At 34.4% G+C, this 144,179-nt stretch overlaps 2 protein-coding genes and 1 pseudogene across 2 annotated transcripts in view; all 3 read right to left on the reverse strand.

Moving 5' to 3' along the window:
• Positions 1-3,530: 3,530 nt before the first annotated feature.
• LOC149570000 (subtilisin-like protease SBT4.14) lies at positions 3,531-6,944 on the reverse strand (annotated as a pseudogene).
• Positions 6,945-45,157: 38,213 nt separating this feature from the next.
• Positions 45,158-106,564, reverse strand: LOC149570001 (cucumisin-like). The gene is made up of 12 exons (XM_089817067.1): positions 106,253-106,564; positions 105,127-105,334; positions 48,447-48,543; positions 48,253-48,350; positions 48,008-48,154; positions 47,807-47,912; positions 46,891-47,422; positions 46,705-46,808; positions 46,360-46,590; positions 46,082-46,193; positions 45,784-45,997; positions 45,158-45,696 (listed from the first exon to the last, which is right to left on the reverse strand). The coding sequence occupies exons 1-12, from the start codon at positions 106,562-106,564 to the stop codon at positions 45,158-45,160; spliced, it is 2,700 nt and encodes an 899-aa protein (XP_089673193.1).
• Positions 106,565-141,498: 34,934 nt separating this feature from the next.
• The window catches only part of LOC149570002 (peroxidase 49-like), a 2,895-nt gene continuing 214 nt past the window's right edge, over positions 141,499-144,179 (reverse strand). The window contains exons 1-4 of the mRNA XM_089817851.1: positions 144,020-144,179; positions 142,696-142,887; positions 142,197-142,362; positions 141,499-142,077 (exon numbers count right to left, since the gene is read on the reverse strand). The exon at positions 144,020-144,179 is cut by the window's right edge and continues 214 nt beyond it. Coding sequence (XP_089673977.1) covers positions 141,665-142,077; positions 142,197-142,362; positions 142,696-142,887; positions 144,020-144,179 — 931 coding nt within the window. The 3' untranslated portion in view covers positions 141,499-141,664. The remainder of the gene's footprint in view (positions 142,078-142,196; positions 142,363-142,695; positions 142,888-144,019) is intronic.

The raw sequence follows: 144,179 nt of genomic DNA on the forward strand, positions 1-144,179 counted from the left end.
TTTATGGATCTTTGCTAACTTTTCCCACATCTTCTTTATAGTATTGTAGTACTTTAAGTCATCAAATTTTGAATAACTTAGGGCAGATGCAATCTCCAACATTGCATGATTGTGTTATTGCTTCTTCTTTATCTACTGGCCTATCATAGTTGTAAATACATCTGCATATTCATTTTCCAAGCATAATAATACTAAATCTTCAATTCTAGTAATGTGTAGCTTCATCAAATTTTTCCATTCAAGGAAGTTCTCCTTGTTCAACTTAGGTATCTCCTTCCTGTACATCTTGATCTTTAGCTTCAAGTACCTTCAAACTTTTCTCTACAAGCACTACAACTCTGATACTAATTGTTAGAATGATTTAGAATACGTGAGAGGGGGGTGAATCAATTATCCTTAGGTCTAGATGTACCAATTTAACTTTTGAACTCTTCAAACAACTTAGATTTAATCATTAAGTAGCTCAGTCTCTATAGCAACTTATGAATAACATAAACTTGTAGTCCACTATCCCAATAGTAACTAAATTGTAGAATGCAAAACATTAAATAGTAAAACATCTCAAACAACATTCAAACAAGTAAGACACCAAGATTTAATGTGGAAATCCAATTTGGAAAAAATCACTAGCAACATGTCACCAATTTTTCACTCTTCTGAACTGAGCTATGTTAGGAGACAAGTCTATTAAAGGTTATAATACATATCGTTAGGTGTTACCCTGTTAAAGGATTTAATCACCCTGTTAGGAGTGACCTTGTTAGAGGACTTGGGAATATTCTATTAGAATTTCACCTTGATTAAAGGATTTACAAATCACTGTTAGGTCAACCTTGATTAAAGGATTTTAACTGATACAATAGTTAGAAAATCACAATAGGTTGATATGATAAATACAACTCACTTTGCAAATATAGAGGACTATGTAGCTCATCTGCTAACTCAGTGACTGGACTCCATTCATGTCTCAATCACTACCTCTAATCTTCTTGGAACTCCTTCAAGAAATCACTCTTCACCTTAGCTCTTCTCCTTCTTTATAACCTTTTGCTCAAGTTTTTCAGTCAACAAAATTAGCAACTACTAACCTCTCGTAGGTTAATCCTTTTTCCTCCTTAAATAGGTAGCTTTGATCTTTTGTTGCTTAAACAACACCGTTGATCTTGGGTTTAGGTTAGATTCATCGAGTCCTTCCATCATTTTGTTTCCTCCTTCTCCTTCTAGAAACTTCTCTTCAAATCCATGCTTAGAAACACTCAATTACGATTTCTCTTGCATTAAATAATCCAGCTCATCAATCCTTATCTTCAACATGCTTTACATATCTCAAGAATTCAATTATGTTGGACAGGAATCTGAATTCCTTCACAAAATTAAAAATGTTGACACTCGGCCAAAATTGCATTCCTCAGCCTCGATCATCACTAGATAATTTGGTCAATACTAACTATTTTTCTTGGCTTACATTGACTTCGCTTGGTCTGACTTTTCTAATACTTTGTCTTTACTAGTGCTTGGTCAATACTATATTTGCTCGACTTCTACTGTTCATTTGGTCGACACTAGCATAACTCAACTTCAACTATAAGTTCCTTAATCTTTTTCTTTGAAGCTCGGTTTAGCCTATGCATTTGGTCCTTCATTGATCATCTCTTCTAGGCTTAAACTCAACCATCTTCTTCACTTAGTGTTATGATTAAACAACACATTATCTTGTCAAAGTTCAACTGATCAAGTGCCCATTGTAATTCTACATAACTCAACCTTTCCACTAGGTCTTCTTTTTATCTCTTCTTTTCAAATCCTCTTCATCAATCATCTTGATATGACACTCTACTCAGGTAGCAACTGTCTCACCAATAAAGTTTGACATCAATGACAACATAACAATTGTTCCAATTGTAGTTTCCAATAGTACATTAAGATTTAGAAAGAAAGGTCATCAATCAATGTGAAACCATATTTTTCTTGTTGAAGGAAGGATGTGAAAATGGACTAGGAAATAATTGTGAACTAACTCTAAATTATGAGAGTCTCTCTATGTCTTTTGTTTGTAAAACATATATATTTGTCATTTTTTATTCATTTAATTAAAATCAATAATTAAAATAGTTGAGGAGGTCTACAAAAAGATATAAACAAAAGAGATAAAGCCAAGTTTTATTATCTTCTCCCCCCTGACAACTATAGAATCACTATGTGCCTTGCTAATAACAATTGAATTGGGATTGAACTTAGCTCGTTTGATCAAAGCAGTCTGCGTGAAATGATAACCTAATAGAATATTAGTTAATTGTGATGTAACAAAAAGAACATGTTGAAATTTTTATACCCCACTTTAGTAGACTCTCTCTAATACACTTCAATAGGAGGGTTATCAACTATGAAAATATTTAGATAAGTACATGAATCCAAAAATGTGAAGTCATCTTGAGATGAATTTATTTAGTGCAAATCACCTAAATCAATAAACTAATTAGATAGATAAATATTTAACCACTCAAAAATAAATTGATATTATAAAAATTTGTGATTCAATAATATAAAACTCTAATAACAAATGTACATCATAAATTTGTGTCCTACTTGCTCTTGAAAAAATTGACACTACCCAACCCAACCTCTAAAATAGAATACCATCTAAACTATTACTAAAACAAGAATGAAATCTAGCCTAGCACGTAGTATGTATTTCATATTAAGATGACTTATAAGATATCAATCAAAGAGATCCTTTTTCTCCGTCCATGCACCATACTATAATTCCCCCCCCCCCCCCCCCCCCCCCTCCTCTTTACACTCTTGGTGAAGTAATCTTGAGAGATGAATCTATGTAATACAGATTACCCAAATCAATAAACTAAATAGACAATAAATATTCAACTACTCAAAAATAAATTATTTTTATAAAAACTAGTAATTCAGGAACAGAAAACTGTAATAACAAATATAAGATCCTAAATTCATGTGTTCTAATTGCACTTAAAAAATTGGACACCATCCAACCTGAACTCTGAAATAAAATACCATCTTTACAGATACTAAAACTTACCCCGTCACCTAGTATATATTTCATATAAAGATAACTTACAATATATTGACCAAATATATATTTTTATGTCTTTCAACAGGCACCATTATGGTGCACGTTTCTATCCATCCATGCACCATACTATGTTTTTTCTCCCTCTTTCCTCTTCACGCTCTTCCATAATATTGTGTGGCAGTGCCCATTACCATGTCTAACACAATCCCTCTCTATTCTAGGCCCCCTGAACTCTCTTTATTAATTGAAGGGTATAAATTATCTGAAGAGCACTACAATAAATCTATTCAAAATAAAACATCTTTTTTCATATAGCACAAATTTCCAACAATTTTGCATTGGTAAAATTCATTACAAGAAAACCAAAAGGGAAACCATAACCATGGATAATGGAAAAAAAATTAGATGGGGATCTAGAGAAACAATTGTAAAAGCAATACTGAGATGAATAAGTAAACATAGATGCAATGTTTATCTTACCAGATCATGCTAGATATACAAGAATGGGACTTCGGACGCTGTAATTGCCATAGCTCCAAGTCAATGAAGCTGACACTACAAGATTATCATTTTGTACACCTTCACTTTCAATTTTCACATTGTATGACTTCTCTTGGTTAGAGGATGTGAAAGTGAGTGTATCTGGTTCTACTGTCACATTCACTCCAATGGGTGCCTCTATATTGGCTTGGTAAGTAGAGTTTGCTGGTCCTACATTTTTAACTGTTCTTGGAAATTGAGCAAATATGGGCTCGCTTGCATTGCTGATAATCATCATGGAAGGATAGTTAAGTTCCCGTACTCCATTTTCAGATAAATTTGAAGAGCAACTGGTAAATTCTCCTGTCAGCAAACGTAGAGATGTTTCATTGTACCCTTGACTACATAACATGTTGATATAAGAATTTGCATCGATGTCATACACAAGCCCCGGATTGATGGCCTTGAGGGGATTAATCTGCCCTGCACCATATCCTAATTCTGCAACTTCATTGCCCTCTAATGTTGCATTTAATGTTGATGCTACATAAAAAATGGAATTGTTAGGATACATAAGAAATAATAAATTAATTGTTAGGATAGTTATTGGGTAGTAGACCACCTGTGGTCATTAGAGCAGATTTGATAGCAGCAGGAGACCAGTCTGGATGAAATGATTTGACATATGCAGTTGCTCCTGTTGCATGAGGGCATGCCATTGATGTTCCAGAGACTATGTTGAAATCAACTTGTCTTTTGTCCAAAGGATTCATGCTCATTGGTGCTGCTTTTGACCAAGCTGCTATAATGTCTACACCTGGTGCAATGATGTCAGGCTATCAAGGAAATATGACATTAGTGGATCAGTCTACTAATTAATTAAGATAAACTTTTCAATTTGAATCAGACATTTTTCATACCTTTAGAAGATCTGGTGTGATTCCGTTGGGGCCTTTTGATGAGAATGAAGCTACTATAGGTGCAGGTAAATCATTGCTAGCCACACTTTTTGGAATACTTGCAGTAGGAGACCTGATGAATTGTAAAAGAATGAAAAGCAAGCTGCCTAGATTAAAGTTCTCTTTCTTTTAGTGTTTTTATTTTGTTACTAAGCCATTCAAAGAGTTTTTGATTTTAATGAATATATTTTGAGTAGATGTAAATTAACAGAAGTAATCATTTATGCATTTACCATGTGGAATTGATATAAGATTTGATAATTTCTCCCTATTCGGATGAGATAACTGTGGCAGGGACCATGAACGAGAAATCTGTATCATTCATTGGATCATACATTATTATGGCACCTGCCCCTCCAGAGACATAAACTCCACCATCTGGCAGATCATAAGGGCTTGCTAAGTAGCAAAGCACTATTTTCCCTTCAACTAATCTCCGATCCAGTGAATATAACCCGCAGCCACTGATCAAATTCACAATCGTACAAACAGAGAGATTTGAGTACAACATGATGACCAAATTCAATTTAAATAAGTAAATCTTAATAAATTGCATTTGATGTTGTTATGTATTTCACCTTGAGTCATCAGAAGAAAATCCACCAGAGACATTGGCAACGTCTCCTCCATAGACTAGAGGATACGAAGGCTGCTCCATTGTGAATGTGTTTATAACATGCCCCTGTTTCACCATCAAAATAAGCACATCACAACTTTGATCAATCAATATCAATATCAGTGGTAAGCAATTGTACTTGATTTACCTCTAAAGACATTCCATTTCCCAGAGTCAATGGTGCTTTGAAATGGCGATCAATGGTGCTTGCAGCCACTGTCAGAGACCAGGGTGAAAAGTTGCAAACAGATCCAGTTGCTCCATCATTACAAGCACCATTCGATGTCAAGACACCTCTCTTCATTGCATGGAATGCTCCTATTGCAATGGGGTCTTTGAAGTAGTCAAGTGGGGGAAAGATGCCTTGATTTGAAATGCCAATCGAAACAGAGATGACATGTACACCATCATAGATTGCATCATCAAATGCGGCAAGTATGTCTGCAAAACTGCAAGACTCTGCCCAACAGACTTTGTATATAGCAATCCTTGCACCAGGTGATCCTCCACGCACATCTCCTTGGGCTAATCCAAAGAGGCTGGCATTTCTCACAAGGCTTCCAGCAGCTGTGGAGACAGTGTGTGTTCCATGCCCACTTGAATCTCTTGGAGAGATGAACTCACCAGCCTCTGGTGGAGATCCCAAGCCTTTTGAATAAAACTTTGCACCTATTATTTTCCTGGTTAACAAGTAAACATGTAAATTGTTAAAATAAATGTCTTCTGCATAGGATTTCTTGTTGGAACTATGAATTTTCCACATGCATAAGATCAGATCAGTTGTAGTTTGAATTAGAGTTTTAGTTCTTTGCATGACCAAAAAAACATGTGACTCTACTTGTTTTCTACAAGAGAAATATGATAATATCTCCCACTGCTTGTTTTGCTAGAGCTAAATCAAGAGTTCTAGAAATATATTGAAGTAGTTGATCATTATATAAATTGATCCTTGATCAGACCATCAAAATTTTAAATAAATAAAATAAATTTTCTGTTTTAGAACAATTTATATACAATGTTGTTCTAACTCCTTCATGTCGCAAGAGGAAGAGGATTCAAATTGGAAAGTAGAACAAGTGAATGGTCAAGAAGAGGGATTAGATTTCATTTACTTATTGCACGTTTTGAAGTCAGATGTAGTTTGGCAAGCTCCCCTCCATTTCGAGGGAATGGGACCCAATCCAGCATCATTGAAACTTTCTGATTCTGGCCACACCCCTGCATAAAGATTTTTTTTTTTCAGAGTTCATATGGTAAACATGTGAAGCCATTTTAGTGACACCAATGAAGCTTCTATTGTTTTTTATGTATACCTGTATCTAGAACTCCAACAATTACATCACTTTGATAGTCCAAATGATTGGTTTGCTGAGAGAGCGGTAAACCCACAAAATCCCATGACCTGCTTGTCAAGAGTTGAGCATTTTTGCTTTGAAACACCGAAACTACACCATCCGTATCTGCAATTCACAAACAAGATTATCAACCCATTCTTTGAAAATAGTTGATAAATAAGAATTTTGTGGTAAGTAGCTATTTTATGGGCAATCTAATTACTTGAGAGGTGTTGGGCATGAGAAGGAGAGAGCCAAGCAGCGAATCCATTAAAGCTCTTCCAATAACTATGAACCAAAGAGTCCTCTGCTGCCTTATGGCTTAACAAAGCATATTGAAAACAATAAAAATTAGTCAAATAGATATTCTCGATAACTATAGAGTAGACATAGAAGGAGGAGTAATAATGTAAAAACCTTCCAAGTAGAGAGTGAAGCAGTAAAAGGTGAGACGCAGTTGCTGATGATTGGGAATAATCTTGTACATCTGAGGGTGTAACATCACCCATGTACACTACGTAGAGCTGCTGAATATATATTAGTCAGTAAAAACTATTTTGAGAGATAAACTAAACAAATTTTAGTCAGTAAAACATTATCCAGAGGTAATGATATGTGAAACGGAAGGGGAATAAGATGATACCTTTTCATTTGAGCGTTGAGAAGCAGCAGTGGAGATGAGAAGGATAAGAAGGAAAATGGAGGGAAACAAAAGATGTGTTGTGCCTGCCATTTTAGAGATTAGTAATGTTTTGATTTGACTCTCTCAAAACGCAATGAAACGGCCATCTATTATAAACATGGATTTGTAATAAATTAAGCAAACATGACGAGAAGTACAGAGTGAAGTATAGAAGAAACAAAATACGAGTATGAACAAATTAAATAGTTGTTGGATGAAGAACGTTAGCTCTGATGTGAATATTTTTTTTTGTATCTGCAGTCTTCTCTTTATGACAAGTTTTGAGAAGCCGTCGAGGCCAAAGTGGTCAATGGAATAGGAAGCCGGTTGTATTTACACCCTCATTTCTCACATTCCTAGGGATGTCCGAATTTTGATGTTTTTTCCAAGGGAAACTTACATAGTTATATTAAAAGTTTTAAGAAATTCTAATTAAAAAAATTAAAATAGTAATGGTTGTTATTAGAGTTTGAAGGTCAAAGAGGTTACTTAATGTGTATTTTTAAAATTCGTAAAAATGATCATAATAATCAAAATAAAATGATTGTCGAGAAGTTTAATAAACTAAATTGTTCGTAAAGAAATTAGTAAAAGGATCATAATAATCAAACAAAATCATTGTGAATGAGCTTAATAAACTAAACTATATATAAAGATTTTTAATATATAAAATTTCAATTGTGATAAATATAAAGGACCATCTATCAATACAATCTACAACAATTCACAATTTAAGAATATGAGAAAATAGATGCAATCAAAGTTTCACAAAAAGTGAAAACCAACCTTAGATAAAAACCAACTTTCATGACAAACTTATATGAACATTTATTAGTGTTTTATTTTGTATTCATTATTATGTCATTTTTTTTATTCTTTATAGTGAAGGATTATTTCTAATCTATGAATTTAGACTCTACAAATTAAAATTTATATAACTGCTATTTTGAGAATAAATATTTGAATTAGGGAGAGTGATGGGAGAGGCCCAAGTTGCAAAGGAAAGATTGAAACTTCAGTGGATAGAGGAGGGATGTGATCCAAGAAATTAATAGGGATTTGTAATGGTTAATTTGATAGGAGTATTAATTGACAATATATTAATGAAAGGCTTGGCAATTATTTGCAGATTTATTGGAGTTAGGAAGAATAGAAAATCATTAAAACAATGGGTTGAAGAAACCTAGCAAATTAAATTCATTGTCAAATTCTTCCCAAAATAAAAATTCATACTTGTTTTTGCTAAAGAGGAAGAAAATATTAGAGTATTGCAAGGAGGAATATGGTGAATGAATGGAGACTTGTTGTCTGTGTAAAGGTGGGAACCAATTTCAACCCATTGGACTATAAAAAAAATGACTTAGTTATATGGATTAGAATGGACAATCTGACTTTATAATATTGGTTGAATGAAATCTTGGAAATGATTGGAAGATCATTTAGTTCTTATTGAAATGAAACTAATTTAGAAAAGGATCACTACATTTCTGTAAGATTAAAATTGTTTCCATTAGAGAAGTTCCAAAAAAATCAATTTATGCATTGATAAGAACCATTAAATCCAATTAATTAAAGAGAAAAAGGAAATTTTTTTATATCTCAAATACAGGCAAATAGATCACTTTGAGATAAACTATAATCCAAGGATAAAGATGAAAGTAAGATAGATGAACAAAAAGAAGAATGGGGATCCTAGCATACATATTAGGGTCAAATATGTAAATTTCTTAGAGAGATTAGGGTCAAATCCTTTCAAACCATCATTGTAGGTGTAATGCCCCCCCGTAGTTTGTTTTATATTATATATGTTGAACTCTTTTAGGCCTATTTTATACATGTGTTAGTTTCATCGATATATGGTATGCTGTTATTTCATGACTTCAAAATATCATTTATGATTACATAGTTGATTATATTCCATGCGTTGTCTAATGATTATAATTACTTACGTGTTAATGTTGCTTTAATGATTCTTAGCTAGTAAATGTGATTGCTTTCATAATGATGTCAGATGATATGTCTTTAATGATGATTGGTTTACATTCATGGTAATGCATTATTATATCTGAGCATTTGATGAGTTTATGTGAGTTTTCATATAGATGTCCTAATCATGGTAGGCACTCATTATGGGGTGACATTTGGTTGGTAAGGTAATCATTAGTTTATTTTTTGAGTTTGTAATTAGTAGTTTGCAATCATTAATTTATTTTCTGAGTTTGTAGTTTTTATTTTATGATTTTCATTTTCTAAGTTTGTATTTTTAATTTTTTCACTACCATGACCAACAAAGATACACCATCTTGATTTATGATCCAATTCTTCTCTCTTGTCCTTGGGGAAATGTGTAAACATTTCACAACTAAGAACCTACAATAAGTATGGAAAATTCATCTCTCATCCATATCTCCTTTGGAATATCAAATTCCAATATCAATTCTTCAATTGATCAAATAGACTACCACACTAACTACCTCTACCTAAATATTTTTGGCTAAAATTGTATGAGAGCATGCAAATATATCTAAAAATGGTTTAATTTAACCTCTCAACTACACCATTTTATTGAGGTCTGAAAGTAACTACTTAAATCCTTTTGATACCTTTATCTACACAAAAACTATTTTCAAACTCCCAAGGACCAAGACCCTCCTAGGTTTTTTTTTGGAAAATATTTAACTTTATTTCGAGTCTAAATTTCCAAGTTAAGGATTTGAACATTTTTAAATTTATGACTCAAAAAATTGTATTGAGCATATAATTTATAAACCCACACTCTTTGAGTAAAATCATCAAGAGTAGTTAGAAATTAATCTCCTCCACCAATATAGGTTACCTCCTTTGGAAGAAACATATCTTAGTGCATAAGTTCTAAGGGTGTTGTCTTCTTCTCATGTCTAATCATTAAGAAGTTGGTCAACCATTATTTTCAATAAATACAATTCTTATACATCTTCAATTAATGCACTTTAATTCATAAAGTTGATCTATTTTAAAGATGAATTTGACTCCCCTTTTTCTTTCATGTATGAGACTTCTATGCCAAGAGTAATGTTCTACTATCCATGACCTCAATTGAAACTCCCATTTTAATGTGACTTTCTATCACATGTAGGCACCCAATTTCTCGTCTCTTGTAACAAACAAGGCTCCTTTAATTACCTTATAAGTGTTTTAAGAAAACATGATGTTGCATCATTAATCATAAAGTTGTCCAACATAAATTAGACTTGTTTTCAGCTTGGGAATGTGTCTTGTATCCCTCAACATACATTTTATTTTAATATGAAAACATTATCTCACCTTTACTAATGATGTCACATGAATTGTTATCAATCATATATACTTTGCCAAAAGCATCTTCTTAATACTTTTGAAAAGCTTATTAGCATGAGCTTTTATGTAAGGAAGCATTAGAGTTTAATATCAATGAATTGGTAATGATTTTTTTCAGTTTGATTAGATACAATGGGTTAAGGTGTGAACCCTGAGATAACACATGTATTGGATGAAAGGGGTCTAACAAGGAGTGGAAAAAATATGGTGGAATTTGAAAATAAGATCTTTCATGGGCCAATCAAGAGATCTTTCCCACAAAAAATCATAATTACATTTTTGGAGCCCCCTACAATGATGACTTTTTGAAACGCTTTGCTCTTAGAAAGATATTCTCTTGGTCACCACCACCTCAAAAAAATTGGAGGTTTAGATTATTTGATTAGAATTGTAGGCAAGTGAAAAATTTCCTTTCTAATATTTCCATTTCCACAACCCAAACCAACTTACATTTGCAAGGACTCCAAGCATTTATATTTAGCTAGAGCTATCTAGTATCTTCTCTTGTTGATAAGATTATAACACCTTCATTTATTTAATATAAGGTGTTTTTTTTGTTATTCTTTGATTAATTATACACCTTTTTGTACTACCAGCTATTCTTTTTGTTATGGCCTTCTTTACCACAAAATGATCAACCTTTACTTGTGATGAACCTCGATTAATATGTTTCTACATTATGTATTTAATTCAAGGATTTACAGAATTAATATAATCAATTTACTTCTTTAAATGAAATTATTTTTTGAATTACTTTGATTAAATGTCATACTAGTGGTAATAAAATAATAGATCCATAATGTCCGAATTCCATATGAACATTCATAATATAAATAATTATTATATGCTAAAAATTTACATTAATATATTAACATTATTGTTACAAGTATTATCTATGTTCAATAATTTAATTATTATCAACACTTTTGAATGAAACCATAATCAAATAATTAATATTAATTCTTACAAATGATTATAAAAATGTTTTAGTTACAATGCGTTGAATTATACAAAAGAGGGAAGTTAAGACAAACTTGAGACACGACTGTTCCTACATGACATTTTAGCAACATATATTACTTTAGGGTTAGGTTATGAAGGATATGAAAAATCTAGCAGAGAAAAAGGAAAATATCATAAGAAGGTAACTCGCCTTGCTCGACGCACGGAGATCTGGTCATTCTAACACTATACAGGATTGCCCACCACTTGCAAGTCATCATTCCAACTCTGTCGTGGACTGTCCACTGTCTGCAATAGGTACGATGCCGAACCTTGATGGCATTCGTTAAAGCAAAAAATTGATATATATCATTATGAATATTGATAATCAGATATATATGATTATTACTACCTTGATGAATATTACTACCTTGATTAATATTATTGTGAATATTACTACCTTGATGGCATTTTTGTGGAAAAACATCGGTATCATATATATATGTTATTATGAATATTGATAATGGTCTCAAGCATAACAAATTGAAGATTTACATATCCCATTCTTATATATAAGTTTTTCCTTTCAGAATATCAACCCTAATCAATATGCATAGCATGAAATTAGGTTAATACAAACATTTAAATGTACATCACTATATATATATATATTTGTGCATATGGATACATATTTTTATGTACACAATGATGAAAATTCCACATAATAATAATAATGTGTGAATAACGAATATTACTACATTATATTCAACAATAATTTGAAAGATTACATTAAAAATTGTATTTCAAACTATAGCCCAGGAAGCTTTTTCCTCATCTAAACTATGACATCTTCAGATAGGCAGTGGGTGGAGGGAGAGGCGGAGTAAATTCGAGCACTTGATGGTGTCCTCCAGGGAGCCGCTTGTAGCTTGTTTCATGCGCCCTTTGCATTGTCAATCTACTATCTCTAGATAGTCATAGCTCGAAGAGAGTAGTTTGCCTGGTGCTATAGAGAGAAACTTTATATAAATCAATTAAACTAATCAAATTATATTTCTCAATCCCTCCATTTTGAATATTAATAAGGATCTAAGGCGTGTTAACTGAAATGACTTCCTAAAATTATACTAAATGTTGTAATACAGGTCAAAGAATTAAAAGGGGTCATTACAATTGGTATCAGAGCTTGATCCTGCCATCCTGAAAATATAGTAAATGACAAGAGGAGAAAAAATGAGTGAGTTATTATCCAATGAAATTAGGAATTTTATGGAATAGACAAACCAAACCTTAGTAGAGCAAATAGAAAGATCAAATCAAGCACTTCTTCAAGCACTGCAAAACATGGGAAATTCCGTAAATAATCTTAAAAATAATAATTCTAATGGAAGGGACATAAGTTCAAAGCATTCGAAAAATAATGGAGCTACGCCATCTCAAGTACCCAAACCTCCTTTCTTACCCAGGGAAGGCCCCTCAATGGAAGAAGAAGGTCAAACACCCAATACTGCTATTGAAAATGCTAGAGCTTATGCCAATCTTGAACCAGAAATTAGGGAGTTAATAACATTCAGGGAATTCTGTGAAGCCAACAGGAAAGAAAGTCATAGGAAAGAAAAAAGACATTAGAATCAAGATTTTAGAAGTAAAGTAAATAAAGTGACACTTCCAAATTTTGACGGATCAGAAAAACTTACAGCACGTGCATGGCTACAAAAATTGAACACCTATCTCACTCTAAGTCCAATGACAGAGGAAGATGCGCTTCAATTCACAATCCTTTACTTAGAAGGCACAGCTCATGATTGGTGGCATCATAGCCTTGTCACCTAAGGACACCAAAATATTACTTCCTATGAAGAATTTTCTCAAAAACTCATTAAGAGATTTGATAGGAAGCATCCTCAAGAAGACTTTAAGAAATTAACTCAATTAAGGCAACAAGGAAGAGTAGAAGATTATATTAAAGAATTCCAAAGGATCTCTGTCCAAGTCACAGGAGTAGATGATGAACACTTTACCTACTTGTTCATAGAAGGGTTGAAAGATTCACTAAAAGGTCTAGTAAGTGCCTTAAAGCCCTCATCCTTAGATGATTCTTTTGAAATGGCATTGAGGTTGGAAGTCTCAAACATGAGCAACAAATCATGGAATAAGCCCATTATTAAAAATCACAAAAAAGATAAATCCTACAAAAATTTCATTCCAACTAAGGAACAAGAGGAACTAAAGAAAAGGAATTTATGCTTTAAATGCCAAGAACCATGGGAGCCAGGCCATAGCTGCAAAAAGAACACTCGTAGAAATTGTGGAATCAATTGGGTGCCTGAACACAAATGTGGAAAAAAAGGCTACATCCAAAGAATAGAAGAGGATGATGAGTAAGAAAGGGTGAGCAAAAAGGAAAGATGTGACAAAGGCAATGAAGAAGAAGCAGAAGGGGAAAAATACGGAGTAATAGCCACTATGACTCAACCCTCCAAAAATAGGGTCTTAAGAATTAGATGCACCCTTAATGGACAGAAAGTCATTACACTGGTGGATAGTGGAGCATCCCATAACTACATCAATGAAAGACTGGTTAACAGAATGAAATTAAAAATATAGAAGTTTAAAGGGTTTACTCCTGTTCAAGCCACAAGATCATTGGTACGTTGCACAAAGGTAATTCCACAGCAAGAAATCACTTTAGGAAGAAAGCACACCATCAGAGAAGACCTACTTGTGGTTCCACTAGACTTAGATATAATATTGGGCAGTCCATGGATATTTTCTTTGGGATTTTTTAGGTTTGACCTTCCAAACCTAAAAATCCATTTTGAGCACAATGGGGAAGAAATAACATTGGAAGGAATACCTGATGATTTCACGAAACTAGTTTCTTGCAAAAGAATAGAAAGAATACTACGACATGATCAGGGAGAATGGATTGCACAATATTTAGTATTAAATAAATCAACTCCACAAGAATCTTTCATCCATATTGACATTGAACCTATCATTAAAAAACATCAAAGAGTATTTGAAGAGATTCCCCTAGGATTACCTCCCAAAAGAGGATTTGAACACATTATAGAATTGGAAAAAGATGTTAAACCAGTGATCACCACCCCTTACCGACATCCTCAAAAGTATAAGGATGAAATTGAAAAGGCCATTCAAGAACTCTTAGCAATGGGACACATTCAACCTAGCTCCAGTCCCTTTGCATCACTAGTAGTACTTGTGAAAAAAAAAGATGGGACAATGAGGATGTGTATAGATTATCGAGCCCTAAATAAGAAGACTATAAAAAATCACTATCCCATTCCTAGGGTGGATGAACTCATAGATGAACTCCATGGAGCAGTATATTTCTCTAAAATTGATTTACGTTCAGGATACCATTAGATCAGGATGAGGAAGGAGGATGTGCCCAAGACGACATTTAGATGTCATTACGGGCATTTTGAGTTTCTAGTGCTACCCTTTGGCCTAACTAATGCTCCAACCACCTTCCAATCATGTATGAATCATATATTCTGAAAACAACTCAGGAAATTCCTTCTTATTTTCTTTGATGACCTCCTTATCTATAGCAAAACATGGGCAGAACATCTCCAACACATTGATGAAGTCCTAAGTATATTGGAATCTGAATCCCTATTTGCAAAAGCATCAAAGTGCGAATTTGGATTAGAAGAAATTTTATATCTCGATCATAAAATTAGTGCCAAAGGTGTAAGTGTGGATGAGGAAAAGATTAAAGCAATAAAAGAATGGCCAAAACCCAAAACTCTAACTCAACTGAGAGGGTTCTTGGGCCTATGCAGCTACTATAGACAGTTTGTGAATTTTTTTTCAAAATTAGCATCTCCTTTGACAGACCTGACCAAGAAAGGAAATTTCAGATGGAATGAAGCGGCGCATGAAGCTTTTAAAGAATTAAAAGAAAAAATGAGTTTGTGCCCAGTCTTAGCTGTCCCAGATTTTACACAACCTTTTGAATTACAATGTGATGCTTCTGGTGAAGGAATTGGGGCTGTGCTTATGCAAAAAAAACACCCTATTGCTTTTGAAAGTCGAAAACTTTCTAAGACAGAAAGACACTTCTCAATTTATGATAAGGAAATGTTAGCTATCATGCACGCACTGGCAAAATTCAGGCAATACCTAGTGTGTGGAAGGTTCAATATTAAAACAGATCACAATAGACTAAGATTCTTCATGAGTCAAAAAGATCTTAATGATCGTCAGCAAAAATGGATAAGTAAAATCCAAGCTTATAACTTTGATATTGAGTATGTCAAAGGAACCCATAACGTGGTAGCTGATACTTTATCCAGGCAAGGACATCTGAATACTATTACTAGTATTACAGATAATTGGAAAAATGAAATTATTGCAGAATATGCTAAAGATCCTAGAACCAATGAAATCATGGAAGGAAACATAACCACTGATGAAATCAAAATTGTGGAGGAGCTCATACTATACAGAGGAAGAATATTGCTAGTAGCAAATTCCAAAGTTAAAAGAAAGATCATGACGGAGTATCATGACAACCCCCTATCTGGTCACACTGGATTTTACAAAAATTACAAGAAGGTAAGAGAAAGGTACTCCTGGAAAGGTATGAAGAAGGACATCATAAAGCATGTCCAAGAATGTATAACATGTCAGAAAAATAAATTTGAACAACATTACCCGGCTGGTTTATTATAACCATTACCTATTCCCAATCAAAAGTGGGAGAGCATTTCTATGGATTTCATCACAGGCTTACCTAAAGTGCAAGAAAAAGATTCCATCCTGGTAGTGGTGGATAGGCTAACAAAATTTGCACATTTCTTTCCCATATCCATACATTATAAAGCACCACAGATAGCTGAATTATTCTTTAAAGAGATTTTCAAGTTTCACGGATTGCCAAGAAATATCATAAGTGATAGGGATAGCAAATTCCTTAGCCTATTCTGGAAAGAACTCTTTAGGTTAGCAGGAACTGAATTAACCCCCAACACTAGTTATCATCCCCAAATAGATGGACAAACTGAAATTGTCAATAAGTGGATAGAAGGTTATCTCAAAAATTATGTGACAGGACAACAAAATACATGGGTCAAATGGTTGTACTTGGGAGAATATTGTTATAATAATACCCATCATATGTCAATCGGGATGAGTCCATTTAAGGCATTATATGGATATGAAGCCACTACATTTGAAGATCTAATCAACCAAGAAAGCAGGATACTAGGAGCCAAGGACTTCATTCAACAAAGCACTGATATTATGGAAGTTCTCAAAGATAATATTTGCCATGCTCAAAACTAACAGAAGATTTATGCTGATCAGAGACGAGTAGAAAGATCATTCCAAGTTGGAGATCTAGTATTCCTAAGATTGCAACCCTACAAACAAACCTCACTCAAGATCAATGGAGCATAGAAATTAAAACCCCATTTCTATGGGCCATACCGGATCCTAAGAAGGATAGGAGAAGTGGCATATGAGATAAAGCTACCTAAAAATAGTAAAATTCACAACATATTCCATGTATCCAGGCTGAAAAGGGTCCTCGGTAAGAATATAAACCCCTGTGTTGATTTGCCACCACTAGACAATGAAGGAAAACTTGTTCTAGAGCCTGAGACTATTCTTGAAAAGTGGGATAGGAGATTAAGGAGTCAAACTATTCCAAAATACTTGGTAAAATGGAAAAATCTTCCCAAAGAAGATGCTTCCTAGGTTGGTGAAGAAGTCTTTTCCCATTCAACATTGCTTGGGGACAAGCAAAATCAGGAAGGGGAGACTGTGATGAACCTGGATTAATATGTTTCTATATTATGTATTTAATTCAAGGATTTACAGAATTAATATAATCAATTTACTTCTTTAAATGAAATTATTTTTTGAATTACTTTGATTAAATGTCATACTAGTGGTAATAAAATAATAGATCCATAATGTCCAAATTCCATATGAACATTCATAATATAAATAATTATTATATGCTAAAACTTTACATTAATATATTAACATTATTGTTACAAGTATTATCTATGTTCAATAATTTAATTATTATTAACACTTTTGAAAGAAACCATAATCAAATAATTAATATTAATTCTTACAAATGATTATAAAAATGCTTTAATTACAATGCGTTGAATTATACAAAAGAGGGAAGTTAAGACAAACTTGAGACACGACTATTCCTACGTGACATTTCAGCAACATATATTACTTTAGGGTTAGGTTATGAAGGATACAGAAAATCTAGCAGAGAAAAAGGAAAATATCATAAGAAGGTAACTCGCCTTGCTCGACGCACGAAGATCTGGTCATTCTAACACTATACGGGATTGCCCACCGCTTGCAAGTCATCATTCCAACTCTACCGTGGACTGTCCACTATCTGCAACAGGTACGATGCCGAACCTTGATGGCATTCGTTAAAGCAAAACATTGATATATATCATTATGAATATTGATAATCAGATATATATGATTATTACTACCTTGATGAATATTACTACCTTGATAAATATAATTGTGAATATTACTACCTTGATGACATTTTTGTTAAAAGAAAAACATCGGTATCATATATATATGTTATTATGAATATTGATAATGGTCTCAAGCATAAAAAATTGAAGATTTACGTATCCCATTCTTATATATAAGTTTTTCCTTTCAGAATATCAACCCTAATCAATATGCATAGCATGAAATTAGGTTAATACAAACATTTAAATGTACATCACTATATATATATATATTTGTGCATATGGATACATATTTTTATGTACACAATGATGAACATTCCACATAATAATAATAATGTGTGAATAACGAATATTACTACATTATATTCAACAATAATTTGAAAGATTACATTAAAAATTGTATTTCAAACTATAGCCCAGGAAGCTTTTTCCTTATCTAAACTATGACATCTTCAGATAGGGAGTGGGTGGAGGGAGAGGCGGAGTAAATTCAAGCACTTGATGGTGTCCTCCAGGGAGCCGCTTGTAGCTTGTTTCACGCGCCCTTTGCACCGTCAATCTACCGTCTCCAGATAGTCATAGCTCGAAGAGAGTCGTTTGCTTGGTGCTATAGAGAGAAACTTTATATAAATCAATTAAATTAATCAAATTATATTGCTCAATCCCTCCATTTTGAATATTAATAAGGATCTAAGGCGTGTTAACTGAAATGACTTCCTAAAATTATACTAAATGTTGTAATATATGTCAAAGAATTAAAAGGGGTCATTACATTACTCTTCCTCACTTAAATTGGATCTCCTTGCATATAAATGGATCTTCTCCCACTGTTATTTCTTCCTTAATCTCCAAGGCTTCCACTATTACCAAGAAGCAAGGAATTACAAAATGAGGAACCTTGATTTTTCTACTTCATTGTTGAGTATAGTGCTAACAAAATCATCAAATTTGAGTTTTCCTTTGACAAATATTTATGTGTTGATGACCATTACTACACCATCCCAACTATCTAGTAGAATATAGATAACAAGATAGATTTGATTTCATCACTTAAAATTGTGCTTACCAAAATCAATTCGCTAATGTGTTAAATTAACTGAGTTGATTTGACTATATTCATCCTTCCTTTATCTTTAGACTATACAACTAATTCAGAAGATTTTTTTGTTTGAATTCAAGACCATATCATACATAGAAGAGAGTTTAGCTCATAATTATTTTACTCTCTCAACTAGAAATATTAAATAAAATATTATTGGACAAAGAAAGAAAGATTGTGGCTCTCACTTTTCTATTTAATTTTTGTCATTTGTCATAATCCATCACACTTGTATTCTTATCTTTTTGTTCTAGTGTATATTGAGCGTTCTCCTTTGATTAACAATGATTCCATTTTCATTTCCCAAAATTCAAAATTTTGTTCCAAAATAATTATCTATTTTCCAAATTTATTTGTTTTCTCTTTTTTTTTTTCCCCTAAGAATTCTTCACCGATTTTGATGAAACTTCTTCACCCATTACAATTTAATATTGAAATCATTTACAAATCTTGTGCTTATTTAAGCAACAACACAAGACTTACAAGCTTATTCAGGCTCCTCACGAGCAACACACTAGAGAAAACAATTTGAAGACCAAGAGTCACAACTTAGAATCCACCTTTTACAATGAGACAAATACAACTAATAAAAGACCAAGAGTCACAACTTAGAATTCCATAAAGATGTCCCTCCTGGGATTTGAACCAAGGTCTCCACAATGAGAACTCATTGCTTCAACCAACTAAGCTAAACCCCTTGGACTTCACCCATTACAATTTTCTAATTATGAAGTACAAATAAAAGAAAGAAAAAATCAGATATTAAATTAAAGTAAGATTAAGGCACAAAACACATAATTTACAGTGGTTCACCCATATGACTACATCCACTATTAAGCTGGGCAAAGTTTATTATGAATAATTTTCTTAATAAAATTACATACAAAGAGAAGTTGCTCTTAATTTATAAATAAAGGTAGTAATAATATCTAGAAAATTAGATCCAAAATATTTTGGAGGAAAAATTATAATGGCTATATTGTATTTCATATAAAAAAATTCCTTTTATAAATCACACCTCTTTAGTAAGAAATAAAATACAAGTATGAACAAATTAAATAGTTTTTGGATAAGGAACATTAGCTTTTCTGTGAATATTTTTTTATATCAATGAATGGAGAAGGTGGTATCTGTAGTCTTCTCTTTATGACAAGTTTTGAGAAGCCGTCGAGGCCAGAGTCATCCATGGAATTGGAAATCGATTGTACTTACAACCCTCATTTCTCACATTCATAGAGATCTCCAAATTCAAGGTTTTATTAAACAAAAGTTAAGAAAGTATAAACTAGCACTTGTACTTTGCACCTTTGAAGGGTGCAAGACTAATGTCCATAGTTTAAATATATATATCAAATAATATCACATTGAAAGTTTGCTAACAATATTTTGTGTACATATTAGAACATTAGAAAGATATCTACAAATCTTTATTATTTTGTCTTCCTTGCTAACCATGGAATACACCCTATTAAACCTTTCTTTCGTCGAGGTTTGTCCTTTCTTTTCAACAATTTATCTTCTATGCAACTTGGTATCTTTGCACCCTTTTTCATCTATAATGAACTTTATAGGATCTTGGTCATTATGGCATGTACTTTGATTATCCTCCTCCAAAGTCATGGGTGCCACATAAGCATTGATAATGTTATTAATGAAGTACAAACCATTGTATGAGATATGAAGTATGTGGGTGTTTCTAAGTTATCAATATTATAGATTTGGGATACTTGGCTTTTCAAATGGTGCACACGAATGTTAGTTCAAGTCACCATGGAGGCTCCATAAATCTCACAATCGTCTACCCAAGTTCCATCTTCTGCCATTTTTTCATAGTATTCTTCAAAATGCATGTCATCTTTCTGAGAAAAGAATGGCTTAAAGTTTGAACAATTCTCCATAATGTTCTCCACTGCCATACTACGATACTTTGAGTGTTGCTTTGAAAAAACAATTTCCATCTGATGAAATTTGCACCACTCTTATCTACAATCTATTATGTTGAGCCTTTATTTCTTATTGGCTCTCCTCCTCACTATCTTCTTCATCGAACATGATGCCTAATTGAGATTGTTTTTCTTCTTCTTTGATGTGCATGTCTGACTGAGAAAGCAGTAATTTTTTGGTTAAATATTTCTTTAACATATAATTAAAATAGATAATGGAATGTATAGTTCAACCTTACATATAAGTCTTAAGCATTTAATTTCAAAAAGCATAATGCTATGTTCAACTATTTTGTAATGGTCTCAACCTTTGCCTAAATGATCAAATGTATTCATGTGTGATCCTAGAAAATATAAAGATGAACAATTGTAGAATCCATTTAAATGAAATCCTACATAATGAAATTTAAATAAATTCAAGTTTGTGAACATGTACACAAGACAATACCTCTTGAGGAGTAGGAAATAAATAGTTACAACTAGAAGTGATGGGAGAGCCAAAGTTGAGGCTAATACATCTTTGACAAGATGTAAGAATCCAATACTAATATGTATTCTATATATAGAAACCACTTAGATGTCCTTGACATAATGTGAAGAGAATGCAATTGTATGTCTACATATATTGACATGATTCTATTTGAGGCAGTGACATATACAATTTCTATTCTCCATCTTGTTCATATGCATGTTCTATAAACTAAGACATTGTTGGATTCATGTCTCTATCACGAGATTTTACCATATACAATGCCTATACTTGCATTTTACAATTCTCCTTCAATAATGATTTTTTGAAGCTCTCTGTCCTTAGTATGAACAATGCTAAGAGGGTCACCACTAACACTATGATTAACCTTTAGAAGGTGGTGGAATTAATATTTGAGAGGAAAAATGTGTTTAAAATCCTGTACTTAGAGGATTTCAATCATGATCTTTCTGAAAATGTAGACTTAAGAAAAAACTTGGTCTTTTGCATCCCTCTAATAATTCTCTCATCCACTTTCCACTCTTTCAATCTTCAATTAAAATTCAAGATTGAGTCTAAGTTATCATGAGGGAGGGGATGTCCTAATGAGAGAGAATTTCCATGGTGGATTTCCACTACTTTTGTATTAATCATCTTGTTTAAAGAAAGACATCTTCCTTCTTCACTTCAACATTTTAACATTGCATCAATCAATTTGCTGGTTAGTAAGGCTCCCCACATTCAAGTTTGCACTGCATCCCATTGTCCTAAGGAAGAAAATTGAGAATTTGGGTGAGAGATGATGGAAATCTTAGAGTTTGAGGATTTCCACCAATCTCCAAATTAGCTCACAATCCTTCTCCCATCTCCCAAACATGTAAATATTTATTATGTAGACTAAAAATTTATCATTTCACCAATAATTATAAATTAAAATGACATCAAAACTCCCTCACATACCCCTAGATTCGATTGAACTTGAACCAATCGAAGTAAAATCTAAAAAAGCCAATAAGAGGGCTATTGCATTACATAAAGTCATTCCCAAGTAAGAAGTTGAAAATAAAGGGATGAAAGTAAAATAAATTGGGAGATTAATTAAACAATTTAGCTATATTATGTTTTATCATGTTTAAAAAAATAAATGATAATATTAATTTATTCAAATTTTAAGAAATTTATGATACAAAATAATTTATTTTTTATTTTTCATAAAATAATTATCAACTTAATTTTTTTATAAAATTATATCAAAATTTTAATTAGAAGTAGATATTGCATCATTAAATTTTCTAAATTGTAAAAATATTAATTTCATTTTTTTTTCAAAATTAACTATAGATAATCACTTTTATTAATTTTAAATACAATTAACATACATAAATAATTATTATTTATATACTTGAATTCTATACAATCTATCCCATCCAACAACACATCCCCAACTAGCCCATAAAGTAGTAGGAAATGGGTAATTCATCATATGGCTTATTGTTGGATAGTTCTACTTTGAGAATTTAAACTAATCACTTGAACCAATTCTCTCTATTCAATATTAATTATAAATATGATGAATAAATTGTAGATAAATTTATTTTACAATTTTTTAAAAAAAGTTTAAAATGATTAATATAGATACACCTCCATCTACTCACCCATCAAAGTTACTCATGCAAGAGATAATTACAAGGGGACCCTTTATTGGTCATGTTGATGTTTTGTTTCCTACCAAAGGAGAGTTGATTTGAAAGGTTACATTTTAAGGAAAATTTGCATCATTTAAATGTTGATAAATATAATAAGAAAAATAAAGTTAATATTGTCTTCCAAACAATTTAGACGGTCCATGAATATTTTTTACTCTTAAATAGTATAATCTTATACTCTTATATTATTCAACAATATATATTTATTAATGATACACATTTTCAGGATGATGTTATATTTCTTTGTCATGTTCTACATCATTTAAATGTTGATAGATATAATAGGAAATATAAAGTGAATATTATCTTCCAAACAATTTAGATGGAATGAATATTTTTTACTCTTAATTAGTATAGTATTGTACTCTTATATTATTCAAAAATATATATATATTTATTAATGATACATAATTTCCCAGCAAAAAAAATGATAATTTTTTAATTTATTAAATTAATATAACAATACGAAATCTTATGTTTGATATAAACAAGTTGTTTCTTTTTATTTGAAGTGAATGACTTACCATTTTATATTAATTACAGAAACAAACATTATTATTATTTATAATTTTTTTTAATATTAAAATCAAAATTTTACAACTACTCAATTTTTTTATATAGTTTAAAGATCTAGGTTCCAATTTTATCTATTAAATCAATGAAAATTTACAAAGATAAATTCCATCATTTTTGTGATAACAAGCAAATGCTCCAAGAAGATTTTGAGTTACTTTTGGCATGGTTTCAAGAGAATAGTGGTGATTAATGGAGAGTGGTGATTGTATATTTTCCACATGCTCAATTAAGAGTTGTAAATTGTACCTTGAACATGCAAAAAAGGCTCATAAAGTTATCTTTCTGGTAGAGTGCAGATTAAATTATTCATAGAAAGAAACATGACTATTATTATGTTTATTACAATGATTTTTTGCTATTAAATTAATTCGAACCTTATTCTAAAAAGTGTTGATCATAGTTCAATATTTTATACATTTGTACTTTCCTTCAACTCCATTTGTCTACATATTCACATTTCACACTTCACAATACACCATACGCTATCACTTTCACTTCATTCTTCAATATATTAGGAGACCTACCAAGTTATCCATCAACTGCAACACAAAATATAGATTAGGTTAACTTAATTAGGCCTGTAACATGTAACACTTCAATTATTGGTCCCAATTTAATTCTCCAAATCATGTGGAAGGGAAAAAAATATTGTGAGACATCACACATAATCAAAACATTTCATTCAATCCCAAATTAATGCCATCAATCCTATACACAACACACATACCATAGTTACTCGAATTAGACCCAAATGATAAAATTGTCCACGCACATTGGTCAAATAATCACAAAATATAGTGTGAACTTCATATATGATTTTTAAACTTTCACTAAAGTGGCAAACCAAGCTACCAGTTTAACAACATACTTTTATTTCTTGGGCAATAAAAGGTGTTCCAGCAAATAAATGTATAAAATGACTACAACTCTTGATTTCTTGCAAAAAATAGGTAGTGAAACATTAATAATTAGAGAAAATCTAAGTTTTTTCATATGTCAGCGAGTTTTCATTTGGTGTATTTCACTGGGCGAGCTTGGATAATAAAAAGTTTGAGATATCCATGTGACTAAAAAAATTCTTCATGAGATGGAAAAAAATGTTTGTTATTTACAATACAACAACCAAAAATGTTACCAGAGTGACCCTAATTGACATGCACATTTGAGAAGGTCAGCTTGAATGTGGAGAACTTTTGGCAAGAGAAATCAATCTAGCTTCAAGGCTAGAAGCCTTTGCGTAATTGGAAGGTGGACATATGCAAGACTATAAAGAAGGCATGGTTCAACATCAATTTCCTCCTATGATGTCCAGTTCCATTTCTTAAGAGTGCCAAATCACATGCTATGTGTCCACTACCAAAAAAGATCCTATGCTCAGTTTCCTACATTTCTCGACATCGCTTCTATTTCTCCTGGCATAGGATTGTCAGATTATCTGAAAAATCTGGCCATTATTTCCCAAGGAGAAGATTCCTATTGGCGTAAAAATCTTTCAAATAGTCATGGTTTAGTTTGAGTTTGAAGGTTACAAATTTAAAGATTCTTAAAGAAAAATAATTTGTATATTTAACATTAGAAAAAATAGTGAAAAAATCATAATAATCAAATAAAATCATTATGAAGGAGCTTAATAAATTAAACTATACATAAATATTTAGATTATAATCTAAAACATTCTAATTGTGATAAATATAGAGAGCCATTTATCAACACAATCTACAACAATTCATAATTTAAGAACATGTCACAAAAAGTAGAGAATCAACATTATAAAAATATCCAATCTCCATGATCAACTTATATGAATGTTTATTAGTGTTTTATGTTGTCTTTATTATTGTTTTTTTCTTTCTTTTTAATGAAGGATTATTTCTATTCTATGGGCTTAGACTCTGAAATTTATATAACTACTATTTTGAGAATAAACATATGAATTAGGGAGAGTGATGAGAGATTGGAGTTACAAAGGAAAGACTTCAAAGGAGGGAGGAGGGACTTGATCCAAGAAATCAAGAGGAATCCATAAAGATCAATTTGAAAATTTGAAGTATCGATTGACCAAATATTAATGAAAGACTTGGTAGTTATTTGTAGATTTATTAGGGTTAGGAAGAATAGAGAAGCATTAAAAGAAGGGTTAAAGGAACCTATCAAACAAAGAACATTGTCAAATTCTTCCCAAAAGTATCTTGAAAGAAGGGATATGGTGGATGAATGGAGACCTTTTGTCCATATAAAGGGGGGAACCAAATTTCAGCACATTAGGTTATAACAATATGGCTTAGTTATATAGATTAGAATGTATAATTTACTTGTTGAATATCAATCAGATGAAAGATTAAAAACTATTAGAAGATTATTATGAGTGCTTATTGAAATGGAAACCAATTTAGAGGAGGATCATTACATTTCTATAAGATATAAGATTGCTGCAATTAGAGAAGGTCCAAAAAAATCAAATTGTACATTGATAAGAGCCATTGGATCCAAAGAAATAAAGAGGAAAAGGAAAAATTATTTTCTCTCAAATAGAGGCAAATATATCATTTCGAGAAAATTTACAATTAGGGGATAAGATGGATGTAAGTCAGATGCCCAAAAAGAAGTATGTGACCCTAGTATAGATTAAAAAAATTTAGTATAACTTATCTAAAAATAATACATGAGTGCTGAAAACCAAATGTGGGTATATCTTAAAGGGGAAGTATCAAGTTCCAGAGCAACGAGAAATAAATGTATAGTAATAGGGGAGATTCTAGAAAGTGTCACCATTGGTTGATAAAAACAAGGGCATGAAATGTGTCTCATTAAAGTCTGGAAATGTGAACAAAGGTAATAGACAAATATCAAGTGAGATTAATAAACAAGAGATCTACAAGACTCCTCTAGCATCTAAGATAGTTAATAAGGTAGAGGAAAAAGATAATCCTATTCCAAAGTGAACAAAATTATTTCCTAGAGAGACAAATTTATGAAAGTTCTTTATTCCTTGGTAGGAGAGTGATCTAGAAAAAATATTTTAGATAATCTAGAACCTATGAGATCTCTAGAAACCAACTGCCAAAGTGATGGGAAAATCCAAGATGAGTAGTGACATAAAATCTAATAAATAAGAGGATGAGGCTACATAAATGATATTTATTGGTGTTATAAATCTTTTTAAAAATCTAATGGAGTTGGGAACTCCTTTGGAAAGAGTGAGGTTGTTATCATGGAATTACAAGGGTCTTTCTTCCTTTGATAAAAATGGCTTGGTTAAGTGTTATTTAACCAAAGAATCCATAAAGATTATTTTGATACAAGAAACTAGATTTAATCAGGAGGTAAGGAGAAATTTTGTCAAATATTGTAGGAGGTGGGATGAAGTCTTCAAGGATTCTTGTGGGAAGTTGGGAGGATTGGAGATAATTTGGGGCACAAACAAAATAAATCTATCTTTAATAGAAGTAGGTCAACACTTGATGATGTGTAAAGTTTCTGTTTCTTTGAAGGACAATGCTTCTCTATTATATTTAATGTATATGGCCCCACTAAAAGAGAGGAACAAGTTTAGCTATGAAACATACTCAAAGATAAAATTAATAATGTTGGTAGAGAGAGGATAATAGTGGGGAATATTTTAACACAATCCTCAATCTAAGGGAGAATAGAGGTGGTATTGTAAGAGCCAAAAAAATTATTTCCAACTTTGAAGATTTTGTGATGATCAATGAGTTGGTTGATGTCATACCAAAAATCGATCTATTTATGTGGAATAGAAGGACAAGCTTTACAAATATAATTGAAAGGTTAGACTAATTATTTAAAGGGAGTTATTGGTTTGAGAAAGATATGGAATTTTATTCTAGCATTTTACCTATCATGATGTTCAATCAATATCCAATCTCTTCCAATTGGTTTGGATGATAGAAAAGGAAATAACTACTTTAAGTTTCAATCAATATAGTGTAGAGATAAATCTATAATCAAAAATTTGCAACTTTGGTGAAGAGAAAGATATATATATATTCCAAGGTACAAATAGATTTTTCTTATTGGAAAGAATTAGCTTTCTTTTACAATAAATGCAATGCTCAAAAATCTTCAAATGAATGGTCTTCAACTAAAGAAGTTAATCCCTTTTGAAAATGACTTTGACCCTTCCTCATATTTCTAGGCCTATTGTGCCAAAGTAATCTCTCTCTCTCTCTCTCACACACACACACACACACTCACACACACACACACACACACACACACACACACACACACACACACACACACACACACACACACACACACACACACACACACACACACACACACACACACACACACACACACACACACACACACACACACACATGGTATCCAATATATTTCATCATGCAAAAACCAAGGCTTTTTTAGTCACCTTACAAGTGTTCTCAAAGAAATGGTGATTTTGCATCCTTAATCATCAAGTTGTCCCAAATAAGATTTCTTGTTAGCTACATGTCTCACATTCCTCAATAGTCATTTATTTCCATTTTTCAAGTGTAACAATCTGCCACCTTTTTTGATAATGTCACATGACTTGTTATCAATAAGATATACTTTTCCAAAATTTCCTTAATAGTTATAAAAAACTTCTCATTGCAAGGTTGCATGGAAGGGATCACAAAAGTCTAATATCCATGAATTGCTAGTGATTTTTCTTTCTCTAATTATATAAAATTGATTAGCATCCAAACCCTTACATAGTAGCTAAATGGTTGTTAGGATTTAAAGACACATAAATAAAAATTACATGCAAATATAACGAATATCAAAAAATAATAAAAAAAACAGAAGAGAACACAAGACACAAAGATTTAATGTGGTTCACCCAATCCCTGGTCTACATCTACCAAACAAAATTTCCAATATTCTTATTATCTAGTGATTACAACATGATTATAATTTGTAATCCCTTACAACTCAATATTGTTTCAAGAAGCTACTATCACATCACACATCATGAAGTCCCTAACCCTAAGCCATTTTATACAATATTTTTGCCACTTACAAAATTAGGGCTAGAATAATTAGAACATGTCAACCCTCAAAAAATGGTCGATAAAATAGCCCCAAACCCTACCAAGAAATTATGGTGAGTGTATGTAGTACTTACCTAATTACTCACCACAAATTAACAATCTCCCACTTGGGGATTGATCAGGCTCCACACTAAAAAACAATCTCCTAACCTGGAGACTAATCCACTAGCAGTAGTGTTACTCCATGAAGCTCCCATTAGATCGAACCACCTTGGACTCAACTATTCATTTTTTCTATTTAGTCTAGAACACCAATCAAAGTTGAAGAGGAGATTAGCTTCTCCCTTGTCACTACCTTTGTAAACATATTTGCTGGATTGTCATCTATATGTATCTTGTCCAACTTAAACTTTCCATCATTCAAAATTGACTGAACGAAATGGTACCACTACTATATATATGTATATGTGTATATATACATACATACGTACATACATACATACATACATACATACATACATATATAGACACACACACACACACACACACACACACACACACACACACACATATATATATCTGCAAATATATATGTATGTATACATATATGTATATGTATATGTGTGTGTATATGTATATGTATATGTATATGTATATATATATGTATATATATATGTATATATATATATATATATATATATGTATATATATATATATATATATATATATATGTATATATATATATATATATATATATATATATGTATATATATATATATATATATATATATATGTATATATATATATATATATATATATATGTATATATATATATATATATATATATATATGTATGTATACATACATATATATATGCATATATACAAAATTCTTGGCAAGATGAATGACACTCTAATTATCTGTATATAGATAATTATCCCTATGTGGATGTCAAACTTCTTTGATGAAGAATTGAAGCCATATCATCTCCTTGGTTGCCTTTGTAGTAGCAACATACTTTGTCTTTTTAGTGGATAAAAAATTCACCTTTTATTACTGAGAAATCCAACTCATGACTCTCCTACCATCAATAAATGCATAACCTATAGTACTCTACTTGGTATCAAGATCCCCTTCCAAATCTGAGTCAACATAGCCTTGTAAATTAGTAGTAGAGCCCCCAAAATGTAAACATTTACAAAATGTTCCTCTCAAATATCTGAAAATCCATTTGACTCCAGTCTAGTGCTCAATCTTAGGATGACTTATATACCTACTAACAACTCCAACTGCATGTGTAGTATCTAGCCTAGTACATACCATTACATACATTAAGCTCCCTATAGCTGAAAAATAAGGTACTAATGGGGAGTTCTAGCTCTTCTAGATCTTCCTAATACCTAATCTTTGGTCTTAATAGGATACTATCCTTACCCTACTCAGAGGTCTCTTTTTGGATCCCTATCCCTTTAAAACTCTCCATCAGCTACAACTTTCAACCATTCCTCAACTTAATCTATACACTCTTGGGCTCAATTGGCCACTCTTCTTCCCAAACTATTCTTGGGTTTAGAAATAGGTTCCCCCTCTACTCCTTTTTAGTTTTCAATTTGTATTGATCCATTCTTGAGGTCTCTTTACTTGGGTTTCTTATCAATTTCTTATTTTGCTAATTTTAGGCCTATTAGCCTTTTTGCCCCAATTAGGTCTCTTAGAAATTAAGTTTCTTGGATTTAGCACAAATTCCCTTAATAAACTCCTGAACTAATTATGTATTCTTCTTACCATTAGTCAAGACTAAAGGATTTATTAGGTCTTAGGTCCTATCACTGTCCATACACTAGTTTTCTACCAAACCCCTATTTTTAAGGGTTTTTAGGGCATGTGAACCAATCTAGTTTCTTTGCTTTCAAAAAGTGTTTCAAAGGTCTTTCCTACACACCTCCTTGCTCGTACATGTCTAAGACACATTCCCCTTCACTTCCACACTTTTAGATTGGCATATCCAATCCATTCAACATGTCTTGTTGTTGCTATTCTAAGCAAGCACCTAGCCAAAATGTCCCTACACTTGCCTAGGGCTTGTTAGGAAAAATAGCTCCTTGCAACCCATGACTCCAAAACTCATATGTAAGCTATTTTCTCCTACTTGATTCCAAGAGGCCATGGAAGTTCAACCACGAGAACTCAAGTAGGAGCCATATTTACATCATTGGCCTTGAACTAGGTAGTGAATCAACAAAACATAAACAATTAACAAAAGGATAACCAATCTTGAAAAATAACCAATAAAATTCTAGAATGGAAAAGTTAAAATACAAAGTCAAGGTTCAATGCATTAGTTCAGTCCATTCAATCCATGGATGATTGGATAAAGCTTTATTACATGAATACAACCAATTTCTTGTTCTTCCCAAATCACAATCCATACAGTGACCTTTCCTAATTGTTAGGTTAGCTTTTGGGTGACCTTATATACTCCGTTCACACATATTTTGGCCCTTAGGTCAGTCTTAGAGCACCATTAAGCCTGATTCCAAGTTTTTAGGGAATATTTGTTGATATTTGGTTTGGACAAGTGAGTGTCTATACACTTAAGTCATTTACTTAGTTCATGCCAAACAAGTAGTACATGTCAAGCACAACATGTATAAGATAGAGCATGTCGAGTCCATAGTGAGTTCCGAGCCACTCATGTGCTAAGTCACTCAAGTGCCAAACAGATAGTGTATGACGAGTGATTTAGGAGGTAAGGAAGCAATGCATGCCAAGTCATTTAGATGCTGAGTCACAATATAGAAATTAGTATATGCCAAGCATTAGAGACTTCAAATGCTAAGTAACACAATTTTGACATAGTTGTTTGTAATGACAGAAATTACTATGTAAACCATTTTAAGCCAACTTATAGATTGAATTACAATATTTTGGAGATAAGGACGAATCTTAAGTTGGAAACCCTATGAAGGTCATGCATCCAATAAGTTGGAATCCCTCATGGGTTCGACCTTGGTGGACACATCATTGCCTCACATGTGGTCTTCACCTATAAGGATCTTCAATGCCAACTAGATGGTCCAAGTTAGCAAGAAAGTGATGTGTTTGGATTTGTTGACTTAGGTGAAGCTCTCTGTTGAGCTCATGGAGTGTGAAGTGGTAAAAAAATTTTCATTTGAAAAAATTTGACCAAAACAAATATTACTTTTCATACAAATGGACCAATCAACAACCACGACAATTGGAAAATGATAAACTATTTGTACATGTGTGATAAGCTATTAATCCATATGTTATCGATTAGTAGTACATGTGTTATCAATTTTTGAAGCTTTTTAAAAGTATTAATAGGACCCCATGACAACTACCCGTTTAAAGGAACAATTATTACATTAATAAACTTCAACTAAATATACTAAGATTAAGATTTATTATTAAGCACTCTTACACATGAAGTCTATTTATACATGAAGCCTATGGATAATGGATATGATTTGCAACTAAAACTTTCCATCCTCTATTGAATGGGTTGTTGGGAATTGAAATTTTTTGATCCATTCTATTCTATTATGCTTTTTTTGACTCATTCACATCTCCCATTGCAAGTTGATTTTATGAAATAGAGGACTGCCTTTATATTATCCTATGAAATGGACAACTTCCTTTATGTAATCCAATGGCCTTAGTATGTTCATAATATTTTTCTATAAACAATTCTCGTCCACACATTTCTCTTATTTAAAACTATGAAATATGCATAGGCATGCTTTGTTTCATGATTATTGTTAATGCTTGTGTAACTTATAAAAATTAAAATTTATTTTTCCAAAATGTACTAGCTCTATGAGTCTCACTACATTTGGCATTGTATCATTGATATAGTGGTGTGAAAATTAGTTACTATTTCAAAAGGTATTTAGTCATTCAACTGGGTTGTGTTGAATATTAAAATAGATATTATTATTTTCATGGTTGAAATCATAAAAATACTATGAAAGTGCATCAAATATTCAAATTTTAAACCTACTAAGATCTAAAGGACTTCCAAATGAACCTTCTTAGATTATGATTGAAGGTGCTTGGTGAGAGGTGCAATAAGTTGTCTGCATGGAGATGTTGCCACATTATTGCATCAATATCTTCCTCATTATCATAAAGACAAGTGAATATTAACCTTGCACGATTTTTTTAGATAACTAGGGTTGTGTAATTGTATACTTAGACATGAACTAATTTCTTACATTATACTTTTTATCTACTTGTTCTCTCTATTTGGATCATAATGTTTTTCCAAAAATTTAATAGTCAAGTTTTATAATGTTATCTTGATCTAGAATGAGCTTACTATTGATCCCTAAGGAAAATTTTTCTATTAATGTGAAACACTTAGTCATTTTATAGGAAAATTTGGTGGGTCATCATTGCGATCGAGCCATCATAATGGGTTAAGCAAATATATAGAGTTGTGTAATTATTTAGTTGTGACCAAGTAGTAATAAGAGTCAAGTACACACCAACATCACTAAGTAGAACTATATAGGTGGAGTGATATAGAAGTTGAACAAGATAGAAGAGAATATAGAATAAGCTGAGCAATTTAGTTCATGTCCAAGAACCTAAAGGGATGAATCTAGATCGTTGATCATGATCTAGAAGCTTCACCTAACAAATATATAAGGATATTTTAATACCTTATTCCATTGTGTGCAAGTGTGCGCAATCAAGAGGATTTTAGAGAAAAGTTTTTAATGAGAATCAAAGGTGAAAGACATAGGTGACGGAGTAGTGAATTGTAGAGTTAGTGACATATCAGATCAAAAAGGTGATCAATGAATTGGATAGAGAATATCTATTATGAGCATTCAAGTAAAAACTAAAGCATCAGTTACTGATACATTTTAAGAGGCATTTTAGGGTGTAAACATCTTAATAGAGTGGATCTAACATACCTTTTATAATTCTCCTAATAGAGTACTCACTTCGCTATGATGTAGCAAGAAGGCTTGGAGACGAGGCAAGTGTTGCTCATGAGAGGGCAGGAAAGATTAAGTATTTTGGGGTGTAGGAATCGGTAGAACATGTGCTATCTGGGATGATTAACTGTGTAATATAAGAAGATGAGATTGTGCAATGTATTGGTCAGTGCATTTGGCACTTTAATTTTTTTAAGATGAAGAGTATTTCCTTCCAAAATCTATAAAAATTGAAGAGGTTGTAGAGGCCTTCTAGAGTTGTGTGCAACAGTTTCGCGGGCTATGTTGTAGAAATGTGTGCACTTGAAAACCTTGTACACAAATGTAATATGAAGAAGAAAAGTACCAATAAAATTAATTCCATGGTTGTGACCTACATTCTCGTGGTAAATAAATGCTTTCTTTTGTTCATTATATGAGAAGCCACTAACCATGAATTTTACGAGTTACAAAACTTTTCTCAATCTGATTTATTTGTATAATCTGAATAGGGAGATTAGATTATCCACAGACCCAGGAAACTTCCACGGGAAACCCATAATCCGACGGTCACGCTGGTTATCAAGAAACTTCACACTAATTTATTTGTATATACTGAACAGGGAGATCAACATTTCTTTGTGTATGTTCTTAGTTACTAATTTTTCATTAAATTTTATGATATACCACCAAGATAGAGAGTTTGATAAGATTTGGTGACTAGAGAAAATATAATTTGATCAGAAGCATAAAAATACAAATCTACAATATTGATATCATTAATGTTTAAAATAATAGAAAACTAAAAAATTAAATTTGGTCAATAAATCATAGATATATTTCCATGTAATAATTGTAGGATTTGAGCAAATATGCCAATCAAATCCATGAAGCCCAATAATACTTGCATGTAGAAAACCTGTCACGGAGAAGAAAAAGACAAGAAGAGGCAAGGGTTTGATGTGAAAAACATGCAAATTGTATTTAGATGAAGAAAAGATTATTCAACAGATTAATAATTACAAAGAGATCAACCCTTATAAAAGGAGATCAAAACCCAAAAAGGGTAACCTAAGGCCTAAAAAAGCTAGGTTGCACATTATAATTAATATAAAATATTAATTATATGTACCTAAGAGATAGCTTAAGAAAACTAGTGTAATAGGCAACTTATTTAATTAAATAAAAGTGATTTAATTAATAAGTGTAAAAAAAAATTACTATAACCCCACCAACCACCCCCCCCCCCCCCCAAGTGAAGCTCAAAAGATAAGCTAACCTAGCACAACTATGAAAGCATACAAATGGGTCTCGACAACAAGGCCTGATGAGGTAACCAATCACAACAAAATCTCTATGAAATGGAGAAATAGAGAAAACCACATGGGAAAAACCCTACTCCATAAAGAGATAGAAAATAATGTTCCAGAAGATAGGAACAAAGAGTGATCATGAAGAGAACCATTGAGGCATGAAGAAGCCGTAAACTCTATAAAAAAGAAACTGCTAATCTGAAGAACCTCCATGGAAATAGAAAGCTGTGAACCAAGAGTGTCGATATGGTAGATGATCCATCTCATCAAAATGCATAGGTAGCCAACCATTGCACTCGCCTAGTATATAGGATCATAAACTAAATACATAGCTTACTCCAATGAACCATCAAACCAAGGAAGCACTAGAAACAACAAAATAACCCCCCCTTAATACAGACATGGTGAGGTGACAAGAAACTGAGAAAGTGGGCCAAAAAACTCCTACAACACAAGAACTAGGCACATCAAGAGTGAGGTACAGACACCTATAAAGGCACGTGTCACTAACACATCATGGGGCTAATATCATGGAAGGAACACTCACTTGAAAAAGGAAGAGGGCACTAAAAGACAATCAACTATCCCCTCATGGCACTTTATAATATAGTGCGAATACAATAAATCAAAATGATGAAAGGATCCTGAAATGCATAGAGTGACACTTTATCTTAGTGTGTTTGCATAAAGATGCTTATAAATGATATCAACAATGATAGAAAAAGACATAAGATTGATACAAAAGATAGTACAAGTCATGACAAATCATTTGAAGCAACAAAATCGATTCCAGACCTGAAACAACTAGGATATCCACCAGAATGCAAAAAAATATAAGACTGAATAGAATGTGCCTGGAGAAAAATTTGGAATAAAAACTAGCATCACTAGAAAGAGCACAGAAATAAATTTCCAACAATATAAATAAGTCCCAAATTAGAGATCAGATGCTCAAGATATGCCTCCCAAAGTGCAAAATAGAATATTCAGCTTTGACTACCAAAATAGGCAACCAAACTGCATCAAAACCCAAAAAAAATTGCACCAATATCTCTATCTCGAAACCAAAATTTTGACACATTTTTTGGATTGAAAAAATATGTCAGTATGCTCAAGTTTTGGAGAAAGAACCAATAGGGCCCCTGGAATGCACAAAAAAATATTTTTTTAAATAAAAAAATAAAAAAAATAAAAAAAAAAACCCACCACCGCACCTCTGGTAGAGTGGCGGCCAAGCAGTGGGTGGGCGATTGGCCACCGTGGGGACTATGGTGGGGCCGCTGTGGGTTGCTAGACGGAGTACTAGTGGTGACTGCAGCAGTAACCACTAGTGGTTCCCTTGCAGTTTTCAAACCGCCACGGTTAAAACTGCGTAAAAATATTTTTTTTTGCGATTTAAAATTTTTTTTTTTGCCTCAGCTTGCATGTAGAGGTCGTACGGCCCTACCAGGCAATTTTTTTTGCCTCCTGGATCAACGTTGTTCAAATTAGATAAATTTTATATGAAAATAGAAGTTTTGACACCATCTGAATCTATTTGTGATGTTCGTTTGGCCTCAAACGACTCCAAAAATTGGTGACCCCCCTATTTTCTCAAAAAATATTAGAGAAACACCATATCTAATCCACCAAACCCTTGTTCTCCCTTTTTCTCCAAATATCGAACAAGCTATAATAGATCTGGCTTTGACTCCATATAGGATTTGAGCAAATATGCCACTCAAATCCACAAAGCCCAAGAATACCTACATGCAAAAAACTTGTCATAGAGAAGAAAAAGATAAGAAGAGGCAAGGGTTTGATCTGAAAAATATGCCAATTTTATTTAGATGAAGAAAAGATTATTCAACGTGTAATGCCTCGCCAAGGGATCCAAAGAATTTTACTAAGTTTGCCAAACAATTTTTTTTTTTTTTTAAAAACATGAAAGATAAAACCATTCATAACATTTGCGGAAGCAATAGCAACAATTCAAATGAAAATAAACATAAAATATATACATAACAGGCTACATTCTTTAAAGATTCCTTAATGTTGTATCACATCTAAATTAACTATTCATCTAACATCCCATCCTTATGAAATAACAATGATACATCCAATGTACTTAAACAATATACAAGTGTCCTTTTATAATTATGTTTTAGTTTTAGCTCAATCATCCACTGTACATATCACAGGGTATGAAAAGCTTAAAAGAGTAAACATCCAAGTAAATAAAGTACATCATCATCATCTAATATTAATCCATGATGCAATAACATAAATGAAACCACATATCATACATGATACATCATCACAAAAGATATAAACATCCATCACAAAAGATAAGAATCTATCACAAACATAAATAACTAAATGCACGGTTCCTCCCAACCGTAAATAGCATCATTAGACCATCGTGGATCCTAGCCATCCCTCCGTGCGTAACATTCCAAAGCACTGAAGAGATCATCTGTATTAACATAGTAGGAATGCCACTCCTAAAACATCCTACTAACATGCAAAGTAAAGCATAATAAATCATCAACTAACATATGCAAAGTAAAACAAATCATCAATATAAGAAACATACCAGTAAATACATCCATCATAAGGTATATTATCTATCATAATGCTCCAAGAACATAATGAAGAATAAATACCAACCAAGGATACTCCAGCCACGGTGTCTCGGACGGATCTCAAATAATAAGAGTGAAAATACACTACCACCCGACTGTGTGGAACCTAAGTGGTCCACTCCCACCGTCTTGAGGAGATAATCTCAAGTCCCAAACAGGATATCAATACACATAGCATAAAAAGTTCAAGAATCCTAAAAGTATACTAACTCAAAGGTTCCAACACACACAAAATCGACATCTAATTCTCAGAGGCACACAATGACATGTAAGAAACCTACTTTGCAAGTGGGAAAGTGTCATCGCATTTATCACATACAAGTTACCTTGGCAGTTAGCTAAACTCCACGGGTCCATACTGATCTCATGCGGCCACTAGTATCCTCTCATACTGACAAGGCATACTACGGAATGCACGGTCACAACCATGCGTTCTCACTACTCCCATCCTAGCCTGTACAAGCACTCAAGGCATGGGCGAGAACATCAAAACAATTATCTTTTTAGGTTCATTTAATCGAACCCATTTAGTGTGTAAATGTTATCACTTGTTAACCAAACTAACAATGAGTTACCCTGGCAGCCACTTAGGGCCCCGACCCCCATTGCAAGCCACTTCCTGACACTACAAGTAGATTACCTACCCTAAGCTCATGGAATCATAAATCTCAAAATCATAAAAGATAATCCATAATAAAATCATCAAATATTCATGATAAAAGCATCAAATATCAACAATAAGAATCATCAAATCTCCATGAGCATCCGAAAAGCATCCATAGAAAATCATGACCACAATAGTTCTCTATTGGCAACTGAAGGCATCACTGATAATCATAAGTATCCATTGGTTTTCAATAACCAAAATATATCTCAAGATAAATGGTTCTCAACAAGCAACTAAGAATATCTCAAAATCATACTGATCGAAGACTCCAAAATGGTTGAGTCAAACATGTCACAACATGACATCATCAAGAAATAAATCCACATTTCAGTCGCATCATGGCGACTAAAAAATAATCCAAAGATAACTGATCGATGACTCAAAAATGATTAGCTCAAGTGTCTCATACACATACATCTCATCTTCACACATGAAGACTGATGAACAATAACAATAGTAAATACAAACATCTCATAGAGCATACGATCACATTACCATGGTTGGGCTTATAAAGATTGAGACCAGATAAGATCAACATGCCATCATATCTCATAACCCCCGAGCCTTTGGTAACAACCTAAGACTGGTCAACACTAGTCAACCCAAAACCCAAAACAAGAAGCATATAGAATACATGATGCAAACACATGTTTTGGTTTACTAAATTCACATAGTTGAATAATGTGTAGGGGTTTCCAGTTTTCTGTTTGCAAGTATACTTTCAAGTGTCTTAAGTTTCATCATTTGACCTACAAGTCAACCCAATTATTCCCCGAAAGCATTATCCTTCCATTATTAAGAATTACATTCTAAGAATAACTTAAGGGTAAATATTCACTAAACTGATCATCATTGACCTTAATTAAATTGTCTTTTATATTTAACCATGATCCATATTCTAATTGATTAACCTTTCAACTTTTTTAGGATCATTATTTGTTATATTATAAGAGAACCAATTATCATTCTTCGAATAAGAGATTATAACTTTATTAAAATGATCAATTACATCAATCAATTAACATAGGTCCATATTCTAATAATCCTCAATTAAATATTACTAAGTCTTCACCATTAAATATCTAAGGTCATCATTCAAGTCATAAGAATAAGACCTATCAACTTGATATCAATATTTCTACAATCTTATTAGAAGAATTATATCAATTAAATCTTCATTACTTAACTTAATTGTTAATTAAATCTAATTAACTCTCATTGATTGATTTAATTAATAATTACATAATCATAGCAACGTTCCAATTAATATCAGTTGACTAATAACTAACTATAATTCTGTATGATAAAAGTCAATTATAATTCAATACTCAAAAGATCATATTAATAATTCAATAATAATTATTGAAAATCTTAAATGACCATATTCGTCATCTTTCAAAGAATACCAACATTCCCTTAACAAATTCGTATTATCATTAATCTTTTCAAATAAGACTCTATCGCACAACTTAATTATTAATATCATAGTTATAATATCAACTCAATGAATATCAATTGATTAAAAATTAATTATAATCCAACTTTAAAAATTATTGTCTTTTACCAAACTTCAATCAATAAATAATCTCCACTAGATTAACTCTAATCAAATTTGTTGATATCTATTTAAACTATTATTTATTAATAGTTTGCTAGTCCTTACAAACATTAATAAATAATAAACTCCTTAAACTATACATACTCGATCTATAGAATTCTTCCATAAACTCATTAGTTAATATTTGACTAACTCTTAACTCCATTAAGGTATTCAAACGTATTAACCAATAACATAATAATTTAGTCTTAATCCAATATCATTCAGAGTTTCTAAATTTAAGTCAACATAATATAAATTATCATCTTACAATTATTTAATCAATATTAAAATCAACCATTAGACTCCATTTTTTAATTGTTCTAATAATATTTTGTCTATATAAACGTTGTTTGAAAGAGATCCCTATCACAAACCAATAAGACTCATTGTAGATTTTAACATGAATAATTTTCAAATTCTTAACATTATCATCTTCATTAAACAATTCTAAAATTGTTTAATATATATTAAATAGTATTCAATATTATAAAAATTTTACTATATAAACTATATTAAAAATCTCTTTTCTTTTAATTTTCTCTCATTTAAAAATCTATTTACTTAGATTGACTAATAATTAATTACACTTCTTTTACTATTAACTAATCTTAATTAAATTTGATTAGATTAGATAATAAACCATATAAAACTAATGCATATTAATAAGATTCTAATAAGGGAAGATTGCAATAATATCTTAATTCATTCCATGCTTTGATATATTATTTTTGTGAAGTTTAAGCATAAAGAACTCTTGGTTATGGAAAATGGAGAAATATCTGTCCTTGAATAAACAGTCCCAGTATGACGACCATATCTCCCTAATGAACTGTTGGATCGGGCTGAAATTTAAATATGTTGGAGAGGGCCAAGTTGCGCGAACTCCGACCGGAGCGATCAAATAAATTCGATCTCAATAAAAAGTTATGAATGACTGAGTTCGGGTCTATCCAAAGGGCAGTGACAAGACAATTAAAAATTTCTTCTTAAAAGGTAATTGTTCTCTAAATTTATCCAATAATTTCATTAATGGATTTGGCCATAAATCTTGAAACCATTTTCAAATCTATTTCAATTTGATTCTAATTCGAACCCAAACTCGTTTTCTTTTTTTTTTAAAAATCCATGCATATAAAATTCTCAAATAAATTTAATTGCCCAAATTGAAAATGCATACAATAAAAATATGAAATTCCTCAGAAGGCATATGGAAGACATGAAGAAGACAGCAATGCATGATGCGAAAATAGCATAAGAAAAATCACAAGAATCTACCCGGATTATAATGCTAATTCGCTCTTCCTCAGAAAACTCGCAGAGCAAGCTCCCTTCTTCAGAGTTCTTGAGTCCTCCAATGCTCCAATTGCTCTCCACCCTCTCCCTAAGCTTCTATGAATGCCTAAATATAAAGAGCTCTCAAGAAACCTTTGGATTGCTTCTTGAAACCGTTGAAAGGTGTCACCAACTAAGCATGAGTCTTTTCCAATTCTTTTTTGATGAGTCATAGAGTTGTAGACACCAAGTGCTTAATTGATGCACTAACCCCCGTGTTGTTGACACATGTTAATTCCCATGCAAGCTTATAACTCCAATTTACTTTTTAAATAATTTCTATTTAAATTTTATAACTTTCATTTTAATTTTTATAACTTTTATTATTATTATTTTATTTATTACTTTATTATTATTTTATAATTATTATTAATTTTAATTTCTAGTTTTCTTTTATTTAATTCTTTTTCTCCAATAATTCACATTTAATTAATTACAATCAAAATATCAAAGATCATGATATTTTATTAATTTTCTCAAATAAATAATTTATTAATTAAATCTATTTATTAACACTTAATTAATGAAAAATTCACCATAGACCTCCAAGATAAAATATGAAAACCCATCATAGAACAAATCATACAAAATAAATCTAAAGGGTTAAAAATCACGAAATATGTCATCTGACACATTCGGTGGGTATTCAACTCAGATACTTGTCCTAATTTTCCAATTAGGACAAATGGCTCAAAGGGTTGGGATTTGGACTTGAGAATTTATCTCCCCTCTCTTATCATTGAGATAATGTGATAGGGTACGCTCATTCTGGCAATTCAGGGAAGTCGATACTCGGTACCTGCAACCTGCATAAAAATCATGCATGTACAAACACAATATATACTAAACTAAACAGACAATGGTAGGAAGTGGTACATCGTGTAGATCCCGACTAGCAGTTGACTACGACTCCCTTCCTTAACCACATCAGACACGCCATACAAAAATAAACACGCAAGGAAAACACGCACACCATACACATGTAAGTATGGGGTAAGTATCCATAAGAAATCACATATGATAATAAATCATCTTACTAATCATCATTAATAATTGAAAGCAATGTAATAATCATCATCAATAATTGTGAACACTAAAAATAATCATCATACATACATGAAATGTAGAGTCTAAGTAATCTCATCACATAATAAACTGAATCCATAGCACAATATCTGATAATCTCAAAAGAATGCTGCTAACCAACAATATAAAACTAGTTCTAAAAGAGTTCAGCAATGATAACAAAATGTGAACCAGGGGCAAGCACTACACAACGGATTAATAATTACAAAGAGATCAATCCTTATAAAAGGAGAGCAAAACCCAAAAAGGGTAACCTAAAGCCTAAAAAAGCTAGGTTGCACATTATAATTAATATAAATATTAATTATATACACCTAAGAGATAGCTTAGGAAAACTAGAGTAATATGAAACTTATTTAATTAAATAAAATTGATTTAATTAATAAGTGTAAACAAATAATTACTCTAACAATAATAATTAGTTTCTTCTTAACATCAATTTTCTATAATTCCCTGCTATTATTAAAACTTCTCAAATTCTTGTCTTGTTAGGGCATATTTTTGTTTTGTTTTGTTAGTGCAAATTTATTGCAGGGATCGACACAACTTCAACAACAATTGAGTGGACAATGGTAGAGCTTATGAGAAACCCAACAATGATGAAAAAGGCCCAAGCGGAGTTGGATGAAGACATATAAAATCTTCCATATCTTTGAGCAGTAGTGAAGGAAGTGCTTAGATTACATCCTCTAGCTCCATTGATTTTTAAAAGATAAGATATGTCATTTGAATTTAATAGGTATTTGGTTCCAGAGATTACACATGTGGTTGTGAATACATGGGCCATTGGGAGAGACCCTAGTGTGTGGAAAGATCCCATTAATTTTAATCCAGATAGGTTTTTGGAATGCAACATTGATTACAAAGGCCAGGATTTCGAATTAGTATAAAGGCCAAGATATGCATTGGGCTTTCATTGGCACATAGACTAATTCATTTGGTGGTGGGAATCAGATAAAGTAATGTACAATATTTTCTTTTGATTATATATATTTATAATATTAGGTATGTTGTGTTGATTAAGCAGTGTTGATGTTGCTTAAATTCTTAGTAAGTCATTGTTATTATAAGGTTATGTATTCACTCATCAAATCTGATTGTCAATCACTTCTATTTATCTACATATTAATCTTTTTATTTCAACCAATTAGATTTAAGTATTTTGATTTTTGATTTTTCTAATGTACATATGTGAGACTTTTAGTTTGTAAAGTAAATAATATTATTTTGTTTCAACTTCATTGGCAATACACCTTAAGAGGAAATATTGTCAAAAACACAAATATATGATAATCTAATATAATTTTGATTTAATCTTGTGATTTGATTTAACCTAGACTTCTCTTACATTTTTATTATAAATTGAAATCATAAAATTATAACTTAGAAACAAGAAAAAATAATTAGCACTAAAACTAATAGTTTTTAAATAATTATTGATTAATTATACTTTTCATCATAATAATTTCAACAAATATATCTTACTCTAATTATTATGTAAAAAATAATTGTGTGATTAAATTATATTTAAAAAATACTTACATTTATAATTTCTTTTTACTTCAAATATATATTCAAGATTTTGGCATTACATTAAAAAATTAATTTGCAATTATTCTTTACTATTATTGATATTTGTGTATAAATGATTAATGCAAGCCATGAGAATGCATTAACCAAATTCTATAAAAATGATAAATTATCAAACTTAAAAATTGACTTACGTTTATGCATTCTTACACAAATTTTTAATTCCAAATGATTAAAATCATTCTCTAAGATTTGCTACCTACTGAAGTTTTGCATGTGAAGACTATAAAATTTACTACCTATTGAAGTTTTGCATGTGAAGACAAAAGGCAGCTATTTACAACTTACAACGTGAATCTACAATTGAGAGCATGTGATTGCAAAGGTAATTGATTCTACTAATTATGACTGGTTATACAAATGATAGGGTTTTCTTATTTTTGGTTTTGTTTTTGTTGTTGTATTAATAGATGAATTGGAAATTTAAGACAACAGATGTGTTGTTGGAGAATGATACTTTTGTGGTAATGGTGGAGCCTAGAATCGATTGTGCTTTCATTATTATTGTTAGTTATTCTTGATCGAATCACCAGAAAATCTCATGGATGAAGGAAATAAAAAAATATATATAATTTTTTAAACCAAACATGCATCACTAATAAAGAAATTCAAGCTGATAGAATTCTTCATAAGTTTCACTGTCATTGCAAATGGACAAAATGAAATTGAAAGGGCCTGGCTTTATATTAGTTGATTCACTCTAAATGACCACTTTCAATAATTTATCCTTCATTTAAGAAGTTCTAAATTACTTTTTTCCTAATTGAGTCGTATGACTTTAGTCAGAACAAAATTTGGTGCATGGTGTATGTTTTTAAAGATATTAAGCTAAATTCAAGGTTTAAAAAAGAATATTTGGTTCACTTGCATTATTTTGAATCTGTGTGAGAATATATATTTTTTTACAAGGCATAATCTAAAATTTTATATTTTTGAGATATAAACTATTTTTCAAAGAATATTATTCATTTATATTTAACAAAAAACTTTCATAAAAAAGATGAATCTTCACTACAATCAGATTAAAAAACTTTCTTATCATGTATCTCGTGTATGTGGCCACTCCATCTCAAAAATATTGTAACGCTATCTTATATATAACACTATTGGCATAATCCTTGCACCCTTCAAAGATGCAACTGCTAGTATACAAATTTCCAGCAATTTTGCATTGGCAAAATTCATTACAACAAAATTAGAAGGAAAACCATAACCATGGATAATGGAAAAAAAATTAGACGGGGATCTAGAGACACAATTGTAAAAGCAATACTGAGATGAATAAGTAAACATAGATGCAATGGTTATCTTACCATATCATGCTAGATATACAAGAATGGAACTTCGGACGCTGTAATTGCCATAGCTCCAAGTCAATGAAGCTGACACTACAAGATTATCATTTTGTACACCTTCACTTTCAATTTTCACATTGTATGACTTCTCTTGGTTAGAGGATGTGAAAGCGAGTGTATCTGGTTTTACTGTTACGTTCACTCCAATGGGTGCCTCAATATTGGCTTGGTAAGTAGAGTTTGCAGGTCCTACATTTTTAACTGTTCTTGGAAATTCAGCAAATATGGGCTTGCTTGCATTGCTGATAATCATCATGGAAGGATAGTTAAGTTCCCGTACTCCATTTTCAGATAAATTTGAAGAGCAACTGGTAAATTCTCCTGTCAGCAAACGTAGAGATGTTTCATTGTACCCTTGACTACATAACATGTTGATATAAGAATTTGCATCGATGTCATACACAAGCCCCGGATTGATGGCCTTGAGGGGATTAATCTGACCTGCACCATATCCTAATTCTGCAACTTCATTTCCCTCTAATGTTGCATTTAATGTTGATGCTGCATTAAAAATGAATTTGTTAGGATATATAAGAAATAATAAATTAATTGTTAGGATAGTTATTGGTTAGCAGAATGGATTTCCACCTGTGGTCATTAGAGCAGATTTGATAGCAGCAGGAGACCAGTCTGGATGAAATGATTTGACATATGCAGCTGCCCCTGTTGCATGAGGGCATGCCATTGATGTTCCAGAGACTATGTTGAAATCAACTTGTCTTTTGTCCAAAGGATTCATGCTCATTGGTGCAGCTTTTGACCAAGCTGCTATAATATCTACACCTGGTGCAATGATGTCAGGCTGTCAAGGAAATATGACATTAGTGGATTAGTCTACTAATTAATTAAGATAAACTTTTCAATTTGAATCAGACATTTTTCATACCTTTAGAAGATCCGGCGTGATCCCATTGGGACCTTTCGATGAGAATGAAGCTACTATAGGTGCAGGTAAATCATTGCTAGCCACACTTTTTGGAATACTTGCAGTAGGAGATCTGATGAAATGTAGAAGAATGAAAAATAAGCTGCCTAGATTAAAGCATACTTTTATTTAGTGTTTTCATTTTGTTATTAAGCCATTCAAATTAGAGTTTTTATTGATTTTTATGAATATAATTGTAGCATATGTAAATTAACAGAAGTAATCATTTATGCATTTACCCTGTGGAATTGATATAAGATTTGACAATGTCTCCCTGTTCGAATGAGATAACTGTGGCAGGGACCATGAATGAGAAATCCGTATCATTGCTGGCACTATATATTATTATGGCTCCCGCCCCTCCAGAGACATAAACTCCACCATCTGGCAGATCAGAAGGGCTTGCTAAGTAGCAAAGCACTATTTTCCCTTCAACTAATCTCCGATCCAGTGAATATAACCCGCAGCCACTGATCAAATTCACAATCATACAAACAGAGAAATTTGAGTACAACATGATGACCAAATCCAATTTAAATAAGTAATTCTTAATAAATTGCATTTGATGTTGTTATGCATTTCACCGCGAGTCATCTGAAGAAAATCCACCAGAGGCATTCGCAACGTCTCCTCCATAGACTAAAGGATACGAAGGTTGCTGCATTGTGAATGTGTTTATAACATGCCCCTGTTTCATCATCAAAATAAGCACATCACAACTTTGATCAATCAATATCAATATCAGTGGTAAGCAATTGTACTTGATTTACCTCTAAAGGCATTCCATTTCCCAGAGTCAATGGTGCTTTGAAATGGCGATCAATGGTGCTTGCAGCCACTGTCAGAGACCATGGTGAAAAGTTGCAAACAGATCTCTCAACGTAATCATTACAAGCAGCATTCGATGTCAAGACACCTCTCTTCATTGCATGGAATGCTCCAATTGCAATGGGGTCTTTAAAGTAGTCAAGTGGGGGAAAGATGCCTTGATTTGAAATACCAATCGAAACAGAGATGACATCTACACCATCATAGATTGCATCATCAAATGCGGCAAGTATGTCTGCAAAACTGCAAGACTCTGCCCAACAGACTTTGTATATAGCAATCCTTGCACCAGGTGCTCCTCCACGCACATCTCCTTGGGCTAATCCAAAGAGGCTGGCATTTCTCACAAGGCTTCCAGCAGCTGTGGAGGCAGTGTGTGTTCCATGACCATTTGAATCTCTCGGAGAGATGAACTCACCAGCCCCTAGTGGAGATCCCAAGCCTTTAGAATAAAACTTTGCACCTATTATTTTCCTGGTTAACAAGTGAACATGTAAATTGTTAAAATAAATGTCTTTTGCATAGTATGTCTTGTTGGAACTATGATTTATCCACATGCATAAGATCAGGTCAGTTGTAGTTTGAATTGTAGTTTTAGTTTTTTGCATCACCAAATAAATGTGATTTCTACTTGTTAAGCTTTCTACAAGAGAAATATGATAATATCTCCCACTGCTTGTTTTGCTAGAGCGAAATCAAGAGTTATTGAAGTAGTTGATCATTACATAAATTGATCCTTGATCAGACAATCAATTTTTTTGATAAATAAAATAAATTTTCTGTTTTAGAACAATTTATATACAATGTTGTTCTAACTCCTTCATGTCTCAAGAGGAAGAGGGATTAGATTGCATCTACTTATTGCAGGTTTTGAAGTCAGTTGTAGTTTGGCAAGCTCCCCTCCATTTTGAAGGAATGGGACCCAATCCAGCATCATTGAAACTTTCTGACTCTGGCCACACCCCTACATAAAGATTGTTTTTTTTTCAGAGTTCATATGGTAAACGTGTGAAGCCATTTTAGTTATACCAATGAAGCTTCTATTGTTTTAATGTATACCTGTATCTAGAACTCCAACAATTACATCACTTTGATAGTCCAAATGATTGGTTTGCTGAGAGAGCGGTAGACCCACAAAATCCCATGACCTGCTTGTCAAGAGTTGAGCATTTTTGCTTTCAAACACCGAAACTACACCATCCGTATCTGCAATTCACAAACAAGATTTTCAATCCATTATTTGAAAATATATGATAAATAAGAACTTTCTGGGTAAGTAGCCATTTTAGGGGCAATAATCTTACTTGAGAGGTGTTGGGCATGAGAAGGAGAGAGCCAAGCAGCGAATCCATTAAAGCTCTTCCAATAACTATGAACCAAAGAGTCCTCTGCTGCCTCATGGCTTAACAAAGCATATTGAAAACAATAAAAATTAGTCAAATAGATCTTCTTGATAACTATAGAGGAGACATAGAAGGAGGAGTAATAATGTAAAAACCTTCCAAGTAGAGAGTGAAGCAGTAAAAGGTGAGACGCAGTTGCTGATGATTGGGGATAATCTTGTACATCTGAGGGTGTAACATCACCCATGTACACTACGTAGAGCTGCTGAATATATATTAGTCAGTAAAAACTATTTTGAGATAAACTAAATAAAATTTAGTTAGTAAAACATTATCCAGAGGTAATGATATGTGAAACAGAAAGGAAAGAAGATGATACCTTTTCATTTGAGCGTTGAGAAGCAGCAGTGGAGATGAGAAGGATAAGAAGGAAAATGAAGGGAAACAAAAGATGGGTTGTGCCTGCCATTTGAGATTAGTAATATTTTGATTTGACTCTCTCAAAACGGGCCATCTATTATAAACATGGATTTGTAACAAATTAAGCAAACATTGACGAGAAGTACAGAGTGAAATATAGAAGAAACAAAATACGAGTATGAACAAATTAAATAGTTGTTGGATGAAGAACGTTAGTTCTGATGTGAATATTTTTTTCTTATGTATAAGGCCATTTCGATGTGAGTTTTAAGGACGTCGATGGGTTTGATATAAATGAATAGGAGAAGGTGGTATCTGTAGTCTTCTCTTTATGACAAGTTTTGAGAAGCCGTCGAGGCCAGAGTCGCCCATGGCATCGGAAGCCGGTTGTACTTACAACACTCATTTCTCACATTCAAAGAGATCTCCGAATTCGGTGTTTTTTTTTTTTCAAGGAAATTTTAAGAGAGTATAGAAAATCTTTCAAATAGTCATGGTTTTAGTTTGATTTTGAAGGTTAAAAAATTTAAAGATTCTTGAAGAAAAATATTTTGTATATTTAAAATCAGGGAAAAATAAATAGTGAAAAAATCATAATAATCAAATAAAATCATTATGAAGGAGCTTAATAAATTAAACTATACATAAAGATTTATAATCTAAAACATTCTAAGTGTGATAAATATAGAAAGTCATTTATCAACACAATCTACAACAATTCATAATTTAAGAACGTGTCACAAAAGTAGAGAATCAACCTTACAAAAAAATCCAATCTCCATGACCAACTTATATGAATGTTTATTAGTGTTTTATATTGTTTTTATTATTGTTTCTTTTTTCTTTTTAGTGAAGGATTATTTTTATTCTATGGACTTAGACTCCAAAAATTATATAACTACTATTTTGAGAATAAACATATGAATTAGGGAGAGTGACAAGAGACTGAAGTTGCAAAGAAAATACTTAAACTTCAAAGGAGGGAGGAGGGACTTGATCCAAGAAATCAAGGGGAATCCATAAAGATCAAATTGACAAAAGAAGTATCGATTGACAAAATATTAATGAAAGACTTGGTAGTTATTTGAACATTTATTAGGGTTAGGAAGAATAGAGAAGCATTAAAAAAATGGGTTAAAGAAACCTAGCGAACAAAGCACATTGTCAAATTCTTCCCAAAAGTGTCTTGAAATGAGGGATACGGTGGATGAATGGAGACCTTTTGTCCTTATAAAGGTGGGAACCAAATTTCAACCCATTAGATTATAACAATATGGCTTACTTAGATAGATTAGAATGTATAATCTACCTTTTGAATATTGATTAGATGAAAGCTTAAAAACTATTAGAAGATTATTATGAGTGCTTATTGAAATGGAAACCAATTTAGAGGAGGATCTCTGCATTTCTATGAGATTTAAGTTTATTGCCATTAGAGAAGTTTCAAAAAAATCAAATTGCACATTGGTAAGACTCATTGGATCCAAAGAAATAAAGAGGAAAAGACAAAATTATTTTCTCTCAAATAAAGGAAAATATACCACTTTGAGAAAAAAAACAGTTAGGGGAAAAAATGGATGTAAGCCAAATGCCCAAAAAGAAGAATGTGACCCTCGTATAGATACAAAATATATAGTTATAACTTATCTTTAAATAATATGAGTGTTGAAAACCAAGAGCGGGTATATCTTAAATGGGAAGTATTAAGTTCGAAAGCAATAAGAAATAAATGTATAGTAATAGGGGAAATTCTAGAAAGTGTCACCATTAGTTGATAAAATAAAGGGCATGAACTGTGTCTCATAAAAGTATGGGAATGTGAACAAATGCAATATACAAATATCAAGTGAGATTAATAAACAAGAGATATATAAGACTCCTCCAACATCTAAGATAGTTAATAAGGTAGAGGTAAAAGATAATCCTATTCCAAAGTTAGAACAATTATTTCCTAGTGAGATAAATTTATGAAAGTGTTTTTTTCCTTGGAAGGAGAGTGATCTAGAAAAGATATTTTGTATAATCTAGAACCTATGACATCTTTAGAAACCAACTACCAAAGTGATGGGAAAATCCAAGACAAGTAGTGACATAAAATCTAATAGGAAAAAAATAAGAGGATGAGGCTACATAAACGAGCTCTATTGGTGTTATAAATCTTTAAAAAATCTAAGGGAGTTGGGAAATCCTTTGGAAAGAGTGAGGTTGTTCTCATGGAATTACAAGGGTCTTTCTTCCTTTGATAAAAATGGCTTGGTTAAGTGCTATTTAACCAAAGAATCCATAGAGATTATTTTGATACAAGAAACTAAATTTAATTAGGAGGTGGGGAGCAATTCTGTCAAATATTGTAGGAGGTGGGATGAAGTCTTCAAGGATTCTTGTGGGAAGTTGGGAGGATTGGAGATGATTTGGGGCACAAACAAAATAAATCTATCTTTAACAGAAGCATGTCAACACTTGATGATGTGTAAAGTTTCTATTTATTTGAAGGACAATGCTTCTCTATTATATTTAATGTATATGGCCCCACTAAAAGAAAATAACAAGCTCGGATATGGAACATACTCAAAGAGAAACTTAAGAATGTTGCTAGAGAGAGGATAATATTGGGGAATATTTTAACACAATCCTAAATCTAAGGGAGAATAGAGGTGGTATCATAAGAGCCAAAAAATCATGTCCAACTTTGAAGTTTTTGTGATGCTCAATAAGTTGGTTGATGTCATACCAAAAAATGGTCTATTTACATACAAGGTCATGCTTTATAAATATAATTGAAAGGCTAGACTAATTTTTTAAAGGGAGTTATTGGTTTGAGAAAGATATGGAATTTTATTCTAGCATTTTACCTATCTTGATGCTTGATCAATATCCAATCTCTTCCAATTGGTTTGGATGATAAGAAAAGAAACAACTACTTTAAGTTTCAATCAATATGGTTTAGAGGTAAATCTTTAATCAACAATTTGCAACTTTGGCAAAGAGAAAGATATATATTCTAAAGTATGAAGATATTTTTCTTATTGGAAAAAATTAGCTTTCTTTTACAATAAATGCAATTCTCAAACATCTTCAAGTGAATGACCTTCAACTAAAGAATTTAATCCCTTTTGAAAATGACTTTGAGCCCTTCTACATATTTCTAGGCCTATTTTGCCAAAGTAATCTCTCTCTCTCTCTCTCTCAAACACACACACACACACACACACACACACACACACACACACACACACACACACACACACACACACACACACACACACACACACACACACACACACACACACACACACACACGGTGTCCAATTTATTTCCTCATGCAAAAACTAGGGCTCTTTTAGTCACCTTACAAGTGTTTTCAAAGAAATGGTGATTTTGCATCCTTAATCATCAAGTTGTCCTAAATAAGATTTCTTGTTAGCTACATGTCTCACATTCCTCAATACTCATTTATTTCCATTTTTCAATTCCAATAGTATGCCACCTTTTTTGATAATGTCATGTGACTTGTTATCAACAAGATATACTTTTCCAAAAATTTCCTTAATAGTTATAAAAAAATTCTCAAATGTGTAAGGTTGCATGGAAGGGATCACAAAAATCTAATACCCATGAATTGGTAGTGATTTTGCTTGTTCTAATTATATAAAATGGATTAGCATCCAAACCCTTACATAGTAGCCAAATTTTTGTTAGGATTTAAAGACACATAAATAAAAATGACATGAAAATATAACCAATATCAGACAAATAATAAAACACAAAAGAGAACACAAGATAGAAAGATTTAACGTGGTACACCCAATCCCTGGTCTATGTCTACCAAACAACATCTCCAATATTATTATTATCTAGTGACTACAACCTGATTATAATTTGTAATCTCTTACAACTCAATATTTCTGCAAGAAGCTACTATCACATCACACATAATGAAATCCCTAACTTTAAGCCATTTTATACAAGATTTTTTCCACTTACAAAACGAGGGCTAGAATAATTATAACAAGGTGGCCCTCAAAGAAATGACCAATAAAATAACCCCAAACCCTGCCAAGGAATTATGGTGAGTGTATATAGTACTTACCTAATTACTCACCAAAAACTAACAATCTTAGACAAGGGGATTGATCAGGCTCCACACTAAAAAAGAATCTCCTGACTTAGAGACTTATCCTATAGTAGTAGTGCTACTCTGTGAGGCTCCCACTAGATCGAACCACCTTGGACTCAACTATTCATTTTTTCTATTCAGTCTAGAAGACCGATTGAAGTTGAAGAGGAATTTAGATTCTCCCTTGTCACTACCTGTGTAAACATATTTGTTGGATTATCATCTATATGTATCTTGTCCAACTTTAACTATCCATCATCCAAAATTGACCAAATCAAATTGCACCACAACTATATTTTTTTTTGTTTTTGAATGCAAAGAAGAATTCTTGGAAAGATGAATGACACTCTGGCTATTTGTGTATAGATAATTATCCCTATGTGGATGTCTAAATTATTCAATGAAGAATTGAAGCCATATCATCTCCTTGGCCGCCTATGGAGCAACAACATACTCTTCCTTTTTAGTGGATAAAAAGTTCACCTTCTTTAACTAAGAAATCCAACTCATGACTCTCCTACCAACAATTAATACATAACCTATAGTACTCTACCTGGTGTCAAGTTCCCCTTTTAAATCTGAGTCAACATAGCCTTGTAAATTAGTAGTAGAGCCCCCCAAAATGCAAACATTTATCGAATATTTCTCTCAATTATCTGAGAATCCATTTGACTCCAGTCCAGTGCTCAATCTTAGGATGACTCATATACCTACTAAAAACTCCCACTACATGTGTTGTATCTAGCCTAGTACATACCATTACATACATTAAGCTCCCTATAGCTGAAAAATAATACTGATGGGGAGTTCTAACTACTTTTCAAGAGCTCTTCTATTTCTTCCTAATACGTACTCTTTGGTCTTACTAGGGTAATCTTCTTACCCTAATTAGAGACTTCTTCTTGGATCTATATCCCTTTAGAACTCTCCACCAACTATAACCTTTAACCATACCTCAACTTAACCTATACACTTTTGGGCTCAATCGGCCACTCTTCTTCCCAAAATGTTCTTAGATTTAGGGATAAGTTTCCCCTCTACTTCTTGTTGGTTTTCAATCCATATTGAGCCTTTTTTTAGGGCTCCTTACTTGGGTTTCTTATTGATTTCTTGTTTTGTTAATTTTAGGCCTTATAGCCTTTTTGCCCCAATTAGGCCACATAGAAAATATGTTTCTTGGATTATGCACAAATTCCCTTAATAAACCCTTGAAATGATTATGGATTGTTCTTACCATTAGTCGAGACTCAAGTATTTATTAGGTCTTAGGCTCTAACACTATCCCTACACTAGTCTTCTACCAAACCCCTATTTTTAAGGGTTTCTAGTGCATGTGAACTAGTCTAGTTTTTTTCTTTCAAAAAGTGTTTCAAATGTCTTCCCTACACACATCCTTTCTCATACATGTATAAGAAACATGCCCCTTCACTTCCATACTTCTAGATTGGCACATCCAATCCATTCAATGGGTATGTGTAGGATCATGGTCAACCAAACTATGGCCTTAAGTGGCAGTGAAAAACCAATAAATCAGGGTTATGTCAAATTGACACATAATTTTAAAGTGGTTTTGGACTTTATATCAAAAATTTGTAAGAAAATAATATGTAGGAAATTGAATTTAGTTTCTAAAATACTAGGCCTTATCTAGAGAAAAAAATATTTGATTCATCAAAAGTTTGGATTATAATCCACTACTACGAAAATTTCAGAGTGAAAATAAAAAGTAGGTGTATGTCTGACCACCTTAATCAAAATCAAATGATAATATTTTTTAATATAATTATAGATATAAAAGGTAGACTCATGCCCGAATGTGACGCATATTTTTGGGTATTTTTATTCCAAATAAATAATTAAATATACATTTTCTATTATAATTTTTTTAGAATAAAAAAACTCTCGTGTTTGACCACCTTAACTAATTGAAATTGAAAAATTTACCAAATTCATTTTTTTCCTTATACTAGGTCAAGCATAGAATGTGATGCAACTTTTGGATTTCAAAAATGTTATACCATTTGAAAATTATTATATTTTTCAATCAGTATGTCAATTAACACCTTACAATCATCTTCATTGAAAATTAACTAATAAATACTTATCAAACTGAGAATTTGACAGTAATTATATCGATGGAACCTTGAGAGTTTTATAAAAAAACCCTTTTCATTTCATTGAATTTCGATGAAACTAATATTGTCAAATGCTACTTGAAGTCTCAATGTCAGTGAAACCCTTCTCAAACATGTTTTTTGCGTTGAACAAATAGGTTTGGCAAATACCAAGCCTAATCAGATACCTGATTTCAAATCATGTATCCGTTTACAGATTGGATATCTGATATGAAATTGGGTACCCGAAAAGTCAAGATTTTCCAATTGCCAAAAATTTGGAGGGAAACGACCCACATTGAAAATTTTGGAGGGAAATGACCCATATTAGAGGGAAATGAAAATTTGGGAAGTGTGGGCATTATTATTACATATGATTATGATTATTATTATTAACTATTATTATAATTATTATTATATATATTAATATTATATTATTATTATTATTATTATATATAGTAATATGTATGATTATTATGATTATTATCATTAAATATAATATAGTAATATAAATGCTAAACAAAATTATTACTAAATATATATAGTAATATTATATGATTATTATACATAATAATATATATGGTTATTATTATTATTAAATATAATATCTAATAATATATTATTATTATATTAAAATATATAGTATTATATTATTATTATATTAAAATACACAATATTATATTATTATTATTAAATATAATATTGTCATGAAACTCCTCTTGACGCATTTCATGACAACATATGTCCTTAGGGTCCATAGTGACCCCTTTCGACGCATTCCCAATGGGTCCCTAGGGGCCCTAGGGCCCTTAAGGACATATGTTCTCATGAAATGTGCCGAGAGGGGTCATAGGTTAACCTATGACCCATTTAGATACATTCAAACCAACTAAATGTGGCCCTAGGGCCCTTAGGGACATATGTTATCATGAAATGTGTTGAGTGGAGTCATAGGTTAACCTATGACTCCTCTTGATGCATTCAAACCAACAAAATGCATCACTAGGGGCCCTAGGGCCCATAGGGACATATGTTGTCATGAAATGTGTCGAGAGGGATCAGGGGTCATAGGTTAACATATGACCCCTCTTGATGCATTCGAACCAACTAGATGGGTCCCTATGGGCCCTAAGGCCCTAGGGACATATGTTGTCATGAAATCCATTGAGAGGGGTCATAGGTTAACCTATAACCCCTTTCAATGCATTCAAACCAACCATAGAAGTCCCTAGGGGTCCTAGGGCACCTATGGACATATGTTGTTAAGAAATGCATCAAGAGGGGTCATAGGTTAATCTATGACCCCTCTCAATGCATTCAAACCAACCAAATGCATTCCCAGGGCCCCTAGGGCCCCTCATGACATATGTTGTCATGAAATGCATTGAGAGGGGTCATAGGTTCTCGATGCATTCAAACCAATCAAATGCATCCCTAGGGGCCCTAGGGACCCTAGAAACATATGTTGTCATGAAATGCATTGAGAGGGGTCATAGGTTAACCCATGAACCCTCTCAACGCATTCCAACCAACCAAATGTATCCCCTTCAGAACATACGTTGTCATGAAATGCATCGAGAGGGGTCATAGGTTAACCTATGACCCCTCTCAACGCATTCGAACCTACCAAATGAATCCCTGGGGGTCCTAGGGCTCCTAGGGACATAGGTTATCATGAAATGCATTGTGAGGGGTCATAGGGTAATCTACAATCCCTCTCAACACATTTGAACCAACCAAATGTGTCCCCAGGGGCCCTAGGGACATAGGTTGTCATGAAATGCATTGAGAGGGGTCATAGATTAATCTACGACCCCTCTTAATCCATTTGAACCAACCAAATGTGTCCCTATGGATCCTAGAGCCCCTAGGGACATACATTGTCATTAAATGCATCGAGAGGGGTCATAGGTTAATCTATGACCCCTCTCAATGCACTTCAACCAACCAAATGAGTCCCTAGGGCCTCTAGGGCCCCTAAGGACATAGGTTGTCATAAAATATATCAAGAAGGGTCATAGGTTATCTCAACACATTCAAACTAACCAAATGCGTCCCTAGGGGCCCTAGGGCCTCTCAGGGTATACGTTGTCATGAAATGCATTGAGAGAGGTTATAGGTTAATCTATGATACCTCCCGATGCATTTCAACCAACCAAATGAGTCCCTAGGGGTTCTAGGGCCCCTAGAGACATATGTTGCCATGAAATACGTTGAGAGGGGTCATAGGTTAACCTATGACCCCTCTCGACTTATTATAACCAACCAAATGCATCCCTAGAGGCCCTAGGGCCAATAGGGACATATGTTGTCATGAAATACATCGAGAGGGGTCATAGATTAACCCATGACCCCTCTCAATGCATTTGAACCAATCAAATGACATACGTTGTCATAAAATGCATCAAGATGGGTCATAGGTTAGTCATAGGTTAACCTATGACCCCTCTTGGTGCATTTGAACCAAGCAAATGCATACCTAAGGTTCCTAGGGCCCCTAGGGATATATGTTGTCATGAAATGGGTCAAGATCCTCTCAACACATTCGAACCAACTAAATTGGTCCCTAGGCGTGCTACGACCTGAAGGGACATATGTTGTCATGAAATATGTCCAAAGGGGTCATAGGTTAATCTATGATCCCTCTCGATGCATTCGAACCAACCAAATGTGTCCCTAGGGTCCCTAGGGCCCCTATGGATATATGTTGTCATAACATGTGTCAAGAGGGGTCAGGGGTCATAGGTTAACCTATGACCCCTCTTGACACATTCAAACCAGCCAAACGGGTCCCTAGGGGCCCTAGGGCCTCTAGGGATAGATATTGTCATGAAATGTGTCGAAAGGGGTTAGAGGTTAACCTATGACCTCTTTTGATGCATTCAAACCAACCAAATTAGGGCCCCTAGGGACATATGTTGTCATGAAATGCATTGAGAGGGGTCATAGGTCTCTCGACACATTCAAACCAACCAAATGTGTCATAGGTTGTCAAGAAATGCATTAAGAGGGGTCATAGGTTAACCTGTGACTCCTCTCGACACATTTGAGCCAAAAAATGCATCCCTAATGGCCCTATGGCCCCTAAGGACATATGTTGTCATGAAATGCATCGAGAGGGGTCATAGGTTAACCTATGACCTCTCTCAATGCATTCAAACCAACCAAATGTATCCTTAGGGGCCCTAAGGCCCCTAGGGACATATGTTGTCATGAAATGCATTGAGAGGGGTCATAGGTTAACCAAATGCATCCTTAGGGGCCCTAGGGCCCCTAGGGACATATGTCGTCATGAAATGCGTCAAGAGGGGTCAGGGGTCATAGGTTAACCTATGACCCCTCTCAACACATTCAAACCAACAAAATGGGTCCCTAGGGGTCCTATGGCCTCTAGGGACATACATTGTCATGAAATGCATTAAGAGTGGTCATAGGTTAACCTATGACCTCTTTCGACACATTTGAACCAACCAAATCAGTCCCTAGGGGCCCTAGGGCCCCTAGGGACATATGTTGTCATGGAATGCATCGAGAGGGGTCATAGGTTTTGACACATTCGAACCAACCAATTGTGTCCCTAGGGTCCCTAGGGTCAGTAGGGACATACATTGTCATGAAATGCATCGAGAGGGGTCATAGGCTAACCTAGTCCCCTTTTGACACATTCAAACCAAATAAATCGGTCCCTAGGGGCCTTAGGGCCCTTAGGGACATATGGTTTCATGAAATGTGTCAAAGGGTCATAACTTAACCTATGAACCCTCTTGACGCATTCATGAAATACATTGAGAGGGGTCATAGGTTAACCTATGATCGCTCTCGACACATTCGAACCAACCAAATGCATCCCTAGGAGCCCTAGGGCCCCTAGGGACATATGTTGTCATTAAATGTGTTGAGAGGGGTAATAGATTAAGCTATGAGCCCCTCTCGATGCATTTGAACCAACCAATTGCATCCCTAAGGGCCCTAGGGACATACATTGTCATAAAATGCATCAAGAGGAGTCATAGGTTAACCTATGACCCCTCTTGACATATTCAAACCACCGAAATGTGTTCCTAGGGCTTGTAGGGCCCCTAGGGACATATGTTGTCATGAAATATGTCGAGAGCCTCTCAACACATTCAAATCAACCAAATCCTATGTTGTCATGAAATGTGTCAAGAGGGGTCATAAGTTAACCTATGGCCCCCTCTCGATGCATTCAAACCAACCAAATGCGTTCCTAGGGATCCTCGGGCCCCTAGGGACATATGTTGTTATGAAATGCATCGAGAGGGCTAATAGGTTAACCTATGACCCCTCTCGATGCATTTAAACCAACCAAATGCATCCTTAGGGGCCCTAGGACCCCTAGGGACATATGTTGTCATGAAATGCATCGAGAGGGGTCATAGGTTAACCTATGACTGCTCTTGATACATTCAAACCAACTGAGACACATGTTGTCATGAAATGCATTCAGAGGAGTCATAGGTTAACCTATGATCCCTCTCAATGCATTTGAACCAACCAAATGTGTCCCTAGGGACATATATTGTCATGAAATGCATTGAGAGGGGTCATAGGTTAACCTATGACCTCTTTCAATGCATTCAAACTAACGAAATATGTGCCTAGGGGCCCTTGGACCCCAAGGGACATATGTTGTCATAAAATGTGTCGAGAGGGGTAATAGGTTAATGTATGACTGCTCTCGATGCATTTGAACCAACCAAATGTGTCCCTAGGGGTCCTAGGGCCCTTAGGGACATATGTTGTCATTAAATGTGTTGAGAGGGGTAATAGATTAAGCTATGAGCCCCTCTCGATGCATTTGAACCAACCAATTGCATCCCTAAGGGCCCTAGGGACATACGTTGTCATAAAATGCATCAAGAGGAGTCATAGGTTAACCTATGACCCCTTTTGACACATTCAAACCAACCAAATGGGTCTGTAGGGGTTGTAGGGCCCCTAGGGACATATGTTGTCATGAAAAGGTGCCCTAGGGCCCCTAGGGACATACGTTGTCATGAAATGTGTTGAGAGGTGTCATAGGTTAACGTATGATTCCTCTAGACACATTTGAACCAATCAAATGTATCCCTAAGTGTCTTAAGGCCCCTAGGGACATATGTTGTCATGAAATGTGTTGAGAGGGGTCATAGGTTAACCAACCTATGACCCCTTTTGACGCATTTGAACATAAGTTGTCATGAAATGCATCGAGACCTATGACCCCTCTCGATGCATTGGAACCAACCATATGTATCCCTAGGAGCCCTAGGGCCCCTAGGGACATATGTTGTCATTAAATGTGTTGAGAGGGGTAATAGATTAAGCTATGAGCCCCTCTCGATGCATTTGAACCAACCAATTGCATCCCTAAGGGCCCTAGGGACATACGTTGTCATAAAATGCATCAAGAGGAGTCATAGGTTAACCTATGACCCCTTTTGACACATTCAAACCAACCAAATGGGTCTGTAGGGGTTGTAGGGCCCCTAGGGACATATGTTGTCATGAAAAGGTGCCCTAGGGCCCCTAGGGACATACGTTGTCATGAAATGTGTTGAGAGGTGTCATAGGTTAACGTATGATTCCTCTAGACACATTTGAACCAATCAAATGTATCCCTAAGTGTCTTAAGGCCCCTAGGGACATATGTTGTCATGAAATGTGTTGAGAGGGGTCATAGGTTAACCAACCTATGACCCCTTTTGACGCATTTGAACATAAGTTGTCATGAAATGCATCGAGACCTATGACCCCTCTCGATGCATTGGAACCAACCATATGTATCCCTAGGAGCCCTAGGGCCCCTAGGGACATATGTTGTCATTAAATGTGTTGAGAGGGGTAATAGATTAAGCTATGAGCCCCTCTCGATGCATTTGAACCAACCAATTGCATCCCTAAGGGCCCTAGGGACATACGTTGTCATAAAATGCATCAAGAGGAGTCATAGGTTAACCTATGACCCCTTTTGACACATTCAAACCAACCAAATGGGTCTGTAGGGGTTGTAGGGCCCCTAGGGACATATGTTGTCATGAAAAGGTGCCCTAGGGCCCCTAGGGACATACGTTGTCATGAAATGTGTTGAGAGGTGTCATAGGTTAACGTATGATTCCTCTAGACACATTTGAACCAATCAAATGTATCCCTAAGTGTCTTAAGGCCCCTAGGGACATATGTTGTCATGAAATGTGTTGAGAGGGGTCATAGGTTAACCAACCTATGACCCCTTTCGACGCATTTGAACATAAGTTGTCATGAAATGCATCGAGACCTATGACCCCTCTCGATGCATTGGAACCAACCATATGTATCCCTAGGGGTCCTAAGGCCCCTAGGGACATATGTTGTCATGGAATGCATCAAGACGGGTCATAGGTTAACCTATGACCCCTCTCGATGCATTTGAACCAACCAACCAAATGGTTCATATATTACTATACTATATTTAATAATTATAGTAAAAATATAATAATATAATATAATAATCACACATATATATTAATATATTATATTTATAGGTCATAATAATAATAACAATAATAACATATATATCGTTATTATATTTTATAATAATAGTAAAAATCATAATAATATAATATAATAATCATATATATATATATAAATTATATATAGTAATGAAATTTGTTTACATTGCCCATAATTTTTTTTCACTTCCCTCCAAAATTTGGGAATCAATTTTGGGTACTCGATATGAGATTGAGTACTCAATATACTGGCATGATTTTCCCAACATATTCCCTGTCACTATAGACTTGACAATCACGCTTTTTGCAGGCCATTTTAATGAATTTGAAGAAAATTGACTTTTTGGGGCCAATACAATTGAAAAAGGGTTGATAATATATTATTAGGTGTTTGATATTGTTTTTTGAATGGGGAGCAGTAGTCGTTGAAAGGCTAAATGCAAAAGAAAGATATCGAATAAAGACATTGTAGCATATAGGGAAAGGGACAAGCTAAATCACTGAAGGAAGAGACAAGGTATGTTAAATGTGAGTCAAGTTGATGATGTATTGGTTGAAGGTGAAATCATAGAGTCAGATAATGAATATGTGCAGTTAGAGAATGAAAATGTATCAATTGATAATGATAATGTCGGGATTGAAAATATAGAGAATGAACATTTGGAAAATGAAATGCTACTAGGTCATAATGTAAACTGCATGATTGACCATTTCAAAAATGACAATGCACAGTAACCTTAGATATCTCTTAATTATAATTGACATGAAGGTTCTAGAACCCCAAAATGAATAAGTAAAATTGATGAAATTATTATTACCAATTTGGAAGGGAAAAATCAGAAAGAACCATTCGATTATGGGCTTCAGGACTATATAAGATGTTTTTTGACAACAAGACAATGGTGAAGCAATGTCAACTTTTTATGCACCTATTAAAGATGCAAAAGATGAGACCTATGCTTTCCAAATTGAAGATTTGTGTCAATAAAAAATTGGAAATAAATGCTATTATTGTGAAGAATCTTTTCAGTGCTCTCAATAGCATTGGAAAAAATAGCAAGGAGAGGATAAGAGAGCTGCTCGAAGGGTTATTACAACCTCTTTGGTAAGTCATCATTTGAGAAAGGGTAGATATATGAGACAAACTTGTATTGAGTTGAACCTAAATCATACTACTTTGAGAAGAGCACTTAGTAGACGAGAGAGAATTGATGATCCTCTTCAAAATGAAACATGAGCTTTTGGTGGGAGACTTCCACATTTTGATAAGAAGCTACCCAATGATGTGAAGCAAGAAATTATACAATTTTGGCACTCTAGCTCAAGAGTATCACCCAATGCTAAAGACATGTTAAAGTTGAGAATTGGCACTAGAGACCACATGCCACATCCTAAACCTTATTTGGAGGTAAGTCAAACTATGTTGTTCAAATAATTTAGAGAGAGTCATCCAAGTTTTCATATATCACAAAGGGCTTTTGAATATTTGAAACCATTTTATTGTATGCCACTTAAAATTCAAAATACATGTTGTTGCAAATATCATGTCGAGTTTTCTATGCACCATGAACTATTATGCTCCATTTGTTCTACTTTGCATAGTAAAAAAATGTTGGAGAATTGTGGTGCTAGTGGTCTTCCAAAATCATCAAGAGACTTGCTAGATCAATTTTTATATTGTAGAGTTGATGGTTGTTTCTTTTATAGAAATGCTTGCTTAAATGAGACATTTTCAAAATGTGGTGGCTTATCCAAGTTTTTCACATGTTTCCATTGGGGCTGCAAACAAGATCTTGGGAAGACAATAGTAAAAAAAAAAGTATATGAAACGGTGAAATACACATTGAAGAGTGGGGGTGAGGGCTCTAGATGTGAATTGGTTGCAAAAGAAATCAGTGTGGCTAGATTTATTTTAGATTTCAAGACAAATCTTTTCTACAAGAATGCAAGACATAATCACAGGTCTTAGTGGTTGGATCAAGAATTTAAAATGTGTAAAGAGACTTTTCCCATTGGCACTATTATATCAGTTTTTGACTTTACTAAGAACTACACATTGTAGCCTCAGAATGAGACACAATCTCAGTATTACAACTCCATTCAGATTACTACTTTCATCCACATAACATATAGACATGCCCTTGATAGTGCGAAAGATAATCAAAAGATTATTAGAGAGTATCATTTTTATATGAGTGATGATAGATCTCACTCTCATGAGTTTGTGCAACATTGTTTTGAGAATTATTTTGATTTCTTATAGGAGCATGCAATTGCTATGGATAGCCATATCATTTGGTTAGATAATTATATAGGTCAATTAAAGAATGCTCACATGTTTATTTGGTTGTGTAGGGTGCACAAAGAGAGGGGGATGCCTCATATTTGGAGTTTTTTAAGTTTGGCCATGGGAAAGGGGAACATGATGGAGCAGGGGCATGTGTGAAGAAAGATCTAATTGAGGAGAAATTGAAAATTTTAGGAGTAGAGCTTCTTGATGCTCGTAGAATTTTTGATTGGTGTAGTTTAGCATTATCATAGAGGGGGACTCTTGATTCAATAGTACACAGGTTCTTTTGGTTGGTTGAGAAAGGGTCCATAGGTGATAGATCAAATTGTGCTACAGTGAGAGACTCATAAAAAATGCATTGATTTTGGAACCCTAATTCTAGTACATGGACCATTTGGACATGACAACTAGCTTGCTTTTGTCCTAATTGTTTTTAGTGTGATTGAGATCACTATGAGTCAAATGAGTGGGTGGATACATGGGCTCCACATTATCTTACTCCATTGTCTAACATACCCTCTATCAGAAATGATGACATGAAATGATCATGTCCAAGAGAGAAGTTCCCAAGCTCAACAAAGACAACTTTGCTACATGGAAAAGTCTAATGAAATTGCACCTTGGATCAATAGGTGATTATGCAAAAACCTCAATTGGAATAGAACATGTAGACCCAACTAGACTTCTTACTACAGATGATTTGAACAAAAGGAAGGAGCACAATTAGGCAATGCTAGAGATTGCCTCTACAATCAGTTATGCTAAATTTGATGACATCAAGGAATGTGATACTACATTCAAAATGTGGAAAGCCCTATTAGATATCTATGAAGGATATTAGAATGTTCAAAGAGAAAAGAGAGAAAGCCTTAGAGGAAAGTTGGATGACATGAAAATGGAGGAAGGAGAGAATGCTGCTCAATCTGGATCTAGAATGAAAGAAGTGGTGAGTGCAATAAGGAGTTTGGGTAGTCAATTTGAGGAAGAGATTGTGAACAAAAAATAGTTGAGAACTCTACTCCCTATCTATGCCATTAGAGTTTCAGCCATCCAAGAGCTAAGGTGTGTACCAGAAAACACACTAACCTTTGAAGGAATTATAGGAAGACTTACTGCATTTGAATTGTCCAAATTTGACAACTAAAAACCTGAGAACTTTGAATTTTCTTTCAAGGTCAAGCTGACATTGAAAGACACTGAGGAAGTGACATAAAATAAAAAGAGTAGAAAAGGAAAATACACATCTAGTGGTAGCAGCACAGATGAGGAAGATGTGGAACAACTAGAAGCACTACTAGCAAAAAGATTTCATAGAGGCAAAGGTAAATTCAAAGGTAGGCTACCTATCATTTTTTAAAATTGCAATGAAGTAGGTCATATTGCTGCAAAGTGTACACGGAAGAAGAACTATAAAGAAGGAAACAAGTACAAAAACAAAAGAGATGATGATAGTAGAGATTACAAGGACAAAGGCAAAAGATGCTACATTGTTGAAGAAGATTCTGATGAGAATGATGATGAAGTAGTCTATGTGGTTATGAAGGATGAATAAGATGAAGATGAAGCCACAACACTAGTAACCTGTGTGAATAAGAATGACAAATGAATCATAGACAGTGGTTGCTCGCATCACATGACAAGAGACAAAAGTAAGTTCATTACTTTTACTCAATATGATGGAAATAGTGTTAGATTTGGTAATGATGCTCCATGTCAAATCAAAGGAAAAGTTTCAATTAAAATCACAAAGAAAATTTCATGTGATAATACATACTATGTTGAAATATTGAACTACAATTTGTTCAGTGTACCACAGTTAGGTAATGTAGATTGCAAAGTAGAATTTAGAAAGAAAACTGCCAAGATCTATGACACTGATGGAAATCTAATAGAAAAAGGTGAAAAAAATAGAAGCAATCTATTTTACCTAGATATGGAAGATTCAACTTGTCTTGTTGTTAGACTTGATGATGTGTAGATATGGCATAAAATATTGTCTCATGTTAACTTTGACAATCTGATTAGCATTAGCAAAAAGAAGAAAGTCAAAGGTTTGCCTAAATTGAAGAAGCCTGAAAATACAATGTGCTAACAATGTCAACTAGGGAAGATGACTAAATCTAATTTCAAAAGCAAAAAATACACTTCCAAAGAAGTACTAGAGTTAGTCCATACAGACTTATGTGGTCCAATAGAAGTGCAAAGCTACCTAAGAAACAAATACATAATGCTATTTGTAGATGACTATTCCAGGATGATGACTATTATGTTCTTAAAGAAAAAATTTGATGCATTTCAAATGTTCAAGTGGTATTTGGCCAAAGTTGAGAAGGAAATAGTAAGAGTCTGAAATGCCTAAGATCAGATAGAGGAGGAGAGTTTACATCAAAAGAGTTTAAGATATTCTACAATGGCAAAGGTATCAAAAGGAAAATATCAACACCAAGAACTCCACCTTAGAATGGTATTGTTGAAAGAAGGAATAGGTCAGTAATAGACTATGCTAGAACCTTGATGATGGAGAAAAATGTTGCTCTAAAGCATTGGAGAGAAGTTGTAAGTACTATTCTTTACACCCTGAGTAGAGTCCAAGTCAAGAAAGGTACAAATGCAACACCTTTTGAATTATGGTATGGTCACTCATCTAATGTAAATTTTTTAAAAGTATTTGGTTGTAAATGCTATATTCTTAAAGATACTAGAAATTGCATGTTTGATGCAAAGAGTGATGAAGACATATTCCTTAGATACTGCACTAGAAGCAAAGCATATAAGTGTTTGAATACTAACACTAACAAGATTGTGGAGAGTGCAAATGTAAATTTTGATGAGCATGCAAAAGTCCAAGTTGATGAGTCCAAGCAATCAAGAGATTATAGATTTTTTATACTTCTATGAAGGAATGACTGTTGAAGATAATGCTGCCAATCAAATTGGGAATCAACAACAAATCTTAGTATTAGCCGAGTCATAACCAATAAATACCAAGCTACATTCAGAAGCTGAATTGTAGAATGAAGAAAATGCACATTCTGACTTTGAAATTAGTTCACATGAAAGAGATGATGAAATACCAAAAGGAGAAGAACATAATGACTCTGAAGTTGAAGGATCAAACATGAAAAGGACAGAACCAAGGTTAGCCAAGTATGTAAGAAGATATCACCCTACAGAACAAATCATTGGTGACAAGGATGCCAGACTAATGACAAGGAATAGATTAAGAAATGAATCATGCTTGTTGAGCAAGGTCGAGCCCAAAATAGTAAAAGATGCACTACAAGATGATGACTGGTATAAAGCTATGGAAGAGGAGATAGATTAGATTGAGAAGAACAAAACCTAGGCCCTAGCTCTTAGACCAGCTAACAAGAATGTAATTGGTACTAAATGGGTGTTTAGGAACAAACTTGATGAGGATGGTGAGATAACTAGAAACAAAGCCATGTTAGTTTTCAAAATCTATGCACAAGAAGAAGGATTGGATTATGGGGAAACATTTGCCCCTGTTGCAAGAATGGAAGGAGTAAGAATATTACTTGCATATGCTGCTTACAAAAGTTTCAAAGTCTACCAAATAGATGTAAAGTTTTCTTTTTTGAATGATATACTAGAAGAGGAAGTCTACATAGAACAACCAAAGGGATTTGTTGATGACAAAAACAAAGATATGGTTTGTAAATTGCATAAGGCACTTTATGGTTTGAAGCAAGCACCTAGAGCATGGTATGAGAGACAACACATATATCTTGTGAAGATAGGATTTGGGAGAACAGATGACAACAACAACCTGTATATCAAGGCTAAAAAAGGTAAAGAAATTTTGATATCAGAAATCTTAGTTAATGATATAATATTTAGAGAAAAAGATGCTCTATGCAAAGATTTTGCTGATCAAATGAAACATCAGTTTGAAATGTCAATGTTTGGAGAAATTAAGTTCTTTGTTGGATTGCAAGTACATCAATTGAATCATGGCATATTTGTGACCCAATCAAAAAACATCAAGGAGATACTCAAGACATTTGGGTTAGAAGACTCAAAATCAGTTAGCACACCAATAGTGATAGGACACAAGTTATCCAAGAATGACAAGTCAGCTGAAGTGAATCAGACAATATATAGATCAATGATTGGAAAGTTGTAATATGTTGTAAATAGTAGACTAGACATTTCATTAGCTATTGGAATAGTGGCAAGATATTCTACAAATCTAAGAGAAAATCATTTGAAGGCAGTAAAGAGAATACTGAGGTATCTAAAAGGAACTAATGACTTTGGTTTGTACTACAAGAGGAGTGAAAATTTTGAACTAAAAGCCTACATTGATGCAGATTGTGGAGGTAATATTGATGATAGAAAAAGAACCAATGGAGCAACACTTTTCTTGGGAAGAAAATTGATTACATGGACCAGCAAAAAGTAAAGTTGTACCTTATAGTCCACTATAGAAGTTGAATATGTCGCAGCTGCTATCAATTGCACCAATATTGTATGGATCAAACATTTGTTGCAAGGTATGAAGGACAAGGTGAATGAGCCTATGATACTTTATTGTGATAATACAAGTGCTATCAACATATCAAATAACCCTATAATGCATGCCAAAACTAAGCACATTGCAATCAATTATCACTATGTAAGAGAATTAGTCGAAGACAAACAAGTAAAGATGGAATATGTTAGCTCAAAGGAATAGATTGCTGACATTTTCACAAGAGCACTACCTAAAGATGCTTTCGATTATCTTAGAGGTAAGTGTTGGGTGATGCGACACGCTCCCCTACCCACAGGTGGTTAATTATGTGGTGTTCCATGTTCACTAATAGTCATGGCTTTTGGTGCAACGGCAAGTGGGACCTACAATTGGTATCAGAGCCTGGTTTTGGCCTGGTCATGGGTTCAAATCTCCCTGGTGCCTTCCTGACCCGCGTAAGCACCTGGTATGTGCGTCGAGGGGGAGATTGTTGGGTGATGCGACGCACTCCCCTGCCCACAAGTGGTTAATTATGTGGTGTTCCATGTTCACTAATAGTCATGGCTTTTGGTGCAACAGCAAGTGGGACCTACAGTAAGTTAGGGGTGATACCCCTAGCCAGGGCTACTTAAGATAAATCAAGATTGCCTTGCATCAAATGAATTGATTGTTGAAATATTACACATTGATGTAGAGGATATTTACCTTAGGCTTCATGCCTAAAGTAATTGAAGTGATGAAGTTCCAAATTAGTCACAAGCAAGGTGATAGAGGGAGAAATTGAATGAATTTGAAAATTCTACACTTGCATGATAAGATGTTAACATGTCTTTGACATTGTTGTCAAAGAGGGAGAAATATCAAAAATTGATCAACAGTTGAGGGAGAAGATGAAGAAGCTGACCATAAAATTTTGATAGAGAAAGAAATAGCAGAAGATGAGTAATGCATATAGAGGAAAGATGAAAAAGGATACAGAAGTAAGAGGGAGAAGTAGAAATGAAGAAATCAGGAGAGTACATCAAAAGAGGGAGATGTGAAAATTGATGCTAACACAAATAATTTTTGGCATTTGACTTACTGTTCTAACCTAGTTAGCATGTTGATAACTTGGTTCAATAATTTGGTCTGATGGTTGATTAGTTTGGTTTTCCATCAATGCCAAAAAGGGAAATGGTTAGAAATCTAATTAAAAAGATTATTAATAAAGAAGATTGATTAAAAGAAGGAGATTGTTGTTAAAAGAATGTTTTCAATCAATGTTTTGTCATTGATGTCAAACCTGCTATTTGTAGGAGTGACAATTGTTTACAAGATCCAAGTACTATCACTTAGTTAATTGATGAAGAGGATTTAATCAACAAGATGTAACCAGAGTACCTAAGGGAAAGGTTGAGTTATGGTATAGTAATGAATTGCAAGGATTAGTTAAGAAAATGGTTAAATGATGTATTGATAACATACTTGAAGATATAGAGGTTGGCGACACTTAGAAACATTGGAGGAATAAATTGTAATAAGGTTGACTGCAAATCTTAGACTAAGCTCATCAGTGGGTGCCGAGAAAACTAGTTTAAGCCAAGCAAATCTTCAGTTGGAGCCGAGAAAATAAAAAATCTAGTGTGTGTCGAGTGAACTTCAGGTGCCGAGTGAAGTTCAAGTAACAGGTGCCAAGCATCATAAAATCTTAGTTGGTGCCAAGTGAACTTTAGGTGTTGAGTATTAGTAAAACACAGTTGATGCCAAGTAACACAGTATGTGCCAAGCACCAAAATTTCAATAGTGCTGAGCTATTGCATTATTGGAAATGTCAAAGATTTGCCAAAGCTAAGCTGACAGAGTTGTTACCTTGAATTTTGTGAACCAGTTGGAGGATACGGATGATGAGTTGGTGGCACAAAATTTTATATAAACCATTTTTGAGCAAATTCAAGAGAATTCTTCATGATGTTTCTAGAAGAAACAAAATATGGGGTAGATTCAATGAATCCTACCTAATCCATACAAATTGAAATTAAAAGAGGGAGGAATTGAGCACAAATAGAAGCTCCAAGACTTCTATTTAAGGAATCACAAACCAAGAAGCAAGAGCTGCTGGTGTGCCAAATTGTGAAGTGGTTAGAAGGGTGTCAAGGAGAAGACATCTAGGAGAAGGAAGAATAGAGAAAAGAGACTCTGCTTCAACAAGTGGTTAAAGAGAGATGATTGTACTGGTACATTGAGTATGGAGACTCAAGGAGACTAAGCTTGAAAGGAAGGCAAGCTATCAAGACTTGCAAAGACTAAAAGCCAATCAATGTTATGAGTTGAGAAGTGATCTAAGATTTACAAGTTAATTTGTATTCTGTAATCAGGTCAAAACCCCTTATTGTTACTCTCTAACAATTGTATCAATCAGGGTAAATAAAAATCCTATGGACTTAAGTTGTTTTAATAGCCATTTGTAAATCCTTTAACAGGGTGGCATTCCAAGTGAATGTTCTAAAGTCCTCTAACCAAGCCCACTTTTAATAGGGTGGTTAAATCCTTTAACCAAGTCACATTTAATAGTGTGTTGTAGCCTTTAACAAGGCAAGCCTTTCATAGGGAAAGAGTGAGAATTGAGTAGTATGTTACTAGTGGTTTTTCCCAAATTGGGTTTCCACATGAATCATTGTGTTAAGTGTTGATTTTGATATGTGTTATGCTTGCATGTTGATTTATAGTAACATGCTAAATAGGAAAGTTAAAGCTTGGATGAATAAATGGTTTGATGGGCACACTTTACTTGCTGAAAAGTTTGAATTGGACATATAGACCTTGAATAACTGATTCACCCCCCCCCCCCCCCCCCCCCCCCCCTCTCAATTATTCTAAAGCATTTCTAACAAGTTCAACATCATCCACAAGTGGATAGACACACAATGGTGGTGAATCAAAGTTTCAGAAATTTTCTAATTGGTTTAGTCAGAGATAAGAAAAAAATATGGGATTTGATTTTACCATGGGAAAAAATTGTATATAATAATTATGTCAATTTGGGAGTACAAGTAAATCATAGTTCTCAATTTCTCAATTATATATGGGAGTAGTCCTAGAAATTATTTTAAATTGTGGAAGTTAAAAAAAGGAGAGATAAGTAGTGTTGAAGTTGAGGATTTTGCATAATATTTGAAGAACATCCATGAGGAGGTGAGGAAGCACATTATGAGGATGAAAATATACTACAAGGATAAAGAAGATGAGAAAAGGAGGCATAGGAAATTTTATATTGGGGGTGAAGTCATGGCTCATTTGAGGAAGGAGCATTTTCTAGTAGAAACATATAACAAGCTAAAAAATGAAGAAGTTTGGACTGTGCAGGATATTGAAAAAGCATGATTCTAGAAATGCTTATAAAGTAGAGTTTCCTACTAAACTAAAAATTTCACTAGTGTTTAACATTTCATATCTAATAATGTATCATGAAGGAGGTGATGAAGATGAAGTTGTAGAAGCATAGTGGAGTATTCCAGTAGCTACTTTAGCTATAAAGGAGATTAAGGAGATACTGGATAATTGTGTTGGTAGAAGTATGAGGAACATAATCTATGAAGAATATTTTTTCACATTGAAGGTGATGCTAGTAGAAGATTCATCATGGCTAACAAGGGAGGAGGTTTACCATCTTATTTTTCCTTTGAACACCTTAGATGTGATGGGGGCATTTCTCAATTTAACTTGGGTGTCTAAGGTAGGAGCACCCTAGGTATAAGAACAAGCTTGCATCATCCAAAAAAAAATTCCTTTATGTCTCTTGAAGAAGGGTTGTAGAGTTGTTGTTTGTGGAAGCTTGCTACTTAGTAAGTTGGTTATACAAGCTCATAATAATCTAATTTTAGAGGTGGATGTTCATCTTGGATATATTAGCCTACCAGTTGAGGTTCACTTCCATATGAGGACTAACCATTAAGTTATTATAGAGTTTTAGTATGAATTTTTGGTATAAAGAATTTGAGCTCAGTTTGGAAGACCTTAGAGGCCTATGATGAGGCCCAAAACTGAACTAACTAGAGCTTACACAAGCTAGACATTGTAGAACATGTGACGATGATTCCAAAATGATGTCATAATAGCTAATCATCTCAATGGTTTGCAAACTATGGTCTTCAGAATTTGGTCATCATTCCACATTTGTAGAGATAATAAGAAGCACATATTGTGTTCTCGCAAATTGTTGGTGTTTCTCTATTTTTGTTTGTGGTAAATTAAGAGGAGCTCCCTTCATCAATATGCATATATATATATATATATATATGTATGTATGTATGTATGTATGTATGTATGTATGTATGTATGTATGTATGTATGTACATACATACATACATACATATATTTGTGTATGTATGTATGTATATATTATATTGTATTAAAATGGAAGCACTTCCATGTTAAGAAAATTTGGCCCTCTAAGTAAGTGGTCTGTGTTGGAGTTGATGAAATCCAACTCCAAAGACGTCCAAGATCACCTGCATGCGAAAACGTATCAAAGGGAAGCCAAGGAGAGAAGAGCATAGAGCAAGGGAAAAACTCTAAATGGAGATGAGAGAGAGAATATGAAAACACAAGAAAATATGTATTTACAATATGCAAGAATGAGATATTGTGTTATTTTTATGAAAATACAATGAGGGAGCTTGAATATAAAGATCTCTAGGAATCTTCTAGAACAAGCTAGAAGATGCTAGGAGATAAGTGTGACAACTAAGCATACATCCACATAAGGTGGAAAGTCCTCGAACAATGTGAGAGGATAAGTATGACTTAGGAGAGAACAAACTCCCGTATTGTCAACAACTTAAAACAAACTCTTAGGCTACAATAAATAAATAAAATGCATTTACCTAAGTAAGCTTAAGTAAATAGAATAAACAATTAGTAAATTAATTATTTACTCTAACACCCCCCCTTAAGTGCAACTTAGGGAAATGTCTTAAGCTCACAAAACTAAGATGAAATGTAGAATGGGTCCCAACAACAAGGCCATGTTAGGTACCCATGTACAATGCAAAAAAATGCAACCTTTGAAAATGGGGAAAGCGAGAAAACCACATGGGAAAAACCCTCCCCCAAAAAGAGGTAACCTAGTGAAGGACTGAAGAAGCCTCCAACTAGGGAATGTCCCCTAAAACAGGAACAAGAAAGTGATCATGAAGAGCATCACTAAAGCATGAAGAGCTGCAAAATTTGCCATCAAGAAGAAAATTGTTAATTTGAAGAACATCCATGGAAGAAGAAGGCACAAACTGAGTGTGTCTGTATGGTAGATGATCCATCTCACCGAAATGCATAGGTAGTCAGCCACTGTAATCGCCTTGTATGTAGGATCAACCACTAAATAAATAGCTCACACTAACGAACCATCAAACCATGGATGCATTAGAATAATAGCATAACCCCACCTTAATGAAGATGGGGTGAGATGACAAGCAACTGAAAAGGTGGGCCAAAGTCTCTTGCAAACGAACCAAGAATGACAAGAGAGGAAGACGTACAAACACCTATAAAGACACGGTCAAACTGACACTGCATGGGGCTAATGTCATGGAAGGGGCACTCACTTGACAAATGGAGAATGCCTAAAATAGAAAACAACTATCCCCCCCATAGTGCTTTATAAAAATAGTGCATGTACAGCTGACTCAAAAACAATGTTCATGACCCTTGGAATGCAAAAGTGGCACTTTATCTCAGTGCGATACATAAAAGTGCTTCAAAATGATAGCTACAATTATCAAAACCAAAAACAAGCTGATACAAAACATAGTATAGCCTAAAACAAAGGAAACCATGTCAGGAAAACGATCCTCGAGCCTAAAACACTCAAGATATCCCGTGATCCCACAATAATCGGTTCCACTTTTTGACCAATTTTGACACTGAAATCAATATTTTTGCAACAAACGTCATGTTCAGGTGACTATGTCTCCAAAACTACAAATAATTTCAAGATGACATAAACTAGTGATTTTGAATACTTTGTTCCTACTTTGTAACTATATTTTTTAATCTAAAAAAAATAAATATTTATGTCAATTTTTTTTATCTCCTTCGAAAAGTGGTACATAATAAAATTCAATATTTTAAAGAGTGACTGTCCGTTTGACACACATAACTTTTTTTTCTAGAAATGATAATGAAGTAATTCTTTCGGCATTAGATTTGTAACATCAATATCCAGTGTCTGCATTTGGTTTGATTTATTTTTGTTGAATATTGTATAGTTTATGAAGTTTTGAAATGACATGAATCATAATTCAGACATATGTTCCGTTTGACACAGATAATTTGAAGTCAATTTATCATAAACCTAATTTTTTTTTTTGAATAGTAAGGTATCTCAATAAGCTAGTGCCTAGATATTTTTCAAAAAAAATTTGACCTAATTTACTAATTTTCTTGAGGTGTCGAAGTCGGTTGATGTTCAATCGGTAATGAACCTATAATGAGTTAAACTCATATTTGAAAGTCTTAATGACTAAAATATGTATTAAAATTATAGTCATTGGAAAGCTTGCTCCGAGCAACACATTTTGACATTTTTTATTTTATAGTAGGAGATCATTCTCCTGCAATTATGGGAGTCAAAAGAGAAAAAAATTAAAAAAATTATGAAAAATGGGTTGAAATTTTCTTAATTTTGGGTGTTCGCTTGAACATAGTGTTTGCGCGAACATATAGAGAATGTTCGCGTGAACACGTGTTCAGGCAAACATACCCATTGCAATTTCACAGCAGCCAGAAAATTAAGTGAGCATGTTCGCGCGAACATGTCTAAATTTTTTGTGTTTGTTCGAACAGTCGAAAAAACCAAAAAAAATAAAAAATGGGATCTGCGTCTACGTGCATGAAACATCATTCTATCCGCGAAACAAAAACTACCATGGGATAAGTGCACCAAGTTGTGGTGCCAAAAGGGGGCTATAAGTGGACACCTTTTTCCTGAAATCAGCAAATTTTGGACTTCAACAAGAATTTGAAGATAGTTACGCTCAAAATTTTAAGATATGACAAAAACAAAAGTCATAGTCCTTTGAATCTAGTTTCTAAACTACTAATTTTTTTTCAAAATGGTTTAGTTTTAGGTCCTCAAAAAAGGGGGCCACAGAAAGTGGTACTGTTTATTCCAAAAAAACATAACATAGTACAAAGTGTGGCCCCCCTAAAATTTTAACTTTTTTTTTGAAATTCTTTAATCGCTCTGGTCAAAAGTTACCTAACACTATGTAGTTTATCCCAAATTTTTCGGGTAATTTTATAATGTGTATTTTTTTTTTAATGAATTTTTAAATTAGAACCATCCCAAAAATGTGAAATATCTGTGTCCTCCCCCTAGAAATGATTGAAAACTAATCTAAAATCAAAACTTCTTTTTTTCAAAGTGTGTAGAATGGAGTCTAGTTTCTAAAAAACCAAGTTGTTACAAAATTCGATGAATGAGCTAAAATCTACAACCCAATTAGTACATGGTGGTTTTTGACAAAAAATGAACATACATTCAAAAGAAATTATGGATGAAAGACTTAAAATAGTTCAAATTAAAAATAAATTATATGGTTAGATAGCTAACACAGAGACCTATAATGTTATGTAACCTGATCTTATCGATACCCAACCACGAGGAATCTTGAAGGGGAGCACACAAGAAAAATCAATTATTTTTTGTATGTTTGCTGGAAAACACATCTCAGACCTGTTTATAAACTCCAAACCTTTGGGTTGGATCTCCAAGGCAAAACCAAGCCTTAGGCTTGGTTTTAATGCAAAGCTTTGAATAGCGCGTGCGCCCTATAGCGCGCACGCGCTATTAAAACGCTAGTGAATTCGAGGTAGTGCGCACACACTATTGAGACCTAAATTGCAAACCAAAACCAAGAGAGAGCTAGGGGGGGTGGGGCAAGGGAATGTCTATTTGTGTGTGTGAGAGAGATAGAGAGAAAGTAGGGGATGGGAGAGGGGAGAGAGGAAGTGAGAAAGAGTAGCGGTGGCAGAGAGAGTATAGAATGGGAGATAGAGGAAATGTGAGAGAGTAGGGGTGGCAAAGAGAGTACAAGATGCAAGAGAGAGGAAGTGTGAGAGAGAGAGTAGAGGTGGCAAAGAGAGAGTACGGGATGGGGGAGAGAGATTGAAAGTAGGGGATGGGAGAGAGAGGAAGTGTGAGAGAGAGTACAAGTTGGGAGAGACAGATTGAGAGTAGGGGATGGGGGAGAGAGAGAGTAGGTGGTGGGAGAGGGAGTGGGAGAGGAAGAGCGAGAGAGAGGAGGATGGGAGTGCATGTGTGTGAAAGAGAGAGAGTAGGGAATGGGAGAGGGGGAAGATAGAGTAGCTTGAGAGAGAGTAGGGGATGGAAGAGAGAGTAGGGGATGGAAGAGAGAGTAGGCGATGAGAGAGGGAGAGAGAGAGGGGGGATGGAAATGTGTGTAAGAGAGAAAGAGAGAGTGTGAAAATGTGAGAGAGGGTAGGGGGTAGCAGAGAGAGAGTAGAGAGGGAGAGAGAGAGAGAGAGTGAGAGAGAGTGAGAGTAGGCAGTGGGAGAGGGAGAGTGAGTGAGAGAAAAAGTAAAGGATGGGAGACGAGAGAGGGGGGATAGGTGTGTGTGAAAGAGAGAGAGTAGGGAATGAGAGAGGGGAGAGAGAGGTAGAGAGAGTAGGGGATGGGATAGAAAGAGAGTAGGCAATGGCAGAGGGAGTGGGAGAGGGAGAGAGAGGGTGGATGGAAGAGAAAGAGATTAGGCAATGTCAGAGGGAGTGGGAGAGGGAGAGAAAGGGTGGATGGAAGAGAAAGAGATTAGGCAATGGTAGAGGGAGTGGGAGAGGGAGAGAGAGGGGGGATGGAAGTGTGTGTAAGAGAGAAAGTAGGGGATGGGAGAGAGTGTGAGAGTGTGAGAGAGAGTAGGGGTGGCAAAGAGAGAGAGTGAGAGTAGGCAATGGGAGAGAGAGGGAGAGAGAGGGAGAGAGAGAGAGAGATAGTAGGCGATGGGAGAGGGAGTGGGAGGGAGAGAGAGAGGGGGAATGGAAGTGTGTAAGAGAGATAGAGTTGGGGATGGGAGAGAGTAGGCAATGGGAGAGGGAGTGTGAGAGAGAGAGAGAGTGGGGGGGGGGAATGGGAATGTGTATAAGAGAGATAGAGTAGGGGATGGGAGAGAGTGTGAGAGTTTGAGAGAGAGTAGGGGGTGGTAGAGAGAGCTTGTATAGGATGGGGATGAGAGAGAGAGAGAGAGAGAGAGAGAGAGAGAGAGTAGGGGATGGGAGAGTGTGAGAGAGAGTAGGGAATGGAAGAGAGAGAGTGAGAGTAGGGGATGGGAGAGAGAAATTAAAGAGGGAAAGAGAGTACTTGAGAGAGAGAGAGATAGTAGGTGGTGCAAGAGGGAGTGGGAGAGGGAGAGAGAGGGGGGATGGGAGTGTGTGTGAAAAATCTAGAGAGTAGGGGATGGGAGAGGAGAGAAAGAGTGGGGGGATGGGAGTGTGTGTCTATGAAAGAGAGAGAGTAGGGGATGGGAGAGGGGAGAGAGAGTAGGGGATGGGGGAGAGAAAGTAGGCAGTGGCAGAGGGAGTGGGAGAGGGAGAGAGAGAGAGGGGGAATGGGAATGTGTGTAAGAGAGACAGAGTAGGGGATAGGAGAGAGTGAGAGAGAGAGTAGGTGGTGGCGGAGAGAGCTCGTATGGGATGGGAGAGAGAGTGAGATTGGGGGATGGGAGTGTGAGAGAGAGTAGGGGATGGGAGAGAGAGAGAGTGAGAGTAAGGGATGGGATGGGAGAGAGAGAGAGTAGAGAGGGAGAGAGAGAACTTGAGAGAGAGAGATCTAGTAGGCGGTAGGAGAGGGAGAGGGAGAGAGATAGGGGGATGGGAGTGTCCGTGACAGATGTAGAGAGTAGGGGATGGGAGAGAAGAGAGTGGGGGGATAAGAGTGTGTGTGTCTGTGAAAGAGAGAGAGTAGGGGATGGGAGAGAGTGTGAGAGTGTGAGAGAGAGTAGGGGGTGGCAGAGAGAGAGTATGAGATGGGAGAGACAGAGTGAAAGGATGGGAGAGATAGAGTGAAAGGATGGGAGAGAGTGAGAGAGAGAGTAGGGGGCGACAGAGAGAGAGAGAGAGAGTACGGGATGGGAGAGACAGAGTGAAAGGATGGGAGAGAGTGTGAGAGAGAGTAGGGGATGGGAGAGAGTGTGAGAGAGAGTTGGGAATGGGAGAGAGAGAGAGTAAGAGTAGGGGATGGGAGAGAGAGAGTAGAGAGGGAGAGAGAGAACTTGAGAGAGATAAATAGTAGGTAACCTGGGAGAGGGAGTGGGAGAGGAGGAGAGAGAGGGATGGGAGTGCGTGTGACAAATATAGAGAGTAGAGGATGGGAGAGAAGAGAGAGGGGGGATGGGAGTGTGAGTGTGAGTGTGTGTGTGTGTGTCTATGAAAGAGAGAGAGTAGGGGATAGGAGAGAGTGTGAGAGTGTGAGAGAGAGTAGGGGGTGGCAAAGAGAGAGTACGAGATGGGAGAGACAGAGTGAAAGGATGGGAAAGAGTGTGAGAGAGAGTAGGAGGTGGCAGAGAGAGTACGAGATGAGAGAGACAGAGTGAAAGGATGAGAGAGAGTGTCAGAGAGAGTAGGGGATGGGAGAGAGTGTGAGAGAGAGTTGGGGATTGGAGAGAGAGAGTAAGAGTAGGGGATGGGAGAGAGAGAGAGAGTAGAGAGGGAGAGAGAGAACTTGAGAGAGAGAGAGAGATAGTAGGTGGTGGGAGAGGGAGTGGGAGAGGAGGAGAGAGAGGGATGGGAGTGCGTGTGAGCGATCTAGAGAGTAAGGGATGGGAGAGGGGAGAGAGAGAGGGGGATGGGAGTGTGTATCTTTAAAAGAGAGAGTTTAGGGGATGGGAGAGGGGAGAGAGAGAGTAGCCCAAGAGAGAGAGAGAGAGAGAGAGAGAGAGAGAGAGAGAGTAGCGGATGGGAGAGAGGGGCGGATGGGAGTGTGTGTAAGAGAGAGTAGGGGATGGGAGAGAGTGTGAGAGAGAGTAGGAGATGGCAGAGAGAGAGAGAGAGTAAGAAGTGGGAGAGGGAGGATGGGAGTGTGTGTGAGAGATCTAAAGAGTAGGGGATGGGAGAGGAGAGAGGGTGAGAGAGATAGAGAGAGTAGGCGGTGGGAGAGGGAGAGCAAGAGAGAGTAAAGGATGGGAGAGGGGAGAGAGAGAGAGTGCAGGGGATGGGAGAGGGGAGAGAGAGTAGGAAGAGAGAGAGAGTAGGGAGAGAGAGAGAGTAGGGAGGGTGGAGAGTGATGTGTTCTCATATAGTGCGTACGCGCTATAGCGCGTACGCACTATGTGAAATCACCTAAAAATGGTCAAAAAGCAACTTTGGGGCTCGTTTCATTCATTCTCTGTTTTTGTTCTATTCTGCACTCTGTTATCCCGACATAAATCGTGGGTTTCAACACAACAAACACTCTTTCAAGGTGGCAAACACTATTTCAAGCTAACAAACACTATTTCAAGGTGGCAAACACTTTTGGAAGCTAGCAAACACCAAATTCAATCATTGGATACACGATTTGAAGACTTTTTGAATATTCCTTGTATAGAAAAGGTTAGTGCAATCTATTTTAAATATTGTTTGTTGATATATAGATACAAATTTGATTATAATTTGACATGTTGTTTAATATATAGTGAATTCATTGAAATTTGTATGTTTCAATGAAATGTTATTTCAAAATGGTTAAAAATTTGACAAGTCGTTATATATATATTGTGTATTCATTCAAATAATTATAATTTTTATATGTATTTGAATAATTTGTAATTTACACATTTTAAGTAATTCAAATGTTTGAATAATTTGACATGTAGAAATCATCATCATGCCAAGGAAGAAACCAAAAAATCAAACAAATGAAGATAGGGAGAGAGATTTGGAAATTAAAAGAGATAAAATGAAATTACTACGTGAACAAAGAAAATTGAAAAGCAATAATGAAGAATTGACTTTTGAAGAGGATCAAGAACCACCGGTACCAAGAAACAAAGAGGAAGAATTGGAAAGACAAAGAGAACGAATGAGACTATTACGCTCAAGAAGACAATTGAATTGTGAAGCTACACCATCTTCTAATGTTGGAGTCATATCGTCCGCTACACCATCTTCCAATGTTGAAGTCATATCGTCCTCTCATGTTGAAGAGACACCGATTTGTAGATCCGACGATATACACACTCCATCATGTCATGTTGAAGGCACAACATCAACACATCAAGTAGGTGATATTCCATCTTTTGCATCTTATTGCCAAGGCACATCATCTTTGGTTCAAGGTACACAATAAACTCAACCTTATGTTGATGTTCAAAATGTTGAGAGAATTGAAGAGATTATAACACCTTCTAGAATTTGTTTTAGAAGACCAAAATATTTGATTGATATTGATAGTAACATTTTGAAATCAATGCCTGACAAGATTAGCAAGCGTACTTGTCAAAGAAAAGTTAATCGTATGTGGAGATTATTTTTTGATGAATTAAATATTACAGGTCAATGCCAATTATTTGTTGAAATGATGAGGAATTTAAAATTTAGGCCTATCATGAAGATTTTTGGGCTAAGAATGATGGATGATTCAAATGAAAAAAACATTGTAAAGAATCTAATGAATGCTTATGACAAAGTGGGTTCTAAATCACGCACCAAAGATAGTAATATCGCAAGACAAGTACTTACATCGACAATAGTAAGTAGCCAAATGAAGAAAGCTCGACTCATGAGAAAGAAAAGCAAAACATTAAAAATTGGTAGAGGTACTCTAAGGAGATCCATGCTAAGGCGTGAGAGATTGGAAGATCCAACAAAAAATGAGTTATGGACATTTAGCGGTAGACTACCACGAAAGGATAAAGAAATTAGTGAATCCTTGAAATCATTGATCGAAGATTTTTGGAAAAATAACACGCGTGTTTCCCCTAATCAAAGAGATGTTGTAAGAAGGAGGATTGGTAGCCAAAATCGCGAGCCACATGCGAAACATTTTTTGGACACAACTCAGACACAATTTTTTGCAAAATTTATTGGTATGTATCCTCAAATTAGAATAAGTCAAAGATTTTTTGAGATGGGTAAACCTTTTTATGTGAAGATAAATCACACATGCACAACTTGTTGTTGTAGGATACATATTGAATTTTCTAACTATTTTGATGTTTTTAGGCATATATGCGTAATTTTGCATTCTCAGTTTGTTTTGCAGGATTGTGACATAAATGAGCCACCAAGATCTTCAAGGGAATTCATATCCAATATTTTATGTGAAATAAGGGACGGCCAACAATTTTACAAGACATCATGCTTGGATGGTACGTGCTTATTTTGTGGTTCTTTACAACTTTTATCAACTTGTCAACATATGGATAGTACACATGCAATTAGAAATGAAATAGTAAATTATGGAAAATTTAAGACAGTGACATATGCTCTAAAAGATGGGAAACATGGTAAAAGATGTGATTTAGTCATTGAAAAGATTTCAGTGTATGAGTTCATGAAGATTTTTCGTGAAAACATTATTTACGAGTATGCAAGGCATACCCATAGAGCTCGATGGTTGGATTTGCAATTCAAGTTGTGCAAGGATATGTTTCCACTGGATACCATTGTTTCGATTGTAGATTTCACAGAGAACTACACACTACAACCACAAAATGAGGTGCAAGCAAAGTATTATACTTCTCAACAGGTTTCCATATTTGTTCACATAACATTCATGCATTCACCTACAAGTACAGAGGATGACAGGAAGATTTTGAGGGAGTACCATTTTTACATCAGCGATGATCGATCACATTCTACGGAGTTTGTACATGGTTGTTTTCAACTATTTTATGGAGATTTGGCTAACAGGGGCATCACATATCGTCAACACATTATTTGGTCAGACAATTGTGCATCTCAATTCAAGAATGCACACATTTTCTATTGGTTGAGCAGGATGCACAAGTTGTGTAGAATTCAATACATGTGGAATTTCACAGAGGCTGGTCATGGAAAGGGAGAGCACGATGGTACAGGCGCATGCATCAAAAGAGCCTTAGCTCGTGAAGAACTAAAGTACAAAGATGGAGCAATATTGACAGATGCAAAATCCATCATCCAGTGGTGTAACGCTACAATGGGTCCAGGTAAGGAAGGTGAGTCTATGGTTCGTAGATTTTTTTGGTTGATAGATAATACTAACATTGCACCATATCAGGATTGTTGCACACTAACAGGATCCAGTGAGTTGCACTCTTTTAGAAGCTCTGATGCAGGTTCATGGAGTATCCACACACGAAAAATGGCATGCTATTGTCCATCATGTGCAGAGGAAAATTGGGATGACTGTGAGTCAACTGAATGGGTGGACAAATGGGATATACGGGTTTTGGACCCAATTGACACCTATCGTCCCCCACAAGCCTTGGAAATGGTACAGATGGAATCGTCTATTGACTTTGAGCGCTTGTCTGATCTAGTGCAACCTGGTAATATATATATTTATATATCTTTGTAATTTCAATATGTAACTTTATAACTTTTACGCAAGTATTTTCTGAATTAATGACTGCATTTTGTACATTTGTCACTGCAGGCCATGTTTTTGCTGTTATTGCACCTGAAGACAATGAAGAAGGGACAGATTATTATTTGTGTTGTTGTGTTCAAGCCAAACAAAAATTGGATCACTCGGTTATAGATGGTGAAGGTTTAGAGTACCATGTCAGTACGGTGGTTGTAATCGGCACATGACTTAGGCGATATTCTATGAAGAACCCTAACTTGTGGTTATTCAAGGATTGGCAAACAGAGAAGAAGATTCTTCATTATTCAAATCTTGTTGTCGCATCAAATGTACACTTGATAAAATATGGTGGAAAACCACATAATAAGAATCTTTGGAGAGTTCGCGAGTTAGACCACGGGGCAATACTTGAGACATTAAAATGTCGAGCAGATCCAGTTGGCTCATTAGATTGAATACAGAGAGAGGGAGAGAGAGAAAGAGTGATCAACTGGATCCAAATAGATTGTTGCAACCTCTTCCCCAAGACTGTCCACATGACTAAGGTGGACCGTATTGTTATGATGCGTAAGTGATGAGATTTAGTTTAAATCATAGATTTTATGTTTTGATTTGTTTAGAATCTAGATTTTATGTTTTGATGTCTCCAATTTTTTTAAAGCTAGAACAATATTTTTCATATTTTCTTATTGTGATGATATTTTTCTTTCATTGCATGTTCTCTTAGATGACAGGAGGGAGAGAAGAAAAATAAGTAGATTTCCAAACAGCCAGCCACCCTTCTTCATGTAATTTATTCATTTAAGGTAAAAGTCCCATTTCCTTTGTTTGGCTTTGGTATTTGGTTATTTAAAGTCATTATTCTAGTTGGACCTTCGTATGTTTGAATTTGGGATTGTTTAGTGTCTATTTGTTATGATTATACTGAATTATTAATTCTACGATTTTTCTATTATTTAATTATTTAAAATAAATTAAATTTTTTTGTATAAAATTAATATTTTTTATTTCTATCTATTTGTTATGATTATTTCTATTATTTAAAATAAATTAATTATATAATATCTCTATGATGAACTATTTATATTTCTAAACTTTACATATTTTACACCATGACCAACAATCAAACTATTATAACAATACAAATACATTTAAATAGTAATGTAAGAATGGTTTAGTTCACATAAAAAATAAGTCTATCTTAGATATTCTAAATACATCACAAAACTTTATCGCTTCAAAAAAATTGGAATTCCTCCCATCTACTTGAGTTCCCATCAATTGTCCATAAAATTGGGAAAGGGAATAGGTGCTATGCTCCCAATCTCAACATCCTCCTGTCCACTACTAGGAGATATGTGTAATGTAGGATTCAACTCCATCAACTTAGTCATTTTTTTCTCTAGTTGATTGGGAATCTCACCATTTATTGCCAACTATGGTGACAATGCTTGGGGTTACACTTATTAAGTAAGAATATTTCCTAATCTAGGGATTAGAGCATTGAACATATCAGAATGTGATTTATGCTATGGGAGAAGAGGTATGTTGGGCATAGTAATTGATTCTAGGGCTAGTGCAATTACATCTCCTTCCACTAGTGTTGTAAATATAATTTCTATAGTTGTTGAAGGTGCACCTCTAATATTTGGTCTATATCTCTTTCAAACATTTAGATTATCCTCTCTTTCTTTCCTCTTCTATTCCTTTAGTGCAACCTTCTCTGCAACTCATTTTCCGCTCTCTATAGCATCTAAGATCTCATTTTTTGCAATCTTTTCCTCTCTCCCATCTTTCCTATCCCTGATCTTCTCCTTCATGTAAAGTGCATTAGCCTCAAATAACTTCTTAGTCTCTCTTGTTCCTTAGAATTTTGTATCCTTTTCTTTGGTAGCTATAGGAATCTACTGGGTAAACCACTATGTTGTTTTATGTCTAGTGGCATGTAATGTATAAAATCAACATCTCCATCATAGTCATTTTGGGACTGGGTATCAAAAAATTGTTAACTATTTATTTCATCATGGTTGCCACCATTTACAAAGCATTAGATGACGTCCTTGGGGTCAACATGTGGTGGGGATGGAATTAAAAGGGAAACATTTTCATCCCCACAAGTATTTGGTTACCCAAGGTTTGTGACAACCTCCTACAACCAATCTGGTTGTGAATCTTGCATTAGCAAGCTTAATCTAATATCAATGTTTGTTGTATGCTCAAGGTTTTATCTCCTATAATAGTCCACTGGCTAGTTCAGGTTTTCTGGTTGGGTATTTTTAGGTGCAATTGTACCTAGTCCCTTCATATTTTGTCCATAACTCCTCAACAAAGTGTTAATTGGTTCATCTAATAAGCCATTGATTTTTACGAAGGATTCAATAGTGATTTCCTCCCCCTCGCTTTACAAATCATCAATATTTGCATCATCTACAGTAGTTGTTTCTTCTGATCCACTACTTGTGGGTTGTGGTTTAGATCCCTATTTTCCATCCTCATCAACAACGAAGCACTTTCTTGGGCCTATATCATTCACTAAAACCTCCCTATTCAAAGACCATATCCCTATCCTATGGAAACCACTCATTATATTATCGGGTGTAAGTGCCAAATTGGAGGCTTTGCTGGATAACATTCCTAACTCCTCACGACCAATATTGATTTGAGGGTTCCTAGCCAACCACACATTCCAAATATGTTTTAAGTAAGATTTTAATGGTGAGAAAAAACTAACATCCAATGATTGACACCTATAGATGGTATACGCTTCAAGTGACACACAATCTATGCCCAACTTCTTTGCTTTATCAATTATTTTCCATGTCATATGGATTCCATGATCATCAAATACTAGAAGACACCTTTTTGAGAGAAACACCCCACATGGAATTGTTCTTACAAAGTGGTCTAGCCAATTCAAGAATAATTATTTCATCATCCATCCATGTACTTGGAATGCCATGCAGGCCTTGAGATCATAATTGAAAATGTAGTTTTTTATATGTCTCTTAGCCTTGAACAAATAAAAATTGGAATTCTCTAACCAACAGTAATGTAAGGAGATCCACCCTGCTAGTTTAGGCCACTATGCCCAAACTAACCAATGACTTCTTCTGATCCTATAGGGTTTCTTCTTGACCCTATTCCCAAGAGGATATCTCCCAACTATCCCCTTCCCTAGGATCTATGCACACCAATTGACTATGTGACAAAGAACTCATGGTGGATAAATCTGAAGGAATTTTGTAGGAATACCTTTCTTTCCAAAATCACTCTCATCTATCCATGTTACTTCAGATTCTAGTTGATCCTTCCATTTGATAAGATGCTCCATATAGGTGCCATGACAAGTCTTCTTCTTGATTCTTGAATCCATAACCTTTTCAGCTTTTGGCTGAGATTATAATGGGATAGTGACTTCTTCAACCTTTGATTTTGTTTGTCCTTCTATGAATGTAGGCCCTTTATATTGAACTTAGTCCTTGACATTAAAGATAAGGTAAATTTCCAAGTTTGGTGGGAGTTCTATTTTGTCGGCATTAGAACCATAATTTGCAAGTACCTTACAAGGTCCTATCCTATGCATTTGTAGCTTGGTTGGAACACCCTATGCAAGTACCAAAACTCGTCCTTGGCATCATATCATGGCCTCAACACCTTGGATCATCTCAAAACATCTCATCTAACATGTTCCAACTCCTTGCACACTCTTAGCAACTCATCTCTTACACTTTCTCAATTTTGCCTCTTTTAGGCTTGTTCCAACTAGCCCTTGCCAGTCACTAATTTGTTGTTTTCTCCAAAATTTTCCACAGAAATTCCTAAACTATTGGGTGATTAAAATACCCTTTTCCTCACTCTAAAATATACTCCAAAACCAACTACACTTGTTTTGTAAAATATCACTCAAAACTGGCTATTTCAGTCTGCCAACTAGGCCTAGTTTGAGGCCATTTAGAAAGAAACTCACAATCCCTTGACTTTTGGAACTCCCATGACCCAAAAAAGTCTTAATAAAAGACTCAAATGCAAGGATTCTTCTATTTTTTTGGTCTCATGATCAACTTTACAATAGTTTTTACAAAACCCTCCTTTCTAGCCCCTTTACCCTAGGGCTTTCTAGAACTCTTACTTTGAAATGTCTCTAGAACCCCAAAATGGTTCAAACACCTTCAATTTGGTTATATTATATGACTTCAAACATAAAATGCAACTCTTGTTTGGAGAAAACACTAAATCCACCTTGGGAGCAATCACATATCCCTTTTTATGCACTCAAATTTTAGGGAAAACTATGCAAATATTTCTTAAATGGTTTCAACACTTGACTTTTCAAATGGAAATGGTTATTATAGACTCAAACCAACAAGAAAAATCCCAAACTTGAGGTTTCTCAACACTCAACAATCAAATTTCAAAACTCTTAACAACACTTACTACTAGGACAATTTCTAGTTTTAATGGTCAAACTCCCAAACCATACAAAGGACCCCCCACTATTTTTGCATTTTTAAACACTATTTTTGGAGACCTACAATAACCTCTCTCACTTTTTGGAGATCACACTCCGTTTTCATTTTATGACGCCATCTCAGGTGATGCTGAAACTTGCAATGTCGGCTAGTACAAAGTTGCCAACTGCCAAATCTCTCTCACCTTTCCTCGTGGGATTGAACTGTCTACTCCGTTAGCTCCATGTGGTTGGGTAAACCCTATCCCCAACCTCTTCCTATCCCCTTCAGTGCTCGAACATTCTCAGGCACGCCAATCTAGAATATCCCCAAGGGTCACTAAATGCCATAGGGCTGCGATCTTTGATGGGGCATATCTCAGAGCTCGTGCGATGTATGGATGCAATTCTAGTTCCTACAGGACCGTGTTGTGGAGACCTACAATAACCTCTCTCACTTTTTGGAGATCACTCTCCATTTTTGTTTTACAATGCCATCTCGGGTGATGCTGAAACTTGCAGTGTGGGCCAGTACAAAGTTGCCAACTGCCAAATCTCTCTCACCTTTCGTCGTGGGATCGAACTGTCTGCTCTGTTAGCTCTAGGTGGCCGGGTAAACCCTATCCCAAACCTCATCCTATCCCCTTCAGTGCTCGAACGTTCTCAGGCACGCCAATCCGGAATGTCCCCAAGGGTCACTAAATGCCATAGGGCTGCGATCTTTGACAGGGCATATCTCGGAGCTCGTGCAAGGTATGGATGCAATTCTAGTTCCTATAGGACCATGTTGTGGAGACCTACAATAACCTCTCTCGCTTTTTGGAGATCACATTCTGTTTTCATTTTACAACGCCATCTCGGGTGATGCTGAAACTTGTAGTGTTGGCCAGTACAAAGTTACCAACTGCCAAATCTGTCTCATCTTTCATCGTGGGATCAAAGTGTCTACTCCATTAGCTCTGGGTGGCCAGGTAAACCCTATCCCCAACCTTGTCTTGTACCCTTCAGTGCTCGAACATTCTCAGGCACGCCGAACCAGAATGTCCCTAAGGGTCACTAAATGCCACAGGGCTGCGATCTTTGACGGGGCATATCTCGGAGCTCGTGTGAGATATGGATGAGATTCCAATTCCTATAGGACTATGTTGTAGAGACCTACAATAACCTCTCTCTCTTTTTGGAGATCACATTCCATTTTCATTCTACAATGCCATCTCGGGTGATGCTGAGACTTGTTGTGTTGGCCAGTACAAAGTTGCCAACTGCCAAATCTCTCTCATCTTTCGTCGTGGGATCAAACTATCTACTCCATTAGCTCCTGGTGGCTGGGTAAACCCTATCCTCAACCTCTTCTTGTCCCCTTCAGTGCTCGAACGTTCTCAGGCACACTAAACCAGAATGTCCCTAAGGGTCACTAAATGCCATAGGGCTGTGATCTTTGATGGGGCATATCTCAAAGCTTGTGCAAGGTATGGATGCGATTCTAGTTCCTACAAGACCATGTTGTAGAGACCTACAATAACCTCTCTCACTTTTTGGAGATCACATTCTATTTTTATTTTACAACGCCATCTCGGGTGATGCTGAAACTTGTAGTGTTGGCCAGTACAAAGTTGCCAACTGCCAAATCTCTCTCATATTTCATCGTGGGATCAAACTGTCTGCTCCATTAGCTTTGGGTGGCTGGGTAAACCCTATCCCAAACCTTGTCTTGTCCCCTTCAGTGCTCAAATGTTCTCAGGCACGCCGAACTAGAATGTCCCTAAGGGTCACTAAATGCCACAGGGCTGCGATCTTTGATGGGGCATATCTCAGAGCTCGTGCGAGATATGGATGAGATTCCAATTCCTAAAGGACTGTGTTATAGAGACCTACAATAACCTCTCTCACTTTTTGCAGATCACATTCCATTTTCATTCTACAATGCCATCTCGGGTGATGCTGAAACTTGTAGTGTTGGCCAATACAAAGTTGCCAACTGCCAAATCTCTCTCATCTTTCGTTGTGGGATCAAACTGTCTACTCCATTAGCTCCAGGTGGCTAGGTAAACCCTATCCCCAACCTCTTCCTGTCCCCTTCAGTGCTCGAACATTCTTAGGCATGCTGAACCAGAATGTCCCTAAGGGTCACTAAATGCCACAGGGCTGCGATCTTTGACGGGGCATATCTATGGGCTGTCAATACTTCAACTATACTTTAAGTCAACGATTATCAATATGTGAAAAAATGGAACTCGTTGTATTTTGAAGTACTGAGAAGATGGCCTTGCCCTTCCCCAGGAGTTTCAAAAATGGGAGACATTAGGTAAGAGAGTGAAAATGTTACTATCGCTTCAACGCACATGACGCAATTGGAAATGCAAATTTTGATGGTAACCATTTTGTGATAAGGGAGAGACTAGGGATGATCATTGTTACTATCTCTTTAGTAGTGGAATTTTGTTTTCTCTTGAATTTGGTGGTGGGGGATCAGTGGTAAGACTCCTTGGATATTCCTTCTTATGATGTTAGTGACAAGTGTTGCTCTTTGAAAACACTAGTACAATCTTTTTTAAATTATTAGATAAAAATAGAGAATTGTAAGTATTAAACATGATTAGCCTTTAGTTCCTAGAAGATCTTTATTTCCCCATCAATGCATTTAGAAAGTTAAGTTTTAAGAAGATCATAAATAGAAAAAATTAGAGAAGCGATTTAAACATTTATATTGATTGGAAACATGTGAGTCTTGAGTTTCCTCTACCTTTTAAAGAACGTTCCTTAGCTAGCAAACCTAATTCCACATTCCATAAGACTGTCATTGCGCTAAATATTTAGGAAACCAACTGCTCTAAGATAAAGCTTCCCGGTCAATAATAATCTAGCCTATTGAGGTACATAATACTTCTCAATTAAACTTGTGTTAATTCAGTATTAATTTTGTAATTAACTACAATTTCAGTATTTGTGTACAGGGGGTGACTGAGAAAACTATTTGAGGTCCAATTTGAAAATATATTTGTAAGGATCTCGACCAAGGTTCACAACTTCGATGATTAATACATTCATTCAAGCCAGAACCTCACTACAAAAAAATAATATATAAAAAAGGTAGTGAATAACGTCATGTCTAGACCCAAATCAACCAATGAAAGTCAAATTAGCATAATGTGGAACAACAATATATGCATTGAGTGGGTTGTCATAAAAAAGCTTCATAATAAAATTCATGTCTAGAATTAAAAGACCTTAAAGAACATTTATACTTGTAACACAAATGGCCATTCAAAACTGAATATGATTACAATATGTGAAATAGCATTACAAGAACTTGTAATGCTCTTGTGAACATCATGTTAATTCTTGTAAGAATCCCTAAGATGCTTGTTATACTCAAAATTTTGTTGAAATTGAATTATTTTTATCCTGTCGGTTAATTGGCTTAGGGTGATATATGCTTCTTGGATGGAATAATGAGTTTGTGATTAACTCTGTATTAAGATTCATAGCATCTTCTAGTTATTTGCAAAGGAAATTTATAAATTACTTGCTAATGTCATATGGCTTGCTTGAGAAAGATGTCCGTGTTCTTATTGATGGGTACTAATGACTATCCACATTTAGTTCTTCAATATCCTATTTGACAAGCTTTCCATAGACATTTCTTTTCCATACTAAGTATTTTTGAAAACATATTTGAGTAGAAGGACTACAGTAGATACTACATGATGTTTTAACAAATAAATTAATGGGTTAAAGACTATTATTTACAAGGTATTATGTCATAGTATTTTAATTTTAATGATCTTAGACTAATGATATTCTTGAAGGTAACTTCGACATGCAGCAAGAAAGACAACCTACAGCCAAGGCTATATTGTGCCTACAACCAAAGCCATAAATGCTCACAGCCAAAGCCACTAGTGCACATAGCCAAAGCCATGGATGCTTATAGCCAAAGTTACAAGTGTTCGCAGCCAAAGCCATGAGTACATGAAGTCGATGATCACAATTGTTTACAACTATTCACTAGAAACAACTTCTTTGCAGTTTTTGAGAAATACTAATAAAGCAAAAAAGAACATCTACTAGTTGGTAGACATAATGGCAACTCTCTAGCAATTGAATTTAATTTCATACATGCACATATCTAATTTAATGTCATACACGAACATATCTAATTTAACGTCATACATGAACAAACATATAATATAAAATGATAACCAATAATGTCATATACATTAAATAACACATAATATATTATGATAACCAATAATGTCGTATATGAACAAACATATCATATATTAACCAATAATGTCATACATCAAATATGTCATACATTAAATATAGAATGTCATATGTACATCAAATGTGTATCGAATATGTCTCTTAGATGCCTATATATATACATGGGGAAGGAAACAAGTCTCTATATATATGTATCAAATATCTCAACTACATCTTTTCCTTCCCACAAGGGGAAGGAAACAAGTCTCTTGATGTCCTCTGCTGTCGTGTGGAGGGAGACAGTGGAGATGACGGGGCCCTCCTAACACGCTCACTTGACCTCTTGTTGAGGCTCTTCTCTAGGTCCAACTAATACAAAGAAAATAGATATGAATCAATATTTATTATACGTTGAAATCAAATATATGTACTCACAAAATCAATTATTTTCTTACCGCCAACAAATAGTCACTCTGTAAGTCCACCTCAAATGCTCGTGGACGATCAGGCAAGACAAGACCCTACAACAATTCAATAAATATAATCACTTATAAATAACATTAGAATTTTTGAGATTAACTATTATAAACAACAACTAAAATGAAGAAAATTCTTTCATACCTCCGTCAGTGGCTGTGAGCTAGCCACAACTGCGGCCACTCCACTATCAACAAACTGTCGCAGATGAGGAGGTGTGTCCGACATCATGAGCTACATGTCATACAATACACATTATATCTAACATGAAACATGGAATAAATATAATCAAATGAATTAAATTAACATGAAACAACTGTACCTATGTGAAGCTCGTATGATGTCTCTGCTCTGCATCTGTGGTAAAGGTTGAGGGTCCTATGGAGAACTGATGCACATGCATATTTTTTTTGGTCAATCCTTAATATGATTACGTAATAAATATATGTATTAATTAAAATGATTAAATTGATACATACCTCAAGACTCGTCGAAGGGACAAAAAATGGGCCTGGAGGATCCCTGCTAGGCCCAGGAACACTTTGACCCTAAATTTTGAACAATGTCAATAAATCCTAATTAATTAATCATTCACTATATGTATGAAATTTGATCAAATTAGTAATTTACCTGTGCGTCAATGCCAAATGTCTCGTTCAGGAACTAATCGGTGACAAGCCCATCATCTGCACCATCTCTGACATGAGTGCCAAATGTGCATAGGGATCTGCATGAAGTGCACATGTGACCACGACGTATAGAAGGCTCCCCCTCAACTAATGGGCTCATGGAATGGATGAGGGTCTGCGTCAAAGCATTAATGGTCCCTAGAGTGCTGGCCTCTACATGTTCCTTCACAACTGAAGGAATAATCACATGCTCACGCTGTGGATGGACCACGGGTGCCCTAACTACATTAGGGTCACGACATGCTCTGGGCCTCTCAAATGATGACCCCCCACCTCTACCCTAGGAGTGTAACATATCAAAATAATTGGGGATCTCCCCAAGGACAAACTCACAATATAATTTCTTCAAAAAATACATGGGGACCTCGTGATTGTTGCAAGGAGGGGCATCAAAAACCATCCACCATCTATCCCAAAAATTATTTCTAATACCATCATGTATGCACCAATGGATGGGGAATCATTTAGTACCCTCTCTAACAGTATTTTGCTCACCGAGTTTTCTAAATAATGCACATATACTACCTTTTGGTATTTCCTTTTTTCTAACATCTTCATATGACAATTTATTTGCATAAAATCTTTTTTGTTCATCCCTCTTAGCCCGCCAAATATCTAACTGACCACTAACTAAGGCTATCTGAGTGTTAATGGATTCAAGGGATGATGCCAATTAAGCCCTCATTGGATTGGTTTGTCTGGATTCTTTCAACCGAGCAATGACTCCTTCTAATTGAGTTTTGCCTCTCTCTATTTCATTTCTTATATTTTCTTGTGTGCCTGGTGGAGGTCTTGCAATTGGTTCGAGTTGTGGAATTTGTTCTTCTTCTTGAGGAGGGTTTTGGTTTTGGGGTTCTTGAGGGTTTTGATGTTCTTGTGGATTTTCTGGTTGATTATGAACATTTCCTGATAAAAAATCAATTGAAATTCAAATAAATAAACAAATCTAAATGAAATTTGTAAAAACCCTACAAAAGAATATAAAAAACTTACAAAACAATATGAAAAATATATCAAACAATGCAAAGTTAGGTTTATATCACTTACGACATTGTCGTGGGTGTGCTTGTGGTCTTGGATTTCGTCGATGAGGAGGCATTTTGGCAAATGGTGGTGCAAATATTGAGTCTTCAACTCGCGTACGCGCTGTTCGCTGTAAGAGTAGAAGAAAATGCTGATAAAAATGATGGGCTGCGGGTTTGCAGCCCATCATATATACTTTTTATTTTTTTAAAAGTGCGCACGTGCCATAGCGCATACGCACTTTTTAAAATAGGAAAAAAAATTTCCTTGTCACCTTTTGGCACCACAACTCGGTGCATATGCCCCATGTCTCGCATCTCAATCGTTGATTGCAAATTTCCATCATAGACATCATTTTGTGCCATCAATATCCGTATTTGGCATCAACCTAATAGTGCATTGCAGGCCTGTCTTTGCCACAAATTTTGTTCACATATAAATCGAAGGCAGGTGAGAGATTTCTCAATATTTGCAAATTAATGTTCTTCCTATCTTCATTCACGCTTTCATCAATATTTCTTAGCTTCATTCACAATTTGATAAAAAAATTGTATATCTAAATTATTTATTTATTTCTTTCATTAATGAAGTTGTTTAATGGAAGCATTGAAGTTAAATTAAAAATTAGTAACACATTCATGGTGTTAATAAATGTATATTCTTATTGATTTTTTCATTTTTTAAAATATTGAATTTGTTAAAAAAAAATTGAACATCTAAATTATTTCTTTCTTTCTTTCATTAGTGAAGTTGTTTAAATGATACATTGAAGTTAAATAGATTCAAACTAGATACTTTTAAAGTGTGGTTACATGTTAGTTTTACTTATCTCACTTTAACTATCTTGGCAATTACATTTAATTGAATTTTTTATTTTATAACTTGAATTAATGAAAAATATTTAATTTTATTTTCAAATCAAATTCATTCAATAAAAATAAATGTGCCATAACTCATTATGAATTCTCAATTTCTATAAAGAAATAATCTAAGGTTTTCATTTCCTTCTAGAACATAGATTAGATGATTTTGTGTTACTAATGGTCTCCTTGCAGCATGTGGCAATTGTGGGATGAAGACATGATCATAACTGTAAACTACTAATGTTTGCTTTGCAAGACGTTGTCGAAGACCATTGTGTGTTTGTCAAAACCATGTGTGTGGATTTATTAGATTAAATAACACTTCTTTTGGTGCTTAAAATGAACTTTTTATTTTCTTCCTGGCGTGTTTACAATGTTTAAATCCCTAGGAGTTGCATTGGACGTATCCTCTCCCCTCGCCATTTGTGGATCTTGGGTGTAAGAGAAATCCATGTAACTTCTATAGGAGGCCTGCCTTGGACCAAGATACTCGATATTGGGTATGCCAGGGGACCTCAGAACAGTAATGGGCCAAAAGCCAAGTCAACATTCTAGCCACTATATAAAACTTGATTATGGTGAAAGCGGTGTCGGCGGTATTGCTGAGTGATAGCTCTCCTCCAGTACCCTTGTGGTGCGTCAAACCCCGGTTCTCGGGGCTGGGAGACCTTCTGAGGAAGTTTATCACTCACTTGCTAAACAAAATGCCCTTACTAAAAACCATGTTTTAGTGGCCAAAATCCTTTCTATCCACTGGCTTAAGGGGTCACCCATGCCCATGAAGACATCCTACATTCTTGCGGTCCTTAGTAGAGACAATAGTCCCTTGGGAAGTCATGCCCCTTGGGAAGCAAACCTTGGTAGCCCCGAGAAGTGAGTGCGTTGTAAGGGGGAGCCTGTGGTGCCAAGGTCCTAAGTTGTCCACTCTGGATAAGCGCGACTGAACTTTGGTTCAAGTAGGAATTCAGTGGATACAGTCCTAAAGCCTAGGTTGTGGTGTGACTGTTCACTTTTAACAACTATTCTTGTCTTAATGTGTCTTGCGTGTGTGTAAAACATAATCAAGATAAAAGCCAACATTCAAATTTACACCTTGGAAACTTGCAAAACCTTGTCAAAATATCAAACATTGTCAAAACATCACAAACTTTGGTTCAATACATTCAAACCTTGGAAAACATGGCAACTTGTGCTCCTAAACGTGCTTGGCAAAAAATAGATTTCACTCTTGCATAGCATCCACTTGCATTCTTCATAGTTTGAGCCTCATACTTGCATCATATAGACTTCATATAGCACCTTTTTAGTATCCCTCATATTCACATTGCAATCATTAGCATTTAAGCTTGCATCCTTTGCATTTCACCTCAAAAATTATCACTTTGCATCTTCCATCTTGCATCTTTGCATACCCAACCCTCATCTTGACTACTTTAACCATCATTTCGGATGTCCTACACATCATTTTGAGCATTCATTTCGAATTATCTCCTTGAATGTGTCTCTCCCTCACTGCTCTCTCCCTCTACCACACACACACAAACACTATTTACTTGTGTCTCATTTTTATATTCATCCCTCCATCTCTGTCTAACCCCTTTCACTTCTCTCATCACCTATCCCTTTTCTTCTCCACATACACCTCTCCTCTATATCCATATTTCTTCTCCATCTCTCCCTTTATCCATCTCTATCCCTATATCTCCCTCTCTACCTTCTCTTAGTTATATATTTCATTCTCACTATCTTTGTTTATCTCTTCCTTTCATCTCCATATCCCTCTTCTTCTCAATCCCTTACTCTCTCTTTCTCTTCCCTTTGCATATTCTCTCTTTCTATCTCCTTTCCACCCCCACCCTACCAAACCACATCTCTCTCTCTCTCTCTCTCTCTCTCTCTCTCTCTCTCTCTCTCTCTCTCTCTCTCTCTCTCTCTCTCTAATTATTATTTTTTCTTTATGTCAATTATAACATATCAAATAATTATATATTTAAATTAAAAAATATGTTATTATGAATTGTTTAATATTACGAGTTTAAGTTTGTTAGATGACATTTTTTTAATCTATATTATCTTTTAATTATCATTTGGAGTAGTGATCTATATATAAGTATTGTAAATATTTACATTCGTTATAATATAATTAATAAGTATACATTTTAATTGTAAATTATTTTTTCATTAAATTATTATAAACATAAGAATTAATGCAACCTATTTAATTGAATAAATTTATATTTCAGAATTTCAATTATTTTTGAAGCTTTTACAACATTGTTATATTACTAATATTTCAAATTTAAATCTCCTTTTGAGTGAATATCAACATAATAAGAAAATATTTATGTTTGAATAAGAAAAAATATATTATAAGACATGTTTTATTTTAGATGTATTTTAAGAGTAATATATTTTATTTATTATTTTCAAGTAAAAATTAATAATAGATTAAATAGATTAGGTATAATTATATTAAATAGTAATAATGATACATATACATATTTACATAGATACCTTTTTTTTGGTTAAATATATATTAAATAATATATTTTAAAATAGAAGAAGATGAATAATGCATTTAAATGATAAACTTTTATTTTGTTAGAAATGTGAAAAGCTATTTTTATTGAAATAAAAAACAATGCAAATGACTATGCCAAAACAATCTTAGTCCTTTCGTGGAGCCTATCAATGCATTCACCAACAATGACACCAATTTGGGAAAGAGACCTAGTAGTTGCTTAGGCTAACTTCGGGTACCTAAATCTCCTAAATCGTAAGTTGAATTATGTTAATTTTTTGGTGTACCTCCATAGGTGACTCAAAAGATTAAGGCTAAGGTTTCAACATTTGGGCCTTTATGGATCTCTCTATAGAGGCACTAGTAAAGTTTGACCCATTTTTCAGCAAAAAATTTGGAAAACATAGCTCTTAGAGTTGCCTTAGTTTCAGCCCAGCTTCCCAACTGCTACCTATGTCAAGGTAGATTTGGCTTTGTCATTTTGATCTTATCTTTTTTTGTCATTTTTTTGGTCAAGATCCAAAGTCTATTGTCATAACGTTAAACTCTTAGGTTAATACCTTGTAAAGATTCCACCTAAGTTCAAAAAACCTTATGTATAACGAGCTATCATTAGCATAATCATAAATTCCTAAATGTCATTTTTGACTTGCCCTAGTGGTATATCCCCCTCATATTGCATTTTTCAAACCCTAGCATCATTTTCACTATCAAACCCTATCAAATTGTTCATCAACCAACTTGTCTTCTTGATCACCTATCCTCATTTTGCATAGCCTAAACGTCATTATCAACCCTAGGAAACCACCCCTTGCATAGTTCACTTTGCGTACACCTACCTTTAACATCCTTACCAAGTCCAAAACATAACCCTAACCTTCATTTTGCACATCATAATCTTTATCTTGCATAACTTCAAAACGACACCTTGCATTTGCACTTGCATAACATCCCTAGGACATTTGTACTTTTCATATCAAAACCCTAGGTCATTTAACATTTCCTCATATTGCATAACATCCCTAAACACTTAAAAATATCAAAAACACTCATATCTTGCATACCAACATCTTAATTATCAAGTTTTGACCTCTTTTATCAACTGCAACCCTATTTTACCAACAGCACACTTCATGGGCGCAGTTGGTAGTTTTAGGATGCACTTGGTAGTTTTAGGGTGCACTTGGTAATTAGGTGTTTTATTCTAGGTTCCAAAACCCTAATCTGAACTTCCACACCTTGCATTGCATCCCAAGATCTTAGGAAACACTCTAAATCACTCAAAACACTCAAAATTTGCATTTTAAGAAACTTTGGAGCTACATTATTTGCAGAAGAAAGAAGGACATGGGAGCTATAAATGAAAGAGGGGGTTTCTAACCTTGTGTTTGCTTCTTTTGATTAGTTTGGCTTTCATGGTAGACTAGTGGGTGCTAATGTATGTTGATTGACTTTTGTGATTTCTCATAGTATGTTATGGATTTAACTCGTTTTTCTAGTCCTACAATAAGAACGAAAAAATTAAAGAGACAAAACAATTATATATTTTATAAGAAAGAAAAATTTATTTTTTAGGACAAACATTCTAGTATTCATACCATGTTATTTGTTTGTGATTCAATGATGGCTTAAGAAGGATTTGGTGCTTTGCTACTTGTAAAGAATGCGACTCATAGATTTTAGTCATATAATGAAGAATATTTATGCCTTGTTGCAGACGAATGCATTCTATTGATTTTTGTCAAATAATTTAAAAGTATTGACAGCGACAGGCAAATCCGTACATTGATTTTTTTATCTGGTTATTGCGCAAAATTTATCTTGAGGCAAGGGATAAATTATTATTTTTTTGATTTTATAATGGGAAAAAAGAGAGGAAGGCAAAAAAAATATGCAAAGAAAAGATCTGATGAAGCAGAACAAAGAAATATTCAGAAGACTGCGGCACATTATCATCGAATTAAACAAGGTGAAGGAAATGTTGAAGAAGACTGAATAGAAGTAGAAGTGGTGCCTATGGGAGAGAGGTCAGGAAAACTCCCTACAGAATCTCAAACAATGAATGTTGAAGAAGGTTCAAGATCAGTCCCTACAGAGGTTCAAATAACAGAAGTCAGAGAAGGGTCAGAATCTTTCCCCGTTGAATCTCAAATAATGGATGTTGGAGAAGGCTCAAGATTGGTCCCTATAGAAATTTCAGTAACAAAAATCAGAGAAGGGTCGAGATCAGGTGCAGGAACTGGTATGGATGAACTCTTAAATATTGTCCAATCTGTAGAGTATGGTATTTCTCATAAGAATTTATATCATTTACTTAAAATGGATGTAGATAAATTGAGAAAACTTGCAGCTAGTGTTCAACCATTAAGTTTGTCTAAGAGAAGGTCAATGAAGAAGAAGATAAGAGAAATTATGACTCAATTTGATAATACTAAAACACTTGAACAAGCTTAGTTGCTTTCACTTTTTCTTACACAAAAAAAGTTGCAAGAGGCATTGAAATTGTTAGGTGTAAACACAACATCAAAGAAGAGAAGATTTTCTAACATGCAAACTGATTTGATTGAAAATGTTAAACAAGGTTTGAGAAACATAGGAAAACACTCTCGAACTAAAGATAAGTCTGTGGCAATAAAAGTGATGTTGATGTCTATTGTAAGTAAGAATATGACCCAAAATAGACAAATATCTTTAATTTCGTCTGAAATGGGTTTTAGAAGGAAAACAATGAGAGAAAATGTTAAGAGAAGATTAATTGTGGATGACAGTACTATGGAGGGCAATTGGGCAATCATGTGTAGAGCACCTCGTTCTGATAGGATTGAAGAGTTATTAAAAAAATTAATCATATCATTTTGGATTGATAACACTCGTCCTTCATCAAATAGTAGAGATGTTATCAGGCATAGGATTGCACCTGGTCAATATGAATATCATACAAAACATTGGTTGGACACAACACATCATGAGTTATATGTGTTGTTTTGTAGTCAACATCCTAATGTAAAAATTGGGCAGACATTGTTTGAAAAATTAAAGCCATACTTTGTGAGGTCAAACAAAGTGTTTGAAACGTGTTGTTCTCATCATCATATTGAGTTTGATCTCCACTATCAGGTATTTCAAAAGTTTGTAGAAGACACATATGGTTTTCATGCTGCTCCTCCTAGTAGGAGAAGCGAGTTTATATCATCCATTTTGTGTGACAACATAGATGATCCAACTGGTCAAATAAATTGCATCAAAGGATTATGTGAAACATGTGGTGAATTGGCTCTATTTCCTTTGGAAATTGAAAATATTGATCTAACAAAAATTTTGAATTGCAAAAGTTACAAGTATGTCAAGAATGAAACAAAGTTGGGGAAAGAAACAAAAAGGTTGGAATATGTTGAAGAGGAGTTGCCTGTTCCAACATTTATGGACAGATTTAAGAAATTGATTCAACCTTATATTTGTCATGCATTTTTTGCAAAGTGGAAAGCACAACAGTTTCAAACTCTAAGAGATAATTTTCCACTTGGAACAATTGTATCAGTTGTTGATTTTGCAGAAAACTATTCATTTGTTTATCAGAAAGCAATTCAATCAGATTATTACTTTAATAAGCAGGTCACTATTATGGTACATGTTTTTTATAGACATGCACAATTAGATTTAGATGGTGTTCAGAGTACAATTCAAGCACGAGTAATTATAAAGGAATATCATTTTTATATAAGTGATGATAAAGAACATGACATTCACTATGTAGAACATTGCTTCAATACGTTCTTTTCTTATTTGAAAGAAAGAAACATAAATGTTGATAAACATTATGTTTGGTCTGATGGATGTGTCGTGCAGTTTAAATCATCTAGACCATTTTATACATTGTGTAGATATCATCACAATGAGAATATAAAACACATATGGAATTTCTTTGAGAGTGGCCATGGAAAAGGTGAACATGATGGTGTTGGAGCTTGCATCAAACGTGCTTTGTGAAAGTATCAAATGAATTATCAAGGAGTTCATGTAAATGATGCACATGATGTTGTTGAATGGTGTAAGACTCATTTTGCAGTAGATGAGGTTGGGACATCATCAACAATGAGTTGACAGACACCATATAGAGTCTTCTGGGAGATAACAGGTATGGATGTGTACGTCTATTTAACTTTTATGCACAATTAAATTATAAAATTTTATTATTAAGTTTTATTTTTGAATTCGTTGAAGTTTAACTTTAATTTTTCTATATTTTCAATTTAACAAAATTTTAGGTGTCAATAGAAAAAACATGCATGGTTGCAAGAGGATAGAAAAGATACGTTCCTTACATTTAGTCATGAGTACAGATAATTGCAATTGGACATTGAAGACAAGAAAATACTCATGTTTTTGTGATAGTTGCATTGATGAAAACTATGAAGAATGCATCAATCAAACACATGGATATACAGGTGAATGGATTTCGGTACCACTTGATGTTACCGATACATTTGATAAAGAAGATGAAAATTTTGATGATATTCCATTGATTTCTGATGATTATAATCATATCTCTGGATTGGTAAAAGTGGGTGAGTATCATAAAAATTAATCTCAACTTTTTATTTAATTATCGATTTCAACTATCTTATATATATTGTACACATGCATTCATGTATACTTGTTATGCAAGAGATGTCTTTGCAGTGATTGCTAAGCCTGGAAATCATGAATGTGTCAGTTATTATTTATTGCGATGTACTGCAGAGAGGACAAAGTTATATGACCCTGAAGAAAGTGATGGAATGTTGTTCCCCATAGGTAAATTATACATATACATGTACATGCATATATATATTTAAATAAATAAATATATTTAGGTAACTTCATATCTGTCAAATTTTAAAACACTTAAATTTGTGGTACAGGTTCTATTGTGATAGAGGGAACATATTTGAAGCAAGAGAAAATAGTCCAACATGGAATACACTTTATTGATTATCAACTTGACAACAAAGTTTTACAATATAGCCACCTGGTCGTTGCTACAAGGCTTTGTCTGCATCCAGTCAAACTTAAGCATGTACGTCGCAAGTGGAGACTGGACAGTGAAGATCATGAAAAAATATTGGATGTTATAAGTGTACATCATAGTTGATTAGACCTTTGAGATTTATTTTATAATAATTTGAATATCAACTTTGGTAAAATGTGTTTTCAATTGTACTATGGTAAAATTGTGAATATCAACTTTGGTGAAATTGTGTTTTTAATCTGAATATCTGAGTTTTAGTTATCATTAGTTTATTTAAAAACTATAATATTAATTGTACTATGGATGCATTTAATAATTTAACAACTCGATATAAATAGGCTAGAAGTTAGTTTGAACTTACATAATTTCATTATCTATGTTAAAATTCTTAAATATCAACTTCTTTTCAAACTATTGAATTTCATCTTGAATTAAATGTGTTTAGATTAATTGTACGACCATAAATTCTTAATTTTCATTAATTTATTAAAAAATTATATAATTTAATAATTTAAATTAATTGTACCATGGATGAATTTAATAATACTCCACCTTAAAAAGTTCCAAGGAAATTCAAGTAGTTGCAAACAATAAATATGGTGACTTTGTATCATTGTAAAACAAAACACATACTTTCTAAGCCCACAGAGGTCCTCCAAAAGTTATAATTAAAAACCATCCGTTAAAGAATATCAAAAACATTATTATTACGATAAGCTTCCATGACAAACCACTTTAGAGTCGGTTCAAAAAAATTTGTTGGACGACTAAAAATTGAACTCTCGTTAAAACAAAAGTATTTTATGATTGTAGACCTTTATAAAATTAATTTGGAAACGAAAAAAATTACTATTCTTACTTAGGGTATGTAATCTTTTGATTTGAAAATTTAAAATCAGTAGAGAACATTCTGTTCTGGTTAAAATCATTTTCTATTCTTTAGGTAGTCTATTAACGTTGAGTTATTTACAAAAAAAATGAGCCTACACATTGATCAGGAAAAATTACTAGCTGAGGCTTTTGAGTGCATTATTTCTCTCACTTCCATCACAATGCGAGGAAACTCATAATTTGAAATAGATACAACACAACTTAAATGTATTCCCAATCGATGAAGAGCAACTTCTACTCCACCATTACCAGAAAATAGAGAAAGTACTCTGACGCCATTAGGATATAATGCTTTGAAGACTGATAAATGATATGCAACTGTATCTATTTGGAATGAATTACCCAAACAACACAAGTGGTTAGTCAGACAAGAAGTTCTACAAGTGTGATCTCTATCAAATTTTAATATAAGCTCTATCTCATGGAGCTCTAGAGGGACGAGGTCACTTGGCCCCACCCATACCAAATTCCACTCTTCACACTTTTGAAGTATATATTTCTGCGCACTATCTTGCAGTTGCCCTCGTGCATTGTGAATCATAACTCTCAGTTGATCAATAAGGACAGTACCACATCATCTTGAGTCTATGGAATTTTATTTTGTCATCTGATCCCATGAAGGCCAATACTTTTTTATTTGCGGAAGTGCTTCCTGAATAGTCATGGGGGGAGAGGTTCTACTTGAATTCGCTCTTCTATTGGAAGGTTATGCATATACCCTCTTGCTCTTCTGGAAGCTGAAAAGAACATTGAGTCCACCAACTCTGGTTCAACACTATTAAATTGTTCGAATATTGTCTTACAAATATCTTTCAATGCAAAATCATCATTCTCATAGTAGAAGAAAGGTGGCCCTTGCATGAACACATTGATTTCCTTTGAACGCTGGCCAATATGTTTCTCAGGAACTCCAAAACCAATTAGTTCCTTGGGACACAAATTAGGAATTGCATCACATACTTCAAACATTGATTGCTTGTCTTGCATACCCTCTATGTATTTTTTATACTTCAACACTTTCATTACCTATGCTACAATTTCAAACTTACACAATTTCATTATCTATGTTACAATTCTTAAATATCAACTTTTTTTCAAACTATTGAATTTCATCTTGAATTAAATGTGTTTTTAATTGTACGATCATAAGTTCTTAATTATCAAATTTAGTTTATTAAAAAATTATATAATTTAATAATTTAAATTAATTGTACCATGGATGAATTTAATAATTTAAATTCATTTATCAACTTGTACTCATATACACGTCTCAAGAATAAACATCTACAAATCTAATATATCTCTATGTATCTGAAATGCAAACTGTAAATCTTGAATAAATATACGTATGTAGCAAAATATAAAAAGTCATATATATGTACATGTGATGGTATCTAACATTGAAATACTCAATAATCAAATAAATAGTGAAAGTACATGGATGTCATCAAGGAACTGAAATACACATGTGTACATGTAAACTAGACCTCCAATATATATGCATCAAAAAATATATAAATCTGATCTACTACTAGAAGGACCCCTCAAGATGCATATGAACAGAACGACCCTTGAGTCTCCTGTACATCCTCTTGCCGAGGCACATCAACCAAGCCTTGGAAATATATATACATATATACATACATGTGTTAGAGTTCTATCTTTAAAACATATATATACATACGTGCATCATGTACATATACATTCAAATTAAATACAAATTTTCATATATATATAGATATATATCTACTTTTCAAAATATTTAAATAACTGTAAAAAAACTATTTAAAACTCAAGTACCTGAGCACTACCAGGTGCCTCAATAGAATCATCTCTCTCATGTATATGATGCCCTGAACCAATAGTATGTGTAACCATGCGCTCAGTGACCTGTGCCTACATGATTTATTATGAGTTAAAGATTAAATTAAATATCTACATATATATATTTGAACTAAATTTTTCAATAAATGAACATATTTTTTAATTTCATATATATTTAAAATTAAAAATAAATTATTTATGTACCTGGGTCTCTGGAGGTGGAGGATGATCAACAGACTCCATCATATCATCTATTGATGCACCTGAGCCAAAAACTCCATGTCCAACTGCTAGTAAATCTGAGTGAAGTGGACTGTATAACTGGCTGAGTACATCTGGTGTAGAATCAGTGCTACCAAGTCTGAATAATAGGTCCATGTATGATGAAAGACCCAGGGTTGAACTAGTATCAATCTCAGATAGGCCTCACAACTGCTCACCAAAATCATCAAGGTCCTCAGCTATGATATGGACATCTCCAACTCGAATGCTTGAGTCATCTATAGAGTGTCGTGAGTCTAGTGCCGAATGCTGTGAGCTACACACAGGTGTATCATCTGTCATTGGTGTGGCGGCCTGTGTCTGTGGAACTGTGTCGGGGCTCTGATGCTGTCTAACAATATCCATCACCACGTGTACTGGAATCCTCTGTGTATAAAAAATATAGCTAATAAAGTGCAACATATCCTCCAAAAAATACAGTGCCATATCCATATGTGTCTACAGTCCTGAAAGACCACAAATATCGCCTGGCAGTGGTAGCCCAACAACTCTATATGCATCATCAGAGGAGGCACCTGAAGTGCTACTAGATGCCTGTGAAGATGGTCAATCAAGTGGATGAGGATGTCGACTATGAAGATAACGACCAATAGAATCTGATGTGATACTAGCTACCACAGATGCAATGTGCCCAATAGTGTCAATTGCTTCCCTTTGGGAAGCAATGATGACTCCATCTGCAATAGGTGCACGTGTAGGAATCATAGGAGGCATCCTCGATCCAACAAACTATCTAAGATTTGCAGGTGGTAGATGATCTACATTGCGATACTGGTCACGATTTGTGATCCGACCACACCCTTTTCCTTAATAATCAAGAATATCCAAGTAGTTAATGTTGAGCCCTATACGGAACTCAGCGTACAACTGCTATGCAAAATAAAGGGGTATTTGGTCGTTATTAGGATAATGACCATATGCAGCTAAAAATCATGGATAGATCATGCTAGCAATAATAGGGTCTCTGCATTGTGTGACTCTGTAGCCTCTCACCCTACCTTGTGTCCCCTCATAAGTTGGAAACAACTCTCTCCAGATGACGTCTTTGGGGGCTACCCTCTTGACATCATCGAATGATGCATCTCCTAAAATCTCAGCCCTAAGCTCCCTAGATATGGAAGCTAATATGGCAGGAGTAAATGAATGGTGACCTCTAAACCTAGTTGTCAAATCCTGTAAACTCCTACATATCATAGTACATATGTCTCTATAAAGACCATCATCAGAGGTCAATATAGAGTGTTGTAGTCTAGCAACCTCATGCTCTGAAAATAAAAATAATGCATCGATATCGATGCGTGGAGGTGGTGCAGCAAGACCTCCAGCAGGAGCTACAGGTGCAGCCTGACCTGGAACATGAGCCACACCAGGAGCTAGAACATGAGTTGCATGATGAGCCCTATGTCGAGATACATGAGGAGCCCCACCAGAAGCTGTAGCACGAGCCCCACCATGAGCTGCATGAGGAGCCATATCGAGAACTGCATCAAGTGCTGCAACAAGAACTGTATCAACCTGTGCCATAGTAGGAGTCGCAGTAGGAACTACATCAGGTGTTGCACCAGAAGCCACATCAAGCATATCGTGTGAAGCCATATCTGTAAAAATGTATGAAGAGCTAAATTTCCTGTTGTACATACTTTTTTATTTTTAACATTAAAAATTATACACATGTAGTTAAACATACATCACACATCATGGACCTAGATAATCTGTAACACATCCAGACCTAGATTAATTTGCATATAAGTATAAGATAACTTTAAAGTTGAGAGTTTGGTTATGGTTAGAGTTAATTTGTTATTCTAAGATTTTATTATATTTTGGGGGGTATTATTAGAGAATTCAATTAAAGGGTACCTAATAAATTATTTATATTACTCTTAAATGATAATGTTTCGAGGTTTGAAATTCCTGATTGATATTATTAGCAGAGTGAGTCACTAGACTCATAGGTGGCTCTCATCTGCTGGGAGGGTTACCCTGCTCAAGACTGTGATTCAGGCTCTTCCTATTTACAGGTGTTCACTGCAAACACCTCCCGTGGGAGTTTTGAAAGATTTTGATGCTTTGTCACGACAATTCCTTTGGTCAGGCAATCTCCAATCCTCTAAATGGAGCTTAGTCAACTGGGACACGATTTGTTTGCCTAAGTTTTCTGGGGTTCTAGGCCTTAAATGTATGGCTCTCGGTGTCAAAGCTCTTGCTGCAAAGTTATATTGGAGATGGTGCAAGAATCAAGATCGGGATTGGGCCAAGATTCTGGCCCATAAGTATTTCTCAGGAGTGGAGGTCCAGGATATTCCTAGACTTGAGCTTGATGGTAAGGGGTCCTTTATTTGGGACACCCTTAAAAGGGGTGCTCCTCTTATCAAGGATGGCCTTTTTTGGATATGTAATGAGGGGTAAAGTGTGTTATTCTGGTAGGACTCTTGGGATGGCCACCTTCCTATTCTCTCTAGTTTTCCCCACCTTTTGCCTCTGTTTCAGGTTTTTTCTTTTGTAGGTTGGACCACAGTAGATCACTTCAAGACTATTCAGAGGTGTGGATTGATGGAGGTGGCTAGTTGGAAGGATCCATAGATTTGGCCCACAGGGGGCTCCTCAGAGATTCGGGCTGAACTGGCGCATCTTCTCTCTACTAGGCTTTGCAGCTCTTTTAAAGACAAAGACATCCTGGCTTGTGGTCCTTGCCCAAAAGGTAAGTTCAGTATGGCCCAGGGATATGCTCGACTGGATAGCCAATGTAATGTAGTTCAGGTGGTTCCCTAGTGGAGGAAGGTCTGGAATAAATTTTCTTGGCTGAAATGTAGTTTTTTTCTATGGTTGGTTGCACAAAATAAGTATCTTATTTGGGATAATCTCCAGCGAAGAGGGTTTCAGGGACCCTCTTCCTGTCCCCCATGTATGTTGGATGGGGAAGATGTTTCTCATGTTTTCTTCTTATGTCCTCTCTCTAGAGAGATCTGGCATAAGTGGTGGAGGCATGGTGCCATAGCTGTATTCATGCCGAATCTCTTATTGAATTTTGGGACAGCCTTGGCAGACCCCCTACAAAAACTTAATTCCTTTAGGTGGCCTAGGCTATTGGACCTTCATTCATTCTGTGGAATCTTTGGTTGGAGTGTAACCGTCGGATCTTCTATAATTCTAGCTTGGGAGCCACTAAACTATGGCAGTTGATCCTAACCAGGCTTCAAGAGACTATCTCTGCTAAATGTGACATGTCAGAGCCGATGGATCTTGGTGATTCTCGTATTGTCAAGAATTTAGGATTAGTGGATAAAGGATTTGGAACTAGTAGCAGTAAGAGATCTTAGCCACGAAAGAGGAAGGTTTGTAGAGTGGGGAGATGGAGTCTTCCTCCTGATGCAGTCCTAAAGATTAACACTAATGGCTCCTCCCGTGGGAATCCTGGATTGGCTGGAGTGGGGGGGATTGGGAGAGATGCATATGGCAATGTTATTTTCATATTCTCTATTCAAAAAGGAGTTCAATCCAATAACGTGATGGAGGCTTTGGCCATTAACATGGCTATGGAGCTGGCTTGTTCTCTTGGTTAGAGGAGAATGGTGTGTGAGTCTGACTCTCAGATTGTTGTGGACATGATAAATAACCGAAGAGTGGATGAATCTAGCTGTAAAATTGCCTCTATTGTTAGAGAGATTCTCCACTTGAGCAGCTTTGTGGATGGGATCTCTTTTTGTCATATTCCTACGGAATGGAATGGAGTGGCTGATGTCTTGGCAAAATGGGCATCAGAGAAAGGTGTTGGTTGGGATATTTCTGTTAGGGATGATCTTCCTACTGATCTTGCTGGGACTTTCGAGCAATTAGTGGAAAAGGACATAATGTAATTGGTTTTGGGTTGGTGTTTTGGTTGGTTGGGCCTAAGGCCTTCTGTAATCTGGTTTTATTTGAATAAATTTTTACCCCTTTAAAAAAAAAGAAAAAAAAGAAAATGTTTTGAGGTTTAGGTTTCAAAATGGGTTACATATATATCATTTAAAACAAGGGTCATACTTCATGTATGTACATGTGTTTGAATGTATGTGCATGTATCTCAAATGTAATTTTTAACGATTTAGGATTAGGGTCAACTTGTTTTAATTTTATGTAAGTTAGGCTTCAATTAGGTTTTCAAATAAGGTTTTAGTGTAATTAGGCTCAATTTTAGGGTAAGTTTAAGACCTTATGACACTATCAGGGTTTACACGAACTTACATAATTTCTAGCATTAAATTTAGGGGTTAATATTAAAGTCCATGGTTAAGAATTTAGGATAAGGGAACTTAGCATATGAAGTTTATGATTTGGTTCAAGATTATGATTTAGGGTATTTATTATCATTTATAATATTGGGTTTAGAAATTAAATTTTAAGGTCAAGGTTAGGGTTAGAGTTTAGATGTACATGTATGTTATATTCATACAGGTAGAAATGCAAATTAATCTACATTCTTATATATGTATAATTTAGGATCTCCTCTTAAGACATGTCATTGAATTATATAGTTAATTATATATTTCTAATTATTAAGACATTAAAAATAATAACATATGTACATTTAAACATGAATATTGAAAACATATGTATGTACATCTATATCCACCACATGAACATATTTACATGTACATTTATGAAATAAAATATACATTTTAATCTACATTCTTATGTATAATTTAGGATCTCCCCTTAAGACATGTATTATTAAATATAGTTAATTACACTTAGTTATAAGATAAATTAAGATCAATAGTTAACATATACACAAATTATAAATATAAAAATGTGAATTTATTAAAAATATGTACATACATCTACTTTTAACCATGAACAAATATACATGTACATCTATGTTCAAAATAAAAAATTATACATTTTAATCTATATTTTTACATGTACAATTCAAGTTCTAGACCCTTAAGATATGTCATTTAATTAAACTTCTAAGATTAAGACATTAAAGTGAATTTGACATATTTACATTTAACATTAACATACATATATATATAAAATTTGTTTTCTAAAATTTTGTAATGTTTTTCTAATTTTTAAAAAAATATTTTTTCTAATGTTTTTCTAAATTTATTTTCAAAATATTTGAAAACTATAAATTTTCTAATATTTTTAAAAATTTGTTTTCTAAAATTTATATTATTATAAATTTTCTAACGTTTTTCTAATGTTTTTTCTAAATTTGTTTTTTAAAATTTATATTAAATTATAAATTTTCTAATGTTTTTGTAATGTTTTTCTAAGTTTAGTTTCTAAATTTTATATTAAATTCTAAATTTTCTAATATTTTTTCTAATGTTTTTTTAAATTTATTTTTTAATATTTTTAAATATTTTTATAATAAATTATAAATTCTCTAATATTTTTGTAATTTTTTTTCTAAATTTGTTTTCTAAATTTTGTAATGTTTTTGCAATATTTTTTTCTAAATCTTCTAATTTTTTTTAATGTTTTTTCTAAATTTTCTAAAATTTTTACTATTTTAAAATTTTTTTCTAATTTTTAACTATTTATTTTCTAAATTTTATATTAAATTATAAATTTTCTAATGTTTTTGTAATATTTTTTTATAAATTTTATATTAAATTATAAATTCTCTAATGTTTTCGTAATGTTTTTTCTAAATTTGTTTTCTAATGTTTTTCCTAAATTTTATATTATATATTTTTTACTATTTTTTCTAATGTTTTCTATATAATATTTTTCTATTTTCTAAATTAATATAAATAAACAATAAAAATATTAAATTCACATTTAGATATGTTTTATAAACTATTAAAAATGTAAATAACATTCAAATAGGTTTTCAAAACTATTAAAAACGTAAATAACATTCAAATATGTTTTAGAAACACAAAAAAAATGCACTGAAAACATTAAAATCTATTTTGATAATATAAAAAAAATACTTCAAAAACATTGAAAACATTAAATTAATATTATTTTGACATACCCGATAATGAAAATGAGAACGAAAAATGAGAGGATGACGTGGACGGAAGTTGCTCAAGCCACACGTTCGCCCGAACCCTCAATCAACAGTGCTCGCCATAAAAATAAATTTTGGAAAGTGAAAAAGACGTTTTAAGGCGCCAGAAATTTGGTCAATTTAAGTTCACTCGAACTTGTACGTAGCGCGTGTTCACGCGAACATGTCTTGTTATGTTTGCGCGAACATGCATTATGTACATGTTCGCGTGAACATGTCGCGGTTGTTCGCGCGAATGTATGAGAAATTAAGATGTGAAAATTTGCCATTTTTTTCAAGTTTCTTCGTCCCACTAAAGTGGAACCCATTATTGTGGGTTCACCCACCATATAGAAAAAATGCTAAAAACATGATAGAAAGAGCATGGGCCAAAAACTAAGAAAGGGACCACATTTCTAAAATGGTGACAGAACCAGCTTTCCAAAAATATAAAGTTTTCAAAAAACTAACATGGGACGCAAAAGATTTGCATGTCAGAGTCAAAAACATAACTTTGGACTTCATCTAAAAAAGAAGACAACAAAAATGCATCAAAACCTAAAAATAATTTCACCAATGTCTCCGTCTCAGAACCAGCTTTTCGATGCTTCTTTCAGATCGGAAAAATACCTCTGTATGCTCAAGTTATGGCCAAAAAATTGAAGGTAGGTCAAAAACTGACCCTGGAAATGTGCAAGCAAGGATTATGATGCAACACTGACATCATGTTGATGTCAGCAAGTCACAGGAAGAAATTTGATGGCCACAGGGCCGTCACAGCAAAAAAGGATGCCACATGGTAGGTCCATGTGGTAGCCACGTGGCTGGAAGTTGACGTGGCAGGAGTGATGTGGCAGGTCCACGTGGCAAAGTGCCACGTGGCACCCAGGCCATGTGTCACCCTCGTGGGCTACCAAGTGGAAAAACTAGCGCGTGGCTACTGACTATACCAGTTGATGTAGAGGGTAATCCAAGTTGGCGTGCTGATGTGTACGAGCGGCGAATAGGCTGCTGCACCCTGGTAGAGGTGGCAAAACAGGACTAAGCGGAGGAAGAGCTGGGTGCAGAGGTGGCATCGCCTGTCATTAACAATGCCGAGGTGGCCCACCGGCGGCGGCCGGGCTAGAGCAGCCTAGCGGCTGCTCAGCTAGCTATGGTGGTTGGTGAGTAGAGTGCGGGTCGCCACTTAGCAGTGCACTGGCGGTGCGGCGTTTAATATTTTTTTTTGATGCCGAAATTCTGTATAGTTTGTATGGAAAGCCCTGCAAGCTAACAAAATTTGCCTCCCGGAGCCCTATCTCCAAAAATGAAAAGTTTTATATGAATCCTAATTGCAAATGGCCTTCCAGATCTAATGGCAGTGTCTATTTGGGTTGAAAGTGATCCAAAAATTTGTTGATCCCCTGATTTGAAGAAAAAAGCACAAACAAACTAGGGTTTGTGTCTCCGAATCACAGCTTCAAAAATCCTCCAACAAAGCAGCAACAAGGAGGCTCTGATACCATGTTGGAGTTTATGAAATCCAACTCTGAAGACGCCCAATATCACCTGCATGTGAAAACCTGTCAAAGGGAAGCCAAGGAGAGAAGAGCGTGGAGCAAGGGAAAAACTCTAAACGGACATGAGAGAGAGAATATGCAAACACAAGAAAATATGTATTTACAATATGCAAGAATGAGATATTGTGTTATTGTTATGAAAATACAATGAGGGAGCTTGAATATAAAGAGCTCCAAGAATCTTCCAGAACAAGTTAGAAGATGCTAGGAGATAAGTGTGACAACTAAGCATACATCCACATAAGGTGGAAAGTCCTCGAACAATGTGAGAGGATAAGTATGACTTAGGAGAGAACAAACTCCCGTATTGTCAACAACTTATAACAAACTCCTAGGCTACAATAAATAATTAAAATGCATTTACCTAAGTAAGCTTAAGTAAATAGAATAAATAATTAGTAAATTAATTATTTACTCTAAACTTCTGGGGTCATGTCAAGTGCATTGATTAGGTATTTGCATGGATTTGGTTGTTTCCCCTTGTTCTTCTTCTCTCCCCCTGTTTCTAGCTTCTTTTTAACAACTTTCTTTGAGAAACTGAAGACTTTGAATTTTTGGGTCAATGACAACCTGATGAGTCAAGGTCAACCTTTACCCTGACTTAGGTCAGAGTTGACCTCAACCCTAGCCCCAAATCCAAATTTCAAGTTTCGAAGGTTTGAGGATATTGGCCTTCAAAAAGTTTTATTTTCCTACTTTCAGGTTGGCTGTTTCAAATTTCAGAATTGTAGACTCTTAAATTGTATTTAATCGAGGCCCATTTCTAGGGGTTAAAGTTAATTGGGATTTGATTATCCAATGTTGGCCTCTCTAGAAGTTTGTGCCCTAGATCACTATATAAGGAAGCCTTCTTCTCTCATTTTGAGAGCCATCATCCATTATCCAGGAGGATACATCCACTTTTCATGATTAAGCATTCGCCTTCCATTGAATTCAAGTGAGAAAATCAAATGAGCAAGAAATTGACCATTTAAGCATTCAAGTTCTCCATTGAAGATCAAGGATTCAAGGATCCAAGATTCATCATTGAAAATCCTAGATCTAACTAGCATGGTGGCATGATCTTCCTTCAATATCCTTTGTTCATCTTCAAGATCTATTCATTCTTCTCTTGAGGTGGATTCTAATCATACAATCATAGACGTTTTCATTTACATTTGCTAATATTATGTTCAAGATTTCATATCAACATAATCGTTTACATTTCAAATAAAATTGTATATCTATTGAATATCATAGCTTCATTGTTAGATTTACTTCTACATAGGAAATTGTCTTCATTGCCCAAGTGAGCTTGACATACATTGACTGGTAAAGATTGTTGGGCTCATTTGCCGTTGCACCAAAAGCCATGACTGTTAGTGAACATGGAACACCACATAATTAACCACCTGTGGGCAGGGGAGCACATTGCATCACCCAACAATCTCCCCCTCGACGTGCATACCAGGAGCTTATGCAGGTTGGGAAGACACCGAGGAGATTTGAACCCATGACCAGGCCAAAACTAGGCTCTGATACCAATTGTTGGGCCCACCACGCTTCCGTTGTGGGCCCATTTGCCATTGCACCAAAAGCCATGACTATTAGTGAACATGGAACACCACATAATTAACCACCTGTGGGTAGGGGAGCATGTTGCATCACCCAACAATCTCCCCCTCGACGTGCATACCAGGTGCTTACGCAGGTCGGGAAGGCACCGGGGAGATTTGAACCCATGTCTAAGCCAAAACCAGGCTCTGATACCAACTTGTAGGGCCCATTTTACGTTGCACCAAAAGCCATGACTATTATTGAACATGGAACACCACATAATTAACCACCTATGGGCAGGGGAGCGCGTTGTATCACCCAAAAATCTCCCCCTCGACGCGCATACTAGGTGCTTACACGGGTCGGGAAGGCACCGAGGAGATTTGAACCCATGAACAAGCCAAAACTAGTCTCTGATACCAATTTTTGGGCCCATTTGCCGTTGCACCAAAAGCCATGATTGTTAGTGAACATGGAACACCACATAATTAACCACCTGTGGGCAGGGGAGCGCGTCGCATCACCCAACAAAGATATGACATTTTTTGTAACATCAAAGACAATAAACAATATACAATTTTTTTCAATAGAAGATTATTAAGATGCATTGGTGTGTGGTCATGTTCTTTATTACCCTTTTTTTAGCATCTCTTTACCATACCTATTATTTTTATGAGAGTATCACTCACTTTATCTTATTCTCACTTATGCTTTTGTGAAATTGATTGATACTTGTCTTCCTACATTCAAAAATTTCATTAAAGATTCATGTGGTAGACATATTATTATTTTGGATGATGTGAATAATTTTTTAGATGATACACCATATCCTATTCTTCCTAATCCTAATCCTATTATTCCTAATCTGATGCCTAATTCTCCATCTATTGATCCTAGTTTTTCCTATACTTATGATGGAATTCAAGCTATAGTTCAGGATGTAGATGAGCAAGAATTATTTGATTTAACTTCTCCTCCAATTCATGATTATATTAAAGGAAAGGGTAAAGAAACTTATTCAACACTTATTATTCCACCTTATACAACCTTTACTCATTAACATGATAAAAATTACTAGCTTTACATGATATGTACACTCTAGGATATAATATGATAACTAAACAAGATTATAGAGGTTTAGGGCTTGGAGTTAATGAGAATGGTATTAAGTATCTCATTCATATATCTCGTAAACATGATTTGCATGGTGTTGATTGTTCACAATCTCACATCAAGGTAGGTGATCTTGATCATCCTCCTCCTCTTCATATTCTTCTCCCTACACCTAAACTAGATAATCTTGCTACTCGTTAAGATATAGCTAAGAAGGTGTATGTTCAATTAATGAATTCCAAAAAATAATTTTTTAAACCTATACCTAAAGATGCCTTATCCAAGTACATATGTCCTTTTCATTATAGTAATACACACTTGTTGATTGTAAACATTTCAAAATATATGTTCGAGAAAGAGTTGTTTTAGGAATTATATTTCACTCTCATGCAGTTTTACAATTCCTTTATAATTTTGATATATGGGATTCCTCTCATTCTAATATAATATATCTCTCTTCTCCTCTTGTCTCTGGACTAAGGGGCAAGAAGTGTATTTCCATCTAGTCCCCTAGGATCCATTACGCCTTTTATTGGGCTTAATTAGTATTTGTTCTTCCTATTTTTCTATGATTTTGTATAATTATGTTTATAATCATTCATAGAATTAATTCAAGATATCTTTTCTAAGACACTTGTTTTGCAAAGATATCCCTTGTCTTCATCCCTGGGGAGAAAGGTTCTTCTTTCTTTCTCTTTGTCTAGGGAATTGTTTTCCTTAGCTTAGTGGTACTTATTTATATTGCAATATTATTTCATCATACTGACATATGTTTTGATTATGGATAACCTTTTTATATGAGATGTTGATTTCCTAGCTCATCACCTCTTCTCTAAGTTGCAAATTATGTTCTTTATAAACTCTTACCCTTTCTTTGGTGTTATAATTGTTTTCCTCATTCCAAAGATTCCTTTTCCTCTTCTTTATAGTGGGCTTGATGATTGAATGTTTGTTCCCACTTGGTTTATCTTTGAATGAAGATATTTTATCTAAAATCACTCTTTTATGGTGGGGGTCTTGTTGATAAGATCTCTTTCTTTAAGGATCCTTTTTCCATGAGTGACATATCCTTTTCACAATTATCTATACTCTTGGATGTAGGGTCAATATCCCTAACTAAGAATATTGTATACATTGTTGTTAAATAAGATATCTCCTTGCATTGTGAAGTAGGTATCCTCTTCCTCTTCCTTATCATGTCTAGTAGACAACCACGATAAGGAGGGGGGAATACATAGGGTCTCCGTTGTACTATAGTTCTTCAAATTACATGCTAAATCCTTTGAAGGTAATGCACATAAATTGCTAAATCTTGAAGAGACACGCATTTTTCAATTTTCAATATGCTAAATCCTCTAAAAGTAACACACACAAGTTGTTAAATCATGGAGAGACACAATTTTCAAATTTTAGTATGCTAAATCTTCCAAAGGTAACACACATAAGTTGCTAAATCCTGAGGAGACACACATTTCATATTCATAGTGATACAAGAAGGTGGATCAGACACATTACAATTGCAAGCATAGTTTATTGGCAAACTATCAGGTTTGGCCACCTGTTTGGCTCTCCCTTCCTTGGCGATTCATTTTAAGGTGGGCATATTACTGGGTGAGGTAATCACTTCCTCCTTTCTCTTTTTTCTTCTTCTTTCATGCTAGTAGGACTAGATCATGAAGCTATGTTAGTTATAGTGTTTCTCTTGTCTTTCTTATGTAATAATTTATGCTTTTATGATAGATTTCCAAATATGATATTAGTACGATAAATATTTCTTAGCAAGGTTTCTTGTGCTAGTTAATTTGGGTTTGTTTAGCACTAACCCTTCTTTTGTGTTGTTTTGATTTTCTTTTTGTTATCACACCCTTGTGCATGTATATTCAGTTAGAATCCTTATCTTGGGGGCTTGTGTCCTTAGCTAAGTATTATTTTATCTCTTTATGGATCCATTTGGATATCTTCTTTCTTCTTCTTTACTAAGAGTTTTCATTAAATCCATACTCTTGTTAAAGTGGGGATTAATGTATAATCTTAAAATGGAAGAGCTTCCATGTTAAGAGTGTTTATCCATTCAAGTAAGTAGCTTGGGGTCATGTCAAGGGCCTTGATTAGGTCTTCGTATGGATCTTGTTGTTTCCCCCTATTTTGCTTCTCTCTCCCTATTTCCATCCTCTTTTTGACAACTTTCTCTAAGAAATTGAAGACTTTAACATTTTGCGTCAATGATGGCCTAATGAGTCAAGGTTGACCTTGATCTTGAACTAGGTCAAGGATGACCTTGACCTTGACCTAGGGTAGAGTCGACCTTGACCTTGACCTTCGGTCCAAATTTCAAGTTTAAGAGGTTTTGGGATCTTGATCTTCAAAAAGTTTTATTTTCCCAGTTTCAAGCCAACTGTTTCAGATTTTAGAATGGAAAACTCTTAAATTGCATTTAATCTAGGTCCATTTCTAAGGATTAAGGGATTTAATTCTCCAATATCAGCTTATCTCAAAGTTTGTGCCCTATATCACCATATAAGGAAGCCTTCTTCTCTCATTTTGAGAGCCATCATCCATTATCCAGGAGGAGACATCCACTTTTCATGATTAAGCATTCACCTTTCATTGAATTCAAGTGAGAAAATCAAGTGAGAAAGTAATCAACCATTCAAGCATTCAAGATTCATCATTCAAAATCCTAGATATAACCATCATGGTGGTGTGATCTTCCTTCAAGATCCTTTTTTCATCTTCAATGTCAATTCATTCTTATCTCAAGATGGATTCCATGCATACAATCATGAAGGTTTTGATTTATATTTGCTAATGTTATGTTCAAGCTTTTATATCAACATACTTATTTACATTTCAAATGCAATTGTATATCTATTGAATATCATTGCTTCATTGTTAGATTTACTTCTACTACTTGCTATAATTCTTTATTTCAATTCCATTATTAATGTTGATTCCAAACTTGGGTTTAACCAAGGCAAACCCCTCATCCAAACATCAAAACCATTTTTCTTGTAGGTACAAGTATAAGACAACGAATCGAAGTTTAGATTTGGATACCCTTTTCAGCAAAGTTTTGAGATCCGTGAACATAATTTTTGTCAGAGCTATTCAAGTCAAGGATGACCTTTAGTAAGGGGTAAGATTGTGCTCCACTCTCTGAGTCAAAGTTGACCTGGCATCAAAAGACAAAAAATTTCTATGTTTTCTCTATTTTGACATATCTAGTCTAGAGCTAGTTGTGGAATCTCCTGAAACTATACATGAACATCAGAAATCAACATTTTCTAGATTTTCCCTACTTTGAGGTTAGTATTTGTCTTCTATTAATTCAAGATTTCAAGTACATACTTTCTATAGTATATTGTCAGATTTCCTCCTTTCTTCATATTCTTCATCATTTGATTCATTGGTACATTGATCATTTCTTTGTGATCAATCCATTTGGATCTTTCCTTTTGGGAATTTGGGTTAAGGATTGATCCTATATTCCCGCTCTTACACCATATCATACCCCATTCACATTTTTACCTTATTTGAACACACACACACACACACACACATATGCATATACATATGTATACATATACATAGAAAGGAATTTTTAAAAAAAAGTCAAGGGCATCAAATACATAGAAGATAATTTATCCCATAATGATTTTGTCATCTCTTGAGCTGAAACATTAAAGAGAGCATTATTAGACAAGTAAAGAAAGATTGCGTCTCTTAGTTTTCTGCTCAATTTGTGGCCTTCCTCATCAACAATCATACTTGGATCTTTCTCTTTTCCTTCCAAAGTGAATGAGAGATCTCTTTTGATTAAAAATAATTCCACTTGCATTTTCCATAATTCAAAAATTTGTCCCAAAAATTAATCTATTTCCCATTTATTTTCTTCTTCCATTTTTCTTAAATTCTTCACCAATTTCAAAGTAGCTTCTTCACCCAATACCAATGGTTAGTTATGAAGTATAGATAAAAGAAATAATAAATCAGATATAAAATGAAAGTAAGATTAAGAAGCAATACATAGAATTTATAGTGGTCTATTAATATCATTGCATCCACTTTTAAGCAAGGGAAATATATAATGTGTCAATGTTTTGAATACAATTACATGTTCCAATAGCTTACTCTTTATAAATGAAGATAACAATACTATCTAAAATGTGAATATTCAAAATATATTAGAAGGATAAATGCATTCACTATTGGATTTCATAACCAACAAATTTCCTCCTATAAATTACAACTCTTTAATAAGACCATTAAATTATCTTTATGACACCATAATAATTATGTTTACAACAGTTCATAATGAATCAAATTTGTGAAATGGGAAGAATTTTTTAGTTAGTAAAAAATATTACAATAAAAATAAAAATAAAATTACCACCATGAACTATGACAAGGACAATTATGGAGATATTTGAAAAAAACAATTAAAGTACTATATTGTACAATGAATAAATTTATAGGTCCTTTTGTTCATTCAAGACAATATATAAACTTGTTGATCAAATGTTAAGGGACCAAGCGATCAAAGATAGGAAATAATGAATAGCCTCAATAAATATAAGTTATAAATCATTCGATAAAAAATGGAAACTAAAGATAGATTACAAAATTTAAGAGTAAAAACTAACAAAATCCTTGTAGAATATATTGAGAAATATTCTAATTGAGTATTTCTTCACTTTTTTGTAATGAACTATTGGATCTAATTTTAATATCCATGCAAAATATAATTCTACTCATGTGATGTGGGAGAGATTTCAAGTAATTCCAAAAATTTAGTTTTGATTATAAAGTCACAATTCTAGAGGTAATATCTATTGAGTATGTACCCATAAGTAGGTAGGAAAAGATCAAATCATGAATGTGCAAGAAAAAATCAACCTGGATAATATACATAAATGGGACTGCTCATGCTATAATTGCCCATATAGCTCCAAGTCAATGCACCTTATAGTAAAATGTAATCTTATAGTACATGTAAAGAATATGAAAGGATAAGGGGTTAACTTTCTAATTGCATAGCCAAGCTACTCAAAAATAGAGAAACTAAGTTACTCAATAATAGAACACACAAAAATAGTAAATCCTGAGTAAATGTTGATCACTAACTTGTTGTGTTAACCCACCATGTAAAATATGAAAAGAAACCCCAAATGATAAAACAAGAACATAGATTGTTACTCTATCTTTTCCAACAAACAAATGCATAACAAAATAAAGATTCAAATGGAGATAATCAAATCATAAGAGGATATGTGAGAATTTATTTCTTGCATGTATATTCAAAATGGATTACAACTACTAATCTGAAAATAAAATTCTACATAAAATAACTACTTTTGTTACAAAAACAAGATCTTCAGCACTCATGGTGGCACGATATGTTCAACCAAGCTTCTAAGAGCTTTACAATAGTCTAGAGCAATCACTTCTTAATGTAGGATGACTCTGATACCATTGACAAAGGGCCACACCACCCTTACCAACTCATGACAAAGAATGCAACAAGATCTCTCAAGATCCAATCCAAACCCAAGCTAGCCCAGATCCACACTCTGGTATAAACCTCTGAGATCTCAACTTGTGCTCGCAAGCCACCAAGTAACCTCCTTGTTTCTAAACCGCAGTCACTAGCTCTTCTCCAAATTTATCCAAGATCCAAGTGTAAACTGCCTTACATTCGACGCTCTGTCTACACACTCACAAGTCCATCACAATCCTTCTGTAAACTGCCTCACATTTGACGCTCTGTCCACAGACTCAAGAAAGCTCACTCTTCACTTCCTCTTTCTCTTTCACACCTTCCAAGCTTTCCAAGCTTCACCTTCCACAACTTTCACCTTTCCAAGCTTTCCTTCCAAAGCTTCTACTTCCCAAGCTACTCCTTCTCAAACTTCCACTTCTCAAGCTTCTCCTTGAGCTTCCACTCCTCAAGTTTCTCCTTGAGCTTCCACTTCTCAAGCTTCTCCTTGAGCTTGTCCAAGCTTGATTAGAAATGCTCATATGCCTTGCTTAAATAGGCATTTACCACCCATTGCATGACTTATCCACAAGCTTCTAGAATTCCTCCACAACCTTCTACAACTTCCACAACCTTTTAGAATTCTACCCACACACCTCGATAAATGGAATGACAACCATTTATTTTTTTATTTTTCTATTATGCCACCTATGCACCTCGAAAATAGAAATTCTCTTTTTCTTTCTTTTCTCCTTTTTCCCCCTTTTTTTATTTTTTTATTATTTCTCCTCTAATTTTTGTCACTTTCTCTCTCCTCCACAATTTTTTTTTTTTTTCAATAATTTTTCATGAAAGATGCTCCTGCATCAGACTCCCTCGGTAGATAGAAAAATGTGTCCCACACTTTGACACCAAAAAGATCTACCACCATCTTCATCTTTACCAAAGACTTCCACCTCAACAGGGACAACAAAACCACCATGCAAATCTTCCACATCTGCATTACTCTATCAAACACCCAAATCTCAACCATCCAATCAACATGCTCATTCTCAGGAACAAACTAAACATAATGCTTCATTACCAAACTCCCATTCACATCAACAACTAGTGAATCCATACTAGCAATAACAAGCTCCACATCAGCAGCCACATGTAGATTTCCATCAACACATGCCAAACTCTCAACACCAGCAACCTCATTGCTCACAACAAGATGCTCTGCAATACATAACTCACATCCAAGAACTAGATCATCCATGACCAAGTGCTCTGCAACATACAAGTCACCACCAACATCAACTAGATCATCTACACCCGAGTGCTCCATAATATTCATGTCAGACTCAACCAATTGATCATGAAAACCAACATTTGTCCCAACATCAACAACATTAGGAATATCTTTAGCAACAACCTCTAGTTGCTCTGCAGGTTCTGCATCGGACTCCACAATTTGATCAACAAAACCATCCTCTTCCACCTTGACCTTCTTTGCTTGATTAGCCAATCTAGCATCCAACTGAGAAATCATCTTAGAAAAATTTCTCTCCACTATATCATGAATTTTCACAATCTTCTTAGGGTCCAATCCTCTTGGAGCCATCTCTCAAGATCTTCGTAAACCCTCTGCAACAAATCCTTCCTATGCTCCTTGTGACAACCAAATTGTTTGCAAGTTAGATCGCAACCTGCCACCTCGCACGAACAATCAAGAATGACATCACAAGTCTAGGAAAACAGATTTGTAATCCACAAGCTCTGATAAACTTTTCCCAACCATTCCTGGTACAAACTACCTCACACTTCGGCAATCTGCTTGTACACTCAGGAACTCCTGCTCTGATGAATTTCACCCAACCAAGGTCCTAATACAAATTGCCTCACACTTTGACGATCTGCTTGTACACTCAGGATCTCCTGCTATGATACCACTAATGTAGGACGACTCTGATACCATTGACAAAGGGCCACACCACCCTTACCAACTCATGATAAAGAATGCAACAAGATTTCTCAAGATCCAATCCAAACCCAAGCTAGCCCAGATCCACACTCTGGTATAAACCTTTGAGATCTCAACTTGTGCTCGCAAGCCACCAAGTAACCTCCTTGTTTCTAAACCACAGTCACTAGCTCTTCTCCAATTTTATCTAAGATCCAAGTGTAAACTGCCTCACATTCGGCGCTCTGTCTACACACTCACAAGTCCATCACAATCCTGCTGTAAACTGCCTCACATTCGGCGCTCTGTCCACAGACTCAGGAAAACTCACTCTTCACTTCCTCTTTCTCTTTCACACCTTCCAAGCTTTCCAAGCTTCACCTTCCACAACTTTCACCTTTCCAAGCTTTCCTTCCAAAGCTTCTACTTCCCAAGCTACTCCTTCTCAAGCTTCCACTTCTCAAGCTTCTCCTTGAGCTTCCACTCCTCAAGTTTCTCCTTGAGCTTCCACTTCTCAAGCTTCTCCTTGAGCTTGTCCAAGCTTGATTAGAAATGCTCATATGCCTTGCTTAAATAGGCATTTACCACCCATTGCATGACTTATCCACAAGCTTCTAGAATTCCTCCACAACCTTCTACAACTTCCACAACCTTTTAGAATTCTACCCACACACCTCGATAAATGGAATGACAACCATTTATTTTTTTATTTTTCTATTATGTCACCTATGCACCTCGAAAATAGAAATTCTCTTTTTCTTTCTTTTCTCCTTTTCCCCCCTTTTTTTATTTTTTTATTATTTCTCCTCTAATTTTCGTCACTTTCTCTCTCCTCCACAATTTTTTTTTTTTTTTTTTTCAATAATTTTTCATGAAAGATGCTCCTGCATCACTTCTCTATAGAGATAGGAAACAATAAACTACAGTTGCTGATGTAAATGCACAATGAGAAATTGAGGAAGGTTGCTATGTTTTCTTCTTGCTTTTCTCTCTACTATTTTCTACTTTCTATCTTCTAAAACTAGAATCATTCTCCCTTATTTATAAGTCAGGAAACTTCACCACTAAGTAATTGACAAACCAGCTTCAAAAAATTAATTGCTAAGTTATGGTGAAACATGGGTTCAAAATTTTAGAGCATTCAAATTAACTTTGACCTACTGACAAGGTTTAACTACTCAAGCTCCTAGAAGGTAAATGAGATGCTCAGGAATGGGATAGAAACAAAAACTAATGGAGGCTTTAGATAATAAGATTTAGTTTCTAAATACCAACACTCCCCCTTTGTCAAAGTCATCAAAATAAACTCACATGATCATGCTTGATCAACTACTCCTAAATTATTTCTCAATTGCTGAAAATTTACAATGTTTAAAAGCTTGGTGAAGATGTCTACTAGCTACTGCTCAAACCTACAAAAATCCATATTTATTTCACCATTTTCAACCTATTCATGGATAAAATGATATCTAATTTCTACACGATTACTTCTATCATGAAACACATGTTTTTTCATTAAAGTAATGGAAGAAATATTATCACAAAATATGGTGGTTGCTTCTACTTGTTCTTCCTTCAAGTCAGCCAAGACTCTTCTTAGCCAAAATACTTGACATGCTACTGCATCTATTGCAATATACTCATCCTTAGCTATAGATTGGGAAATTATGGGTTTCTTCTTGGATGACCATGAAATTACTCCATAAACCATGTGAAAAACATAGCCAAAAGTACTTTTCTATCATCTAGACATCCAACCCAATCACTATTGGCATAGCCAACTAGCCTAGAATCACTTTAAATAGTATATAAAATATCATATCCTTTGGTTCCTTTCACATACCTCAGGATTCTTTTACCAACTTTCTAATGAGTGTCCTTTGGAGTTTCCTTAAACCTGGAAATCAAACTCACTACATGCATAATGTTAGGCCTAATTACTATTAAGTACATCAAACTTCTAACCAAACTTTTAAACATAGTTGGATCCACACTGCTACTATAATATTCCTTACTCAACTTAATACCTACCACTATTGGTCTTGGGGCTGCCTTGTTATTCAATATTCTAAACCTTTCTAAAATCTAATTTGCATACTTCTCTTGAAAAATAAAAATTCCAACATCCATTTTCTTAACTTCTATGTCTAGAAAACATCTCAAGATTCCTAAACCTATCATTTCAAACTCATCCTTAATATCTTGTTTGAAATAAGCAACAAGGAAATCATCATCCCTAGTAAAAATTAGATCATCAACATATAAGAACAAAATTAAAATCTTACCATATGTTTCCTTTATGTAAAGAGTAGGCTCACCATCTCTTTTGTTGAAACCATTGCTCAAGAAATATGAGTCAATTTGGCTATACCATGCTCTTGGAACTTGCTTTAGCCCATGAATAGCTCTCTTCAACTTATACATTTTACGTTTTTCACCAAAAACTTCATAATCAAGTGGTTGATCCACATACACTTCTTTCAACACATCATTAAGGAAGATGAATTTTACATCCATTTGAAATACCTTCCACTTGTGTTGGGCTGAAATTTCTATAACAAAACACACAATTTCCATCCTTGCAATAGGTGCATATGTCTCAACATAATCTCTACCAAATTGTTGTTTATATCCTTTAAACACCAAATGTGCTTTATGCCTATCTATTTTTTCTTTAGCATTACACTTCATCTTATACACCCAATTCACACCAATAAATTTCTTATTTGGAGGCAAATTAATTAGCTCCCATCTATTTCCTCATCCATAGCCTAACACCATTTTTCTTCTTTTAAAACTTCTTCAAAGTAAACTAGATCACTATGAGAAAATAATGCAAAATTAACGTTCTCATCAAAATCATTATACTTTTCATTTTGGTATATCTCCTGTAGACTTTTAGTAATTCTTGGTAGAAGAGAGGCAAGAGTAGGATCACAACTCTCACTACTGCTACTATGATGTGCAAGTTAAATTTGGAGCTATCTAGAACTATCTAGAACCGATTGTGTGGTTGTCTCTAGTTGTTTCCCTTTCTACCTGATGTTGTCAAGAGCAATCTAGAGCTCTTTGATGCCATTAGTTTATGCTACTGCTTCATCTTTCTAATAATCAAAGTCATCATCTTCATTAATAATAAGCACTTTACTTGAAGTGCTAGATGATATATCCACCAAGCCATCCCATGACTCATTTTGTAAAAACTCAACATCTCTTGAAATGATGATCTTCTTGGTAAGAGGGTTATACAATCTATATGCTTTAGATTCTGAACTACTTGTAAAAATACACTTCTTACCTTTCTCATCAAACTTGTTTCTTTTCTCCTTTGGTACTTGTGCATATGCTAAAAAACCAAACACTCTCAAGTGTTCAATTATTCATCTATGTCTTGCCCATGCCTCAAGAGGTATCTTATCATAGACTGCCTTTGTAGGATTCTATTAATCAAGTAAACTATTTTTTCTATATCCTCTCCCCAATATTTAGTTGGGAGACTTTTTTTTTCAGCATACTTCTTGCTCTCTCAACGATAATTTTATTCTTTCTTTCAACCACTTCATTTTGGTGTGGAGAATAACTGACTATTAGCTCCTTCTTTATTCCATTTTTCCTGCAAAAACTTACAATTTTTTTGGAGGTATACTCTCCTCCTCAATTTGACCTTAGGAATTTGATGTAATGTCCACTTTCATTTTCAGTTTGGGCTTTAAACTCTAAAAATTTATTAAAAGCTTCAGATAGTTTTTTTTTTTTTTTTTTTCCAGAAAATACATCCATGTTCTACATCTAAAATCATTAGTAAAAGTCATGAAGTAAGTACTTCCTCCTACAAAAGAAACTTGCATAGGACCTGCCAAATTAGTATGCACCAACTCTAATGGTGCTTTATCCCTTGTGAAATTACCAGAATGAAAGGGAAGCCTATGTTTCTTACCCAAAATGCAAGCCTCACACATGCTACTAGACTCTACAATACTTGGGAAACCATCCACCATTCTTTTCTTGGATAAGGAATTTTTAAACCAACATTTAACCAAGATGACTATACCTTAAATGCCATAACTTGGAGGGATCCTCAATCATTCTTTTAAAAGTTGATTGCTTTTTTGTTGTACATACTTTCTTGGGAGGTGCAGAAATAGACTGAGAGTTGAAACATGTCTCAATCTTCAGTGGAAACATCTGGTTCTTTGTCATTTAAATTGTTGTAACAACTTTCTTACTCCCATTTTTCTTCTCATGAATGACACACTTGTCATTTTCTAACAACACTTTATATCCATTATGAATGAGTTGTCCAATACTCATTAGATTGTTCCTAATACTAGTGGAAAAATGAACATTATGAATTTCTTTCTTTTCACCTTGCTTGGTGTGGATCACAACAAATCCTTTTCCCACAAGAGGAAAAGTTCCATTGTTCCCCATCTTAATTTTAGATTTTTAATTCTTAACAATGAAAGAAAATGTAAACTTTCATTACTATTCATGTGGTCACTATAGCCACTATCCAAGTACTAGACTTTAGGGTTGTCTTCTTCACCAATATTGTACATGATGAAAGTTGTATTATTGTTTCTTTCTCCAACATTTACATCAACAACATTATCATGTTCTTATGGCTAGTCACTTTGTTTCTTCTAGAATTCATTTGTATAATGTTAAACTTGTGGCAATAATAGTATTCAATATTTCTTATATTAGAGCTATTATTTCTTCCTCCTCCTCAAAAGGTATTTTGAGAGCTACTTACTGAGATTTAACCTCTATCATTTCTTTGTCTAGATTTGCTACATCCTCTTCCTCTAGAACCATGTTTAGAGTTGTTTCTTCCTCTCCCTGACCTCTTGCATTATCTTGAGCTCTGAAAGTGAACTCTTGAGAAGAACTTTCTAATCTATTAATACAGTGCTCATGACTGTGGCATGATCCCATCAACTCATCAATTGTTAATATGGACAAGTCTTTTGACTCTTTAATAGAAATCACAAGTGTATCAAAATTTTGAAGTAAAATCCTCAAGATCTTCTCCATAACTCTTTTTTATTCAATATCTTCTCCATTATCTTTCAACCAGTTTATCAAAGCAGAGAATCTTGTACTGAACTCTGAAATAGATTCAATCTCTCTGTGAAGCATCTACAACTTCACAACACATACTTGCTCAATCACTTTAAATGTCATCTAGAGAATATCATAAGCTTCTTTGGAATAAATAGTTGTTGTTATTCTCAAAAATAAGTCCTCTATCAAGGTTGCTTTAATCAATCTCATTACCTTAGAATCTTTCATTCTTGTCTCTCTTAATTTATTCTTTTGATTGTTTGTGAGGGTAGATAACTAAACAGGCTCTATGATATCTATGAAACCATTCTTCACAAGATCCCACAAGTCATTTTCTATCATGATGGTCTTCATTTTCCTTGACCAAACATGATACTTCTACTTCCAAACCTTTCTCTCATCTCCATCCATATCTCATGCACAATAACTTCAAACACCCAACAAACACAACTGCTCAAACTCACTAGGATGAAGGGCTTAATAGCTATGATACCATGTAAATAATATGAAAGCATAAGGGGTTAACATTCTAATGGTATAGTCAAGCTACTTGGCAATCAAGAAATGGAGTTACTTGACAATAGAACACACTAAACTAGTGAATATCAAATAAATGTTAACCACAAACTTGTCATGTTACCTCACTATGTAAACTATGAAAATAACCCCAAATCATTGAATAAGAACAAAGATTTTCGCTCTATCTTTTCCAAAAAAAAATGTACAGCAGAATAAAGATTCAAATTGAGACAATCAAATCATAAGAGGAGATGTGCAAATTTTTTGCTTGCATGTATATTCAAAATGGATTACAACTAGTAATTTGAGACAAAAATTCTATAGAAAATAACTACTACTATTACAAAAAACAAAACCTTCAGAAATAAATGGCTAGATGCTATATTCAACCAAGATTCTATAAGCTTTACAATGGTTTGGAGAAATCACTGCTCTATAGACATAGAAAACATTAAACTACAACTGCCATTGTAAATGCACATTGAGAAATAGAGGAAGGTTGCTCTATTTTCTTCTTGCTTTGCTCTCTACTATTTCCTATTTTCTATCTTCTAAAATTGGAATCATTCTCCCTTATTTATAATTCAAGAAACTTCACCACTAAATAATTGACAAACCAACTTCAAAAACTTATTTTCTAATTTACAGTGAAATAGGGGATCAAAATTTCTAAGCAAGAATTAATTTTGACCTGCTGACAAGGTTCAACTTCTCAATCTCCTAGAAAGTAAATGAGATGCTCAAGAATTGGATAGAAATTAAAAATGATGAAGGCTTCAAACAATAATATTTAGTTCCTAAATTCCAACAAACTTGACTTTCAATTTTCACATTGTATGACATCTTCTCATTGGAGAATGTGAGTGTGAGCATATTTGGTTCCATAATAACATTCATTCCAATGGGTGTGTCTCTTTTGGATTTGTAAATAGAACTTATGGGTCCTACATTTGTAACTATTCTTAGAAATTAAGCATAAACTGGTTCACTTGAATTGCTAATAACCATCATAGAAGCATAGTTCAGTTCTCATACCCTATTTTTAGATAAATTTTAAGAACAACTTATAAATTCTCTTGCTCACAAACATAAAGAAATTTCATTGTATCCTTGCTTGTATAGTTAGTTGATATAAGAATATGTATCAACATCATACGCAAGCCTTTGTTTATGGTCTGGAGGGGATTAATTTGTCCTACACTATAACCTAATTCTGTAACTTCATTGCCATCTAATGTTTAATCCAATGTCAATCCTGCAATACAAATGAAATTGTGAAGATGGTTAAGAAAACAAATTAATACATACAGTTTTGGGTACTTATAAAATGAATACCCACCAGTGGTCATGAGAGCAGATTTGATGGCTTTTAAGGATAGTTTAAATCATAGTATTAAAAGTTTTAAGAAATTATAGAAACCATTTCTTATATTAATGGTTCTTATTAGAGTTTGAAAATTAAAAATTCAAAGAGGTTTAGTACAAATTTATTACTTAAGAAAAATAATTCAAGCATATTTAAGATAAGAAAAAAAATAGCGAAAAAGATAATAAAAATCAAATAAAACTATTATAAAGAAGTTTAATAAACTAAATTACATATATAAAGATTTATATTCTAGAACATTAAAATTGTGATAAATAAAGAGAGTCATTTATCAACAAAATCTACAACAATTCATAAGTTAAGAACATGAAAAAATAGACGCAATCAGAGTTTCACAAAAAGTAGTGAATCAATCTCAAAGAAAAATGCCGACCTCCATAACTAACTTATATGAATGGTTATTAGTGTTTTATTTTGTGTTTATTATTGCTTTCTTTTTCTTTTTTAGTGAAGGATTATTTCTAATCTATGGACTTAGACTCTAAAAATTATTTCTATTTTGGAATAAATATATGAATTGGGGCTCGAGTCATTGGAGAGCCTGAAGTTGCAAATGAAAGGTTAAAACTTGAAAGGAGTGAGGAGGGATTTTATTCATGAAATTGAGAGGAATTCGTGAAGGTCGATTTGATAAAAGAAGTATCAATTGATAAAATATTAATGAAAGACTTGCTAGTTATTTGCAGATTTATTAGGGTTGTGAAGAATAGAGAAGCATAAAAATGATGGTTTAAGAAACTTAGTGAATAAAGTACTTTGTCAAATTCTTCCAAAAGGAGTCTTGGAAGAAGGAATATGGTGGATGAATAGAGTCTCATTATCTGTATAAAGGTGGTAATGAAACTTCAACCCATTAGACTATAAATAATATGTCTTAGTTATATGGATTAGAATGTATAATATGCCTTTAGACTATTGGTTAGATGAAAGCGTAAAAATATTGGAAGATTATTATGAATTCTTATTGAAGATTATTGGAAGATTATTATGAGTTCCCATTAGAGAAGTTCCAAAAAATCAAACTGCACAATGCTAAGAGCCATTGGATCCCAAAAGTTAAAGAGGACAAGGCTTAATTTTTTTCTAAAAAATAGAACAATATATCACATTGAGAAAAACTATAATGAAGGGATAAGATGGATAACCCAAAAGAAGAATGGGGCCCTAGTACATATATCAAAAAATTAATTAGAACTAATCTAAATATAAGTATAAATCTTAAAATCTTAAAGAAGTATCAAGCCTTAGGGCAATAATAAATCAATGTATAGTAATAGGCCGTGAGACTCAAGAGAAAGTGTAACTCTTGACTTAGACAAATGACAAGAATGAGGAGCAGCCCATAGCCTTCTTTAGTGAAAGACTCACGGAATATGAAGATAAGTATAGCTTTGTTGAGAAGCAAGCCCTTGTAGTCATTAGAGCCTTGAAGAAATTTAGACACCTCTTATCCCACAATAGGAAGTGTTACCTCTGGTTTTACTGCCAAGAATTTAAATTTGAAAGTGTGGCTCGCACAGCGGTTAGTCTCGAATAAGTATTTTAATGTTACAACCTGCAAGTTTCTGGCCGTCAGATCTAAGCGGTACCGACGGTTGGCGCCATCGCGCTATAAGGGAAATGCACGATATTTATTATAGCGCGATGATGCCCTGACAACACGTTGCAGGGGTGGGTTCGGCATTCCGCGGGTCGGAAAAGGTTCTTAACGCCCTTGGTGCTATGTCGCTATCGCATATTAGCCAAAAAATCTCCATAGCGACATAGCGCCCGGCGGAAATATTCATGGCGGCGAGTTTCAATGACCGGCAGAATCAGTTGTTGCGGCGAAAAATAAGAAGGAACCACGTGTGCCGGGTCAGAGTTCCTGTCGGTACGACAAACATAGTCGGGGCTTATGATCACCACCGTCGGATCAGCTCAGATCAATAGTAAGCGCCATCATGCTATGGAGGAGTTGCGCGAGGGTTATGACAGCGACATCGCGCCCTGGTGACGCATGTCAGGTGGGGCCGTGTCTCAAGGCGATGCCAGGTGTATAGACATGGAGGGCAGAAACACGAAGAACGATGAGTCCTCATGATCGTCGGATTGGGTCGCATCAACGAATGGCGCCATCTCGGTATGGCGGAGATGCATGGATTTTATCATGGCGACATAGCGACCATCCACCATGTGGATTGACAGGACCAAGTCTCACCAAGGATTGCCAGGTGTCATCCAGAGTGCGGTGCAGTTGCAGACATGGCACCAAGTGGGATGGGTCCGATCGCGGATCGCAGAGTACGACAGGTCAAAAGTTTCATGGCGGCGGGAAAACAAGTTTCACGGCCCGAAAGTTTCAAAAAATGGCGAGGCGCCATGGCGCCAACAAAAAACCTGTGCATTTTTCGATGGCAACATAGCACCCAAACAAAAAGTTCACCGTGGCAAGGAATGATCAGACGGATGGGTCCCAGTGGGTACCGTGCAAAGCGCAGTCGACATGGCGAATCGGATGGGGACACATGTAAATCTCAGGGCACGCTGTCAGTAGGCGCTATGGCGCTATGGGAATTTGGTCTCAATTTTTGCATAGCGACATGGCACCCAGCCGACACGTGGTCGCTCTGCGGATCAGGTCTTGGGTTGCCAGCTAGTGTTTCGTCGAACCAAATAGGGAAGTGCCATGTGTACAAGTCAGTGCACAGCGTACAGCGGGGCCAGTAGTCTCAGCATGAATGGCGAGTCTTCACGATCATCAGATCTGCAGGGATCTACGACTGGCGTTGTCTCGCTATCGAGAATTACCCAGGAGTTAACATCGGCGACATAGCGCTCGTGCGCCATGTGTCTTGGCGAGGCCACATTTCATGCCGCCAGTGCAGTCAGATTTAAGTAACCAACAGACCAACAAAGAAACGCCACATGTCAGCGGGCCCGGCGAATCAATAGAGAAGGAGGGTCGCGGGAGGTCAAGTTTTGTGACCGTCAGATCTATGGGGATCAGTGGCAGGCACTATCTCGCCATGGAGAAGCCATGCAAGTTTTATGATAGCGAGTTAGCCCCCGTGCGTCGCGTGTCCTCGTGGGCTCAGATTTGGAAGCGCAGTAAGTAAAACGATCGGCGGTTGGCGGTCATTGCAATCGTCGCAGTTGACGTAACGGTTAACATAAGGTTACGACAAGATGATGAAAGGTGGCACAGTTAGGTTGAAACCCTTAGGTGCTATGGCACTATCAAGATCTTTGAAGAATTTTTCGATAGCGACATAGCGCCCAGTCGCACGAAAAAGGTGGTAAGCGCCCAGTCAAACATAAGAGACTACCAGGGTGGCGAGATCAAAGGTGTGATTGGCCTGCATGGCCCAGTTGGCTCGTCGAGCTTGTTTGGCTGATCGATTCTGATGGGTACACAAATCATGAGTGATGAGAAATCTGGGTTTTGCCACAATCTGATAGTGGGATTAATTGCTACCAACTCGGAATGAATGCCAAGCGCAGGAAGACACTCCATCCATCCGAGCGATCCATCTACCATGTCAGAGAATGTTGTGACACCGTTCCTGTCTTCTCCAGGCTCTTTCTCAGAGGGATATCAGATTTCTTGGTATGCAGGCCATGTTCAATCAGATATTTGATTGGATTCTCAGGATAGAAAGTTAATGCCAGTAGATGAGAAGTGAATGTAATGTAGAAATCTTCAGTTATGCCTAATCTATAAAGGCAATTTGGTGATCTGTTCTTAGGGTCGACTCTTCCTGATTTTCTCTGCTGCTGCTTTCAGACTTGCAGTGTAAAATCCCTTTGTCTCTGAGCTAGATAAAACATCCTGTATCATCTCTTTCAGCCATCAACGTGTATGTGTAGCATTTTGCCTCTCATTGATGTATTGTTGAGATCAGTGGTCTGCATACTGTATCTATCTTTGGCCTATTGAATAATATACAAGTGAAATCTTCTGTTCCTGGTGTTATTCAATTGGTCTCCTGATCTGTATGTGGCTGTTGGTCAATATAAGTCTGAATGAATGTATGACCTTCAATGTTACCCTAGTTTTGTAGTGCATATATGGGCAGAAATGAGTCTGAACACTCTGTTTTGGTGCATCACCGCCTTAGATTAGACTAGGTAGATTTGCTTTAATGCTCTCTTTCTCCCTTTCCTTTCTGAGAATAGATAGGTGCGCCCTGACAGTAAGAGGAATTCGGCCTTCTCCGGAGACTCAACCTCGCAGTTCAAGTCCCACAGCTTGGAGTTTGTTTCCATGTCTCACTAGGTTGTCCTCGCACATAGGCCTTGGACAAGGGTGCAAACCTAAGTGACAACAATAACCATTGATTGATAAACACAAGGAAAAGAAATATGTCTCATACAAGTATGAGAATGGGGGAAATGAGAATATACAAATATCAAGTGAGATTAATCACCAAGAGATAGACAAGACTCCTTATCATCTAAGATAGATAATATGGAAGAGGTAAAATATAATCCAATTCCAAAAAGAAAAACTATATACTAGTGAGACAAATTCATGGAAGTGAATATGTTCTTGGAAGGAGAGCAATTTGGATATTTTTGATGATCTAGAAACTATTACATCTTAGCCAACCAACTGAGTGATGGGAAATCCAAGAAGCGTAGCAACATAAAATCTAATAGAGAAGAATAAGAGGGTAAGTTCACTAAGACAATGTACAAAAAGGGGGTATCAGTGGACACTTGTTTTTTGAAATAAGAGAAATATAAACTTGGATGAGATGTTTGTGGGTCATCCACTCAAAATCACAAGATGTGTAAAAAATTACAAATTGTAGTACTCTGAATCTACTTTCTAAACTACTAGATTTTTTGCAAAACAGATAAGATTAAGTGAGTGAAACCTCACGCAAAAAGAAAAAAAGTTCTTGATTTTTTTAGAAAACATAACATAACTATTAATGTGTGCAACATAGAAGACCTAGTTACATTCAATATTTTTCAAATCCCTGTGGTAGGATGATAGTTAAGAGTGAAATATGGAAGTTGTGTATTTTTGTGTAATTTTTAGATGAACTTTTAAAATAAATTATTGAAGTGACTACATAATAAATGTTTGGTAGCTTTTTGTGTGCAATGTATATAAATTGCATCAAAATAATCAAAAATATTTTTTTAAAACAAAATAGTTGTTAAAGTTGATGAAAGCTCAACCCTATAGCTCCAAAGAATCACCTACATGCAACCATCTTTCACAAAAAGAAAGAAGCAAAAAGCTATGGAGGTTGGAATTCACAGATCCATAGAAGATGAAACATTCTTGATATGCAAAAAAAAAAAATTTCAAATTGTGTTGAACCAATAAGTAATTGCAAAGAGATCAATCCTTATAAAGGAGATCAAAACCCTAAAAGGTAAAACCTATGTTGCATTATAATAATTAATTATTCAATGCCTAAAATTTAGCTTAAGTAGAATAGAGTTAATTACAAAATATCTAATTACTCTAATACCCCCCCCCTTAAGATAAACTTAAGGAGTAGCTAAAACCATAGAAACTACTATTGAAAGTAGATTTGGTTCTTGACAACAAAGCCTGAAGAGGTACCCAAGCACAACCAAATCTCTGCAAAGAGGAGAAATAGAGATAACTACATGGTAAAAACTCTACTCCAAAAATAGGTGATAAGAAAGCTAAAAGAACTAGTGAAGGACTGAAGAAGCCTCCAAACTAGGGAATGTCCCAGTAGATAGGAACAAAAGATGATCATGAAGAACACCATTGAAGTATGTAGAATATGCAAAGCTCTATCAAATAGTAACTATTGATATGAAGAACCTCCACTAAAATAGAACTTGACTAGGTAGAGAAGACTATAATATGCATGAGTGCTATCAGAAGACACTACTTGAATCAAGAGCTACATAAGGAAAACAACTAAACTTGATGATATAGATGACATGAAATAAAAAATGTTGAAGAGTTGATCAATCAAACATGGAAGGGTGCAACCAAAGTATGAATGAAAAGAAGAATGTCTATATGGTAAATGATCCATCTCACCAAAATGCATAGGCACCTAGCCACTACATCTTACTAGTACACATAAGCAAATATTGAATACATAACTAACTCTATCAAACTAAGGAAGCATGAGAAACAACAAAAGAACCCCCCCAATGTAGACAAGGGTGAGGTGATAGGCAACTATAAAAGTGGGCAAAAAGAGTTGCATGTCAAGGAACCATGATCAAGATGCACAAAATGATACATATGTGTGTACCGAGGTGATCAATCTCAGACACATCATGAGGCTAATGTCATAGAAGGAAAACTCACTAGACAAAGGAAGCTAGAAAAAAAAGGCAAAACATCAACCCCCCCCATGATACTTTAACTAGACTAGTGCATGTACAATACAACACAAGATATCATGAATCCCAAGAATACAATAGTTTGTATGATTTCCCTAGATGGCATTGCTTGAATCAGAAGGAAAAACAAGGCAAAACAACTGAAACAAAAATATAGGTGGAATATGACACTTTATCTCTTAGTATTTTCAAGAATTCATACAATAGATGTCTACAAAGACTAGAAGAGACATAAGTCCAATACAATAGGTACTACAACCCATGATGAAACATCTAAAGCAATGAAATCAATCCCTAGACCTGAAATAACCAATATATCCAATGGAATGCAAAAATGTTAAAAAACTAAATAGAATATTCTTGTAGCATAATTTTGAAAAATAATGAACATAATTAAAAATATCTTTAAAATACCTATCCAACAATATAAAAAAATTCCAAATCGAAGATTAGATGCTCAAGATATGTCTCTTAGAGTGCAAAATAGAACCCCTAGATTTAGCTACGTAAATAGAAAACCAACCACAACCAAAAAAAAAAAAACCTATACCATCACAATGGGATTGAAAAGAGCTTTCTAAAGATATATGATTTTCCCAGTTTTGATACTATATGCCCAAGATATGGCAAAAAAACCATCAATAGGTTTCTATGACAAAACAAATATAAGAAATGATGATTGGAAAGCCGTCAAATTTTGGCTCAAAATGATAACATCACATATGCACATGTGTCAGTACTTTTCTGATGTCCCTTCCCACATCAGTGTTTTTTTGACGTACCTTTCACCTTTGAAAAAAATCATGCATTTTTTAAAATGGTGCTTTTTGAATTTTTGTTGAAAGATTTATTTTTAAAAAATGCATGCATGATTTTTTGTTTTGAATAAAGTGATTTAAAAATATTTATTTATTTATTGAACAAAAAATAAATTGTCACCTCAAGAAGTGTGCTAGATTTGGGGGCAAATTGTTTTTGCTTCAAATTGCAAGTGTGTCCAAATGGGATAAATTTTATATAAAAATAAGGGTTTTTGGGTGCTACAAATCCAATGGTGAGGTTTGTTTGGGCTCAAAGTGCACTAAAAAATAGCACACTCCAGATCCAATACAAAAACTTCTAAAAATAGGATATCTAAAAACTAAAGCAAAACCTCTCATGAGAAGAATATGGGCATGAAGATCTGAAGCTTTGATACCATGTTGAGGTTGATGAAAGCTCAACCCCACAACTCCCAAGAATTGTCTACATGCAAACACATGTCATAGAAAGATAGAAGCAAAAAGCTATGGAGGCTAGAATTCACAAATCCACAAAAGTGAAATATTTTTTGATGTGCAAAAAAAATTGCAAATTGTATTGAATGAATGAGTAATTACAAAGAGATCAATCCTTATAAAGAAGATTAAAACCCTAAAAGGTAGAACCTAGGTTACATTATAATAATTAATAAAATTTAATTAATTGTTATATACCTAAAGTTTAGCTTAAGTAGAATATAGTTAATTAGAAAATATTTAATTACTCTAACAATGGTGTATATAATGAAGTGTAAAACAATAATATGTAATTTATTTTGTATTTGGTTAAGTATATTAAAAGTTATTAAAAAAATGTTAGATGTATGTTTGTGAGGACTATGAAGATAACTGTAAAACAACTCAACATTTATAATGTTAATATTGTCGAAAAAAGAAAAATTCTATATATTGAGAAAGGTAAGAAGACATGTCAGATTATGGTGGTAATTTTAGAGATAACCACTTTATCTTTGGAAACTTGATGAAGCCAAAGACGAGAATTCATCTTAAAAGATGAAAAAATGTTTAAAGGATTGAAATTGAAGGGAAAATGAGCTCCCAAGCCTTTGGTTCAACTCCCAAGGCTTATTCAAAGCCATAAGACACTAATTTAATAAGAAATTTCTATTAACCAACCCAAATTTGATAATAAGATAAGAAGCACATACAACTGATGATAATGGCTTGAGATTTTCTAGTATTTTAAAATTAACAATAGAGAAAATTATGATTTTTCATAAGGTATGTTAAATATTGAATACAACACAATTCCACTTAAGTTGTATGTTTCTTTTCACATATAGCAAGTTATCTCGTAAAATCACAATGATAGATCACAAAGTGTACTCTCTTTGTGCATAATCATATCTAGAAGCTACAAAAAAAATTGAACATATTGTAAAAATATTTATCATTATCTATATATAGGAATTACTTAGGACCTTTTATTTCTTTGGATAATTGTCAATAGAGTTGTTGTAAATGCAAAGAAAAGACCTTGGTATATTGCCTCTATATTGAAATTCTTTCTAGTTCCAACTTTACCTATTAAGAACAAATACAATGAGGTTATAATGTTCTTTCTTAAAAAAAAAGCTAATCTCCTTAACAATTGCTTACATTATGAATTATTCAACATTTTCCTTAATCTATAATTAACTAGGGAAAAATGAGATTTCACAAACTTGATTGTTCATAATTCACTCATTCCTAAGAAGAATTTGACAAACCCTATCATTGATGACTCATTCATTTCATAGAGAAAGTGAATGTATAAGGAAAAATAGATGAAAACTAATAAGAAATTGCTTTATTCATATAAGATGAAGACACTGTTCATACTTATGTCATGAGTGAAACCTTATAGGCTATGAGAAAATTTTGTTTAGTCCCTAAAGAACATTACACCCCTATATGAAATTTGTGTTCTATTATAGAGAATTAAATAAATTTATCATTGTATTCATTATTGAAGTTTGGATTGTTAGATTAGGTCATTTTAGAGTATATTCTTTTTTTTAAAGATATAGATTAATATATTATGATCTTTCATCACCTTATATTATTGAACTTATTGTTGTCTCATTAAGTTAATATTTTTTTCCCTATAATATCAAATGTCATAATTGAAATTATATCTCTTAAATATCTCTATATTTATTAAATATTATAAGTTTCACAATCAATTATATCAAGCTTAATAGTCTTATGTACACAAAATTATTTGAAGATATACTCTCAAACTATTTTATAATTTAAAAGGCAAATTCCTTATAATTCTCAGAATATGATACACAAATAAATCATTGAGATCTCCTTATTGCCTAGGCTAAATGTTAAATGATGATTAAACTTTTCCTCTTCAACCAATAAACATTGCTTCTTTTCTTACTATTACATTTTTTTCAATGTTTGTAGACAAAACATGATTGATGTTTAAGAGTTTCATCTAAAATATAAATGCTCACAAATTTTGGTTGGCTAAATTAGAAGGTTACCAATTCTTAATGTAGTCCAATGACTAATCATCATATTCACATGATAACTTTTATACATGGTAGGAGGCCTTGAATTTGATGTCAATATTGACCATTTTTTACTTTTGAGTTGTATATGACAGGCTGAAAAATTGATGGACCGTATAGATTGACAGACTAATTTTTTCTAAAATTGTAAATATGACACTCAGGTTTACTAATAATCACAACATTTTATTATAATCAAGTACACTATATTATTTAATAATGTAAATATATATGTTTGAAATATATTTGATTTGATAGTATATATGTTTTTTATTCTTATATATTTTTAATATTATTTATAACAATTTAGAATGTTATGAACTTAAGAACTTTCTTTTGATACCTTATATAGTAAAACATATAATTTTTAGAAATCTATTCAAAATTTTCCACTTTTACAAATATTACAAAAACTATTAGTTTAAATTCATAGTAGTTTACTCGTTTAAAATATCTAATTAAATGTTTAAAAAAATAAAACAAATTGTACCATTGTGAGAGCCTTAAATTTGTTAGATCACCACATTTATCAACAAATGCATAAAATTCTCTTGCATATTGACTAGGCCAATTTAATTATTGTATTTTGGAATTTGGGATGTTAGATTATCACGAAGTTAAAGTTGTTGGTTTCTCCAAGATATTATTGCTTTCATTCAATTCAACTGACTAATCAACTCATAGAATTTAATAAATTAAAAGAAATTTCAAATGGTTATATCTTTTTCTAATTTTTTTTTTTTTTAAATCACATTTTTCAGCCATTCTACTGGACCATAGTATTTTTGGTAGGGAGAAAATTCATTATTTTTCAACAAAAATACAAATATTTTCTAACAACTTTATCATGCATTAATGAATGCATTAATTACAACTTTATCTTTTCCACACTTGTGACGAGTTGATTAGATTTTCAAAAAAAAAAAAAAAAAATCCTCCACCTCACACCACTTTGGACGAAAATGAATGTCTTATCAATATTAATTATCACAATTTATTTTGCTCACCAAGTTCAAATTTTACAATCTACTAGCTACTATTTTACAATCTTGCTCTAATTTTTTTAATACTATTTTACAAATTGTAAAACTAATACTACCCCTCAAACTTACTAGATATTTTGGTAGTTTGAATTAAGTAATTAAGAATTTATTTTTTAAAATTAAATATTTCAACTTATAATTGAATTGGTAGAAATGTGTAGTGCATTTATATAATATAATTTTTATTGTTATTTATATATTTTTAAAAATAATATAATTATTAATACTTTTAAAATTTCTTTCAACTCTCTCTATCATTCTACTTTTACTTGTCCTTATAATAACATATCATTCTTTCTTTTTATCTTTCCTTTTTATCTATAAATCTCTATTTTTCTTTTTTTCAATTATTGACAAAAATTTTGACGCATTGTACTGTCTTCAAAATTTCTCTATAAGCTTTAAAGATAACTGACTACACATTAGCCAAGGTAAATGGTGAATTTTCCAACAGTGTCTGCAACTTCACTGCCCAAACGATCAAAGAACGCATTGAACATTTGTCAATAAATCTTAACTCTCCTTACATATTTCTTTAATTCTTGTACGATAGAATACATGTATTACTAAGGTTTAAAACATCATGTAAATTCCCATTTTTTCCTTAAGTATGTTAATGTCAGTTTGATTTCTGACTTTCCTCTTGAAACTAGCTCCTTCAGTAATCTTCATTTATTTTGTGAAATCTCTTAAGAACACAATTCTCTTCCAGTTCCGCTTAACTGCTGTCAAAATAAATACTGCACGAGTTACTACTTTATTAAAATCACAAATTGTCTTTGTTTGAAACAACAAAGTTGCTAGGTTATGCTTTACCCACGCATTCACATATTTCATCTTTACTTGAAATTTCTTTATCAATTTAATAATCATGTGAGATTCCTTGCATAAACCATTTTGGGCACAATCTAAAATGATTTCTACATGAGATGGCGCCTCTTTGAAGCAACATGTCAAACAATATAGGTCACAGGAAGAGAAGTTGCAAGAGAAATTTCAGTATAGTCAGTCCTGAAAACTTTACATTCCATTCCAGCATGCAACTTCTACCATCATGGCATACCATTTTTGGCAAGAACTTAACTGTCTTGTAACTCTTGTTTTAAAATACTCAAGAATTAATATTACCCAATAACCATTAAATAAATTTGTTTACATTTTTATGGAGTAACAAAATCCGAAGTCTAAAAACTTCTATTCACTCATTTTTTAAGAGGCGTGACAAATATTCATGTTCGTAATTAATTGAAAACCAAAACTTTTATTCATTGAGAAACACAAATTGTTATTTGAGAGGACAACAAAACAACGTGGATTATTATGGGGGCATAGAAATAAATGCATAATAAAGAACATCTGACTCATCCATGCTGGAAAAAGCATTAAGAAGTGAGTTTCAGCAGGTTGCTACAGAACAGAGCGACAATCAGTCCTTATCAGCCCTCGATTATTAGTGAGAGGACTGATATTTCCCATCTTAATCATTGATTCTACAAATTGTTTCAGAAATACCTCCTCTTGTTCAGCATATAATTTCACAATCTCCATTGTTTTTCCTTGACCCTGGGTAAACAAAATCTCGTCAGAATTGAGAAGTCCTCTATTGCTTAATAAGAGCTTGAAATAGGAGTTGTCAAATTTGGTAGGACTGACTACATCCAATGGCGAAAGATTGTTATCTCCTCCTGACTGTGGGCACACAGATCTCAACTTTGCAGAAAAACTCTTCTCCAAGGTGAAATCTGGCTGCCCATTTCCACTCTGGTTGTACAATCTCTGTCGGAAACTTGTGCACCGAGATTGACCAATTGTGTGGCTGCCTGCATGATTTAATAACATAGAGATTTTGTTATGGTCAGATTCATTGAACACCCACTTGTTGTTTTCTCACTTCAAAGGAAAAAAAAAGAAAAAAGAGAGAAATAAGTGCAAAAAGTACCTGAAAGTGCTACTAGATCCACCTCATTGAGACCTTGGCGTTTGAACTTAGTGAGAAGAGTTTGAAATGTTGAGTTTGGTGCAGGGATATTATTGTTTGAGCCTTGTATGCTCGCACTTTTTGAATCCCTTCTTCCCAATGTTACTTCCCAACTTGGTCCTCCACTCTACACATCAAGATTTACATAAATACTCACATTTGGGAGATGAATTTATTAACGTAATTGAGAGTTAGTTTTGATTAATGAGTTGGAGTGATACTACAGTGGATGGTGTATAAGTTATAAAGAAAATTAAGTGTGTTTGATTTTGGAACTTATCCATACTTTTCTCTTATGATATTATCCATATGCAATGAAAAGTGAAGTAAAATATCCACTCTTATAAATAGGAAAAGATATGAATCAATAAACCTAACTCAAAAGTTATATAATTGAATATTGATATTATCACAATAAAAATGTATAAATCCTAGAAGAGATTTTGAGGATGATGATTACCAAGACCACAGAGTCACGAGCGGCAATGATGAGAAGATCTGCACAGGAGACAGTTTTAGGGCACGCCTTCTCCAACTCACTCTTTATCTCATCAATTACATCGAATCCTCTCGCTGAATTTTTGTTGGGAACTGAATTCTTCTCGCTCACAATGCTTCCACTATCGTCCAGAAAGAGTGATGCATCACACCCCTATCGAGGTAACACATACTTTGTTTATCAAGAGACTTTCCCTGTGTAGGTGACTGAAAGAACATATGACAAGAGAAAACTCTAAAAGTGAAATTAGAAGCTCAATCCTACTACCCAAGGAAGAGTTTACACAATTGGCGTCTTGTTGTCAAACCATCATTGTTTAATTAAGTAGATGATGTATTAGCCACAACACATCCACTATCTACATAAAAAATTAGCTTTATCAAGAGATAAAGAAAACAAGGAATTGACCCCAGGGTTAGACCAGCTGTTTAAAATAAGTATTCTAGATACAGCCACAAAGCTATAAAATGACAGCCATTTGAGACATGGTCAGAGTTATAAGATCATTGTTATGGAGTTATAAAATTATGGTCAAGGAGTTATAAGATCATTGTCATTTGGGATATGACCACATATTTATAAGATAATAGACATCTGAGATACGGTCACAGATGTTAAAAGATCACCGGTGTTTGAAACACAACCATGTGGTAAGATCATGGGTGTTGGAAACATAACCACGTGATTTTAAGATCATCAGGTGTTTGAGACATGACAAAAGAATTATAAGATTATGAGTGTTTGAGACACAACTACAGAGTTATAAGATCACCTACCTTCGAGACACAGGCACCAAGTTATATGATCATGACACAACCTTAGAGTTATAAGATCATGGCCATTTGGAACACAACCACTAAGCTATAAGATCGTGGCCATTTGGAACATGATCACTAAGTTATGAGATCATGGTCATTTGGAACACATCTACAAAGTTATAAGATCATGGCTTTTTGAAACACGACCACTAAGTTATAAGATTATAAGATCATGGCGATTTGAGATATGACCACCAAGTTATAAGATCACGGTTATTTGAAACATTAACAAAGAGTTATAACATCATAACCATTTGAGACACAGCCTCAAAATTTTAAGATTACAGACATTGGAGACAAGCCATTGACATTCAAAACATAACCAATGGTCGTAAGCTCAAGCCCTACCTCACATGCTATATCCAAATTAAAATATGAGCATGGAGTAATTATAAGATCAATCCCAATGACTGTTACCCATATCATATATATTTATATAAGAGAGAAAGAGAGAACAAAGAGTGCACCTTGACAAAGCAATCATGGAACTGAAGGCGGAGCAAAGAAGCCGCCATTCTTGCTTCCTTCATCACTGCTTTCTGAACAACAGACTTCACAATCTCCTCAGCATTTGGACAAGACTTTTCATAGAACTTTGGAATCAACTCACACGAGGCAGATGACCAC

This window comes from Cupressus sempervirens, chromosome 3, assembly GCF_028749045.1.
Source record: "Cupressus sempervirens isolate cs-2001-9-10 chromosome 3, ASM2874904v1, whole genome shotgun sequence".
In the NCBI taxonomy this organism is placed as follows: Eukaryota; Viridiplantae; Streptophyta; class Pinopsida; order Cupressales; family Cupressaceae; genus Cupressus; species Cupressus sempervirens.

Bases quoted from the DNA above. Each gene is read 5' to 3' on its own strand.
- LOC149570001 (XM_089817067.1), bottom strand. From the start codon at position 106,564: ATGGCTTCACACGATATGCTTGATGTGGCTTCTGGTGCAACACCTGAT. The intron at 46,809-46,890 runs GTAAATCAAGTA...ATGATGAAACAG, and splicing joins GAAATGGAATGCCTTTAGAG to GGGCATGTTATAAACACATT. The intron at 45,697-45,783 runs GTGGAAATCCAT...TTTTTAATGCAG, and splicing joins ATCTGCTCTAATGACCACAG to CATCAACATTAAATGCAACA.